At 39.8% G+C, this 144,179-nt stretch overlaps 1 protein-coding gene across 5 annotated transcripts; it reads left to right on the top strand.

Moving 5' to 3' along the window:
* Positions 1-39,466: 39,466 nt before the first annotated feature.
* On the top strand, positions 39,467-142,019 carry LOC133142050 (EGF-like repeat and discoidin I-like domain-containing protein 3). 5 transcript variants are annotated; one of them, XM_061262987.1, is made up of 11 exons: positions 39,467-39,862; positions 62,798-62,872; positions 69,785-69,811; positions 77,779-77,907; positions 94,636-94,749; positions 101,679-101,860; positions 107,940-108,095; positions 108,445-108,589; positions 109,025-109,209; positions 127,864-128,019; positions 138,922-142,019. In XM_061262987.1, exons 1-11 carry the CDS (start codon positions 39,799-39,801, stop codon positions 139,069-139,071), a joined length of 1,383 nt encoding a protein of 460 aa, XP_061118971.1. In that variant the 5' UTR covers positions 39,467-39,798; the 3' UTR covers positions 139,072-142,019. The 5 variants fall into 5 exon arrangements, with proteins under 5 accessions (XP_061118971.1, XP_061118970.1, XP_061118969.1 ...); XM_061262986.1 differs by having other exon boundaries at positions 69,782-69,811; XM_061262985.1 differs by having other exon boundaries at positions 62,798-62,926.
* Positions 142,020-144,179: the final 2,160 nt, after the last annotated feature.

Below are 144,179 nucleotides of genomic sequence, written 5' to 3'. Positions count from 1 at the left end.
GCATCAATTGTACAGCGCTTTGGATAAAGGCACTATATAAATGTCAGCATTTAGCATTTATTTAACAATCTGTATACTCCCATTGTCCTAAGGGTCAGAAATGACCCGCCTTCACTAAACACCTCAAATAAAGCAGCTTAATTGAATTTTTATGAATTGAATTCTATTTTGCATGAAGAAACAATCTGTCACTCATCACAAATTTTGTCATCAAATTTCAAGTAGAAAAAGGATCATTTAGGGTATGTTAAACATAGTGGCAGGTAATTTTTGACCCTTAAGACGACACAAGGGTTATGTTGCAAAGAACATTCAATATTTATTTCACCAGTAACCAAAAAATGACCATGCACCAAATGGAATAATTTCTGAAATATTATATATGTAGCATATCATAATGCTGCATGTCAGTACTGTGAAGCTGTGAAGTGACTCAAAACCCTTCACAGCACTTAACCTAGCTCCACCTCATCATGTGTTCTGGGAACGTGGTGCTGGTAAATACTTTAGTAGTCATTATACATCAAAGTGTGTTTTCATTGAACCAAGACATTACTAAGACTGCATAATCTGGTATGTGCTACATTGCTATTTAAAATAATTGCCTATTGTGAAGTTACAGATAAAATTATCAAAGCCTCTTTTGGTTAATTCAACATGTAAATCAACCTTTCTTCGTCTAGACTATATAGCACTGGAATGAGATAACACTTGCACCCAGTCAGCCTGATTAATGAGTTTGTCTTAAAACATAAAATTAAGTATTGCCACAACCTTGAAGGTTTATTTATTCATTACAACAAATAATGTGGATTCAATATCATTAATATCATTATTTTTGCAGAGCAATTACCATGAATATTAATTTCACGTGGGCTCTAACTAAAATAGTTTATAATTAAGTACTTGTGGTTTCCGCAGTTGAATTAAAGAAATATTTAAAAAATAAATGGCTTCAGGCAATTTAACCAGCAATCAGCAAATATCTAATCAGCCAATCATGTGGCTGCAACTCGATGCATAAAAATATGCATACATGGTCAAGAGGTTCAGTTGTTGTTCAGACCTAACATTCGAATGAAATGTGATCTAAGTGATTTTTACAATGGAATGAGTGCTGGTGTCAGATCATTATACTATTGATCTTAAGTAGATTTTAACATGGCCCACTGCCAGCAAAATCAACTGAAAATGTATGCTACATTTATGGTACATGGAAACCAGGTATTCGGGATGCACTCATTTTTCTGAAACCTGGAAATAGGCTGGGTAGTTTTAAAGAAGACCTGCCATTGAAACAAACAATGCTCAGATGGGGATCTCTATAATGTATTGCTTTCTACTGACGGAATTAGACAGCATGCAAATGAAAGTTATTCAAAACAGTATTATTTCTCCTTTTTGCCCTGACAGCCAGTGGGTTTTGCTTTAAATAGAGTCTAAAGCATTTGACAGTTCATTCTTTTTCACTTAACTTCTCCCTTATGCTGTAGAAGTACTGTAATAGAAAAATCCTTCATACTGTCAGTGTAGGCATTTCTATGCTAATTCATTGTATAATTAATGCGTTGTTAAAACTTATTTTGTGTCAGGCAATGTGTGTTGATGTGACAAGATGTTTACAGCATTGTATATCACAAGAAAACCTCCACCATATCATACTTGTGTGCATGGCTGCCATATACCTTTCAGAAGAATTATAGGGGATTTCTGAGAAAATGTGTCTTGTGCGCATGGTAACAGAAGCTTGTTCTAAAATGAAACCAATATTATAGTTTTAGTACAATTAATGTTGAAATGTCACAACCTGTGTCATTACCTTTAACAGCAATGTTTTGGATTTATTCAAACATTTAAGTTGTTTGATTTATCTTTTTACACATAAGGAAAAAAAAGTGAGACAAAGCCTTGCTAGATAAATATAATGGAAATATGAACAGGTGATGTGAAATGTATCCCATAGGGATAAGGTATAAAATAAAGCTGGCAGGCATTAGCCAACCTTCAATTCTAGACCTTACACAATCCCCCCAAACGAGAGTTCAATTTGTGTCTTTCACTCAAAAATGAACTAATACATATTTCACATGCACACAAGAAGGTTTGTCTCTTGAGTACAACACATTTATTTGTAAAATAAATCATATCTATCGGTATCATGTCTTTGATATTGTGCCACGTTCTCAGTAATAGGGTCATCACAGCACAGGCCGACAGACATGGAGCGCTGCCAAGCCTGGCATCACCTATTACCCACCCCCAGTGCAACCTATTTCAAATTAATGAATGAATTTGTTATTATTCATTTATTACAAGAATATTCATTCACGGGGGCTGGAGCCTATCCCAGCATACATTGGGCGAAAGGCAGGAATACACCCTGGACAGGTCACCAGTCCATCGCAGGGCACACACACCATTCACTCACACACTCATTATAGACTCTCCAATCAGCCTAACTTGCATGTCTTTGGACTGTGAGAGGAAACCGGAGTACCCGGAGGAAACCCACGCAAACACGGGGAGAACATGCAAACTCCGCACAGAGAGGCCCCAGCCGACGGGGATTCGAACCAAGGACCTCCTTGCTGTGAGGTGGCAGTGCTACCCACTGCACCATCCGTGCTGCCTACAAGAAGAATATAATAATAATAATAATAATAATAATAATAATAATAATAATAATTATAATAATAATAGAATAGGTTATACAGATAAAACCATGAGTTTTAATGCTTTCAAACGATATATCATGTTACCACTGTGATCAAAAATTGAACCGTTAAAAACAGAATGAGTGCAAAACAGGCCGCACGGATGGTGCAGTGGGTAGCACTGCCGCCTCACAGCAAGGAGGTCCTGGGTTCGAATCCCCGTCGGCCGGGGCGGAGTTTGCATGTTCTCCCTGTGTCTGCGTGGGTTTCCTCCGGGTACTCCGGTTTCCTCCCACAGTCCAAAGACATGCAGGTTAGGCTGATTGGAGAGTCTAAATTGCCCATAGGTATGAGTGTGTGAGTGAATGGTGTGTGTGCCCTTTGATGGACTGGCGACCTGTCCAGGGTGTATTCCTGCCTTTCGCCCAATGTATGCTGGGATAGGCTCCAGCCCCCCTGCGACCCTGTTCAGGATAAGCGGGTTAAGATAATGGATGGATGGATGGAGTGCAAAACAACGCACACCGACCCAGTCCAGACTAGCTAAAAAGAACATTAAAATGGCCGTCTGTTTCATCAGAGAAATACGAATGTATGAGATGAGCTTTATTCAGCTGAAGTAGAAGAGTGCATTTCTGGGATGAATGATAATGCATTAATTTTACAGTCAGTTTCAGTACCTCTCCTGTACATATGGCTGGAATGTAAACTAGATTTAATGCAGGGTTAAATCAACCCGACTGATAGAACTGACAAAGGCCTGCATTTACATAATATTTGTCCTTCAATTTATGAACTAATTTCCCCAGACACAGAAATAATAATAATAAAAAACATTTACTGTAGGCATTTCTGAACTATTTATTTGCCAAACTGTGTTTCTTAACAAAAAATGATCTAAGACCTGGATTTAACTGTAAGTCAAAGTTAATGATAAATATTGAATTTGAAGCCCAACTGTTGATTTAATATGTCCTATAATTTGATTAGTTCTTTAAAAATCCTTAATACAATCAAGGGGATTCGAAATAACTGTGCTTTTGATTGCTGACAAAGCAATCTAATTCAGGCTACGTGAACAAACCATGTACATGAAGGAACATGGCATCCTGTGTCTTTGCATCCATCTTAAAGTATAATGTCTCATAGATACAGTATTTTAATGTCTATATGAAGTTACTTTATATGCCTTGCTTTTGACAGAGTGCCAGGAGTTAAATGAATAAGTAGACAGCTCAATGTGAAAATATGCATGATCTTAATCTCCCAGTACTTTGACTTTAATAGTCTTGTTTCAAGGTTCAGTTAAGAAACAAGCCCTCGGGTAATAACGCAAGGTAATATTTAGGCTGGAAGCATTACATTTCTCCAGAGTACAGTAGTGTTTTTGAAACATTTTGTAAGAGTGTGACAAGCCATATCCCGAAAGATTTCACCAAACACGTCTCATTGATTGATGTGAAAGGCGGCAGAAATAGGAAGCTAAATTGTCTTCCAAATAGATCACTCCCCCTGAGAAATAAAACAACTGTTGACGAGATGCATGGCTGGAGGTTTCACACGGTTTCCCCTCCGCCTCTGTAACGAGCACGGGGAAACTCCTGAGAGCCGAGCAGGGAGATCAGCTGAATTAGGGAGTTTATTGGCTCATAACAAACACAGATTTCTGTTCTGACACGGGCCTGGCACAGTTTCACACATTCACATGGAACTGCTGCTGCTACGTTACACAGCATGGGTGGCACACTCAATTATAAAACCCCTGCTCATTTTTTTTTTGCAAGGGCCTGAACTTTTCTATTTCCATTTAAGAAAATCATGTAGATTAATTTGCATTTAGTTGGTTAACTAATGTGACGAACCAGCTGTTGGCCAAAATAAGCATGCATTTTGATACTTTGTAAACACATAATATATGAATAAAGTTTTACATATATCACTAGACACATGGCATCCATTACTTTTATTTAAAGAATAGTATCCAAAAAAAGCTGAATGTCAGTTTGTTTATACAATACTGTGCAGAAGTCTTAGGCACCTGAGACTTTATTATATATATGTTTATTTATTTGTGTATGTTAGTATAAAAGAACATATTTGAGATTTCCAAATATTCATTTTCCAAAAGATTACATTTTAGGAGACATTTTATTATTTATTATTTAATAAATAAAATAAAATAAACATATTACTGTAAGAAATGTATTACTTTGAACATAAAAACTTGATTAAGGCTGTCTGAGATCAGAATCAAAGAGCCAACCAAAGTCTGCAGAAGAACTGTTGCAAGTTCTCCAACATGCTTGGAACAACCTCCCTGCTGACTGTCTTATAGAACTGCAGGACAGCGTTGGTTATCTCAGAGAAGTGATGTAGTTTTAACGCCGGGTGGTCACAAAAAATATTGATTTGAACTACTCTGCCAAATTACTAAAATGTAATGTAAAATGTATAGTACGTTTATTTAGGACCTTTCATTGAATTATTTTTGTACAGAATGTTTTACAGGTGCACAGTACTGTATTTTATAACACAATTCATTACCTATTACTAAAAAAAACATTTTAAGATCTATTTTGAAGAGTTAATTGAATACACACTGTCCTTAACCTTCTCAAATCTTGTTTAATCCTCAGATGAAACTAATAGATATAGGTGAATTTTAATGCAAATGTGATTACTGGAAAACATGAATGCACAAAGATGATCATACATCTCTGTATACACTTATTGTGATGAAGCAGTTGCAAACAGAACATGTGATTAAAACAAAATAAATTAAAGACCCTGCCAAATAATATGGTTATGCAAAAAACTTTACAGCTGTTTAATAGCTCCATGTCCTAATTTAAATTTATGGGCGTAACTGTGAATAATAATACAATTCTCTGGTGCTTATTATTCTTGGGGGACCTCTATTGTTGGCTGAAGTTATTATTTATATTATGTGAGTAAAAAGTCTTAATCTGAGGAATAAACTAAGTTGGCAAATGTGATTTATGAACTGTTGTGATATTTTATATTATGGCATGAGACAAATAAATCATACCAGTAAGAGAACATTTTTTTTTTAAACTATATCGTGGGTGATGGGGGTAAAGTTATTTTGAAATATTGTTGTTCTGTAACTTTTGATCTGTGCTATATATTTCTGTCACCGTTCCCTTTAACACCATAAAATCTGCAACGCTGGTTGTAGGTTTGCCAGTTTCTTTGAAGGAGCTAATTCTACATACTAGTTTGCAAAAAACAGCAGCGGGATGATGCTGCAATGGTTTACCGGAAAGTCTAGAGTCTTCTGTGGAGATGTTATCCTCTCTGAATCTTGCTTTCAGTTCATCCTCTGTCACCACCTGCTGGGTGTTGGAGCCCCCATGGAGATCAGGCAAATCCCCCGATGCAGACATGGCCATATTAAAACACAAAACATTGGCAAGTAAAAAAAAAACATGTAAACGATTAAAACAGAGCATGCACACATTCTGAAAACTGATAATAAGGCCCTGTCTCAGCAATGTTCCCAGGCACATGAAACGCGTACCCTGGCATGACACCCTCCTGTGTCCACAAATAGGCTCAAAAACGCCGATCACAGGCGAGGGGGAAAGCCACATAAACCGACCAGCAGGAGCTTGCACGAGAGACTGGGAATGAAGTGTTTCATGAGCCGGGGTAAGTCTTTGTTTAGCAGAACACAGGTCTATGAGCGAAGGTAAAGGCCTATGGGAAGGATCGCTCTGCTTCTCCCCGTGCCAGAGCACGGTGCCTGCAGGGGCAGAGTGCTGGGCCAGGAGGGATGCATCAGCCAATGATAAAACATATTCCCTCTCATTGACATGCATGGCCACAGGCACTGAGCTCAGCTACAGCTTCACATCATGAGTGGTTTGCACTTTATACGATCCAATAATGCAAAGTTCAATAAATCTTTGATGCTGATTTCTTCAGAAAAACTGAATTATAATTCTGCCTGATTTTTTTCTCCTATTTTTACCTCTATGTACAACTCAAACAATCTGAGTGGTAGGATTAACCTCTATGAGACCTGGCTGTAAAAATGAAAAACACATATACATATACACATTTAAAAAGCATAGTAGAATATATGATTTGTGAGAATAAGACCAGAGAATTGCTGGTTCTAGGAGGTTTTGCAAATAGTGAAAAATAGGACAAAAGTCTAAACCACACTGGGGTTGATCAAAGTTCACAGCACCTGGCCCAACTATACCCAAAAGTGTGTAAGTGTGTCTGTGTGTGTGAGAATTGAATTGAACAGGTAGCAATGTCATAGGCCACTACCTGTATTTGGTAAAACTGGTGAGAGCACCAGCGTGTTCTCTAGCGTGTGAGGACATGGAGACAGTGTCACAGCTGGGATGTCAGGGCACCAGCTTATTTTGGGTTGAAGTGGCAAAAGCACACTCACTGTGGCGAGATAGCACAGCATCATTATCAGAGCTGCCTTTATATTCAGATCTGCTCCAAAATTACACAAGACAGGGACACCGTGGCCTGAATTCAGTGAGAACCTTTCCTTCAACAAATTGCTTAAATAATATGAGTTGCTTATTCATTCAGGCATACCATACAGTATGTATTCATATAATTTGTAAAAATCTAGATTTTTTAGTAATGATACATGTAATTACTATATGAATCGATCATATGATTGTTACTCCCATCAGATGTATATAGCTGTAAATCTCAAGAAATAATTGTTCATAAAAAAGAGCACTTTCGTAATAGCTTCATTGCTCATCACCTGACTTGTCGATGGATGTTTTGCGATTCCTGTACTATGAAGAGTATGAGAGCCCAGGTGCTGAATTTGAGTGGGACTGTGGAAAATGTTGCATTATGCAAGGCTGGTCAGATGGCCTTCAAATGATTGAGTAGACAAAGCGCTTTTCTGGGGGATCGGTGTGGGCTTTCTGATAGGACACCCTGCCAGCCCGAGTGTTATAAGTTCAGTGCGCCGCCATGCATCTCGATTTCTGTGTTTTTGATTTGTGTGAACAAAGTCTCCAAGCTAAACAGTAACACCTTTGTCATGAAATATGAAGTATAGTGATAACCATAATCCACTCGCACTGTTTCTAAAAGTGAAAACACCAGATAATGTTCAATGCTCATCACATTTTGCATGAGATGAGTTACAGTATAGTTCAGTTGGGGATTGCAGTCCTTCTGTGATATTTGGAATATTGTTCATCTCTTGGTGGCATTGAGACAAATATGTTGTTTCCTGTGACATATGTTTACTTTATGATCCACTTGGCCATATTCAGTTGTCATATGGATTCAAATAGATGGTGTTCGCACGGGCTAAAATTGCTTATGACCTATACAGCAGTATATCAGTGTTGTTCATAACTGCTGGAAACATCTAGCTTTGACGGAACTGAAGCTTATAAGAGTAAACAATTTAACTGCAACTTAAAAAACTGCTTCCGTTCATTACATTGAAAACAAAATTATTTCTGACAGCAAAACGCTTGTGAAAAATTATCAAACAAATGTTCTATACCCGTGTGTATTCCCACAGACGGAGGATTCTCCACACATTTCAGGGAAATCTATTTATGTTTGCATGGCAGACGCCAGCAATCACTCTCGATTTTTCATTCTTATCAGAACACCTACTGAAAACCTTTGAGGACTTATTGTTTTTGTGTTCTTCCGAAACATGATAAAACCTTTTATTATCGTACAACAATGATGAATGAGTTCCTTTGAGATATGATGGATTGTTCAGGATCCTGGAACTAGAGGTGGTAAGAGCTGTGTAATGTGCTCTCAGAACTCCATTGCCCAAGATTTAGAGAGGCATCTGAAACATTTCCATTACTAATCATACTTTTTTTTTATTATTATTAAATATTGTGGACGAATAAAGCTAATGCTTAAAGTAATTAGTCAGAACAAATGACATCACTACATATTCTCCCACCCACTTTCTTCAGTCATATTTCAAGCTAATAAGAGAAAAAGTAAATGTAAAACAGCGCAGAAATATTACTCTTACAAGAATAACTCTTGCAGTGCTGTCATTTGCTTTGACTAATGAAGGCAATCAAATTCATTAACTTGAATCAATTCATGCACAGTACTTTTTAAATGTTGTCTCTAATTCACCATTCATCCAGAGATTTAGCCTGGGGCATCCCCATGCTGTTAACATCTATTCCTATATCTCACAAAATCAATGACAGCACACCTAAAAGGGCATTAGCCTTTCCAGGATACAAGTTAACACATGCTAACCAAACCATTGTAATTATCCCTCCATTGAGAAAAGAGTGCGCGGGCAGGATTGAGCTTTTCCTGTACATATGGCCATTCAGCCCTGCTCCCAGCCTCAGTTGCCCCTATGGAGCTTAAAAAGAATCCATCAGGTTTGTCTGCCTATCACTTCCTGAGGCTGTAATTTGCTTGGACAAGTGAACTGTACGGCGTCTGCCTCATAAATCCCTCCACAGTGGGAGCAGTTGAGTCTTCTCTCAGATTGGCTCTGTAATGGTGGGCCACACCGTGGGGGCTGATAAATCGCTGGGAGAACGCACCCCACGCTTCGGCGCCGAACAGCGGAGCCTCGGAACCGACATCTGTCACCACATCCCACTTCTCTTCCGCCCAACCATCTGAAGCGGAGCCTGGTGTAGTTCTCCACCGTGGCAAGGACTTCACTGTCAACTGACCCCGGGGGGGTCACTGTTCCTGCCTGTGCCAGAAACTTCACCATCAACCAACCGGGGGAGGCAAGTACTGACCCCACTGTTCCTGCCTGTGCCAGAAACTTCACCATCAACCGACCGGGGGAGGGAAGTACTGACCCCACTGTTCCTGTGCCAGAAACTTCACCGTCAACCTACCGGGGAGGGAAGCACTGACCCCACTGCTCCTGCCTGTGCCAGAAACTTCACCACCACAGCGTCACGGTACGGCATTCCGCTCTGAATCTGCCACATCGCCAGTTCTGCGACTGGCCTAGTTTGTCCCTGACATTGTTTTTGAGAGACAAATCTTAACTGGCTGAATTTAATTGTTTAAACTTAAATTGTTACATTTATTTAAAGTGCTAAAGCACCATATCCCCCCATCTTCCGACATCACTCATTTTAAGTTCTTTTCTTATAAGCAAACAACTCAAAAACTCTTTCAACAGTGCATTAAGGGCCATTTCCATGATTTCTTTCAAGTGCAGATGATTTGTTTTAAGGAGCTGTTAACACATACAGTGCACAAACAGCAAATGCATTATACAACATCCAACTGCCAACACATCAACACAGAATTAACTGAATTAATTAGCAGAACTCCCAAAGTAGCTCCTTAGCATGTTCATAACTTTATGTCTGCTATCCCACAGAAGGGAGATTTGTGTTTGGTGTGGCTGACAGCATAAGCTTCAGATGAACCAGGGTGGTGAGTGAGTGATGTCCTGATCCTGGTGGGAAGCTCATTCCGCCACCAGGGGGCCGAGGTTAAGAGTGAGCAAGTTATCCTCATGCAAGAAGCTTCACATGGCAAGGAGCAACAGGGCCCTTGCTGTGTTGCCAGGGATTTGAAGAAGATACAAGCTGTGACTGGCAACCCACGGAGACTGAGCCAGAGAGGGGCAGCCAATGAGATGCAGAGAAAAATGACCAGTGTGACTTCATAGCTCTGCAGGAGTTGGAGCAGTCTGGACTGCATTGTCAGGGATGCCAGCCAGGACATTCTCCAAGCAGGATAGCACCAGGAGCCTGGGGAGGTAGCTGAGTGGATTAGGCAGTGGTGTGCTTTATGTCCACTTTATTGTCACCTGAGAGCGCTGCTCCTAAACCAACTCTTCATGCCTCTTCAACGCTTAAGAGTGTTGGCATATTATCGGTTTCCTAGATTCCAAATAGTTTTCAGCTATTGAGCTTAAAAGATTCCAAAGTGAATTGATTCCAAGCCGTTACTACCTTTTAAATGTACATTTTTTTCATACTTTGAAACAGTATTTTAGTAAAAAAAAAATATAATAATAATAATATTCACACATATATTTACTGCCCTACAAACATATTTATGACACCAACTAGTTAGAACCTTCTCAGCTCATATGATTATGAATATAGTACCTGCAGACATAACAAGTTTATATCTTTATATATTGTCCTTTTTTTTTTTCTTCTTGCCCATCAGTTACATTTCCAACCATAATCTGATATAGAATTGAGGCTGACCAGTTACCATGGTAAACTGGTTTCCTCCAATCGCCTTAGTATTGACTTGCCTGCCTCTCCTAGGTTAAAGAATTGCACAATGGCATATGAAGCTTATAGGGTTTCATGATCAGTGGCAATGATCCCACAGACTGTCAGCTAAATAACATTATGTGATATCTCCCAACCCCCTAAAACCTCCCTGCATCTTTTGTTCAGTTTATTGCAAACATAATTTAAGTGGAAAAAGGATTTAATGGTTTAGTGGGGCATTTACTTTATGACTGGGTATTGTGTTTGGACAGGGTGAGAGATGTTGGCAGTCTGAGGAGATAGTTATGATTCCATTGTTATACGTAGATTGTTTTAAGTGTTTGGTTTGTCATGTTTGGTTTATTTTCTGAAATGTCCTTCTCATGCTTTTGAACAAACCCCCCCCCCCCCCCCCCCAAAAAAAAAAGAAAGAAAAACATGCAACTATCAAACTACAGAGGAACTATTTTATCCAGTATTCAGGATCAATCTGCATATGCTGAAAGTGAATATTAAAAATAAAATAAAAAAATAAAATCTATATGCAGAATACTTCTGTTGATTGAAATTTGTTTTCCTGAAAGGCTGCAAGTCTGACTGAATGACTTTTATTCAAAAGTTCTGACTTTTATTAGGAAGAAAAAGCGCACCACTGGCATGTACAAAATTGCCTTTGAATAGATCACAAAACAGACTTTATGGCTACAATCTGAGCATAATTCACCTGAAGCCAAATTTGAAAAAGGATTCATTAATGCATGTCTCCTCCAGGCAGCATTTGAAGAGGTACTTAATAACAATGTGAAATGATTTGTGACTGAGCAGCTTCCCGGACCTGACAATGAACACTGCTTATCAGAGGAAGGCTTGTCCATCACACGGCCCAGTTTCCATTTGACAACGGTAATTACGTCTCAAATTTACTTGATGAGCCATGTCTGGATGCAGTTTTTTGGGAAGAATTAAATGCATCCAGGTGATTCTCTACCATGAATAGACATCTATCTGTGGCATTTGAAGCCTTTATCTTGTATTTTGCCGTGCCACAGTGAGGCATTTAATCCTCCTCATTTACACTTAAAAATGTATTGTAGGCTACACTTTTATCCAAAGAGATTCCTTTCTCACAGAATATTTTAATGAGCAGTTCCGATTACATACATTGTCACACACAATGTTTCAGAACAAGCCCAGCTTCTTTGCCATCAAGCTACACCGCCACCCCAGAGACAACCATTACTGGGAGTCTGAAAATGCAGCACGTGATCAGCCATTACATCGCCCATGGACGCAGGGTTCGACTAGGCCAAGAGGCCAGTCTCAATTGTATAAGTCCATAGATGAATCATTGCACATTAACTACCCCCCATGTCTATGCTTGTATGTGTGCACATACAATATTTTTGCCTGCAGTGGGTTCTCAATTTTACAATACCATAGTAGCTGTGAGATGAGAAGGACACCGCATTCAAATTCTCACCATGGCAGCATGAAAGATCCCAAAATGCACCTGACTTGATTTGTATTTGGCTCAGTTCCAGTGCCTGAAATCATGATGGAGCTTCTCTGCATGCGATGAGTTTGCCAGCCTGGAAGACAATTACTCAAGAACTGGCTCTGCTTGAAGGTCAAATGATTCCACAAATAAGGGTAAAGAATGTATAAGAAATGGTACAATACCAATTTATATTTTGCCTCAAATAGTACACACACATTTTGTGTCTGTTAGTATGGAGATTTTATGGATTTTTCGATGAGTGTGTGTGTGTGTGTGTGTGTGTGTGGTATAGCCAAAGCATTAAGACCTCTCACAAATAACGTTGATTATCTCATAGTAAGATGCATGTTAAGGTCTGGGATATATTACACGCTAAGTGAACCGTTGGTTCTCGTAGTCCACATGTTGGATCTGGGGAAAATGGCTTAAAGACCTGAGCAACTTTGTAAATATCACTGAAGTGTCCTGTGGAAACATGGGACGTGTAGTCACGTGGAATACGTCACAACACACAGTGCATTGCACCCTCCTGAGTATGGTGCTGCGTAGCCACAGAGCAGTCAGAGTGCCCATACTGTCAAACCTCCATGTTCCCAATGCCCCCCACATTTGGAATTTCTCATTCAGAAACTATAGACAAGAATTCTCATACGTATATGGGCACCCTTGACTGCCAGCAGTAGTTGCACAAGCAACAAACCCTGCTATCACCACTGACTCTGTCCCTCCCACTGCTCTGGGCAATGCAAGGCCATTTGTGGGGCTGCCAGCCACAGTCAGCTTTGGCATGGCATCCGATCCGAGACCGTGGAGCTTTACCTACCCAGCAGCCTCCATTATCCATTTCAGAAAGTATTTTTGAAAATGGAAATCACTTTTTATCTAAGAGCACAGCTTCATTACCGGTCTTGAAGAAGACTGGAATCTGAGCTCTTCACAGACAGGCCTAGTGGCAGATTAAATCAGACATCGTGAGAGAAGGCTCCAGAATTTCTCAGTCAATGATGTGCCACTATCACAGGCTGGGCGGGAAGTATAGGTAGGGGAGGTTGGATTTTGACCAGGGCTCCTCAGGTTACAAACACAGTCATTGATTGATTGATTGCCCATGATCCACACCAGTAATGTTCAAGTGAATTGCTTCCTGGTAATCTCTGACGATTGACTCGCCAATTTCCACTGGTTAGCCCAGTGTGCGTGATAAACTGGGAATGGAGCTCTGAAACACTGATGCACAGAATGATAAATGCTAGAGCTAGTGGTCAAGTGGTCAACAGTTAGGGAGGATATTCTATTAATTAAGATTGTATTTATGTATGCATTCATTTATTATTTACATTTGAATCATAAATATAATGATAATATCTAGATTAAATTAAGTAGAATTGCCTAATCCGGATTTAAACGAAACTCTGTGCAACCACCCCTAAATAATATAAAGCATACCTACGTATATATATATTTAAAAATAATATTATCTGGCAATCATGGAACATTTCATATTATTTTAATTATAGATAATGTGTGGTTGCTACTGCATTAATCATTTCATCCAGGCTATGTGTCTACATCAGGAATGGACGAGGAGGGTCGTATCTGTTACTGGATTTCAGACCAACTCCTGCTCTTAATTATTTAATTAGCCCAATAATTTACATGATCTGTCATTTTTATCCACATTCCGTGATATAAACAGCAGCTGATAAATGTTCTGCTCTTGGAGCATTTTATTGTGGTCTAATTTGCAAGAGAATTGGTCATGGTGCATATGGCTAATTAGCTGATTGAGCCAGCGTAACTGGTGGCAGCAAAATCCCACATATACACCAGCCCGCCAGGACTGGAATTGCCTATCCCTCATCTATGTTGTTCATACTTAAGACACATATGCGATGTGCACATGAATCAAAATCTTTTTTTTTTTTTTACTTAGTTTGAGGCTGAAAAAATAAATTCCTCTCATACCTTGTGCTGTAGCAGCCTTTCTGCTTGGATTTGTCTGGCTGAGAGCTCAGCAATATTACTTGATGCAGAGCCATTTTCCTCTCAGTAGAATACCCATGTTAATGGGTTCTGTGTTGCTGCATAAACTGGAGATGGTTCAAAATGCCAAGTGTTCAATCAGGATGGAGAGAGTGTGGGCCAGGCATACTAAACAGAAGTATGGATGTAAGCTCAAAGGGAGAATTTTGATCAATAGTAGTCATTGTGACAGATGCCTCATCCAATGAAGGCCATGGATAGGTTGAATGATTTATTTGTTATTCTTCAATTATTCAAGATGGTGTAGCTTTTGCACATGCAATATTATGAACTGCTGGATAATTGTGCAGCTGATCTTTATCTCTGGAATTCATGTTGAGAGTTTCAAGTTTATTTTTTCATAAGCTAGTTTGCATTTTTAAACTCGGTTTTTATTAAGGTCAAGCACATTAAAATCCTCTCATCATGTTTTGTTTAGCTAATGGAATATGAATAGCTTCCTCTATGAATAATGGCCAGACCTAATCCATAAATGCTTCCCTGACATTTTCAAGATACATTATACGTGTACAAGCATCATTTGTACTTGAAAAATAACCTTATGTTGAAAAATTACTTGTGGATCATTATTTTCACTTGCTAATTGCAGTACGTCGCCAAGTGGTAATTATCCTCAATACGTTAGCAGGCATCATGTTTCGACCATTTCCGTAAATGCGGCTACTGAGGCAACAAATCACATTCCATTTTGACAGCAAAAAAATGAAAGAACAAAGAAACAGAAATGTTCAAAGCTAAAGACAGCTGTTGATTGACCAGGATTCCATCCAGTTTTGCCTTTAACTTTGATAGATCTTTAAATTAATGGTCTCTTGATTGTATCTCAGACAGTTCAATGAACATAAATATGCATAAATCTGAAGTGCATCCCACCAAATTGCAAAGACAATGAAACAAGCAAATGTATATATAAGCGCTACTGTAGCTATAATTTTAACTACACAATTAAAATGAAGATCGCGCACCTATTTGGTCCTCTTATTAGCTGGAGCACTGAGCAGTTTCCTTTTGCATAATTTAAATATTACTGGGCTCAATATAATATAAACATAAATTTCACACCATGGTAGCTCCTGATTATTTCTATAATGTATTCATTCCAAAGTCCAAAGTGTAATGTTTCATAAAGAATGCAAAAGGAAATCTCAAATACTTGAACATTAGCTGGCTCAATGTGACCAAAACAGCGCTTTAATGTGTGTTTACTACCAGCTAAAACACTATTATGAGTCACTCTTAAAGAGTGACCTTTTCTAGCTTCAGCCATCTGATGCATTTGAATTAGCTGAAATTAGCTTGCAAGTGAACCATTTCCATCATCATAACTTTTACTTTTTATGCAAACAAACAACAAAACAATTAATTCCGCAGCAACAAACTGCAGAGAGAAGAAAGACTTCTGAGAGGTGTAATTACAGGGGGCTACAGTATGGCAGGTACTGACTGGAACTGCTTGTTCCACAAGGCTGAATGAGGTAATTATTGCCACACCTCTACCTATACTTGACAGCTGATGTAAAGCGCAACAGATGGGCCTGGGTTTTTCTAATTGAAAGGGTAAAGATGGAGATTTTACACCTGCGCATTCCATTAATAGGCATGTATTCATAGGCACGCAGCCAGTTCAAAACACTGTACCTATTAGTTTAGGTCCTGTCGATGGGAGGGAATGAAAAATGTTTGATTTTATGTTTTTTTTTAGCAGTTTGCATTAATTCCATATTTTAGTATGTACTGTATGGGAAATGGAAAGGAAAACAACAGATGGTATTAATAGGAGATAAGCATGCTCTGCTTACCTGTCACTTCTGAATCTCATTAACTAGATGAAGCAAGAGTGGCATTTTTTTGTGGTCATATTGCAAAGTTAAATTCCTAACTGGGGTTGGATGTGAAATAAATAGAATATCTCTTCTTAGTTATAAGGTAGTCAGCCATAAGAGCAAATATTAAATTCAATTTTATTGTTGATTTGAAAAACCTTTCATTGTGTTTTAAAACCTGTTCACCACTCAACACTATGTTCACCACTCTAACACTATTGAACAGAACAGTCCCATTAGTGTTATTTTGGTCATCAGTGTGAATAGCCACATCACAGCTGGAATCCAAGTCACAAGAAGCTAGGAGAAATCCACAAGTGACCTTCAACCACCACTCAATTCTGGTCAGAACTACAGTTAATAATACTAATTGCATCTTACCCTAACATACGAGAAAAGGAATATTAGGGCGAAGTGCAGGGGATCATTTTAATCATCGCAAAAAAATTTAATTGAAAATGTAAATCAATCGCCACTGTCATTTGAATTTCCAAAGTGCACAAGACAAGACCAATACACACCCAATTTTCACCATACAGTATTAATGTATGTTTGGAGCACATTGTATACAATTGGTCTGCTTCAAAAATCAATGTCAATGAGTAAAAAATCTATGAGTATTTTATTCTGATTTCATGCAAGCTATACAGTATACTCAGTTAAATAGTTAAGTATAAAGTTATACAATGTCATACAAGGATTTACATGGACGAAATGAAAACTGGTTGTGAGTGAGTGAGATTGAATCAGTTTTTAACAGATTGCGGGAGAAAATGAATGTCTGTCATGGTTCATAGAAGACAGCCTACTGAAAAGAGTGCCATTGAGCCAGGAATAGTGACAGTTAAATGCAGTTTACTGATACTGCCTTACTCCAATACACCCAGTAGTCAAATACTCCCACATTGGGCTATATTATCTCTAAGAACACAATGGAAATGAATTTTTTTATATTCATTTCAATTTATTTGAACAAATAAATTCACTTTAAATCAATTTAATTACTGATTGATTTCATTTGTAAAGTAATGAGTTGATGAGCTATTTAGAAATAATCACCTTTGTATCATTTGACCTCTTGTAATGTACAGCATGTGTTCGATTGGCTCAGACAGCTTTTGAGTGCGATTATCACAACCTACAGGCTCAACAATGTTGGGTATAGGGGCATTCACAGGTTCTGTGGTATACAGCAAGATAATATACTTCCATCTCATTCCAAAGCGATTCCCTGGCTGTCATATGGATGGGTTTTTTGAGTGTGCCTGGCTGTCATATGGATGGGTTTTTGAGTGTGCCTTGCTGTCATATGGATGGGTTTTTGAGTGTGCCTGGCTGTCATATGGATGGGTTTTTGAGTGTGCCTGGCTGTCATATGGATGGGTTTTTTTAGTGTGCCTGGCTGTCATATGGATGGGTTTTTGAGTGTGCCTCGCTGTCATATGGATGGGTTTTTTGAGTGTGCCTCGCTGTCATATGGATGGGTTTTTGAGTGGGCCTGGCTGTCATATGGATGGGTTTTTGAGTGTGCCTGGCTGTTATATGGATTGGTTTTTGAGTGGGCCTGGCTGTCATATGGATGGGTTTTTGAGTGTGCCTGGCTGTCATATGGATGGGTTTTTTGAGTGTGCCTGGCTGTTATATGGATGGGTTTTTGAGTGTGCCTGGATGTTATATGGATGGGTTTTTGAGTGTACCGAACATACAGCAGATGGTCCTATCATGTGAAAAGGCCAATCAACAAACATTAAGGTGAACCCAATGGTCTGCGATCTGATAAAGATGGCCCAAAGTCAGAGCTCTTCAAGGCAACAGGCACAGTGGTAATATGCAAAATGTCTGACAGTTCTTGTAAAAAGAAAAACAAGGATCTGGAAAAGAAGAGAAAGTATCTTCTGGCAAACCAATATCCCCAGGGAAGATGTAAAGAGCCTGACTGAACATGATGACAGTTTTCGGATACAGTGGCGCTCAGATGAGAAATATCATTAACTCAAGGTAACCATGCGCTGCGCCAATGGGGTGGGTGTTGAAGGAGAGGGGTGGGGGGGAGGGGGGTGTCATTGGATGCTACTAGAGCAGCAGCTAATGGGCCATGACAACTGTACTGTACTACATTCATAAAAAGATGTACACTCGACTTTCATCATCATAGATGAGATGACTGGCTCAAATGTTTCTATACACTGCTGTCAGTAGAGTGATTAGTGATTACAGAAACACTGATAATTCTCACACCTGTAGTCTTTTGGTAACAGGAATGACCTAGGGAGGAACAGGTGCGTCAAGCATTCTGATGCCAGGACTGCAATATTGGGAAGCTTACTGGTAATCCCCAATGATGTTGATCTGCCTTTGATTGACCAGGTTTGGAATAAATTGACCAATCCTGATCTTCTCGTGGGGTTCCTTGAAGTTATTACCAGACACAGTAGCCATATACTCTCAGTGAGCACCTTATACTCAGTGAGTATTTATTACACTTATTTGTTAGACGTATTGGTCTTCTGCTTCTATGACACATTGTGTTTTCAGAGATGCTCTTCTGCATACCAGTGTTGTAATGTGTGGTTATTTGTGTTATTGTCTCCTTCCTGTCAGCATTGACCAGTCTGGCCCTTCTCTGTTGACCTCTCTCATTAACAAGGCATTTCCATCCACAGAACTGCCGCTCACTGGATGTTTTTTGTTTTTAGCACCATTCTGAGTAAAGAGAAAATTCCAGGAGATTATAGAAATACTCAAACCAGTAAAAGAGCATACATCCAGTTAAACATACATTACCAACCCACTTACAGTATGTATTTCCGTATTCTACGCAATGTCAGCTGAGCCAATCAATGCACAGCAGCAGATGACCTCACAGCTGGCATGTACCTCAGCCAAATGAGTAATGCCCCTTTCAGAAGCCCCATGTCTATCATATACATTTTTAATACGTATATTCTGTCCTTTGGCAAAGCTAGTTGTACATAAAAGCATGCAAATATGAATGCTTTCAGTACATTAACCCCTGCCCTATCTTTGTAATTAGAGTGTAGGCAGTTTGTTCTCAGTGAGTAAAAAAAAAATCACCACACATTTGCATAACTTGGCATGCTATGTTTTTTTCATATCGAGCATAAATAATGTAATGTAATACTTAGCTGAAATGGAAACAATGTCATTTTGAGGAAAATGTTTTTTTTGTTTTTTTTTTTCTGCTGGGCCTTAGAATTTATATTCAAGAGTCAATATGAAAAAACAGCATGCCAAATTATGCAGATGAGTGTAGTTTTTTCTCTCAAAAACCCAAGTTTTTTTTTTTTTAACAAACCAAATTTCAGACACAACAGCCAACATTCATGTATTCAGTCTTGCAAGCTACACATTCTTCAATCAAAATTCAATAAATGCAGTCAGGTATCATTTCTATATGAATTTTAAATGCCAATCAAACATTTTATTACAGTGAAATCATCCTAGGCCTGTTAATTAAATATTGATTTACCTGCATAAAATGGTTGAGCATTGCCAACCGAGTTTCATGACATACCACTGAATGTAATTTAAGTCTTTAAAGTTTAACATAGTTTCAACTTTTAAGATTAAAGCGTGACACTCATGAATTTTATTGGCTCTTTTCATGTAACGTTTCATTTGTAGCTCTTAAAACTGCACACAGAACTACCCGGGTAATAGAATCAAAAGAAGAGGGGGGAATGAAATATCGGAGCGGAAATTAAAATGAATGTGTGGCTTTAGTAGGGGATGATCCATCACTTATATAACCTTGCTTTAAAAAGTGCAGGACTACATTAATCTTGTTGTTGTTTGCAAAGATACAATTGAGTTTTAAAGAAAGGCAGCTTCTGAGCATCTGAGCCGAACGCATGCATAATGAAATTCACATGCTGCTGTAAATATCTGCCCCTAATACACCTTTTTTTGGCTTTGTTATCAAGTCTAAAGTGAAATGATCAACCCCCCTGGGGAAATGCAGTACTGTGCATTGCAATATATTGTAAACGTGTGTAATTTGAGGAATATAATGATAAAAAAAAAAATTTAATTGCAATTTTGAAAGAGGTAATAATTTATATGTCTCTTATCTTCTCTTATCTATATTTCCAGTGTATATTTCCTTAAGGGTTGCCAAACTAAGGACTTCCAATCTTTTGCTCACAATAGTGCCGCTGAAATATTAGCTAATGGCAGAACTATTGAACATAATGTACTGTAACTCATCTGGAAAAATGAACAAGTATCAGCCCAGGGAGAATCAGGTAATCCTCACTGTGCCCTGATCATAAGATTAGATATTTTCCTGTAGCGTGACCGGCTATTTCCTGCTCTTGCACCTTCATACTGTATATTTAGACAGAAAGATGATTCATAATGCAGTGTGAACCCATTGCCATCTGATGGGAGTGATGCGGTCATGAGGCTTAAATAAGTCATAGGCAATGTTTACATGTATCATAGCACACAATGTACAAAGAGCAGCACATTTTTTCTGATTATATTGCCACATTTATTTTTTTTTTATTTTTTTTTATTTTTATATATTTATTTATGTGTTTTTCCTTGCTTCACAATGAAGCAATGCAGACGGTCAGCTAATTGAATGGTACAAGGCTGGGATTTGTTGCTGAGAATGACATTATTACTGCTGCATCATGTTTTGAAAACATCTTGAGTGTTTATTTTAATACCATTGCAAAAAGTGAAAAGAACACACTGAAGAACATGGTTATAGCAGCTCAGTCTTTTGATATTTCAGTCTTCATTATTAGTAATACACCTTTAAGGTCCTTTACAAGTTTTATCACCTTAAAGGTTTACTCGATTCAAACTGCTGTCTGTTCTGGTGTTTTTGTAAACTGCTGTGCGAGGAAATAATAAGTTATTTAGTTCCATCTTTAATAGGAAATTTCAAGTAATCAACTAATTTTGCTTTACTTCTATTGGTAGAAAGGAAACATGAGACACATTGATGACCTACAGTGGGCTCCCTGGTTTAAATGTCTGTTACAATGAGTCTGTATGTGTTCAAAAGCAAACCTGAGATCTAAATGGTACAGAGTTAAACATGAGACCTTTCTACAAATATTAAAGCAAAATATTGCTTTTTACTTTACAAAGAAAATATGCTGAAGAAAACATTGAGAAGCCTATAGCCTTTTGGAACAATGTGCTTTGATCTGACAAAACCAAAATGGAACTTTTTGGGCCCAACCAAAGAAGGTACGTTTGGAGAAAAAAGATCCATTATGCTTTTGGGTGCGGCAGCTGGGGGCACAGGAGATATTGTGCGAGTGGAAGGAAGAATGGATTCCACTAAATATCAAGAAATTTCAAAGGCTAATGTTCAAAGATCAGTCCAGACACTGAAGTTGAAGAGAGGTTGGGTATTCCAGCAAGACAATGATCCAAAGCATACCTTGAAATCAACAATGAAGTACCTCCAGGAAAGATGGATGAAGGTTTTAGAATGGCCACCACAGTCCCCCGACTTAAATATTGTTGAAAATCTGTGGAGAGATCTGAACATGCTATACATGCAAGGAGGTTGAACAAAATTTCTGAGCTAGAGGTGTTCTGCCAGGAAGAATGGGGAATAATTCCAAAAGAGATAACAGCTGGCTACAGCAAGCATTTACAAGCTGTTATATGTTGCCCAAGGAGGAGTTACAAAGTACCAACTGACAGGGTTCTTTTACACAGGGCTATTTTTTTATTATTAATTTGAAACTGTAAGAAGTTCAAATAAAGTAATCTTGCTTTAAAATTGGAAGGAATGTGTCATGTTTAACACTGTAACATTTAGAGGTCAGGTTCGCTTCTCTTTACTTCTATATTCATTGTAAAAGCCTTTCTGAACAGGGGTGTCAAAATTCCTGCCCACTACTGTATATCCAAATAGCATCACCATGCAGGTGATGTTACAATTAATGACCTACTATTTATGCAGTTATCGTTACAGGGTTATCTATTCATTAGATCTATAAATGTGTCCAGTGTTCAATGCCCAATGCTCTGTCAGTTCAATTAGTCAAATCCTTTTTATTTGGTATTACATTTACACAGGAGACTTGACAGTGTGCTATTTTCAGAGTGGTAAAAAAAGAAAAGTAGAACCTCAAGGGAAAGTAAAAGGGGACAATATTTGCGCATTGAGCTTTGAAACAATACTATGGCTTCATTTAATGCAATGCAAAAAAACAAATCGCAAATCCTAGTGTCTTAACGCATATGAAAATCTGATTCATGCACTTATGTGATAGACATACACTGTATATGGTGTACATAAATGGAAATCAGTCAATCAAATCAAACAATCAGTCTTATACACTATAGGGCCATATAAAGTATATCCATCTACTTCCATATGGATTCACAAACAGCATTTCATTGATCTGTTAGCCCTTGTTCATGAAAACAGCAAGTGACAGATGTGTTTAGACTGAAACTGTCCTCCCTATGATGTCATTTTCAATGCTTCAGTGCCACAATTTCTCTCATCTTTTTTCATTTTGCTCTAAAGGCAAAAACAAAGAATCTTTAGAGATATTACTGAAACTGACACATCGTAGACAAATTGAATGTTCATGCCCTAAGTAACAGAGCATGATTCAGTGCATGTTTCAATTATCAAAACAGGTGTCAGAGATATTTTTCAGGATTTTTAATGCCATGGATTATACACATAATCCATATCTTATCAAGGAAGGACAGGTATAAAGCTTGTTAGGCTTGTTCAGGTGACAGACAGGTTTTCCGAATACAAAATGACAAAATAAACAATAAAATGTAATTAATATGACTCTTCTCAGCCGTAGCAGACAGAAGAGGCACCGTGAGTATGTACTATAGAGCACACTGTACTCCAGCATATTGATGGACAGACCTTAACACAATATTATCTCTTACCTTGGGGGAACAATTAACTACAGATGCAGATCTAAAATGCAATTAAATGTTTCATTTTATATTACATTTTTTAAATCATGTTAGGTTTGTTGCACATGCTCTTGTTATCTCAAGAGTTTGTGTGTTTTTGTGGCAGAAAATTAAAAGGGGCAGAGGGAACTGACAACTGCAGATAGGTCATCTATAATAATTTTTCCCCATCATGTAATTCTTGAGAAAATGCATGGAAAATTTTGTATTGCCTTCCAAAATAACACCAATCACAGTTTTACATTAAACACAGTTTAACAACATTTTATCTCCTGTCTCCCAGATTTTGAATTGCACAACTCGAATTGCACCCATGCTCATTAAAGGAGCCGTTTCCCGTAAGACAGGCCACTCGGTGCTACAGGAGAGCTAGTGCTAATCAGTCCAGATACACATCACTGGGGTCATATCCCTGTGAAAGCTTGATGTTGCTTTTGTCATATGGCTTTACTAGCCCCACATATGCTAACTCTATATCCTCAGATCCATACCCTATTTTAATCTCTGCATTGTCAGTGTGTTATGTTGTATGTCCATGTATTTATTACTTAAAAGTACGTGATGTGTTATTGGTGACTATCAAGTGTGACCTTACCTAAACCTTGCCTTTGCAAGTAGACTTTCTTCACTGGCACTAGCAAGAGGCATCATGGATACACTGCAGTTGTGGAGGGAGGTATTGGAGTTTAGCATGGAAGAATTGTAGAACAACAGTATATCTACATAATTCACTGGTTTATTTTGTTTATTCACTGTTTTGGATTTTATTATTTCAGCTGTTGCTTCTAGAATCATTAAAATCCCTTTTAAAGAAATAAGGCGAAAAAGTAAGACATCTGTCTGTTGAATACCTGTGTGACAGAGCCCGACATTAAAATGGCAATATGTCGTTCATATCGTCCTCTCAACCCATGGAGTACAGCGCACCTGTCAAATATGTCTGTCTGCAGTGAAGGATTCTTTCCTGTAACTACACGGATGGCCACTGTTTATTCATTGTCTCTGGACAGATGGATTCATAAAAGTGTCAGTAAGGTGGAGACATGTCAGTTCTCTGGTGTGTAAGAAGGGAGGTGTTTGTAATATAAGCCTTCTTTAGAGGTAATCGGTCTGAAACAATGTTGTTTTCAAAGTATCCCTTTGCAGGCAATAGAAAGTGTCTTATCTGCCAAAGGAGTAGCTATTGCATAACAAGGTTTTGAGAAGCCTCCCTCGATGGGCTATTCAACAACCAACAACCATGACCCCCCCAGTACTCCAGGACTATTCAGTACTGCTTCAGTCATTAATTAATTACCGTGTGCTGAGGGCAAGTGCCTTTCTGGATGTGCCTCCCATTAGCCCATATTGTCATTAACATGGCAAAGCCCTAGAAGAGAGATGTGGCACTACAAACAAAGAACCCTTTTTTTTCACAGGTTACGGGCAAACATAGCAAACTAACAAAACAAAGACAAAATAAAGCTGGCCATTTCATATAAATGTTAGATGAGAAAGCAGAAGAAGACCGATTTATCCTACTCCTTCAGCTCATAGGCCCTTGTTTTAACCAGTTTGGACAAATATAGCTCTCTACTTCTGGCTTAGTTACCTGTCTGTTCCACAGGACCAATTCAACTCATTCCGAATGCTTCAGCTAGAATGATCTCCAACCTCCAGAAATGTGTTCATCTTTCACCTGCTCTTCCTCTCATTGCTTCTCACAGGCATCTGATTGCTTCATCAAAATACAGATTCCAGTGCTCGCCCACATAGGCTTGTCTGCTTACCACACCTTCAATCAATCATCAGGCTTCATACCCCCTCCACAAGCTGTACACCTGGCAACCCCGGCTCATCTGTCATTCCAGCCATCCTCAAGTATACCTGGCAACCCTGGCTCATCTGTCATTCTACCATTCTCACGTACACCTGGTATACCCGGCTCATCTGTCATTCCATCCATCCTCAAGTATCCCTGGCAACCCTGGCTCTTCTGTCATTCCACCCATCCTCACGTATACCTGGCAACCCCAGCTCATCTGTCTTTCCTGCACATTTTAATATTTCAATATGTAAAATATGGTAACATCTAGCATTTAGCATAATGGCCATTGCCGTACATTTTCTTCATTAAATCTCTGTCTGATAGGTGTAGGAGAGAAGAAATAAATAAATATTTATCAGAAGGAAATAATGGGGATATGTTGGAGGAGTGCATTAGCTTTATCAGCTGAAGTCCACTATTCCCAAGAAACTCTCGGCTGCCCAGTGAGGTTTCTTGTTGTGCATAACATTATATTGAGATCATTGGGACAAGACCATAAGAGTGTGGCTCGGAGTGTTTGTCTTTTCATGTGGCAGCACTCTCCTTGATCACAGTGTCTCTGAACCACAGCTGGTAACATTTCATTTTAAAAGAGCGTTAGCTTTGTTATGTCTATATTAATCAGTATGAAACTATTTCAATATATCCTTCAACCTAATTGAGGTGTACGAGTGTGTATTAGTATTTGTACTGCAAATGATCTGCATTGAGAAACAACATATACAGTAGTACATATTGCGCTGTTTCTGTTTCGTGTCCTAAACTTATGCCTCTCAGTTTCTGCCTAATATTTTGTTCCCTAGCCAGCAAACTGGGTAGGCTGTGACATAAAACACTTGAAGCATCCACTTGTGGGCGTGGGGAGTGAATGTTTGGAGATGTGGCCTAAGTGCTGTAATTGCTTCCTCTGTGGAATATATTCCAATCTCAGAGCGAGGCAGTCAAGCAAGATGACTGTATTTTGAAGTGCTCCTTTCCTTTTATGATTGGGGCGGCATTTCCAAGTTAAGATAAATCTATAGGGCCGGGCAGACGCTAAGCTTGATGTGCAAATGGGTGTGGACACAAATGAAGGCAATAAACATGCTAATTTAGCAATCTGCAGCAAACACTCACTTATCTGTTTAAAAGCATATTTTAGGCCAAAGTGTTGATTTTTCGTGAATAATATAGTTTACAAATCTGTGTTGAACAAACATTTCCATTTATTTGTAATTCAAAGTTAAAGGTAAATGATTGCATATAGGGGGGATTTCATGAGAATGCACTGCACAAAAGTTGATGAGATGTTTTTTTCACCCACTTGAAAATGTAGATCGCTTTTAGTTGAAATTTTAGGATTGATTTTGCTGTTTAACAATTCCGGCCCTGATATTTACACAGAAGCTGAAGTACTGTAAATATTTCAGACAACGGGAAGAGCAAAATGTGTGAATTTTCACAGCTGAAGAGGGGTCATGCCCAGCCGGATGCTCTGGAGATGCAGAGTGATGTAACTGCTTCCCTACTGCGTCTAACACAACAGAGCAGCACAGACCCGGGATGCAGCAGTAAAATACTGTAATGAGGCAAGAATGGAGCGTATTAAGCACCTGTACAATGCCATCCAATATTATTGATGAATATGGTGAGAAAGGGCTGTAGCAATGAGCAAATAAACAACACTGATAATAAGTAATATTGTTAATCTAAAAAATGCCAATACATTTAGCCCCCAAAAAAGATAATAGGGCAAAATGATGTGTGTGTGTGTGTGTGCGCGCACATGTGTAGTTTATTTTATACAGCCATCTTTATCCATTGTATATTTTAAACATGGATGTGAATGTATGTACAGTGTACGTTTCATATGCAATATTATACTGCTGGTGTCTCTTCGACAGAGAGATCAATTCACCGGATAATAAGTCCCCCTCTTCCCTGCCTGTCTGCCAGAGCTTGGAAGCTGGTGGACGTGGGAGCAGGTGAGAAAAACAAGACGTAGCTGGATGCAAGCAGAGGGGAAATCGGTAAGTGACCTTCAGTAGAGTTATACATGCACTTATGGGCTGTCTGGAGAACACCAAGACATATAAACTGTGATATATAATGGAGGATATATGGTTTCATGTGATGAATTTATCCACACAAACTCAAATCCAAATCCAATTAAACTAAAAAAATACAGTTCGAAGGATGAAGGATTCAGGAAATGAATCTCCATTATGGGATTGGTGTTAAAAACTGCATACGGCCACTCATTTTAATCTGTATGAATGGGATGTCATTTCCATTGGCGTCGCAGAACTCCAGTGCTGTAGATTATACCGCTGTGTGCATTTACCTTTCTCATTGATTTTATTTATAAAAGAGTGACGGTGATTTTCAATTACCTCAGCATCCACTGAAGCACAGAGCTACCAAAAAGGAATTAAATCTCTCACTGTGAAGCAATTTTAATTGGTCAAATCGGTTAACATACGGAGTTCAATTAAATAGCAATTTATATATATTGAGACAATCTGACTGTATCAAGAAAGTGCTAGACTGTTTGTATGAACAGGGGGGAAACCGCATCCTATTTTAACACATTTTTATTAAAGATTTTTCAGTTTGTTCATAAAGACCCTTCCAGTATCCATTGTTTCATAAAATATTGGTAAAGGAATCTTTGGGATGTATGAATTCTCAAATTTAAATACCATATTATTCAGTAGCACTTCAAATATTGTCAGTGATGCTTCTTTTAAACTTTTATATACACTCAGCGAGCACTTTATTAGGTATTTAACATATTTTATATCTTCTGCTGCTGTAGCCTAACCACTTAGAGGTTTGATGCTTTGTGTGTTCAGAGATGCTTTGAACCAGTCTGGTCCTTCTCCTCTGACCTCTCTCATTAACAACGCGTTTCTGCCCAAATAAATTGTAATCATTTAATTTTGAGTCAAGTATAGCTAAAATCTTTATTAAGTCCAGGCCTTAGTAAAAATAACTATTTGATGGATCTGCCCTACTTCCTTGTACCCAGTTCACTTATCCATCACAATCAATATGCCGAATTCGCTCATGATTGAGCTATGCTTAATTTCAGACGGTCAAAAACACTGGATGTTTACAAGCCGAAAATGGTGGGACAGCATCAGTACCCCAGTGTGTGCCTGTGCCTTCACGCCTGGAGAGAGGAGAGAGCCAGCAAGCCAACAGCTCTGCTCCATTTACAGTGCCCCCCCCCCCCCCCCCCCCTCTGTCTCTCTGCCCTTTGCAGCTGTGTGCCAATCAAATCATTTGTATTGGCTGAGAGGCATGTTCCCGGATACCTTCAATTTCCCTGACTGCGGAGCATGAGAGCACAGCTGGAGCATACCGATGGAGCCCCCAGCAGCCGCGGGGCAGAGAGGGGTGAGGTGCCAGCGCTGGAGTTATTTACAGCGGCCTTCCTGCCCCACCTTCTGTTCCCCATGCATAATAAAAACGGCCTTGTTAACATCTACTCCATGTTTCAGCCATTCATATTTCATCCGCTGACGAGCAAGCCATTGCTTACAGTTGTGTTATTTGGTTGTTTCTATGCTATTTTCTTTTCTATTTTGCTGCAGCGCTGTGCTGTGTGGAGTTTGTTACAGGACACCGTAGGCTGTTTTTATGGAAGAAAAATAAAAATGATTTAGTGTATACAGCAGTGTATATCTGGCAGAGCTGGAAAACAATTAGTTTTTGTATAAATGCATTTGGGAATGAATGGAACATGCCTAATTGGAAGGACTAAGCACACAGTGAATGTTTCCTTATAATGCAGATTTAAAATGCTTCGTACAAACAAACAAACCCTTGCTCTGGGTTCATTTCTCATTTCTTTGTGCACTACATATTTCTATAACAAATAACTTGTGGTTGGTGGATAGCTAAAGTACCTCCATTTAAATGTTTAAATTATCACTGTTAGGGCCACCTGTTTCAGACACAATTCAGTCACTTGTTTCAATTCCATTATAAAATAAATCATTGATCTACCATTGCACCAGATTTACACATTTTCTGAAATGACCATTATGGGGATAACACATAATGATCTTTATTTGCTCGTTGTCTTAAGCATATATTGGTTGAAATGCTCAGTACTCTGCACAGATATATTAAATCAAAACCTGACTAACATTGACTAACATCTACATTGAAACCGGCATATTCAGACATCAATCAGTTATCGGAAATAAATATTAATGAAGACGATGTGAATTAGCTGCAATACACACACAGAAAAAACAAACATCAAAATGAATGAACAGCCATGTTGGTTAGACCTTTACATACTGTGTCCCATAATCAACTTGAAGCACAAAAGCAAACAAATGATTAATGCAAGGGTGGTAAAGCTAGCTATTATTTCCCACCAAAAGTGTTTATGTAATTACATGGAACACTGGCTCGTCAATGTAAACAAAGAGGAGATTTGTGTATGAAAATATTTACTTCCACTACAGTGACTCACAGTAAATGGACTGTAAGATGGACTCGTCTCTGCATAATGGCACACCTTTAAAAACATAATGCATTAGCGTAGCTTTCATCCTCTGAGGTATGACTAGTGTATACACTCATTTAAGTGAGGACCGGGAGGATACGAGGATATGGTTTGCCATCCAATGAATTACCCTTAATTGCTTGATAGTTTGAGCCGACCCCTAGCAAACCTTAACATAGAACTCAACTGACAAATAAGCCAAAGAACAAACACTCAACATAGACATAGTTTATGTTTTACTATATCCAGGAATGTTTTATTCTGAAGCTGGCATGAATCAACAAATATGCTTTGTGTGAGACTGAAAATGTGTATTCACCTATAGCATACTGTGTGTGAGAGAGCTGCCGGGTAGGTTGGGCAGTGGCCCCTCCTTTTCTTTCTGTGAGCTGGACTTGAATCTCCCTGTTACCCGACACAACCCCCACTACCTGTGCACTGGCTGTACAAAGCTGCAGGATTCCCTGAAGACCTCCTTGCTGGAGGAAGTGTAAATTGTGTTTGAGAAAAGAAAGAACAGAGAGTGAGTAACGAGTTTAGGGGGTGATAGAAACATGCGATTCTGCTGCTGCTCTACCAGAGGGGCCGTCGTCTCGGGCCACATTAATTATGTACTGATGTGTGTCCTCGCATCCCAGATCTGTTTTATCTGATGGACTGCAGGGTGCCCTCTATCACAAAGCCTCCTGTATTCGGACACACACACATGGCACGCACACACGTACGCACACACACACAAACACACACACGCCGCGCATGCATGCCACACATGCATGCCACACATACACAGGTGCCCAACACATACGCTCATGAAGATACGCAACAAGAAATGGCTCAGTAAAATAACTGCCCACCATTTTGCTTTAAAGACTTTCAAAATGCAAACCTCTACCGTATATGCCTCCAGTGTAATCTACCACATTCATATATGTGTCAGGGTCAAGTGCTCTCTGGCCTTCAGTTTGACCCTGAGTCAGTGACCCATCAGTCAGCTGTCCCTTGAAGGCCAGGAGGCCTCAGAGCAAGGCAATATAAAAACAGGCCAACATGATGCTGGATGTCACATGAGAGAGGACATTATGACATAGAAGATCAATACGGAATTAAAAAGGATATTCTGAAACGGTTTAAAATGTTTGAAAAAGGTGCATGAGTAAACATCATGTGATAATTGTCTCAAAGTGTGTTCTGTCACATATCAGACATAAAAAAAAAATAACACAACATTTTCACAAGAGAGAGGTTCTATCTTTATCACACGCTTCCTTCTAAAACTGAAAATAAATTCGAAGGCGCAGCCAATCTGCTGAACTATACTATCTTGAGCAGTTACTTTAAATGATATTTGTTATTATTTTAATACGGAAAAGGTAATATAAGAAGCTGCTTTGCTGTGCAGTACTCTTGCTTTTTGGAGGGGCAGGGGGCATGAACATTCCTACCTCAACATCCCAATGTCCTTTTTCAATGTCTTCCCTGTGTGGTGTGTGTGTGTGTGTGTGTGTGTGTGTGTGTGTGTGTGTGTGTGTGTGTGTGTATGTGTGTGTATGTGTGAGTGTGTGTGTGTGTGCAATACACATACTTCATTGGAAGACAATGAATGAGCAAAACTGAATTCATGAAAGCCTTTCCATTTTCCTGGAAGCCTGCGATTTATGTGGGCCTTATCCAATTTTCCCATAACTGGCTTTAGATGGCATAATGAGCATGCCATGGACAGATGCCTCCATAATACCTGTTCCTGGTATTAGTCCTACATTTGGATTCCTTTGGGAATTCTTTCTAATTATTTCTGTAATAATTTGCTTTGCACAGCCTCTCAGAAATATGAAATGACGTCCTTTATAATCAAGGGCACAACAAAGGAACAATTCAGCAGCCTGTCGGTACAATTATGGCAATGTGAACAGTGTCACAAACTGCTAAGTGGAAAACTCAGTTAGAGCAACAATGATGTTATTTATTCAGGGTAATATCTGAATAACATTAATATCCTGTGTAATTGGCTGGAGTAATATTCATTGCACCTACCTCAAGAGAGCTTTCCGAGATCCAGTTCAGAGCTAAGAACCATTGCAAGGACCTGACACATAAATTAACATTTAAATGTTTGGTTTGTTCTCTGAAACACAAATGCAGCAATGTTTGTGTGTGTATGTGTGTGTGAGTGTGTGTATGTGTGTGTGTGTGTGTGTGCGTGCATATTTGCCTGCATGCATCCATATGTGTGTGTGCATGCATGCATGTTTGTGTTTCTACTTCTTTGTGTACAGTGTAAACATTTTTTTGTACATTTTCAACATTTTGAGTTAAACAAGAAAATGGCAACATACCAGTCAAAGGGAACACTCAACAACATCAGAAGTATGGAAAAGTGAACCCAATATATTTGATTTATATTAATTTTTTTATTTATTTGATCTTTCCCACAGTGCCTGGTTTCTATGGATACATCTGTGGGTGGTGAGCATGATGGCTACCTGCTCAGGTTTCTCTACTTGAAAGGATTAAATCAGATAAATTCCACTTCCTCTAGATGAATATGCTTGCCTAATGTCAGCAAAATTGACTTTACATGTTATTTAGCAGATACTTTTTTTATCAAAAGCAACTTACAGTTCATAAGACTAAGTATGAGACAATCTCCCCTGGAGCAAAGCTGGGTTAAGGGCCTTTCATGTTCTGTTCATGTACTGTATATAAATGCGATTGACACCAACATACTGATATTATGCAGTACAATGAGGTGGTATTGTTTATTTTAATTAGGAGAATGAATTACACTACTAATGCTACTGCTACTACTACTAATTATAATTATAAGTCAGAATTCTAGTCACCTAAATCTGATTATTTGTTTTATCCCAAGATGAGGCCATGCTGAATGAAAAATTATTTTAAAATATATTTAGCTTGCTATCTTTATGTGCCTCATAACATGGGATGTAAAATGCTTTAATGCTAGAAGCTTGGGATGGGGGGAAAGGACACGTTTGCTGATCAAGCAGAATAATGATGGCCACTATTCCAGCCAAGTCGGAACCACCACTTTATTTACATACTGTATGAGCCAGCACACAATATCCTGTTTTAATGCCTCAGCATATGACAAACATAGTGAGAGTGAGCTTATTCTCAATCACAATTGTGTCTCTCTATACTGTATATAGTAAACACCGATCAACCACAAAATTAAAACCACCTGCTTCATGATTAAAAATGCTGTATAAACTTGTCTATACCACCCCCCCCACCCACCCCCCCCACCCCCCCCCAATGAGCTTACAAGATTTCCATTTTCACTTAAAACTTGAACTTTTGAATGCAATTCACTTACGATTGTCTGCTTATATAAGTACACATATCATATGATTAAATATTAAGTGTTTATAGACACGTTTATACAGTTTAAAGCATTTCTAATTGGAAAACAAATGGCCTAAGTAGGTTGGTTTAATGTTGTGGCTGATCGATGTATCTCTCGATCTCCTCTATATACTGGATCTCTCTATATCTCTATCTTCATCTCTTGCACGCACACACTTACACCAACAGTCCATACAAGAGGATGCCCAGAAGAGTAGCCAGAAAGGTCAATATACGGGTTAAATTCACTCTGGGGGGGCTATGGGATCTGTCATGTCAGTTTCAGTTCTGGCGTAGCTTCATTTTATTGTATTGATTGTGTTCTCTTTTTTGGAGCACGCTGGCTAATGGCGTTTCTGTAAGAGGAGCGGTATTGTTGTGTTTGCCTGGCCTGTAGTCTGGCTGTGAAGGGATTTATGTCATGTGCAGAATACATATAACCAAACGTCCGTGATGTGGTATTACTGACTTGTGTTTCTAATATCCTGTTAGGATATGCCAACACACACTGCAAGAACAGTGAGGTGTGCACTAAATATCGTGAGAGGATGAGCCAGAATTGAAGTATTGCCATGCAAACAAAGGAGAAAATATGTGCACGTGAACATATCATTAACACCAAAGTATTATCTGGATGGTTGACTCACCCCTTCTCTACTGTATTTATGCATGTCTCACATTCAGTACACCAGAGATACATTTCCAGTGATAATGAAGAATGTTGAAAATGTGTGATGACACTGTTGATTTAGTACTATAAAAAAGATGCCAGATTGTGCTGGTGTTATAATAGACTGCCAAACTTTAGTGTCATCAAGCCTCTATAAGTGTTTCCTGAGAACAAGATGTGGATCCAACTACAGAGAAGCAAATGTAGGAAGCAGGGGAAATGGTGAAACATTGATTTAAGAAACAAAATAAAGCAGAGGTAAGTAAACAACACAGGCAAACACAAGACCAGGCGAGCCATGTTCATCCAGGGTGTTGCCAAGGGTATGTGTGGCAGAAACTTCTTATTTTTTCTTTAATCCTGCCACCAACCCCTACACAATAACACAAAAAATGAAAATAAGTACATTCTATCCCCCCTCTTTTCCCCCTTCTTCCAATTTAGTTCTTTCTCTGCCTTCTCCTCTTCCCTCCCCAAACCCTTACCAACTCCACCAATATTTTCAAAAGTTCTTAATTTCAGAAGTGGAACTGGACACTCTCTCACTTTTTTATTAATAATGAAATTATATAACATTATGTCGGTGATAAAACTGCTCTCCCATGAAACCAGAAACAATGTTGAATATAACTCATTCACAAGCTAGGTTTACTTCCTTCATTGAGGCATTTCCATCTCAGAATGTTAGAAAATGTGTTTTGTGGCTTTAAGAGCATTGCATTGTGGTTTTGGTTATGATATGGTAATAGCTTTGAGATTGCCGTGGCAAAGAACCGGATGCACTACATATAGCGTCCCATATGTATGGGGAAGGATCCCCCTGGTCATTAGACTTGGCTATTCTTTAATACTCACCAGTCACGCCCCGATTAGTGCTCTCTAAAGCACCCAAATTGGCATGGTACCACTAAATATCTGACCCCGTCTCTGAGCAGCCTACAGCTGGAGAGATGGTCTCTTCACTCAGAGAACCCTGATTACACCGTAACCAATACCACAACAGGGGACTCTTGAACGGGTTAGCAACGCTTATGTGCAATAAATGCAATGTAGCACCAGTTGCCAGACCCCAGTATTAGAAACTCACAAGATAATCTGTGTTGCGTCAGCCGATGTCAGCACTACAGCACACAACTCTGCATGCGTTAGCCCATGCTATGGCGTGCAACTTACCCAGTGAAGTACCAGTTAAGCTTGAAGATATCTGAACAACTGCCTGCAGAGGCTGCCCAAAGGACCGATGAACTGATCCTGAGCTTGGTAAGTGAACAGTATGACACTGTTGTAATACAGTGGGGCAAAAAAGTATTTACTCAGCCACCAATTGTGCAAGTTCTCCCACTTAAAAAGATGAGAGGCCTGTAATTTTTGTAGGTATACCTCAACTATGAGAGACAAAATGAGAAAGAAAAAAAATCCAGAAAATCACATTGTCTGATTTTTAAAGAATTTATTTGCAAATTATGGTGGAAAATAAGTATTTGGTCAATAACAAAAGTTAATCTCAATACTTTGTTATATACCCTTTGTTGGCAATGACAGAGGTCAAACGTTTTCTGTAAGTCTTCACAAGGTTTTCACACACTGTTGCTGGTATTTTGGCCCATTCCTCCATGCAGATCTCCTCTAGAGCAGTGATGTTTTGGGGCTGTCGCTGGGCAACACGGACTTTCAACTCCCTCCAAAGATTTTCTATGGGGTTGAGATCTGGAGACTGGCTAGGCCACTCCAGGACCTTGAAATGCTTCTTACGAAGCCACTCCTTCGTTGCCCGGGCGGTGTGTTTGGGATCATTGTCATGCTGAAAGACCCAGCCACGTTTCATCTTCAATGCCCTTGCTGATGGAAGGAGGTTTTCACTCAAAATCTCACGATACATGGCCCCATTCATTCTTTCCTTTACACGGATCAGTCGTCCTGGTCCCTTCGCAGAAAAACAGCCCCAAAGCATGATGTTTCCACCCCCATGCTTCACAGTAGGTATGGTGTTCTTTGGATGCAACTCAGCATTCTTTCTCCTCCAAACACGACAAGTTGAGTTTTTACCAAAAAGTTCTATTTTGGTTACATCTGACCATATGACATTCTCCCAATCCTCTTCTGGATCATCCAAATGCTCGCTAGCAAACTTCAGACGGGCCTGGACATGTACTGGCTTAAGCAGAGGGACACGTCTGGCACTGCAGGATTTGAGTCCCTGGCGGCGTAGTGTGTTACTGATGGTAGCCTTTGTTACTTTTGTCCCAGCTCTCTGCAGGTCATTCACTAGGTCCCCCCGTGTGGTTCTGGGATTTTTGCTCACTGTTCTTGTGATCATTTTGACCCCACGGGGTGAGATCTTGCGTGGAGCCCCAGATCGAGGGGAGATTATCAGTGGTCTTGTATGTCTTCCATTTTCTAATAATTGCTCCCACAGTTGATTTCTTCACACCAAGCTGCTTACCTATTGCAGATTCAGGCTTCCCAGCCTGGTGCAGGTCTACAATTTTGTTTCTGGTGTCCTTTGACAGCTCTTTGGTCTTGGCCATAGCGGAGTTTGGAGTGTGACTGTTTGAGGTTGTGGACAGGTGCCTTTTATACTGATAACGAGTTCAAACAGGTGCCATTAATACAGGTAACGTGTGGAGGACAGAGGAGCCTCTTCAAGAAGAAGTTACAAGTCTGTGAGAGCCAGAAATCTTGCTTGTTTGTAGGTGACCAAATACTTATTTTACCGAGGAATTGACCAATTAATTCATTAAAAATCCTACAATGTGATTTCCTGGATTCTTTCCCCCCATTCTGTCTCTCATAGTTGAAGCGTACCTATGATGAAAATTACAGGCCTCTTTCATCTTTTTAAGTGGGAGAACTTGCACAATTGGTGGCTGACTAAATACTTTCTCTATCACACATTCTGGAATGCAGGCTGGAGAAAATCATCAGTGATACCATGCCAACCTGGATGCTTTATAGAGCGTTAATCAGGGTGTGGCTGGCACAGTCCGTGTGTATTACAGAATATCCACATTTAATGACCAGGGGATCCTTCCCCATACATACGGAGTGGAACGATTGTCTCTATATGAAAGAGAACACTCAATATATCCTGAATGACTTGACTAGAATGTTATTTGAGGTAAAGTATAATGTAATTATCATTAGTCTGAATAACTGGGCTTTGGTAGATTGATGGAAAAATACATCAATGACATTCCGCCCCCATTACCATATACCCACTGAAGCGATCTGGTAAGAGGATTATATTTAAATGTCCATTCCTGTCTTAAATGTTCTGTGAATACCAATATTCCTTTGCAGAGGGATGTGAGGGCGGTTGACACTTCTATGTCATAGGCAGGGCAATTGTCTCCCACATAATTCCCTCAACAGATTTATCAAATTATTACCTTGTGTGAACCCTGAAAACCCTCATTGTACTTTCTGGCCTCTTAATTCCTGTGGAAAACAGCACTTATGCATGCTACTTCTGAATTTGTGACAGAGGGCTTTGACACATATGGATGAATTTCTCTGGCTTTCAAGTGAAGGATGAATATTTGTTTCCATTGGTTTGTCTTACACTAGTTCTGCAGTCCATTATTTACTTCTCTACCCTCTGCTATGTGATCATATCATATAATTGTAGTTTTCTTGTGAATGTACACTCAGGATTGAACCAATCTGTCCAGCATTTTATTACACCTAATGTGAATCAGGATTGGCTCATTATAGAAATGGACCTTGAATCTTATACAGTACTGTACATTCAACCCCAGAATGCTGTTCTGCTTAGTTGTGAGAACTGGAATAGTATATAGTAGATGAAAGCTGAGGTACTCACAGAAAATTACATACAATACAGCTTAGGGCCTATGGAGACCAGACAATAATTTCAGTCCCTTAATCGAAAGGGAAATTAATATAATGATCTCTTTGGAATTTATTCAGCATACATTCTCCACAAGGCTTTCATTTGCTCTTGGGTGCCCTCTCTGTTTGCCCCAGGCTTTTGTCAAACTGGCATAAGTTAATGAAAATTGCCAAGAGAAGCCCTGGAATAAATTCACTTTATTCTGATGAGGGATATGACACAATAATCTGGGGAAAAATAAGATGAAACAAGAAGGATAGCTTCCACTGAGAGTCCCCTGGCAAGAGCTGAACAGAAAGATTACTTAACATGTATCAGATAATTCAGTGGGAACTCCTTGTGCTATAACCAAAAATACAATGACACTGCTGAACTCCGGTAAGGATTAGAGAGGTTGGCTGGGACGATGCTATACATGCACTGATCTTTATTTAACACTCTGCCTTTTAGCCGATCCAGACAGTTTGAGGAAACACACTGACTGATCAGTTAACAAATCTTAGGGGAGTGGGAGAGGGCATAAATGTGCATGGGCTGCACTTTGTTAACCAGTGGCCTGGTGAAATGCTATACGTTCTATAATTGCCTTGGAGTGCATGGACATTTTATTTATTTATTTATTTTGCTGCTGACCCTTATAAAGATAGTTGGGGAAATAATATGTTGCTGTTCTACACCTAATCTTCATAGTTTAATTCCAGGCCATATCCTGTAGACATGTAGCTTATTGAGAATAACTCACATATTATATACATTTTACACACAGTCCATTTATATACTGTAGATAGACATTTATTTAACAATTCAGTTGCAGAGTACCTTGCTAAAGGATACAACAGCACTGTTCTGCCTGGGATTGAAATTACAAGTGCAGTTCTCTGTCCATTATACTGCACTGACCCCCTCACAGGTATAAATTTACCTTTGCAGTGAAGGATCATGCCGTAAAATGTGAAACAGTAAGATCTGTACTCGTGAAACTCAATGAGTTAGTCTGCCCTGGACTGGAAAGATGTCCAAGGCTGTTAAGCACTCCCATCAAAAGCACATTTTACTGTCTGCACGAACATCGCTAAGTAAAATCAATAAAAGTATAATTGTGTTTGATACAGTTAATTTTTATGTAGGCCAACACATACTGTATATACTGTATATAAGTTCTGTTCCAAGTTCAGCCACCTTGCCTATATTGTAGTTCCACAATGAAGTGTGTAAGGAAGGTCAATGCACACAATTGAATGCAATGTACAGATCAGAAAATGAAAAGGTGGCCAGTGGGACTCAAGCCTTCAGACTTGTCAAATGCAGGTACCCACTGGTAAGGTCATCCTTTTTCAAACATGAGAAATTAACAAGTCCTGTGGTGTTTGTTAGCTGGGAAGAATGGATCAATTGAAGAAACGTTTATAAATGGCTATTTTGTTTCTTGGATAGTTGGAGTGGAATGAAACGTTTGTTCATGCTTACCAACAAGAAATTGAATATCCCCCAGACAAATTATTTGACCAATTACAGTTGCAGCATTAGGAACACATCATACAACCCTCACTTGTAGGGCTCAGTTAAGGTCAATTTCCTTGAAGAAGCAGAAGACTTGGAAATCACTAGACATGGAAATGGATAGTTGGATCCAGCTGTTGAACTTATTATTATTATTATTATTATTATTATTATTATTATTATTATTATTATTATTATTATACAAATAAATCGACATCACCATACAGGAATGAAATGGGTCTGAAATCTTGAAGGAAAAAAGCCCCCAACTGCTTAACAAAGACATTTCCCAAGTGTATCAGAAGCTTAGAAATCGCAATTCCACCCACAGGCAGTGATTCTGTAACCATACAAACTTCCTCAAATAGTTTATACCCTCGTGAGATGGGACCCATTGTATGTTCAATTGACATATTGTACCCAATAATGGCCCCACCCCTCCCCCAGATGGTGTCTCATTAAATCTTGAGGGATACAATAATTTAAGCCCCGCCCGACTAGATTAAGCGCGGCTTTGTACTGGCAGCACTAGCACGTGTAGGGAAGAGCAGGGGTTATCTTAATCAGTGAGACAGCGCCTCAGTCGGACCGCTGCGACTGTCTGCAGCGTGCGCTGCCCTGTTTGTACACAGTGCGCCGTCTATTCGGGACCAACGCGTTTCTGTCTTTATTGCATTGTGCACCACTGCAGTAAAGAGAAACTGTACCCACACGAGCAGTATCACTTCTAATAACAGTCAGTCTAACCGGTAACGTCCACATCCCCGTGAAGGACTTACAGAGAATACTGAGGGCATCAGCATCATTCCAGCATCGTTGACGAAAGGGAATACGAAGACAAGTTTTCCTCCGCTCGCCTGTATTAGCTTTTATGTGACAGCGGACTGGGCAACTGCTATTTCATGAGAGAATGGGACCGTTATTTCTTTCTCTCGTCCTCTGCATAAGCGTCTCTGTCCCGCAGCACGCGAAAGGTGAGTCGCCAGCAATTGCTGATTTCACGGACAGACACAGTCCTGCGCAGGAAGTCTTTTATAGCTCCTGTGGTTTTTGAAAGACTGTAATGCTTACTCATTTAAGACATACCAGAGCGTCATGTTATATCATATTTGTGTGTGTGTATATATATATATATATATATATATATATATATATATATATATATATATATATATATATATATAGTGGGAGAGAGTGCTTGAAATACAGTAGTTGATAGCTTAGTACAATTAATATATATATATTTTTTAAATGTTGATTTAGCTATACGTGTGTGTGTGTGTGTGTGTGTGTGTGTGTGTGTGTGTGTGTGTGTGTGTGTGTGTGTGTGAAATTGTGGAATGCTGAATTTATTCTGTAGTCTGACCTCGAAAATATTAAATACCAGTGCGTCCAATTTTCTAAGGATGTAGTCGGTGTGATTGATTTCGAATGCCAGAGGGTAACATTTTTGAATTTCTTACACTTGACTCTGTGGGATGTTTGTGCTTCTTTAATGCAAAGGAGGTGATTAGTATTCACAGAGTTGTCAACTCTGTTATTTTATTCATTTTGTGATAGCAGGTTCCAGAGGACAATCTCTGTGTGCACGGTGCAGACGGTGAACAGCCTCATATTCAGTTAATAAACTCAAGAGTAGGTTTGTTATTTCGCTTATGTGCTAATTTATTTCACTCTGGATTAATTAATTAAAGGTTGCTTGTTTATTACGTAGCTACTTTATGACTCTTCAACTCAACTAATATTAACCCTGGTGTGGTTATAAACAGGACGTGCTTACATCGTCTATATTCCACTGTTCGCCCTGAAATTGTAAAAAGCTCGACTGGGAAGTCCTAGTTTTGCTACAGTTGGTTTGATTCCTTTTGCAGTTCGAGCATACGTAACGCAAATGCTCTAAATTTTATAAATAATTACTACTTCTGTGTTTGAATTGGAAAGGAAACACTGCACGTGTGAAAATAATCCTAATAAAGTTTCCCTGATCTGATTAATGCAGATGATAATGGTTTTGTATCGTGTGGCAGAATCGTCTAATGCACATTTAATAATCAATATCCAATTTGTGAGATGACACAAATTGGATATTGTCAATACAACTGAAAACCTTTTTTTTCTTTTTTCTTTTTTTTCATTAAGTATATCCCGCTCTTGGTTTGGGTGCGTTCAGGGCATACAGACCGGCTCGGCTTTCGATGAAGTATAAATTAATTGCATCCACGCCAGGGAGATGTTACAGTTATTACATTACATTACAGTTACAGTTATAAGTAGGCCTATGTAGGCTCCCATATCGGTTGAATGGACACAACCTCTGGTCATACAATGAGCCTTCTTTAAAAAAATGCTGAAAGATTCTCCCTGGATAGCCTATAACTAAACAGAAAAGTGTATTGTATTTGAAATAGCTTAAGCAGTTGAGATTAGCAAGGAAGAGTGAGATGCTTGAGATTTGTGATTGATACAAATCCACATACAGTCTGAAAAAAAGGCTACGTGATAAAAACAAAGATAATAATCAATATATTATGCTCAAAGATATGGGGAAACTATATACTTTTATTTCAGGTACTCATATTTTTCTGAAAACCATTGGTGTCACAATTATTGGCGCACCCGGGCAATTATTGTGAACAAATTGTTATTCATTCCTCTGGGTACTCCGGTTTCCTCCCACAGTCCAAAAGACATGCAGGTTAGGCTGCTTGAAGAGTCTAAATTGCCTGTAGGTATGAGTGTGTGAGTGAATGGTGTGTGTGCCCTGCGATGGACTGGCGACCTGTCCAGGGTGTATTCCTGCCTTTTGCCCAATGTATGCTGGGATAGGCTCCAGCCCCCCTGCGACCCTGTTCAGGATAAGTGGGTTCAGATAATGGATGGATGGATGGATATCTAATATAACGCACACGCATACACACACACACACGCACACACACTTTTAGAATAATACATATATTGAGTTATCAGCATGTATGCAGAGATGATTCAGACATTTGTCATCTCAGATGGTTCACCAACTGCTGTTTTACTGTGGAGAAGCAGTAAGCTGCCTTTCCCACTCTCTACTTCATGTGCAGTGTTTGCTTACTTAATACTTGATAGAACTTTTGTCAAAGTGCCCATTTAGAATAATTAATATAGTGATTCTTACTGAAGCAATATATTCATCATAAGAAAGTGGATATGTCACTGTCAATAATCATTGGGGAACAAAATTGTCATAAACAATTATAAACCGAAATTACAGTATGAAAATGGGGGTGCACCAAAAGGCCAGGGATAAATAAAGGATTTTCTTACCCATGCAACTTCTTCAAAGGATGAGACAAGCTGAGAAAACAGTGGGGCACTGATCACATAGTTGCACATGTACAACTTAGTACAAGGATAAATAAGCCAGACTGACAAAGAAACATCAGAGTTTATCATGCAGTTTAGGGAAGATCGGGGTCCACTGTGACACGTTTCGTGTTTTACCCGATTACGACTGTTTGCATAACAATATTTTTTACCTAGTATCTTAAAACCTTCTATCAATGACTGTTGATGTTCATGAAACTTGTTCGGACATGTGAAAGCTACAGTTTGACTTACAACAAAAGTTTTTTTCTCCCTTAGCTCAGAGTAAAAGCAATTAAAATAGAAAAAGGTTGGAGCATTTCCTAACTGGTACGTGACTGGGACCCGGAAGGCATCTGCTAAATAACAAATTATGAGTATTATAATTATTGATTGCTGACTCATCTGGTGTGATGGGCAATTGCGGTCTGCCCACTGCAACTGCAGTCCTCTTGATGAGCTAGCTGAAGCAGGTCAGACCCAGACTACAGGTGGTCAACCAGCTGCATGTGCTTAGCTAGGGTAGAAGTCCCAGCACGTGGCCTTTCTGTACTGACAGAGCATTTTGCGATAGTGGTGGGGGTGGGCCTGCAGTTGGGATTTCATATAAATTCGGATGGGAAACAGAAATTGGTTCATTCTTTCTTCATTCTTCATCTGTATTCATCAGTGTTCACACAATTACATGCACATCTCTATGGGAAGTATTGAATCTAGGCTTAGCAAATTGTGGCCTTATTCAGTTTGTTTTGCCCAAGCCTGGCTTGTGTGTCTCTTTGAGAGTGTTATGCTGCTGATAGTTAAGTGGTCAGAGCTCATCTCAATGGTCCTGCTAAGTCTATCTATTGGTGTTTTCTCAATGAGTCTAGGAGAACCTTTTCCTCAGAACTCGGACCAATACTGTATTGTTACAAGTGGTGAAATGTCAAAGTGGGGAAAGGCTCCCAGCCTTAAGGTTTGCTACATATGTTCTGAACATTTGTCGCCAGGTCTCTGGCCATTCTAACTGAAATCTTTCTTGGTCTTTCGGAACTTACCTTGACTTCAGCTGTTCCATTTATCTTATTTATGACAGTGGAAATAGGTAGAAATAGGTAGACACATTTTTGCACTGTAAGTCTAAGTAGTGCTGAAACCGTGGACCTAGTGCTAGTTTTTTCCTCTCCATATAATGGCTGCTTCACAGTGACACTTTCATTTTGCTTTAAAGCTGGGGTAGGCTATTTTTTGGGTGGGTTATATTTGGTGAAATTCTCTTCACATTCCAACAGCTAGCAATAAACCAATTGCTCTGGGGGGAAAAAAATCTGATATCTATGACTGTCCCATGACAGATTTTCAGAGTCTTCCGTTTTTTAATCGCTCCCGGTAGCCAACATCCAATGAGGGCACACGTCCGCGAGAGGCTGACTGGAGAGGAGGGGCTGTATACATTCAAAATCTTTCTTCTGCTCGCGCCCAAAGATCGCCTACCCCAGCTTTAACTAGAGCAGAACATATTTGGTGCTAGGTGATTTATTGAGGATCACAGTTTGAGCCCTGCATGTTTGTGTTGACATTTTAGTTTATTCACTGTGGATAACATAATATATTTTAGCATACTTACATGGGAATATTCAATAAGCAGCTTGATGTATGTCTTTTTTTGTTTTGTTTTTTGCTTGTGAACCCTTATGGATATTACTCAAAATTAAGACATTTTAGAGAGCATAATTTTAGAATATTTAGAGAGCTTAAAGCTGTTTATAAAGAACCTATTGTGATTTCAGACATGGTAAATAACAGTCCTGTGGTGTTGGATGGTTAATGGCACAAATGACAGAGTACATAAGCGGACACATTGTTTTGAATTACAGAATTCTGTGCATCATGTCATCATACCCATTGCAATGGTCCCATCAAATTTTCCCTAATTCAGCAGCAGCACAGACCCATCTACATGCAGCAACTAGAATCTCTTCAAATGCGTTTTCCATACTCAGTCCTGCTCAGACTGCTTTGGCACTGCTGGTCTATATGGGTGCCATGTTCATGTGTTCTGTGGGCTGTGGACCAGCAGGAAATCACATACAGTACTCTATTCTCTATGATAGAGAAGTCTCACATACAGGTGCAATTGCACTACTCCTTGGCGTGGGTGTGGTATACAACATAGCCATCCTGCTTTGTAAGTCAGGCAGATGGCAGGGATGTTTTCACAGTACAACTTATGTGGCAATTTTTAGATAAAATATGCAAGGCAGGTAAATTTAGTATTGTCTTATGACTGTGAGTTACTTTATATCTAAATAAAAGGAATAGCAATCCGAGTTTAAGACTCTACATTTAGTGTGTCCGGAAGCTGTTGCCCCCAGTGCAGTTTTAATGTTGACCTACATAATTATGATAATAATTGATCCCATGATTCCAAACATACAAGATTATCCACATAGAAACAACGTTGAAACAACAGCAGTGGCCATCTCAGTCTCCAGACTTAAATCCCATCAAAATCATTAATAAAGCACACCACACATGTTGGAAAATAAAGTTTGTCAATGACAGTATGTTTTGTGCATATCTATCAAGGGTGCTAATAATTCTGGACCTGACTGCATACGTGTTTATACAGTACAGTCCGTATTTTTTTGGACTGTTGGAACAATTTCTGTTCTTTTGGCTTTGTAGTCCAGCACTTTGGATTTGAAATGAGACAATGTGAGGTTAAAGTGCAGTGCAGATTGTTAAAGTGCAGTGCATCCATATCAGGTAATGTGTGTAGGAATCACACCCCTTTTTATACATAGCCCCCCCCCCCCCTCACACTCCCCCCCCAAAAAAAGTTTAAGGGGACCAAAATGAATTGGACAATTGGCTTCTCTGATGCCTTTTCACAAGCTTTTTCATCAATTCTAGGCTTTTGTTTGCCTTTGGGTCTGTTATTGGTGCTTTTCAACATGAGGCCCATAGTTGTGCCAATGACAGTGAAATAAGCCATTATGAAGCAATAAGAAGAACAAAAAGCAGTCAGAAGCTGCAGAATGAATAATAACTGTAGTGTGCTTCTAAGGCCTTTACTTTGGGAGAGAAGCCACATACCTGTGTCATGCAGAAACATTGTATGCTCATCGAAAATTCGAATGCTGCTTTGTGTACTGTAAATACCCAATGACCGAACAGCTAGTAAAGTTGGTGTAAATGTAAATGGCGGCTCCGCCATGCAGTCTCCCTGCCACAATTGTGGTCAGTGGTTCCTCGATCTCCCCACTTTTATCCGTTTTCCTCCCCGCCTAAAACGATGGCTGACCCTCCCTGGAGGATTGGGAAATGAAAGCGCAGTGCTCAGTGCTGACAGGGTTTCTCACCCCATCCCTCGATCGCTTCAGTGCGATGAGAGATAAGAGGAAAGCAGCTGACACGTCCAGTCACTCACACATACCTCCCAGCCATTCGTCACATGTCTATTTTTTTCCCAATCACAGCTCAACGTAATGTTCCTGTTGACAATGTGAAAATTAGGTTAAATCAACAAAATATACATACAACTGTATTTAAAGCACATACACATTTCTTATTTGGAATAAAATTGTAAGATTCACAATCAAAATAACATTGCTTCATGTGGAAATTATTTATTGCCATTTATCTTAAAGGCAATAGGGGCCAGTCTGAAGTGATTTGTTATCTTGAGGAAATTTCCAAGATGTTAAATCCATGCAGTCCATCTATTGTCCTCATATAGGATTTCAGAAACCGTAATTAGGGATTCATTATCCCCTAATGCTTTAGTGAAATGCTGTCAGCGCTCTTGTCTTGTGAGTGAAGAGTCTTTGTTGAAGCTGTTTAATTGTGCTGATGTTCCAAGATGGCACCATTGTTTTGCTGACAGGCTAATTTGTCTATTTGTGGTGTAAAGCAAGTTAGCAAACTGTCCAACAAAGTTTTGTGTTGAGTTGATGATGAAAGAGACTTACAGCACAGTTTGTGATGTGCTTTGTCTATAACTGTAATGATGAGTAGGAAATGGCAATCACCCATGTAGATTAACCTTAATAACCTTAAATATTCCTTAAATATTCTGATTTATGAAACTGAATATTTCGGTTTCATAAAGGCATCGGGACCCCCCACTACTTTTTGTACCCATTACCCAACGTGTGATAGTAAATTACCATATTAAGGAAATTAAAGTCTAATTGTATTGACACATTTTTGCACCTGAGATCACTCAATAAAAAAAAAACCATTCAAACATGACAGTGAATGTATTGAAGTATTGAAATGTATTCAAAGTATATAGTTTTCCTGTATGTTAGAACATAAAATATAGATCATTATCCATGTTGTTTATTATATGCAGCCTTTTTTTCAAAATTTGTTTTAGGGGGGCCAATAATTCTGGAGCCCACTGTATAAGCACGTGAACAGTACAATACTGAGCAAGTCTTGTACTGTTTTGCAACACTCCTTTGTTGGACTGTACATAGGTTAGCATGATTAGATGCAAAACACTTTCACCAATTACAGGATAATTGATGAGCCATTCCATGCCCAGGAGGTTGTACCACAGCACCTCTTAGATTTTTTTCATTTTCTGTGAGTTAATAATGAGATCTAGAACTGAAAATCTGAGTTTCATACTTTTGTTTTGCCAGTAGAGCCGAGTTTTGCAATGAAGAATGCATCGCGGCACAACATTTTTACAGGTCCATAACTTTGTAAGGAAAAGCCCTAATGTGCATCTAGAGGTAATTCTGTATGAATAATTGATATTTAGCCTCAGCAAACATGCATCTACTTTTGCTTAGGAGATATTTGGCCCTAAAAATGCTCTTGTTTTTCACTGGGGACAAATTTTTAGGGGTCATATCTACAAAAGTACACATTTTTAATGTCATTTTATTTGTAAATGAGAGTTAACTGAACTCACTTTCTCATAGACTAAAGGTAAACATGATACTAATAACATTAACTGAGATATGACCCATGGGAAATTCAATTTGGCCATTTTTGCCACATTTCATAAACCACAATGTCAGAAATTTCACCCGACCCTCTACTTTGGATATGTTTAAGTTACAATAGGCATACACCCAGGTTATATCATGATTATGCCCCATATATACCAAAAGTGTGGATTTATTTACAAACTGGCTATTTACAGGGACATACAAAAACACACATGGTGGAGAAATTTTCTGATACCAACAACCAAGCCAAATCGCTAACCAGAAATCAAAAACCAGGAATTGCAATACAATAGTCGGTACCAGAGACGTGAAGCAGTTATATAACAGTAGTTGAAGATTGGCCATACTGTATCTGGTTACCTCCCATTGTAAATATGATAATATCTATAACTTAGACCTTCTGTAATCCCGTGCAACCTGACTGAACATTTCACTCAAACTTGAATTAATTGGAGGAGGTTGACAGTAACTGTAAATGCAGCATACACTTCCTAGCACACACTGAAACCTTTAGACATTTCATGGTGGACCTCACTTACTCAGCCCTCATTTGTATTTGGCAGCAAAGTGAATAAGCAGGATATCTCATTCAGTCACTTCACTGGCAAGTGCAATCAACAGCTCTGTTGCTCTGTGATAAGGAAAGAAGAAAACAGAGTGTGCCTTCGGAGTGACTCTAGGCATCTTTCAAGCTGCCAGAATGAACCACAGGAGACCAACATTCCAGCTGTCCCAGTCATTTACAGCTAAACATAAGAACTTCAGTTGTACCTTGGACCAAAACATGGTGTCTTTTAAGAGCTACTTAACACAGAAGCCTGTGGATACACTAACACATCCACTAAGCAAGGAAAATGTCTTTAACCCCTGAAATATTGCCCCTTTTCTGCTTAGAAATGACATACCAAAAATAAAACGGTTATTCTTCAACCCTTTTGACTACAGACTTGGTCTCTTCTGAAAGGGAATCCCTTTGGGATTTGTTTTCCAAAGAGTCAGACCCATCTAAATATTACTAAAACAAAGTTACAGAAGCTCAAACACAGTGGAAGTTTTTCCTCACTGAAAAGATTTTCTGTTTTTGAGTGGATACAGATTATTGTGGCTGTACTTGCTGCACTTAGAAACACAATCGAGCCACAGCCACAATATTGGACAATGCTGGTCTGGGAACAGCCATTGATGTGGTATACACAGTTACAAGCAAATTTATCTTCTGTAGTTGCTCCCCTTACCAGCCACCTTAGTCCATCTTATGAATCTTTGCCAACAGGCTTTTGAAACAAATAAGGCCTTCCTGTGTATCGCTCCTGTGCTCGCTGCTCCTGGTTTTTGCGCTGTCTTTTAAGTTGGAGGTAGATACGAGTACCAGTGCTGTCGAAGCAGTGTTGCTGCAAGAAGATGAGCACGAGATGCATCACCAGTTGAATTACTCTAACTGTGGTATTATTACTTTACTACTTAGACATTCGACAGAGAAAAGGCTCTGAGAATGTGTTGGCTGATGCCTTGTGGTCATTTATAGATTTAGTTAGATTTGTCACCCAACACCCCGAGTTTTTCAATTCTCACCATTGAATTCCATCATTGTTTTTTTTTGTTTTGTTTTTTGATTAACCTAAATATTAATGTAAATGCAAATCCTGCAAGCCAATTAGATGAATAAAATCCATTACTATTATTATGTGTAAAATATAATCATCTAATTACTGCAGTCATTCTTGGATTCTGTGTGTTTAGATGTAACATGTTAAACACAGATGGGATTCATGAGTAATAATATGTGCTTGCAAATGTACAGGCCGTGTAATTAAAACTGCTCACTTGTTTGACTGGAGAGTTTGCACAGAAATAATCAAACTAACCCATAATGCTTTGTGCTCCCTTCAAAATCCAATCAGTGAAAATAATAGAGTGAAATGTTCTTATCGTGTTGTGCAGTAGGTCTGCTCATTCAAAGAGTATGACTTGCAGCCTCTTGCACCAGTATGTTAATTGGAGGGGGGGAATGTTGCAGGGGAGAATTTGATTCGGCACTCTTGAAGGACTTCTTTGAGATCACCTCCTGACTTCTGAAGTGCATGCATTCTGTCTCCTGTTTTGCATATTTTACACATTGAAGAAAATGTGATTATTCTTTCCCCAATAAATGTGTTGGTTGTGCGTCAGGGTTAGTTGCCTATTTTCTTATCACAGGCAACCTGTTCGTGGGTCCAGAGCCACTTTGCACTTTGTATCATGCTACAAATATATTCGCTCTTAATTTCGGCAGAGCGGATCAAGGGCTCCTTTTGTCTTCGCATTAGCAGGTTTTAAGCAAGGTATAAAATGACTGAGGCAACAGTTGGCTCAGTGTAAACTCCATAACCACACACTATTTAAAACCATTGTAGTGCCTGTTTGGCGACCACTTCTCTGGATACAGGTTAAAAATTAGGGGGTGGGGGTGTGGTCCGATGACAGGATGAAGACTCAGGAGCTAGAAATCCCCCTGTCGCCGTAAAAACTACATTGCACAGGCCGACTCAGTTCGCAACGGTGTGAAAATTCATTAAATTACATTTAATTGTATCTGTCCTTTTCACTTCAGACACATTCCCACCCAAGCCCTTGTTAACTTGCATTGTGCCTTTGTGTGATGCGATTAATTATTCATTTTTATTTGCACATGCCTCTGACTGCATTATAGTTGTAAGCGCACATATCTCATCGATCTAAAAACCCCACTGTTCCCTCAAGGAGCCTGTCGAGCATTGAAGGATAATTTCAAAGGTAGTTAAATTGTGTTGAGCTATTGTGTCATGAGATATTTGGTTATACATTTCCTCGGGGCTTTCTTCAGAAGCTGTATCTGTTTGAGACCAGTGAATAGGAAACAAAGGGAATACCATGTCAATTTATATAAATTGTCCTATCTAGTGCAGGTAATCTTTAGGAAACCGCAGGTGACCTCTTTGACCTCTCATCCAGTCATTTCAAGATGACTAAAGCAGTCTAAAACATGAACATGAAAGAGAATGATGTCATGACTTTCCCTGATACGGTGGAGTTGCCTGTCATGTGACAGATACCTGGTAAAATCCATATAATTTACTGCTTTGCTTAAACTGTCTATGTTAGCATGGAGGAATGTGTTTCAAAGCATTCTCCTAAAACTTCCACACGGTTTAACTTTCTCAAGATCCACAAACGCACAGCAAGAAATACGGGGCCTCATTTTGGAATTCATCCTAAATGTGAGCTTACAATCATGTCCTAAAATGTTCTTATGAACCATTTATAAATGCCCATATAACCATTTATAAATGCCCATGCTCCCACTAATGTTGGATGGTGTTTGCAGTGGGAATGTACAGAAACATCTCTTGTTTGCTCACTCACGATAGCTTGAAAATTAACTAGCTAGCGAGTTTGGCAGAACAATGTTAGTTTACTAACGTTGCATAGCAACCACCTGCCACTACTTACTTGTAACTACTTTCTTGTATATTATTGTAATGAAATTGTTAATAAAAAATGGTTTCAATTGGATTGTCTCTATAATATCGATATTATTATTACGTTTGGTCACTGTTTTATAAAAGCAATAACTCACTCCAAGACATGGTATGTAGACATTTTATCACAGCTATGGGGGTTGTGACCCTCTGCTGTGCTTCGGGCCGAACAATGCCCCTTAGCTGCAATAAAACCACTGCCTGTTGAGAGTTATTGCTTAAATATAGCTATTTTATATTTCCTTTTATTCATGTTTTGGTAATTTAAAACAGTGTTCTCAATTTCTGTATTGCATTGCTTATGTGTACACATTTTCGCTTCTGTTTCTCAATTTCATTTTCAGAACTACATTCAGTTAATTTTGTCTGAAATTAACTACTGAATCAGCAATGTTCCTGCTGATAGGACAGGTCAAAATGAAAAGTTAAGTTTTCATGTGTTGTGTGGAGTTATGTCCTTAGGTCAGTGTTTACAGGTGGACAGATCACAATGGGACATTTAGCATGCAACCTTTCCATCATCTGGAGCCAATTATTTCACCAGGGAGGTCATGGCACATTGCTGTTGTTTTTCCACCCCTGATCTGAATTTAATCAACTTCTGTATTTAGTTAAATTTCCTAAGTAAGACAATAAACGCCGACCATTCTTTTTTGAAAGTGTAGTGCAGTGGTTATTAACTTTGGAGGTTGCAGGGTCAGATCACAGTGTACCCCTCAACAAGGCGCTTGATTTTCCCTTGCTTCAGAAAGAAATTCAGCTATAATGGCCTCTGTGAATAACAGTCTGTGTGCTAGTGTTAGTGGAATGCAGACTGATAAAGGTCCACGCATCACAGAGCTCCAAAGTGGCATAAATACCTTTGAGGGTAGTTAAATGGATGAAATGGTCATTTTTGCACAGGTATAATGCATGTGTACATTGAGGAGTACCAAACATAGGAGGAGAGAATTTAAATTATGTACATGAGCCATTAGATAGGATTTATCAAGGTTGGCAACTTTTGCAACCAAACTGACCGTATCCATTATTTCATTTCTGGAGAAAGCAGATGTAAATTTCATTCAAGCATTTTTCAGTGTTAGAAGGAGTAATCAGCAGCATGCTAGTGTGCAGAACATTCATATATGCTTGAAGAAACAATGATAGGAAGACATTGGCTACCATGTCATACCATCAATGCCTTTTTTTCTTCCCATTTTAGCACAAATGAAACTGCATTAGTGTAATTCAGCGAAATTGCTTTATTGTTGTTCTCCTCTACCGAGACTTGTCATTCCTCTTTGGAAAACGTACACTTCCTCTCACACTTCTTGATAAATTGCTTTCTGATACACTCAAAAGTAATTCAAAAGAGAAAGGTGCAGCTGTGTAAATTTACATAATTAGCAATAGTAAATACCCGGTTAAACTGAAAACATGTGGAGATGATGTTCTTTTGAATTCCAAATGCTAATTAGTGCCTAACTTTTGCAAATATGCCCTTCAGTTGGATTGAACATAATGCAAAACTTTTTTTTTAACAAAACTTTCATGAAACAATTACATAATTGGACTACTTAATATCCAGCTAATATGCAGTACTAGTGTCTATTTAAATGGATCTGCTGTGGATATAAATGTTAATTTGTAAGTAAATCACTGGAAGCACTGAAACTGGGTGGGCAGTTTTTTCCCCCCTCTGTTTGGATTACATTTTATTACCCTACAACTGTGCGCATTGGCACACTGTGCATGTCCTTTGCTTAATGGACCAGCTGGACTATACGTCTGCCCCCTCCGCGCCCCCAGCAAGGCCTTCACAGGACTTTGTGTTATGTCACAGCTCCAATGCTGCCCTTCACAGAGCTGCAGAAGTGCAGATAATGACGTTCACTCCTGGCCGTAGGCTTTGGCTGACTTCAATTTGCTCAGTGACAAACACCATTTTCTGTGGGAAGGTGAATAAGGCATAGAGCAGCATGGGCTCTTTCTGCCAGCAGTCGTAATCCAATCCATTTAACAAGGACCACGGAGCGCTCCAAGAGAAAATGAAAACCCAGGAAAAGTTTATGACTGTGTGGGCCTCACATTCACTGATCAGATGCAATAGAGCCATTGACACATTGTATCATTGGTGAATGAAAATAAATACATTTCCTTGGGTTCAGTTTAAGTGTTAGGGGGGAAAACGGCTTTTATAAGGGATCATTGTGAAATATATTTAATCATTTTTTTCTGAGAATAACCAGCACACCAGCACCTTCGCCGCGTGACATTCTCCATTTGTGTCCCTGTGAGGGCCTCCACTGGTGTGTGTTCGTTTTTGCAGTCTCAGACTGCGGACTTGACTTGCGGAAATGGTCAAGTAAACCAACGCATGTGCTGGCAAGAGAAGGTCAATATGCATTCACCTTCAAATTGGAATGTTTTATTTCACATTTTGGAAATGTTTTGGTTTTCATATATGTGCAATGTACTGTGTATGTCTCTGGATGCTCTTCCAGGTGGTCCTTGGAACAATGTTGTTCAATTGTCCATCTGTCCGTCTGTCCCTTCACCATAGCCTTGCTTAGGTATACGTATGCTTTATCGTGACCATATTTACAGATTATTCCTGGTTTTTCAAGCATTTCCAGTGGCTGTGAGGTGAAAGCACCATTGCCATTATTCAGACTCATACTCAACATGCTATTCACTCAAGAGCAAATATTATAGACAAACAACTCTTGTCATTATACACTAATACACCATGAGCTCCATATGTCTTAGGATAAATCATCTCTTGAATTGGCTGGCACTGTACTCCACCACATGTTACAGTGCACATTCTCACCTTTTAGTAAAGGATATTTTTCAACACTTTGGTTTCACCATGTAGAAACTACAACACTTTTACAGATAGTTCCCCACATTTCAAGGTACCATAGTTATATTTGGGACATATTATATGTTATGATATATGCTCAATTTGTTAATGCAAACATTTAATCCGCCAATCATGTGGCAGGAACTAAACATATAAAAGCATACAGCTGTTTTTCAGTCCAAATGTCAGAATGGGGAAGAAATATAATTGAAATGACTTTGACCTTGAAATGTTGATGCCAGACAGGGTGGTGTGAGTATCTCAGAAACTGCTGATCTCCTGGGATTTTCACATACAACAGTCTCTAGAGTTTGCTGAAAATGGTGAGAAAAACAAACAAAAAAATCCAGTGAGGAGCAATTCTGTGGATAGAACCGCGTTGTTAATGAGGGAGGTCAGAGTAGAAGGGCCAGACTGGTTGAAGCTGGCAGGAAGTTGAGAGTAGCGCAAATAACCACACATTACAACAGTGGTATGCAGAAGAGCATCTCAGAGCACAGAACACCTCTAAGTGGATAGGCTACAGCAGCAGAAGACCAATAAGTCTATTAAGAATAAGTCTAACAAATACCTAATAAGTGCTCATTGAGTGTGTATATGTTATGTAAGTCATTTAGTCATGTTTTGTACTTTGTCACATATCCCTGCATGCAATGATTGCTTTGGCATCAGTCTTTGCTGATACTCTGCCAAGCCTGTAACGTTTCAGTAGCGAATTGCCTTAAGTCTTCTCTTTATCATATGGAAAGCATGCTCAAGTGAGATTGAGTGACTGATGTTTGGGATCATTGTCTTGTTGTAGGATAAAGACCAGAAACATCCACAGTTGTACTGCAAAATATCATCTTGTTAATGCCTCTGAATGTGACTCCCATGTGAACCCCACTGCCATTCCCAGTCAGTATTTACATTCAGTATGATTGCATTTGATTCATTTAGAATATCTACTTCATTAATCAGGTAGCCAACCATTTTTCTGCAGGCCTCTTGCTTGTGTTCCCAGAATTGTGTGTGAGCAAATCCATTTCTGAGAACAGAAATTAATCATAATGAAGAGAAATTAATTTCTTAATGTATAATATATTCTCTTGTGATTAATGTTTTGGGGTGGACTTAATTAATGGACTGTGCTTTTCTTTGCTAAAGATATTATACGGTCCATTCTACAAATGGGCCAATTAACCGGCTGGACTAGTGAGGTATTGTTCAGAATATAGAAATGTGTATTGCAAACATGTGTTTAGCAGTACTACAAAATCATAGAAGTATATGGTTGTACTCAAATAGTAGAGAGATGCAGTATTGTGCTATTTTTCAAGGTCATTGTTTCCAGACAAATAAAAGATGCATGTGGATTATAAATGTGCATGTTTTTATCTCGACATTTTCCCCTTTTGTTTAAATGCATATCTATCCCGACATTGTTGTTGTGAGGAAACACAAATTACTATATTTTGTCCTGGTAGTGCATCTGTGCTGAAACAAAAGGGTCTGCTGATGAATTATTAACTGCAAACTGCTCTGTAAATAAGTGCAATAACTTACAATACATCCCCAAGCCAAAAGCACCCAGACTCAATGACAGCACAATTCTGCCACTTAGGAAATGTCTGCCTTTGGACAATGTCCTTGCTAACTGGGGCTGCTGATATCATTTGTCATGCTATACCCTCATAGATGGACAGAAATGTGCAGGATGGGTGTGTGTGTGTGTGTGTGTGTGTGCTTGTTCATCTGAGCGTGTGTGTGTGTCTGTGTATCAGTCCATGTGTGTGTGTGTGTGTGTGTGTGCGTGTGGGCGTATGTGTGCCTATGTGTTTGTGTGCATGTGTTAACACTGGACAGGCCAGGGTTTTTTACTCCATAAAACCACCAAGCCAGCATTACCACATTGGTTTCTGCATGCACAGTGACCTAATTTCATAAAGAGCATACAAAATGTCACAAAACTATTTTATTGAAATGAAGGGCAAGTGAATCGAGTGAAACATTTTGTCTCGTCCTTTGGGTAGGACTTGACCCTTTCCTTCACCCTTTTCCTATCTCTGATTAGATTAATTATATCTAGAGTGACAGACCCCTTTTTGTTCTGGCTAAGTCTAGGTTTGTGTAGATATTGTGTCTGATTTGGAGAGAGACCAGTGTAGTATGTAAATGTGACGTAAATGTGAGCAATTCTTATGCCAAAGGAACCATCTGAACATGTTGGACACACGTGGATCCTCCTGTGTTCAGTGTTTCTTTAACTATGGGTTTGGACCCAGAATAGGTTGTGGGAGTGCATGGACTGAGTGTAGTCCACTATGCTATGCGAGTATGTGCATTTCATGCATCCCTGAAAGGCACGCGATTTATGAGGCCCCAATATTAAAAATACATTTTCCCAGGGTCCCAATATTAAAAGGTTAAAGATCCAGTGGTGTTCTTACTGCATATCCTCCTGCGACCCTGTGAGATAACAGCATTAGAAACACAGCACAGCCATAGCTTGTGATGGTTGCTGGAAGTGTGCAGAGAGTGAACGTTTCCCTGTCGACAGAGACCAGCATCCAGTGATGGTCATAAGATGGGGTTGATGGCATGTGAATTTCTGCTGCAGGTACGGTCAATAGCAATAGAGTTACAGATGCAGCAGTCACTGGTATGTTAAATAAGATTCATCAACAAATACATCTGATGTGAACATTAACTGAAGCTCCTGACCTGTATCTGCATGATTTTATGCATTGTACTGCTGCCACACGATTGACTGATTAGATAATCGCATGAATAAGTACATGTACCGGTGTTCCTAATACAGTGCACAGCGAGTGTATATTTATGTGGTAATAATTCATATGTATCAAACGTGACATACCCCTAATTTCTAGGATACTGTAGAACACAGTAACATATGGATTTATATTTATATGGAAGGCTGGATCTGAGACATTAATCAGGGAAGCAGCAGGATGGGAGGAGAAGAACACACATTGGCAGAGAGAGCCTTTAATGAATGGGAAAGGGTCTGGAAAAGATGTGAAATGATATTGGCCTGCATACATTGAGAATGATAACTGTCATGCTTGAGAACACCCACAACCATTTCGGTCCCTGGATGTAATTGATGTTTGTTCTAACATTTGACTTTCAAGTGTTATAAATTGGGGGGGGGAAATAAATTTCAACACAGTTCACCAAATTAAACAAAATTAACATGCAGACTGTGATCTAAAAATCAAGCACTTGTCTTTATTTGTAAGTCAAGATTAAACGCATTTTGATTGGACCCAGTCAAACATTGATTGAACCCAGGCCTGCGTCTAGATCATCTGTCCTCGTTAATCATTGAACATTGAGAACAGCCCTCCGAGTGTGGCAGCCCTTTGTCAATAATATGCGCCTCATGAAACATTTCCCTGCAAAGGCCGCAGCGAATCACATGGGTCAGCTCTGTTTTGAACCACTTCCTTTTCATTTAAAGCCACGCAGTCTTCACAGCGCAGACAGGCGTATAAATGAGCCAGACACCCAGCAAGCAAGGTGCCTGAGCTTTTGTTCAGGGGAATGTTTAGAGGATTTGCAGAGTGAACAGTATCAGCTCACAACCGGTCTGACATGGATGCTGTTCTCCCCCTTACATAAAGAATGGGTGCCTTTTTTGTGTTTCGTACATCGCCAGAGCTTAAAGGTCAAACTAAAAGAGCTGAGCATCAAATGTGCTACAGTCCCTAAAGCAAACGCAGACTTCTTTTTCTGTAATCCGCATCACTTCTAATTGGATGCCAAATTGGGTCATACATCATCTCAATCTCCGATGTGGCCATTTGCAGCCAGCGAGCCGTAGAGCGATCATTCTGTCATCCGAACCCTGGGGTGTCCTGCAATCGCAGACAGCGCACATTGGATGTCCTCTATAAAGCTGGCCCCACTGTCACACCAGCATTCCTTATCCCTTATATTTCTGAGGAAAATCCAAACGCGATATAAGGCCCAGGTTCTGTCGAATGCCAGCTTTTCCCAGCAGTACGACTGCAGCCCTGCCTAAGATAGATCCTGCTCATCTCAGTGTGGGCATGGCTGAATCGGGTAGGTGCAGCTGGGACCTGATGCTGTTTGGTTGATGTGTGCTTTTACCATCAATTTGTAAATTGTATTGGAGACGGAAGTGTAGCAAAGTGCAAACATGGCAAAATGCAAGCTCCACAGACAGGTCCCGGCAGGGATTCAAACTCAGGACACTTTCTGTGAGCCGGCAGTGTTATCCACTGCATTTAACAGTGCTCTAATGCTGTTATTATTCAATTCATATTTTATTTTGATAAAAAAAGGAGTGGCAAAATTAAAGAAATTCATAATATTTTAATTGTTCATATCATATAACAATAACAACATTAAACATTGACGTAATCCTGATTAGGTTGCTTAATTGGAGTTGAATAAATATTCACACATAAACGAGGTTTGCTATAAATAGGAGTCATAGCTTGCTGTGTTCACATCACATGGGAGAAAGTAGAGCAAAGGGAAGTGGGTAGTGTTCCTACCTTACACATTGGTTGGGGTGGATTTGATTGGGTCCCAAAACAGTTGTGTGTCGGCATCAATGAACACAGACACACAATGGGGAAATAATGATATGCCTGATCTGGTTAAACATGTAGCATATGGTATCTGTTGCAGTTTTTCAGCTAGTTCTAACCCTGCAATTACTGTAATCATAAACAATGTGTGGAGACAAACTAGTGCAAATATAAAATTATATTATTATTTTGTTAACGTGAAATGTTGCTAAATTGGTCATGGAAGGCATTTCTCTTGCTGTATTCATGTGACTTATGTATATGTTTTACCGACAGGTCAGAGATATCTGAAAGTTCCCATATTTCCTACATGGAATTACAACTCAGAGGTTGACGTGAACCGTTTTTCCTAGTCAGACTGTGGAAATTTTGGTCATTCCAATACAATGTGAACACAGCATTACGTTGCGTTGCTATGGTTCACCTTTCTTTACATTAGATTTGGTGCATGGCGCACTTTGTTTGAGGCTTGTGACGCATCCTTCTGGCTCTGTGCAAGGACAGGGAAAGCGTATGCTATTGCTGTCACCTGTCATTGCTGTACAACTGGGGGATTCCAAACAGCAACGCCTCTCCTACTATGTGGTCAATGCATTCCTCCTTCGAACATAACTGGGCCAAACGCTTGTGGACACATGACAGAGCTTAATGAGTACAAAAAAGGTGTGCATACGTGCGTTTGATAAATCCGGTGGCATTTCTTTGTTTCCGATTGTACATTCATTTACACACAGATTTACAGAAATATTGATAAATGAGGCCCATTGTTCGCTCTCCTATGGGAACAGGCCTAGATGCAGAACCTGTTTCGGTGTTTTCAAATGGCTTTCCTCTTCTTGACAGTGCCATTAGCACTGAGAATTTCTGCAAAAGCAGATATGGTCATCAGAGACAAAATCTGCCCAGGGGCTGTATTGGTCCAGCAAAGAGTCTTGTGGCTATTTACATAAAGTAGTTCCAGTTTGGGAAATCATAGGTTCAGTAATGCAGTGACTGAACCCTCAATGTAAAATGTCTACTGCCCTGGCTTTGTACAGTATCTTTGTTTTCCTCCATACCTGGAAGCCTATAATTACCTTTGTACAGTATGTATTTACCATTTTTCGTGTATTGTGTGGGGGTTTGCAAGAGTGAGTCAAAATTCTCAGTGTTGAGACCTCTAATACCCATTTCCCATTGCAGTCCTGGAAGCAGCCTGGCTCATTTATATCCTGTACCTTTGTCAAATTCAAAAGCTTTATTTTCCAGTTTTGGAAATAAAATACACTAAATAAGACTAAATGTCAATTCAATGCAGCTAAAATGGTAAGCTAAAAATCCTAATGCTTGGGCATGTATTTGAACTGAAGCTATAGTATGGATAAAGTATTATTTTCCTTGCCCATGGAACCATAAAAATCACTAGCAGCTCAAATAAAAACAATTACTCTTTCCTGTTAAACCAAGTGACCAAGTTAAATGAACACACAGTTCACATAAAAATGTGATATAAAAACGACCCCTTTTCCTATGTAACTGGAAGCCAGTTGGTTTAATAACAGCCCTTTTCCACTGCAGAAGAAGGTGGTTGGATCGAGATTGGCCTGTGTAGTTTTGGGTTTCCTGTTTTGTTAATTTGTGTTATCGTGACCTGTGTCTGCTCATCCTATGAGTGTTACTGCTGCTGGCCTAGTTTAGAGCCAGCCATGGGGGAACTCAAACGGCATGCTACAGTATGCTGCTTGCGTCAGCGTCTATATTAAAAACCAGGGAGACAAAGGTGTGTGTGTGTATATACAGTGCAGCTTGTAAGTATTGGGACAGTGGCATAGTTTCTGTTCTTTCGGCTCTATACTCCAGCACATCGTGAAGGTTGTCCTCTGTAAAATGTGCATTGCAGATGACCTCCTCCACAACAAGCTGTCAATGGTAGGCTAAGCTAGTATTAAAAAGCTATTTTATTTCATGCCCTCTGTAGCAATGTTGCGATAATCATAATGTGATCAGGTGCTGTCTTGTACGATGACAGGTTATTTGTGTTTGTCATTGTTGGCCTTTTAAAGTTGTATCGCTGATTATTTTCTGTCTGAGCGAGGGCATGCTATCAATTTATTGTTATTATTGTGGCCTTTTTATGACAGAAATAGTAAGCCTATGTTCATCAGAACGCAAGTGCATTTGTGTAAACGCAGGTTTTGAACTATCCTGCATTCCAAAAACACAATATACCATTAGTCAGTGCAACTACTAGTATCTAGTCTTGTTTCTAGGCTTTTGTTTGCCTTTGGAGTCTGTTTTTGGCATTGTCAACATGAGGACCAGAGTTCTGCCAATGACAGTCAAGGAAGCCATTATGAGGCAGAAATAAGACAAAACAGTCAGAGCTATACTGTAGGCCAAACAATAGGCTTACCCAAGGAAAGAGAGCACTGATGCATGTTTGGGGATTAAGTATGTCCCCTTTCCTTTAAGAACACGTATGCTTAGGTCGTCCGGACACTGTAGTATTGCATATAACCCATTATAATTTTGACAGTGCAAATAAAAATTTAGTTTAATCTGGTGCGCTGGTCAGATGTAAACAAGTCTGAACATAATATTGTCAGTTTGTAGAAGTACAACAAACCAAAAAAAACCTTAATCCAATTGAAACCATGTACACACATGCTCTGTTCTGAAATCCAGGAGATCTCAAATTTGGTGTTTCAGCTTGAGCAATTATTTTCAATTCTCCTTGCTCTCAAGGTCTTAATTGCCTATACAAATACCTGCAGACACTATAGCCCTCCAGAACTTGAGTTTGACCACCCTGCTCTAGGGTTGGGATGGAATGTAAAATCCATACATCATGACATAAAATGAGCTTTACCTTGATACGTCAACGGATGGTTTAAAACAGAGGGCGTTCCATCAGTAAACAAACTCATCTGTAATGAACTCATACAAAAGATGAAGTGGGAGAAAGATATGCAGTAAAGGGGGGGGGGGGTGAGCATGTGGTCGATTGCAGGTGGCCTTGTTTTCCTGTCGTCTGGTGGCCTTTTCTTTATCCGTCTGCCATCTGGGCTGGATCGTTCACTGTCCTGAAGCCCTTTATAATATCCCCAGCTATTGAACGCTGATCCTTGTGTTGGTTCAACTGTCCGTCTGTTCATACTGTTCTGTGTGACAGGATGGATTTGGAAGAAATTTGGCGACAGGCTTGATAAAATGATTATAAAAACAAAATATTGTGACCGAAAACACTTGACTGTGGGGTTGGGAATATGACTCTCAGATGGGCAGAGCACGTGCATTAATCTTAATCTGCAGTGAAACTGAGTACTCAATTTAAAGTCCAGTTTTCACTGAGCACTTTATTAGGCCTGCGTGCCAGCTTGTTAATGCAAATATTCAAATCGGGCAATCATTTGCCAGCAACTAAATGCATAAAAACATGCAGACATGGTCAAGAGGTTCAGCTGTTTTTCTGACCAAATGTCAGAAAGAAATGTGATCTAAGTGACTTTAACTGTGGAATGATTATTGGTGCCAGGGAGGCTGGTTTGAATATCTCAGAAACTGCTGATCTCCTGGGATTTTCACACAGTTTGTAGAATTTGCAGAGAATGGTGTGAAAAACAGAAAACATCCACAAGCAGCAGTTCTGTGAGCAGAGACGCCTTGCTAATGAGAGAGGTCAGTGGAGAAGGGCCAGAATGATCAAAGCTGACAGGAACGCAAATAACCACACATTACAACAGTGGTATGCAGAAGAGCATCTCTGAAGACACAATGCGTCAATCCTGTTGATGGGGATAAGTCCAAAAAATAAGTCTAATAAGTACATAATAAAGTGCTCACTGAGTGTATGTTATAGTTCACGAGCAATGAGAACAACATGCAGCTTCAGTGCTGACAGCTGAAGTCTTACAGACATTTTGAGTGTTCCATTTTAAATTATATTCACTTAGTAAAGAAAACAACAACACATTGGTTGGGTTCCACTAATGGTTACATTTTGTCCATTTATTTCCATTGGGACATGATAAATGAGGAGCAATTATGCTGGTCAAAAGAATCTACAACCTTACTTGATTGGAAAATGGTACTAAAGTACTAAAGCAGTCTTTTCCACTGGAGGCAAATTCATTGGTTCAACTCGGGTCTTAATTCCCTAATTACTAATTGGTCACTATTGATTGCATGGATGGATTGATTCTTGATTATTTAATAACTAATGGCCACTGAATAGATGGAGTCCTTAACAGCCTGTTGTGTAAGGGTCATGTGTCTGTGTGACTACTGGTGGAGAGGCGTCATGGGAGAGTGCATGGCATATGGCATCATGCCTCTGTGATAATACTTATTTTATATACAGATCTTGATGAGTACAGTATGAATGCATGACTGAATTGCTGATGTCATGGGCAGTATTCCATTTTCAATCGTCGCACACGGATTTTGAAAACCCTGATGTGCTGCCTTTCTATAGTTTGCTGGTATTTTGTAGGAAAATAACGGAATGTGGCTCCTTTTTCATATCGAAGGATGTGTGGCTCCATTGTGGTTTCATCTCGTTGCCTCACACTAATGAAAATGCGGGTAAATGAGTCACAGATATAGAGCTGTTGAGTCGATGGAGATCTGTGGCTCTCAGGAGTCCAGCATTGACTGCACCTCTGCTGTGTGTTTATGTCTAGCATCGGGGTGCGGTGAAGTCCCCTTCTCACCCACCCTCTCTTCTCTTTGGCAGGGGAGGAGTGCGAGCCCAACCCATGTGCGAACGGGGCCGCCTGTTTTACGGCGCTGGCTGACGAGGCCTTCTCATGTGAGTGTCGCTCTGGCTTCACAGGTCCCAAGTGTGCTAGTGTTGTGGAGGTTGGTAAGTGAAAGCACCTCATTTCGGCACCACCTGTTCTTCTGCATGGGCCTCTGTTCCTTCTCTCCGCTCCCCTGTCCTCGAAAAGCAACGCCACCCTGTTGCACTACTTTGAGGTCCTCCCCCCCCCCACCCCTCAATCGAGCCTGCTCTGGTGGTGTCACTGTGTTGCCCGTGCCTCCCCATAGCATGGCTGGTGGTCCCACGCCTGTGGCGGTTGAATGTTGAGCGAACGTACGTCCTGCTACCAGCGGCGGTAATCGCTCTCCTCTGGGAAGGAGCCCGGAGACTTCCGTCTGCTTCCTGTCTGCCAGTGACCGAGCAGGCAGGAGCGTGGCCCCGGCATATGGTGCACCTTGGAGGATCCACGTTCCCAGCAGCCCACCGACGGCACCGCCCGTCACATGACAGCCTGCCCGTTAATCCCTGCGTATCCGCGAGTAATATCCTGACTGTTCGCTTAAAGCTGGCAAAGCCAGCAAATACAACCTTTTCGTCCCCTGTTGATATCCCTGACATCAAATGTCTCCTTTCCCCTCACATATCTCCATTCATACACTCTATTCGAATGGAAAATCCCTAGATTAGCAGGCTTCACCGTGTGAGATCAAACTATTCTCGGATTAATACTTCAACTTGGCCCTTTGAGGGGACCAACTCCCTCAGCCATTTTTGACATTTTAATTTCCTGCAGTCATTGGTTGGATGTACCTGACTGTTAAACATCAGTGATGAGTGTTCACTATGGAAGGTAATAACACAAGTTTCAAAGACAAGTTTCAGTAAATGGCTCCCGAACATATAAACTGTATATATCCCCGGTCCCATTCAACACCCATTCTGCATGGACAAGTAACATTAACAATTTGGCTAATCTGATCTAGTAGTGATATTTTACTTTTCATTTTATTATTAATATCATATTATTTATATACTTAGTTATTTCTTATGGTGGGACAGGCCACCAGATGAAATGGTATTACATAATGAAATCCCCTTTAGTTGAAAACCCTTGATTAACAAGATGGCTAGGGGAGAAATGTGTGCATGGACGTTCAAATTTTGATTTAATTAGTGTGCCGTTAGGTGAAGATACAGTGGTTACTGTGCTCCAAGGGTCGCAGTGGGCCTTTGTAATTAAACCATTCCTTAATGGCCTGTAAAATGTCACTGCCATAGTCAAAGATTTGTGCGTGTTCAGCCAAGGAATCCATTATTTTAATTAGTTTTGTCACTGTAATTTTGGTAGCCAGCCGATTAAATTGTGGCTTTGTGAACATGCATTGAAATACACTGAAATCTCTTGGCAGAGATCTTTTGTTTCACTGAATGACCTTAGCATATTAAAATGTGTTTTTCACTTGTTTTCTTGAGGCCAGCATTTGTTTGATAAAAAAAAAATCAAACACTCAGCACTGACACTGTCCATGTTCAATACCAGGCCCATCCGCGCACTGGAACAGAGTGCCCCTGTAGCCTAACTTAACACCACTTTGGTCATTAACAATTAATATGGATATTTCATATAAATTCATGCAATGCTTCATTTATCATATCACATATTCCAACGGGTTCATAAACGCACTCCCTGCATCGTTCCCAGGGGAGCAGAAATCTCATACATGTGTTCGGGGTAGGTGAATATTAATCAGTGAGACACAGGTCACTCACCCAGGTGTGTTTACTTAGCACGTGTGGCAGGGAAGGTCTCATTATTCCAGCACTCTGCTCCCACGTACCGCCAGCTGATTGATTATCCCTCTTGAAATTTGAGACCAGAAAAGACTGGAATTACAAGGCAGCAAATGGATGAACTGTGAAAAGTGGGTGTTTGTGGCTATCAGTTATTGTACTTAACATTACACGTCATGCTTAATATAACGCATCAAAAGTTGAGCAGAGGCTTCTTTTGGCTAGCAAGAAATGTGTACCAAGTTGATAGCGATGATCTTGAATGATCCAAATGAGAAAAGGGCCAATCAGGGGGTGCATTATTAGAGTAGGTCGTCTTCAATAAGACCTGTTGCTTTCCTGGATGATCTCCAGGAATAGGGTTGGGCAGCCCTGACTTATAGTATTGTCCTATTAATTAAAGATCTGTATAAATGATACTAGGCTGTACAACAAACTACACTGTAGAATTTATCTTGTAAAATTATATAAAATCTATTTTTATTATTCATTGAAATTGTATAACTATAATGTAATGGTTGTCTTACTATATTGATTGTTGGTTGGAAGCTTGAATATGGCACTTCTGTCATCTCCTTCAGGTTTTTAACCTACATTTCTTCAAGTTAATATAAATAAATGAAATGTAGATGGAATATTCTGTGGTTTTAATGGGCATCTACTAAGTATATAGAGAATGTAGCCTGTTGGTACTGAAATCTGTGTTGTGTTTGTGGACAGCTCATATAGCATTACTTTCACATATATGCTTCAGGGGTATCCTCCTGCCTCCAAACTGCTTGATGTCGATGGAGGGAAGATTTCTTTAGCGATTTTATTTCTTCTTTTGCTGTGTTGGAAGTGCTTTCTACAGCGCTCCATCTGCCGCGTCTCCTCGGTAAGCAGATTCCCCCGCGTGTCACTGACTGGACCGCTTTCTGGCTTTCTCCTGCTTGCCCTGCCACCTGCCTCACAGCACTGCATTTCCCCTAAGAGCCTGCTCGGATACTCTTACTTCCTCATGCGCAAATGTCTCAGCAAACATTTACCCTTTTTCTTCATTTAGTTATTGAGTTATTGCTGGAAAGCTTTTGCTGGTATTCCTGCGCATAATGTTGTATATCTTATAATTATACATCCCATTTTTTGATTTTGTACCCCTCTGCCAACACTTTTTTTTATCTAAGGCATTCCAGATTTCTATCCTTTAAAGCACTTTTAAGAGCAATTGAGAAACGGATACTGTAATTATGAAAACGAGATACAGATAAGTGCCTCCAGCAGTGGTGGAAATGATAAATTTATTTGCTGATTCTAATTATTTTGTTCAGTTCAGTACATTCAAATCACTGACTGATTTGTTCACTGATGGGATCAGTTCAACAAGTTTATGAATTTGTTCACTGTGTAGGCCTACAGTGGCATCATTACTGCTCAGAGATACTAATATATCCAAATATTTCAAACCAAGATGGAAAATGGAATGCAATTAAATCAAACAGTTTTGCTTGGTTATCTATTTGACCTGTACAGTTCATGCAATGTCCCTTTCACACACGCTTTATTTCCCAAGGCCACATTTCTCGTGTGACTCTGCTCATAATTCAGGATCTTTTACTTAAAATTACGAGATCTTTCTTTCTGCATATTATGAGATTTTCTCCCTTGCCAGGAAGAATTCTCGTAATTATGACACTGATCAGAAAATAATAAATATTCAGAATGAATACGATTGTATAAAGCAGGGGTCGGCAACCCTGGCCCTGGAGAGCCGCAGGGTGTGCTGGCTTTCGTTGTTACTTGGCATTAATTGATCAATGAAGGCCGTTGATTGCACAGTTAACTCACCTCACCCGGTTTCTTGGGTCTGAATCGGTTGCTTATTTTAAGGTGGAGACGAAAGCCAGCACACCCTGCGGCTCTCCAGGACCAGGGTTGCCGACCCCTGGTATAAAGTATAAAGTGCCTTGAGGTACGAAAGCAGTGTCCTACCCGGGATTTCAAACGGCAACCCTGAACCCGTGCCTTAATCATTCTACAGTATTGCTCTGCTGCACCATTGTACCTCACTGCCACCTCAACTATTTTAACCCATAATGGATAAGGTTGTAGGATCTAGACAGGGCATACCAGATCCTGAATTAGCAGTCTTACTCAAAGACATTTTATGAAAACAGGCCCAGCTTGCAGGTAATTTTCACATTCCTCTGACTGTTCTTCTGCTCCTAATACCTTGCATATCACACATATAAATGTGTTTCCGAGGGGTGTCCGTGGATGAGTCCGATGCTGCTTTTCTGCCCCTGCCTTGGTTGGTCAGCATTGATTTGGGTCACAGTTTGGAGACTAACACTTTCTCATAGAGCTTCATGTGAGCCCCTTGCAATGCAGAGGAATCACTGGGATTCAATGCCTGTGTTGGTGGCACAACCATATGGTCTGCCATAACTTTGCATTAATGGACCATCCAAGCCAGGTCTCTGGAGAGAGACATTAGTGTACACACATGCTGGTTTGAGAGACTTTTGCCATTGCTCCGCTGATGCAGGCTTTTCAACTCCTCTGCCACCTTCAAAAGGCGGGAGTGCATTCGACGGGATGTTCATGCATACGAATGTGAATAAGCATGGCAAGCAGAAGCCGTATGACTTTAATGACTTTCCCCCCCCATTTCATCTCGACTAATTGGAATTGGCAGTTGTGTCCCTCAGGTAATGTAGAGGTGTTGGCAGTCCTCTGATATACTCTTCCGTGAGAGGTGTAAGCCCGTGACATGCTACAGGCTACACATTACTACAGGAAAGAATTGGTGCTAATCGGACAAGAGGTTTATCTCTCACTGGTGAGAATTCATTGCCTGCGGGCATCTGGGGTGAAGTTGGGAATAATGGAGTAACCAGAGGTACCCTGGCTGATTTAAACAGCCCTTGGATGAGGGAAACTGTCCTGCCATTGCACCCCAGTCATAATTGTCTAAGCGTGAAAGTACCACTCATGCCCAGTCTTATCGCAGTGAGCCACTCATGATGGCCACCTTTCTAAGCAAATGTATTAATCAGTTTCAACAAATGAGACACCTTTGTTTTGTGTTCGGGGGAAGGCTGCCTGGATTAGTGGCTTGTTCAGGGAACTTCACCCTTCTTAATGGTCAACAATGACCCGGCGCTATGTTTAACAGCAGAGAAAACTCACTAAATGATCTTTTTTCAAGTTAAAATTTGATGACGAAGTTTGTGATGAGTGACCGGTTGTTTCTTCATGCAAAATTGATTTGAAAAATAGAAATTCAATTGAGCTGCTTTATTTTAGGGGTTTAGTGAAGGCGGGTCATTTTTTACCTTTAGTACAAGGGGAGTATACAGAATGTTAAGACTACGCTGCTCTTGTCCTCAGTAAACTTGAACACTGTTATTTTGCTGCACCGTTTCATTTAATACTGTTAGATATATAATGAAACAATTCATGTTGAGTACCTTGCTGAAGAACACAATGACAGTGACTTCATTGGGAGTAAAACCTGCACCCTTTCAATTACAAACATGGATTCCTAACCATTATACTACACCTCTGTGGTATCCCATTAGTTTACTGTGTAGTTGACATCGATGCTTCTTACGTAGATTTTAGGCATTGCACCCTGGGTGCTGTAGTAGAACCTTCAAAAAAGCCAAACCCAGCTGGCCCAGCATGGTTTCAACACTGACAAAAGGGGTATCCTTGTCTCCCTAGGGGATATTCTTGTTAACTTGTAGTTGATTGTAGCAGGCGTTCAACTCCAAGTCTTCAGTGTCGGTTGTCATAACACAACTTTGATTCAAATACTAACAGTAGAAATACTTTTCTTGGAAATACACTCAAAATGGTTTCCACTCCTCACAGTGCATCTGTGGTCTTTGAACAAACAGAACCTCATCCTTTTTGGATGAACTCACTGAGAAACCAATATGCTGTTATGTTCTTTTTCTCTGAGGTCAGCTTTACTGAAATAGGCTTCTGATGCACCAGAAACCAATATGACATTTTGGCCTGAGGTGTAGCCTACTAGATTCAGTCCAATGTCCTCTAAGGCATTGGCAGTGGTTTAGCCCCAGTTGATGCTGATTGCATTATGTTGTGACTTATCTAGCTAGTACAGGAACATAGCGTGACTTTCCTTTGTGTGGCCTACTGAGAGACCCATGCAGCATGATTACAGTTTCTTTGACTTATGTTGGTCAAAAGGTAAAAACAGTAAACGGTACTATCAAGTGGTACTATATTAGTAATACAGAAGTGAAGTGTGATTCGTATCAAATGCTGTTGCGTGAATCGCCCATCTTCAACATTTTGGTTGTGCTTCTACAATACAATGCTGGCTCTAAAACATGATAAATGTCCATGCAATTTATGGTGCACTTCTTGAAACCTGGCAGGGACTTTTTTCATTCTAACCCAATATTACCTCATTCAACTCAGTACAATGCTGAGGGGAAATGGGAGAAGTGAAATCTGTTTAAAATGTATCCTCTACAGCTGAGGTGAAAAGCTCACCACACAGACTCAGTGTTCACACACAATCTGATTTATCCATCCCCAGTGTGACTTTCATATCCGGTTGTAAATACTTAATATGTCATTGAAAATACTTATGTCACGATGATCAAAACTTCAGCCCCTTTACCATATGGAGCGATGCAATAAATAACAGTGAAACCGTGTCTGGAATGGTTTTTGTCTTGATATGATTGCTGATTTGCATTTTTAATGTGTTTAAAATGGGACACAGTCTGATTACAAGACTGAAAAGTTCCTGCTGTTTACATCAACACTCAAAACAGGGGTCTTTTAAAAAGCTTAAACGGTCAATGTACTGTAGCAGTCAACCTGCAGTGAAAGACAAGTTGCAGATCAGTATTAATGTTAACTGATTAAAAACATTAGTTTTGTTCTTCAACTGAGACATCAGCAACAGTAGTTAGTGTAGTTGAAGCATCTTTTATACTGTAAGAACTGCACTGAGACTGGTCACGCAGAGTTTCCAGTAAAATATAATCAAATATTAATTGATTTGTTTGTTAATGGATGCGTATATTCTTGAATGAAACATAAGTTTACCCTTGATGCATTATGTTTCTGCATAGGCACTTAGTTGCTACTACATTAACTTGTTTTGTCTCTCTCTCTGTCTGTCTCTCTGGTTTCTGGCAGCAGCCGATGGAGAGGACCCTACTTCAGCAGGTGGGATTTTTGTCGACCGTGTAATTGTGCCGTTTCCCCTCATGCCACTTCTGCGCTTCCATTTTACGATTCTGTTGTGAACGCAAGCCTGCCTGCACTTTCCAGCCTGTGCCTTTCCCCACTTGCTGTTACTGCACTGTTTACGAGCCTCTTCTAATAAAACCCCTCCATTATGTTCTCCATAGTTTTTATGCATGTACTTTTAACATTTTCTTCTTTCATTTTCAAGTATTTCTTCACTAACCCCAAATGTACCTAGCGTTTTCTGTCCGGTATTGAATGCTGAATGTTGTGAAACTGTGTTTAATATGCAGCTGAAATATGTTCACGTATTGAAAGTGGCGTGAGGCGAGCCACTGATGTGGTGAGCCCCTGATGTAGGGCGTTAAAATCCCAGCTGTGCTGTCCTGAGCCTTTCACTTTCGCGAGCCTCTGCTCTGGAACTTTGCCAGCTCTTGGTTGAGAGGTCTGCTGTAGGCGTTGACACTAATTTACGGTCTTTCAGTTGAAGTGCCGGTTGTTGTGAGATATGGCATCAGGGGAAAGTTACACCGTGATCAATTCATTTCTGCAGTGTAGGCTCAGCTCCATCTCTTTCTCTCTCATCTCACCTCTGTGCTATATATAGCACGGCGCATCCCGGCCTCCCATTGGCTGCGACTGCTCTGTGCTCATCAGCTCATCTCTGAGGGGTTCCGCACTCTCTGATCTGAGAACCTTTTCAATAAGTTTGACGATCACAGCGTGCATCTGCATGCACCTTGATGTTAGTTACATTGCAGCATATTACATTAGTTTAAGGGCCCGTATATAACACAACATCAAAGATTGAGGTTCTATGCTCTGTGCTCAGTTATGCTACTGTAGAAATAGAAAGCAAAGAAACTGCTGTTCTTTCTTCTTGAATTTTTGTATATTTTTTTAAAGCTCTGTGTAAATAAACCTCCTGTGAAATGTGCCCACTAGTTTTCCCTGCTGTGACAGGTAGGGGGACTTTGGCTGAATGAAATGAGAAATCAATGAAATTGCTAATATATATCAGCAGTTAACATTAATTGGAGAACATTATTGTGATTTATTTCTCTTTTTATTAGCTACCTTGTTATTTGAATAATTTATTAAGTATAGCCCAGAGTAGACACATGAAGCTGGAATATGGGCCTCCTTGGTCATGTGCTGATCTGTGCAGTGAAGGAGGGAGTTCAGACTAGGGGGTGGGCCAAAACATTGAAGTGAGGTAAACATAAAAAAACTTGAACACATTGCTTTTCAATTATTGTAATTAAACAAATTAAGTTATTGAGACAGGTAATAATTCAAATTAAGTCAATGTGGATTTAACAGGGCATTCTCTTCACATATGATCTTTAAATACACCAATCCCACACTTGTCAGACATCAACAGTTCAGAAAGGTAATATTTGTGTTTACTACCAAAGCTATTACATTTGACTTTTGCGTATCCTGGTATGCATTTCATACATCAGGTACACTGGTGATTTAAGAAAATTCTGCATATGATTATTGAAAATTATAAGGAATACTGCACAGAATTTGCAGGACAAAATTATGTTCATTTTGCAGGGCTTTTTTTTTTTTTTGTTCCTTGTCCAAATCATAACATTTATTTTTTTTGCAATCAATTGTGGAGTCATTCATGATTCATTCATAGATCGAATGCAGATTCAGACCTGATGTCTCATCTTTCCATCCCCCGTCCCTCCTTTCATTTCAATAGCTGCCATCCGTGTGGGAGAGACAGGGTTTAGCATTTGTGCAAGTAAAACGCGATGCCGTTTCCATGCGTCATAGCAGCTAGAACCCCATAATGAACCAGCCCCTACATCGAAGCTCTTCCCTGCTGTGAGAACCTGAGAAACACTTAAGTCCTTTGAAGTGCGCAAAATGTACATTGTTCGACAGAGTCCCGTTCGTATCACATCAAACAGTGGGAATCTCGTTGTTAATCATATGCAGAGCCCCCGGACTGAAATATAATCAAAGTCGAACTCGATTTGAATGCTGTCTACTGCCGTCTTGAACATGGCTATGTGACCCCCACGTCCTTGGTTACCCCCTTGATAGAAGTACTCATACGATACTTCAGATTGGTATGTTTCAGTTTCCAAGGGTAGGGAGTAAATACAATATTCTAGTGCTAAGAAAACCACATATCTGATGGCTAAACCTGTGGCCTAGCTGGTAAAGGTTAATCTTCCATTTTGTGTCTGGTATAGGTATAAGAGGCATAAGACCAGGAAATGCGTTGCTTGGATATTATTAGGCAATATTTTTATTGCCTTGGGGTGAAATTTAAGAATGTGTTCAGGGCAGTGTACCATAGACGTGGATAAGGTAATTGATAGCTTTGTTCTCTCTGGCCTCTAGGTTGCATTATGGACTGTGATGCTTCCCCAGATAAGGCTGTTTTTAGTGCAGGGTCAGTGTAACATAAGAGTTAGGAAACTGGTCTCGTAACAGAGGTTATAAGTTCAATTCCGAGGTGGGGAGCCACCATTGTACCCTTGAGCAAGGTTCTTAACCTGAAGTGCATCAGTAAATATCCAGCTGTCTAAATCGATTTCACATAAACATGTAAGCTGTATATCATTGTGTGAAATAAAAACCCTCAAAGAGCATGAAACCTAAGTCCTATATGTATATTATTAATCATCTGATCTTAGAAAACACCTACATTTTCTGATTTGTTTGATCACATATTGTCATGATTACCAATCAGGAAGTTTTAGAGCTATTCTATTTTTGTTCAATTTACAATTGCAATTACACCCCCCACCCCCAACTTCTTCCCTTTACAACATAGACCTGTAATTTCATATTACACCCACGTTAGTGAAAACCGATCATGAAATTGTCTGAGACGTTTGATTCAGTTAGAGATTTTTACTGGGCTGTCTTTGGCAACAAATAATTTGAAATTAAATCTCTCCATTTGGAGTTGCTGTAGCACCTAATGTATCTGCACAGAGCATCAGAAACAAAATGGATCCCATTGTTCACCTGTATGCAGACAGAAATATTGTGGCATTCTCACAAGTAAGGCAAAGGAATGTTGATAGAGTTGAGATCAGTTATCATGCCAGCCTGAAAAGATGAAGAAAACAGAGCTGGGAGAAGGCCTGTAGCATAGTGGTTAAGGTGCATGACTGGGACCGGTCGGTGGTTCGATCCCCGGTGTAGCCACAATAAGATCCACACAGCCTTGGGGAAGATTGTCTCCTGCTTAGTCTCATCAACTGTACATCGCTCTGTCTGCCAAATGCCATTAATGTAATGTAATGAAGGCTCTTTGAGGTACGGCATGTTTGAGATCTAGATATCAACTGTAAAAGGCTTTTTGATCATAGGTCCTCAAATTTTTGCACACTACTGTAACTGTACATATTTACAAATATGGTTTGCCAATCACTGAAATGAACTGAACTGTGTTTGTGGGGTGAAAAAATGAGTGAGCTTAAAGCTAGAACAAATGTTGATTGAGGCCACAGTGCATAGCAGAGTAAAGACAGCAGATGTAGCCACGTTCAAGGGTATCAGTGTCCTCAGTGTCTTCATTTATAAAATGGAAAAGAACATGAGTGCTTGCATCCTCTTTTGATGTGTTCATCTGCATTTGCGGGCTTTCCATGAGGGAGAGAGACACGAGACGCTCCGTCAGTGGAGCAGGAGAGAGACACGAGACGCTTCGTCAGTGAAGCAGGAGAGACACGAGATGCTTCGTCAGTGAAGCAGGAGAGACATGAGACGCTCTGTCAGTGGAGCAGGAGAGTGACACGAGACGCTCCGTCAGTGGAGCAGGAGAGAGACACGAGACGCTCCGTCAGTGGAGCAGGAGAGAGACACGAGACGCTACGTCAGTGGAGCAGGAGAGACACGAGACATTTCATCAGTGGAGCAGGAGAGAGACACGAGACGCTCCGTCAGTGGAGCGGGAGAGAGACGAGACACTTCATCAGAGTGGAGGTGCTGTTGCTCCTGACATTTTCATGGCATTTCCTTGCTTTCAAGTCGATATCGGACTTTATTAAATTTTTCCCCATCGCCCGATATTTAGGGTTTGTTTAACATCCTTGGCCCAAGTCATTGTGTTTCAAGACTATTAATGCGTTTTACGACTTTTTGATTCATGCTTTCATCTTTCTGACAGAGTTAAATGTTAACATGTCCTGTCTGTCCTTTTTGTCCTGACAACAACAAAAAGTCACACTTGAAATTGCCAGAAATACCTTGTCGTGTCATCACCTATGTCCTTCTGAAGGAACTATTTTCATCAAGACATCAGGAAAATCAGGATGCAGATGCACTCAAGCATGCAAAATATGACTACAAAAAAACAGTTCCCATAACGGCAACAGTTCCATTTAATCTGTTCTAGAGCTCTGAAGTACCCCCAGTTACATGCATCTTGATCAATGGACAACCTTATTGATTGATCTTATTCATGCAGTATTAAACAAATTTTAATATTTTAGATATGATAGATATCATTACTAATGTAATAAACTGGCTAATCCCTAGATTCAATGTCATTTTTTACCTGAGATATAACTAACAACTGAATCAAATTGTTATTGTTATCCAGTATACACTTGGATAAATGTCACAGAGGGATGTCCGTTGAATCTACATTCGATGATGGTAGATTCACAGATTCCTGTTGATGGCATAGAGCTGAAAAATGGCAGATATTTAAAAACTCAAAATCTGATGAACAAACGTTACAAACATTAACTGAATTGCATTATGAGGAAAACATGATGGGTGGCATTCAGTCTTCTGATTAAACCTCGCCTTGTAGACCTTTAATCTCTGTTTTTTAGTTCCCTAAATGACACTTGAGTGCATTCTCCATATAATAACTCATCAACTTACAAATCGCTGCCGTTTTATTATTTAATGTGTTAATGATGGCATTTCCTAAATCCTCCGCTTGATATTGTTGGTGGGGGACTATGAAATGTTTTCTGAGGATTGTCAGTTTATAGAAATCACTGTTGCTGAAAGTCACCCATCTGCAGCCTGTTTTTCCCCCCGAAGATTGGTAGATGTAAGAGATTTACAGTTTGCCGTTTCCCTGGGTGAACTGACCTTTTGATGTTTTTCAAAGATGTCTTGCATGTCTTGAGAGGGAAAGTCCATTTGCACATTTTTTAACCTTTGAATTAAAATTTTTGAGATGCATATCAATCACACTTCTCCCCCACTCACACCGTACAGGATATAACATGATCATAACATCATCAGTAGTCTGCTTGCAACACACAATAGCCAAGATAGCAGATGCACTGTGCAGCGTTGTTACTTCAATATCATGTAGTAATGTGTTGCATATCAGATGTGAACAGAGAAATGGCAAGCTCTCAGTTGCTGGAATGGTAGGGATGCAGTGTGGGAAAAAATACTGATGTCTTTTTTCTTTTTTTGCCTTGATCATTCCATCTGGGAATCACCTTGTCTAGTTCGAGATACAATAATCATCTGCACTTCGATAACTGAAGAGTGACTGACACATGTAACAATGGAATGAGTATCAGGACTGTCAGTTTGTTATGAAAATGCTTTTGCGCCCAATTGCCCCTCCCCTTCCCCCAGATTGGTGTGTCTTGTAAATGTGTCATACAAATCGCCTGTATATCCATCTTCACATGCATTGTATGGGAATGTGCTTTTATTTTCAGTGTGAGCTGTTATGCCATTATTGCTCATCATGTCAGAATGTTAAGATCTCTTGTCACACTATCCCCCTGTGAGGAGTCCACAGTTTCCACAAAGCACCCATTGTAATTAGAACCAGGAATCTTCCATTTTACATCAAGACTTGCACACAAATGGTCTAATTTCAAACATGTGAGGCAGTTCTAAGTTCCAGGGGCTATCATGAATGCTTAATTCCATGTTTGCTTGTGTAGAGCCTATTTGGGGATATATATTGCATTATGCATTGCATACATTATTCAATATATGTCACGCTCATGAAACATAGGGTACATTAGAGAGGGAGCATTGGTAATGTTTGAAGATCAAAGTTGATCACCCACCCTTCATATCTCACTGTCAATCTTTTCCTATGCTGGTAATTGCCTTCTATAGCACTGCTGCCTGCCAATGACTGATCTTAATGTGAATTATGGGCCGTTTCCCCCATTTCAAACGCTTGTAAGCATGTGGTAATCTTCCATCAAAAAGAGTGAAACCAGTAAAACCATCTTTGATGGTCATCATAAGAATGGGGCTTGATCATATCTATTTTAAACACACCTTCTCTGTGTTTACATCTCTATCTGGGAATTTCTACATTATAGACAAACCTGCTATTTCAAATTTATAGCACAGATCCTTTTCCTAATCAACATAAGTTATATGTATTATTTGTTTCATACATTTGTAATTAAGGTCTATATGTGCCATTCTGTGTGTGGGTGTGTGTGTGTGTGTGTGGGTGTGTTGGAAACCCAGCCTGTATTGAACTGCACTTTCAATAAACTTGGTTACCATCTAGGACTTGATGCCAAATTTAAATATTAAAGTTGCCTGCTTCTGTTATAGTTTTGATTTGTTGAGATTGTATTTTTTATGAAAGTCCTTCACAGTTCACAGTCTTTATGAGGTGAATTTATTTCTCCGCTTAATGTTCTAGTAAACTGACAGTGAGAAATATGAGGTGTACAACCTTTGCTGCAATGGGGAGAAAGGGAGACTGTTAGTGTTGATTATCAGATTGAGTGAGTGAGTGAGTGAGTGAGTGAGTGAGTGAGTGAGTGAGTGAGTGAGCGAGCGAGCGAGCAAGTGGATTGTAGAGAAAGACGACTGAGACTAAAAGTCAACATCCCAATTCAGAATATGTATTCTGATTGCAGATGGATAATGCAGTGTTGCATGTTTGTTGACTGGGTTTATTTCAAAGAGTCAGAAAGACAGAGAGTCAGAGAGACAGAGAGACAGAGAGTCAGAGAGACAGAGAGACAGAGAGTCAGTTCTGAGTGAGTGGTCTGCATGCTTGCATTCTGTACCACTTTCTTCTGCAGCTTTCAAGCTGGAGAAAACTGATGATCAAGTTCAGTAAATCTTTGGTCCCCAAAATATTTTTGTGGCCTGAATTGCTCTGATACGTTAAAATGTTGTTTGAATTGTTCAATGTTGTCATCTCTTGTTCTCATGATCAGCTTGTAGCATGAACCTCACAGGCATACATATTGTAGCTTCTTTGCTTTTTCTCTTGAGTGGCCTTTCTCTCCACTCTCAGCTGAAATCTGTGATTGGTATATAGATGGATTTTATAATGATGGAAAAGATGTTGCAGTCCAAGAACGACACATTTGAAAGACAAACTGCCTGGCAACCAGTGCTAGTTAGAATCTTTGGTCAGCTGTTGTTCAATACAAGTGCCTGTCTGTTACTGAGACAAGTGAGACTACTGAAAGTGAGTCATAATATGTAATGCTAACTGAAATCAGGATATAGTGCCAGCACACATTTTTGTCCCTTTGCAAGCTCCGATCAGCATTGTACAGGCATCACAGAGATGAATCGATTCATATTTTATTTTGAATTGGAATTATCCGATTATCATTATGTCTGGCTGTTGCCGATTTTAAATGTAAAAATGTGTGAAAGGACTGATTCACTACACTAGGAGCAGGAGGGGTGAGTGGGCAGGGGGCGGGAAGCCCATGGGCTAGGGCCAAGTGAATCCTCTACTGCAATGAGCTCCACTGGTTTATTAAAAGTGCTTTAATTCCTTCTGTGTGCTTGCTATATCTGCTCGGTGGCAGTTCCTGCAGCGCACAAGCTGCGTTGTTACTTTACATCCAGGAAAACAAAAAAAGATGAGAAAAATCACAAATGCATAGATGAGTCCAACATACACTGACTGAACTCCTTCCCGAATGGAATTCAGTCCTGAACCTTTTAAACCTTTATGTGAGCATTCTCTTCTTCATTTTCAGGGCCTTGTCACCCAAATCCCTGTCACAATGGGGGGATGTGCGAAGTCAGTGAGACATACAGGGGCGACACCTTCATTGGATACGTGTGCAAATGCCTTGCTGGCTTCAATGGAGTCCGCTGCCAACACAGTGAGTTTACTGTTCTTATTTTACACACACACACACACACACACACACACACACACACAAAGTGTCCGGATATTCAATGTTCAATCCGCATCCACAATATACAGCATAACCAAGTAATACTCTAAAAACACAGCTGAAGTGAGATTTTGCTAAGAGGATGTCAAAGGACCTTCTGTGGGCCCACTGCGGTAAAAGAGACTTCGTAATGCATCATAGATGCAGAGTATTTGCCAAAAATCCATACTAAGAAGCATCTTCACAAAGGTGAGTTTCCCACTGAGAAGAACCGGGACGAACGCAGCATGCTTTAAACGAGGTTAGAGATGCAATGCTCCCGAACACACGTTGACATTCGCTCCAAATAAGGGAAAACCTTTATCTTCTATCTTCAGTACTGTGCAGCAAAAAGCTGTGCGCAGATCATATTCCAGGATGAGAATATCACCACCCTTTCTACACTCTTCTCATTGGCACACATTTCTATTCAGGGAGCTTTGTCGGAAAACTTTTATCAGATGCAGTACTCAGCTGTGAGTCAAAAGGACAGTGCTGATTGAATCCAGGCCATGGTTTTCACAACATTTCATTTTGGAATGCCAAAATGTCTTTCATTAGTTGGTGTGATTGACTTGCTAATTACATCTGTCACACACAGAATCCCTGCCCAACCTAATCAATGTCTTCCTATCAATTGTCATTGGAGACTTTGAATCCGTCCAGCCTTGAATGAAGATTGACTGAAGATTCACAGGTTGGAGCAGTAGCAATTCGTAGCTCTCTGGAACTATTCAAGTCATTAATAGTTCTTGGTACTTCTGTGAGTAATCTGAATATACAACAGGCTTTGAGTCACTTTGGGACAGTCTTTGGGACTAGCCCCTGGTGTTCCTTGTTTTTTGGTGATTTCATGAATGCAGTCCCCAGCTGTTTGAGATATATACCCAGTTGCTCAGTTGGTCTCACAATTGTGTGGAAGTACTGCATATACACTCAGTGACCACTTTATTAGGTGGACCTGAACACCAGCTTGTTAATGCAAATATTTAATCAGCCAACCATGTGGCATGCATGCATGAAAGCATGCAGAAGACTTCAGTCTAAAACATAGGTCTAATAAATACCTAATTAAGAGGTCACTGAGTATCTTGAATCATCGGTATTGCCTCATTGATTGATTGTTTTTGAATTCACTGTCACTACTGTAGCCAGAAAGGATCTACTGTAGGAAAAAAACTGAATGACTGGCTATAAACCGTCTGCAGCAGCAAGTAATCGTTTCCATTATTTTCAGTATAAGAATCCTCCTGTTCATGAAAGCCGATCACCATAGTAGCAAGCGCTCACTTCATGGAAGTTTTTTGATGTTATCTGCCTGCCAAATAGCCTGTAGTTTAGTCCATATCTATCCCTGCTGGCACAGCATGTCACCACACAGGAATATCGGTGCCAAGAAGCTAAATATTTCCACTCTCTCTTAGTTAAACAAGGTGTATTCAAGGCAGCTGATGGACAATGACTCCATTAAAGAGGCTTTGAATGCCTGGCTTCTTTGACTTACAAACGAGTATATATATTCCTCCTTTTCTCAATGTAAATACAGTGGCCAGCCAGAATTGGAAATAAAAAATATATATATATATGAGCCTGAACAGCTCATTCAGGCTCATATGAAAAGATACAGTATATCTTTGACCAAGGGTTTGAAACAGATATTCAGATATGCATGCTAGTTAGATAACAGACTTTGTTCATTAATAAAAGAGGAATATGCAGTCTGTTTGAAACAAACACTGTCAGGGAAGGATTCCGCTGTTCACTCAGGTAAATCCACTTGAGCTCTTGTGAGCTTTTTGGTTGAAACAGTGTGGTGTCAGGAACACTTCCTGAACAGTATTGAAGACGTGCCTCAATAGACCCTGCACTGGAACTCTGGGAGTTGCTTGCAGTGGAGTCTCAGTGTTGAGGAATGAATCCTCGCTCTGCAGTGTACTGTGAAGAGGTTTTTATTTTCTCTTGAAGGGTGCCTGGGAACAGACCTATACAGAACATTGGTGCCACCATAAGGTGGCGAGAAATCAAATGGTAAAATTGTCGTCCTTTTTTTAAAAATTATTCCTAATATGCTGTATTTTTGTCCTAGATGTGTTGCATTGCATGTGTATACATCTGTTTACAGAGATTGACAGATTAATAACCAAAAAGAAGGAAACTAAATCAATATGCACTTGTAAACATACAGTATGCAGAGCACGCTATACATGGAAATGTCAATGGCCAATATTCAACAAACTGGCCTTTAACTTATAATTAATTTGAATTATTTTTTATTCAGAATGTATAAAACATGACACCCTTTAATTATTTGTAAAAATGAGGACAATAAGGTACACTAGGCAGTAGAATTTCAACATAATTTTTGTCCATGAAATGACAGCTGCCTTTGATGCTTCATGTTGGCTTTAAATCGGCATGCATAAAGGAAGACTTCCCTCGAGGTGTGATAACATCATTTGTGTGCAGTATCGATTGAAATACCTCTCCCCAGAATTGCAGTATGTCAGAAAGAAACCAAGGAATGACACCCAATGGGAATGTTTTAATAGTAAAATAGCATTATTACTATTATTATTTTGGTCTGTCACTTGCCTGGATTTGTACTGCTACAGGAATCTGCTGTGTGTGTTCCATATCTGGGCCTGGCACTATAATTAATGCATTGTTCCCCCAAAACAGCAAGGCCTCACAGCGGAGCTGTCCAACAGATTGAACAACGGCTCTTGAAATCCGAAGTCTTGAGATTAGCGAGAAATATCGCCATCTATTTAGTTCCCTGGCCGTCTCTGCCAGGGCTGACACTCGACCTAATTTAGCACATTCTCCTCTGCCATATGTCCAGCTGAGTCTTTGTGAGGGGGATTAGCACCGTTCAGGCAGACCGACGCTCATGCGTGCCTCTCTAAGTCCGGACAAATCAATGACAAAAAAATATGAGTTGTCTTCACAGAGGTATTATCTCCTCTCTGAGAATAGGTGCCGAACATGACAACAAAAGAAGAATTGGTATTCTGCTCCCATGTGCTTTATTAAACTCAGCCAGAAAAACTTGAATGTTGATCCTCACCTTAAGAATGATCTAATCTCTAATTTGTACATGTAATGATGTATTCCACAATAGTGGAAAATGTGCTGTGGCCCACCCAAAATAATGTGACCTGGGCATAACACTTCTTGGGTGTACTTCATTCTCTGTTACATATGGCTTCAGAAATGGAGAGAAAACAATATGCATTTGTCACAATTGCACAGTAGTCTAGTATTCAAGTTCATTTATCTCATAAATAGTAGTCGTTATCTCCAAATGATACGGAGTGTTGTATTAAAATGACAACGCCACTTCAGCAGATACTAATGAATGCATTGGTTCTGAGTCTGACACAATAAATACAGGCCATGGCAATTATTCTGTCTGTAAGATGACAAAATTGACAAATCATGATCTCTTTGGGTGGGGCTACCCTTTAAATTGTGAGAGGTGAACATTTTGTCTTTGTCATGTTAGACATTCTGAAATACCCAAAAGTAATTATTAAGTAAAATTAAGTTCATTTAAAAAAAGAAAAGAAAAATGGAACGTCTCATAATTGAAATGTGCCTTGGATGGTGATTTATGTAAATGCCATCGTTCTACCCCTGGGGCTTGTGATACAGTAGTGTACAAAGATGTGGGCACCCCTGGTCAAAAAGCCTTTTGCAATTAATGCTGTATCGATGTGAACAGAGGCGAACCTGACCTCTAAATGGTACAACATTAAACATGACATTTCTTCACATTTTAAAAGTAAGATTACTTTTTTTTTTTTTTTTTTACAGTAACAAAATAATTGTAAAAGCCCTGTGAAAAAGTTTGGGAGCCCTGTGAATTTTTAAAATGTAACAAAGAATAATCCATAATATATATGTTAATAAAATATTATATAATTTAGAAATAATAGAAAATGAAAATAAAAATCAATCTTGCTTTAAAATTTGTAAAAAGGTCCCATGTTTAACTCATTTAGAATTCAGGTTTGCTTTCAATCACATTCAGATTCATCGTAACAGACATTTAAACCAGAGGTGCTCAAAGTTTGGCACCCCACTGTAGAAGACGATTTAAGTAGGATTTATCCTGTGATGGTCCATTTGGTTATGCAGGTGGATGAGAGCTTCACCAAACATCTGTGGTATCCAGTCAGTTTTGAAGGTCCATTTGATAGTGATTATCTCAAACAGTTCAATGCATTTGTTTCTCACTACTGCTGTCCTTTCCTGATGTCTTTATCAGCTTAACACATTTAATAATATCAACAGGGAACATCATTTACATTACATTTACATTTTAGTCATTTGGCAGACGCTTTTAATCCAAAGCGACTTACAAGTGCATAGGTTCTTCCACAAGTCAAAGCATCACATCCGTAACTAGGAAACTACACATGAAATGCTGTTCTAAACATATAGTCATCATAAGTGCCATTTCTTTTTTTTTCTTTTTTTTTTGGGGGGGGGGGGGGTTAGACAAGGAAGATAGGGATATTAGAAAGGGGGGGCGGGGGAATCAGGAGGGAGGACTAAGGTAGAGTTTGAAAAGGTGTGTTTTGAGTCTGCGTCGAAATAGGGGGAGGGATTCTGCTGTCCTGACAGTGGTAGGCAAGTCATTCCTCCACTGAGGAACCAGAACTGGCAGACCGGAGTGGTCTAGCTGGGGAGTAGGGAGTGATCAAGGTTTGTATATAGGGTGGGACAGTCCCCTTAGCAGCCTGAAATGCCAACACTAGGGCCTTGAATCAGACACAATGGCACCAACAAAAATGTATATTATTACAGGGTTGAGCTGTGCTGATACCATTTCAAAAAATCAATTTTGAAGCTCACAGAACATTTATTTGAATTCTGTTCATGGCAGATTGAGGTTGCCCTTAAGATATTCTCAATTGCAGTCAGCACAAAAGGAATGGCAATAGATTGTGTGTTGAGTCAATAAAGATATTACATTTTGTGATCTATTGTATTTTTAAGTTGATAAAATGCGTTTTTTTGGCCCTGTGACATAGGAAGCCACAAGAGGGTTTAAAGTGCAGAAATGGAAAAGCCCAGCTCTGATTATCACTTTATGCCAGTTAATCTATTTGTCATCTGTCTGTCCATGTACTTGACACAGCTACATTTCTGTATAGCTATATAGTGTACAAGTCAGAGTTATTCCCTACCACAATTCACCGAATAAAAGAACACAGTGGCTTTGAAAAGCACCCAGTCCTATGATGTCAATGGCACATACAGTATTTTAATGAACCCATCTAAATGTAATGACACTTTTGGGCCTGTTGTTGGGAAATGGAGAGCTAAAAACAAATATTAACTGGTGCAGATATCACACTTGTGGTTTGAATTGATTCAGATTTCTAGTTTGAGTTACACAACTGGGTTACTGAGTTTATATTTTGCTGAGGAAAAATATAATCTCTTACAAACTCTGTCACACCCACTCAATATTCATTATCCTGTTTATTTACCTCTACATTCGGAGAGTTCTGTAATGAGGCAGAGAAAACTATTTTTGCAGTCAAGGCACAATTGTCAAACTCTAGTGGCAACTGGGTGGCAGTGGCAAATTAATGCTGCAGTAGGCAACTTGCAACAGTCGCAATGCTGGGAACAATTCAATTTCCGTTGGCCCTGCTGTGGGTCAGCTGGGCATGAGAGAGCCTTGGCTAGTTTGTTGGCTATGCTATGAGTGACTTGACTCTCATCGATCACCAAACTAGATCTATGAAACTCATTAGTAAGGTTCACAATTGACACAAAAAAGTGAGCTTTATAATGAAGACATCTAAATAATATCAAAATGACACAAAGAATCACTGTCCGCAATATTCCTTCCTGGTATTTTTCTTTAGTGTTTTGTTCAGGCACTAATTCTCTATAATACATTGATGATTTTGGTTTACAAATGTATTTTTCCACACCCTTTTTTGGCAAATAGACTCTGCTGTCCTTATAAAAAAAGTGGTCCCAAAATGCTCAGTCAGTACTTCTGACTGTTGTCTGTGTCTCTGGAGATGAGGATTCTGTCAAATGATGCCTGCCTTTTTCAGTATTATTGTAAGAAAGCTGTGCAGTGGTGCTGTCATTATTTAAATGATAAATTACCAGTGTTCTCGACCACGCACTGAGGCAGATTGGCAGAGCACTTGATGCGAAAATAGGCAATTATTGTAATGAAGTGTCATGCTGTCGATTGCTGCGATTGCCCTGTGGGTATGTGGGTAGAGAGGAAGTGAGTTCAGTCGCTCAGAAGAATGGAAGAATGTTCCATCTTTAACCACACCGAAGACAGTCAACTGTGAGGGGAACTCGTATGAAGGGCAGTGATTGGGTGATCTGTGGGGCAATACTACAGTGTTGGGTAATACTGTTCAATCACTCACAACTGAAACAGCTAATCAGTCTCACCGTTCTGAACAAAGAGCTTCTCATGAAACATCATGATGAAGTCGTTTGGAAGTAAAAAGGCTGGGGAACGTTATAAAGCTTTGAACCTTCCTAGGAGGACTGTTAAGTCCATCAGGCCATCCTACGAGAACCAGACAAAGAAGAGCTATTGTCAGAGAAGTGACCAAGAGGCCAACTGTAATGCAGAGCTCATTGACTGTTTCAGGAAGAGGTAATCAACAATCTCTTCAGCACTTTTCAAATTTAGCTGGGAGAATGGCTTGACGCAAGTCAATCCTGAGAAAGGCAAAGGTTAACTCATGCATGTAGTTGTCCCGGAGCTATGTGACAGACCCAGATATCTTCTGAATTATGATTTTGTGGTCTGATGAGACTGAAGTTGAGCTCTTTTGTCTGAAACAAAGCACTGTGGTGCGTGCCAAACCCGGCCCATTACTCAAGTAACACCATATCTACCGTCCAGCTTGGTTATACACTAGCAGTATCATGCTATGGAGTTGGACTGGGAAGATGGATGGAGCGAAATAATGTAAAACCTTGAGGAGAACATGTTTCATTCCACAAGAGATGTGCATTCAGGATGAAGAGTCATATTTCAACAGGCAGTGGCCCAAAGCACACAACAAAAACCTCAAAAGGAATGGCTGAGAAACAAGGTCAGTGTTCTAGATGGGCCCAGCCAAAAGCCAGATTTAAAGCCTATAAAAAATCTCTGATATGAACTGAAAATTTCCGTCCACTGATACTCTCTAACTAGGGGGTGTCAAATGGCAGTCCTGGAGAGATGCAGTGTCTGCTGGTATTTGTTGTTTCCTTTCAATCAGCAGCCAATTAAGGCCTTGAGAACAAGGTGTGTGGACTCTTTAGTCAATGAAAGACTTTGAAATTCATTGCACGTGCTGACGCACACCAAAAACCAGCAGACACTGCGGCCCTCCACGACTGGTGTTTGACACCCCTGATCTAACTTTTCATGTAAAATCCTACATTTAAATCTGCATAAATCATATTGACATACCAAAAAAGACACTAAAAAATTATTGCATTTGCTACCAAAAGGTCAATCTACAAATAATTTACTTTCAATTAAATATTTGGGTGAATACCAACTCTTACTGTTACTCGCTGATATGGAAACAGATGTTCGATTTGTCAACTGTCATTTTGATGATGACTATGTACAGTAAAGCATCTAATCAACTTTTATAGTTTTTGTCTGAACTGGGCTTCAAAAACTAATGTTACTTATACTAAGAAAAAAGAAAAAAAAAGCCTTAGAAAAAGATCAAATGAAATATGAATTCATAGTACATCATGCCTTCTTAAATATTTCTCTTGAATTTTGAGTATTTTTCAAGAAATTGCAACTTACCCAGATTGCCAGAAGAGGAATAATTTTCAAGGGTTTTCATACACCCTTAAGTAGACTGGAGCTTTTGCAAATTAGGTAAATTTGAATGCTCAGACTATAGTAGATTTTACATGGGCTGTTACATGGATTGGTTTTGGCCAAATAGAAGAAATGAGACTTTTTAAAAATGGTTTTACTTTGTCATTTATTCCTCTCAAGTTTATAAGGAACATTAAAGCATCAGCATTGCTTTCATGGCGCTTAAAATAGAGTTTTCAGAGGAACAATAAGATCTGCACAGCTACTGGGCCCACACTGCTCCAGGGGGGTGTGTCCCCTACTTAGTCTAATAAACTTTAAGTTGCTTTGGATGAAAGGGTCATAAGTATAGTGTAATAAGAGATGGGAACAGATTAACATGCTTGGCACACGGGAGAGTTGATGTTAGTCCTGTTACTCTATGCATACTCTTCAGATTGCCTTTAGTTTTGCTGCTTATGTTTAATTATTGTGAGAGATTAAATACTGGCATCGAAGACCGTCTCATTCTATGCAATTTGACTGTAAAACAACTAATTTCATTTTTTATTCAAAACCAACCATGGTCAGCTTTATCCAAACTGTGCCAGTTAAAATTAACATAGCTGACTGAAATCATGAGTATATAATGAAGAGTGCTTAGTGATTTTTTTAAATTTAGTTTTCTGGTATTTGTTTGGAAAAGAACAAAAGGGTAGGACTAAAGGCAAGCAGGGATGAAATGGGTCTTTAATACACATGGAAATGATTGACCAAAAAAGACCAAAGTGTTTTCCATGTTGTAATTAGATGTTCCTTCCTAATGAAAGCATTTTAAATTAAATTCAGTTTGGGTTTCACATATGGTTTCACTCACCTCAGATGAGGGAAATACAAAATATAATGTTCTCCAAGAGCCGAGCATATTAATTATTCACCGTTGTCTTTGGAAGAAAGTGAAAGAGAGAAAGGCAGGAAGCATTGCAAATACATGTCAGGAGAGAAGATTGATTGCTGAGATTTGTACAGCATACAGTCTCCACCCAAATGAAAAAGGCCTCATTGACTTGCATTGTGGTTATAGACCTGTCTGCCTTTGTGTTTGCTTCAGATACATCTGGAAGGTGGGCTAATGAAATATGCTGTCTAGTTTCAGTGGGGTTTGTGTGTGTGTGTGTGTGTGTGTGTGTGTGTGTGTGTGTGTGTGTGTACACACACGCGCACATCCGTGTTCATGTATGTGTCTGTATGGCAGGAACTGAACAAAGAGAAAATTTGTGTATTTTAAAATTAAAATATACCCATATACTGAGGTAAAGCTGAATACATAAATATAAGAACGTTTAACAAGGGGGAGAAGGAAGTTAGAGGGGAAAGATGAGAAGAGGGAGAAAGTCTGTGATGGGTGTGTGTGTTAGTGTGTGTTAAAAAGTGAGAGAGAGATTTTGTGCTGTGTGTTATTTTGACCGGTCACTAAAACATGTCAATCTGAGAAGGTCAGTTCATACCATGTTTGAGGTAGTAAATGGAAAATGTTCTAAAAACTCTTGACTGCATATGCTCTGTTGATCCTGGACGATGCCTTTTCAGATATGAAAGAAATTCTGCATCTTCCAGAATCAACATAGGTAGCAATTCATATTGCCCTCGCCATCCAAGGGCATGAGTGCAGCCAAACCATTACAGACCCACTAGAATCCCTCACTGTTGGAGCCTTCTTTAGGTGGGCACCACATCCAGTATGCCCCTAACTGTGTGTTCCAAACATGGTGAAGGATGATTCATTTGCCCATATCACATTTCCTCACTGGCTTGGTAGTCAATAGCTTGTGCGCTTTGCCCATTGATATGGGTTCTCATCCAGGCCTAATGCAATTGTAAATAATACGAAATTGCACTGAGCTTCGATTGATTTTGAGGCTTGTCAGCCATACGGGGCGACATGGCTCGGGCAGTAAGAGCAGTCGTCTGGCTGTCGGAGGGTTGTCGGTTCGATCCCCCGCCCGGGCTGTGTCGAAGTGTCCCTGAGCAAGACACCTAACTCTAAAATGCTCCTGACGAGCTGGTTGGCACCTTGCATGGCAGCCAATCGCCGTTGGTGTGTGAGTGTGTGTATGAATGGGTGAATGAGAAGCATCAATTGTACAGCGCTTTGGATAAAGGTGCTATTTAAATGCCAACCATTTACCATACTCATTTAATTTGACAGTTGGTTGAGGGACCTTAAAGATGTCGAAAGAGGATGCAAGAATGGGTCATGCCAGCATTTGTAAAAAGCCCAATTTAGTCTCACCCTGTATGAATGATTCTTACAGCTTTTTCGGGGGAATTATTAAAATTGGTTCATATGGAGGGCGAGTGTCCAAGACATTTGTACGCTTCCTGACTTAACAATAGCAAAACGTTTATTTTTTTTTACTATTCCCCATCTGAGTGTCCTTTATCGTTGTCTTTAATTAGATTTTCATTTTCATTTTTTAGTTTATCTGTTCTTGCGATGTTTGCCTCTCAGATATTGAATGCTTTGTTGAAACATTTTCTCTTTGGCATGGCTGTTTGAGCAAAACCCGAAGGGAAATCTAGAGGAAAGCCAAATGTCAGCGGGTTGTGTTGGCTTATGGCTGTACAGTTGGGATAGTCCCAGAGGAGACGGCAGTGACCTAGTTTGTTGAACTGTAGTCTGCAGGCCAGGAGAAGCACTGAGGCTGGGCTCTTTGAGTATAAAGGTAAGGGAGAGCACTGTGCCAGGAACCCAAACAAGCTGGCAGTCCAGCCACTTTAACAGAAGCCCCTAAATAAAGATTGACAGCAGTCAAAGCCATTATAAATCTTTTGACCAATCTAATAGCGGGACTGCCTGCACTTTAGTCTTGTGGAGTGAATTACGGGGCTGACAGGATGACAGCACATTCATCACACCATCCCCGACCCACTCTGACACCCATCACATTCAAGGTTGAATACCAACGGCCGATTTGGTGACAGATCGATGCTGGAAAAGAAGGTGTGAACACCACTTATTTATTCCAGAAATGAATGATTTTTTTTACATTTACTGCTCCACTTTCCATGGGTTTAGCCGAGTCACCTTTTAATGGGGGGAGAGGACAATTCACAATTCACACTGGCTTATATGATTTTGTTTTATCTCTTTAAAATTCCCCTCAGAGAAAGAAAGATAACTGAAGAGTTGTGAGGCTGCCTGATTATATTCTACTATACAAAATAACGATTGACTAATTGATTTACTTAGCAACAGTTCTGTGTTGCCTTACATACGTTGGCATTATATGTACTGCCTTTGAATAACCATGAGAAGCACAGGGAATAGAACATGCACCTGACACAAATAATGGCTTCCATTGATCTTGCAATTATGTATTTGTAGCCATTTTATCACTGACTTGATGAAACAAACCTGTGAAATAATTTGCTGGAAATGACAAAAAATTTAGTCAAAGTAGTGACAACATAGGGGTCTCAGTATTTTAGCTGAGAAAGGTTGTTACAAAACAGGCAATGGCATTTCCTGTGTACAACCATTAATATACTTACAGTAAGATACTTTCTCAGTAGTTGTACACATGTACCGTGCCGTGAAAAAGTATTAACCCCCTTCCGGATTTCCTCTATTATTGCATTGTATATTTGTCGTGCCCCCACTCAAGGGGCAACCCGCACTGAACAGGACACGAGGGTATCAGACCTCAGTGTAGACCCCTGGCTTTCCTTACACACCCATGCGGCTCAGCCACCTGTTACTCCCTATGTGTCCCAAACTAAGCATGGCCAAACTCACACAGAGCAGAGTCGAAGGAAGATTCCTGCTTATGCATTAGCGCTAGGGGTTACGGTCAGGGCGATGCGATGAGGTCACAAACCATAGCCCGCTTTCATTGGCTCCCATGAGGCCACCTGTGGCAGTTCCTCACCAAGGTCAGGAAATCAACTTCAAATTGAATAAGCCTTCCACTGTCAAATGCAGAGGTGCACACTCCCCATTACCTGCCAAAGGCGTGTATTATGCAGATCACTACAAAGCATTTTGCAGAATTGTATATTATGCATATTTGGCACTGGCGTTTTTCAGAATGTTTGTGTGCTGGTATATCTCATGAATAGCTTACTCAAAACATGCCTTTTAATCAGTTTAGAGCTCAGCTTCCTTGTGCACATAGTGTACAGTATTGTGTTTGAAATCCAGGGGAGTGATGTTTTGAAACGATGGCCTCTGGGGAATGAGATGTTCCCTTTGAGAAAGTTTACAGTGTCCTTAATTCAGAGAATGAATAGTGGAATCAAAATGTGTGTTTTGTGTTTGTTCATTTTTCTTTGCAACTTCAATAGGTATTGAAGCTGTGCAAGGGGTAGTGAAGCAGTTACATCTATTACACACAACGTTATGACTGGTACGGGCATTCTGCATGCAGCATACTGTATGGAGCACTTGAAATTACAATGTCTCAAACACATGCATTACCCCAGCCCATATAATAAATATCTATAACAATCAATACCTTTTACCTGTGAAAAGTGTCCCAGGCAACTTTAAATTTGGTCAAACAAAAAGAAGGTTGGTTTGTAATGTGGGCCAGCTGGTAATGAAATGTCTTTAGATAGATTTATTAAGTAAGCTTGATGGAGGAGTGACCATATATTTGTGTTCTAATCAAATGTTTTTATTCAAAGCAATATGACATGAATTGATTGGATTGCAAGGGGTTTGTAAGCGATATAAGGAGAATTGTGTAAAGGGCCAAGATTAAACCCCATTCCTCCATGTGTAGGAAGCTCTGTTCCCTGAGTAAGTTGTCATTACCAGACACAAACATAGGTCAAAGTAAAATGAGGCGATTTAGCTAATTTCAGCACAAGGATATTTTCAAATCGCAATTGTTGTTAGGACAGCCAGCCAGGATGCCAATAACCTCAGATGACAGAGGGGTGGGAATGTAGAGCGATTTCAACACTACAGTTAGAGAAGCACTGAGCTTCATGACTGTTGCTAAGAGCAGACTACAAAAGTACCACAGAGATAAAAAAGGACTTTCGCTTATCATTGCCGTTCATCCACAAGAGCACGAAACCTTGTTGCTTTGCCAGCATCACCAAACAGATTTGTTTACAAGTTTAACCTATTGTTGGTTATTTGGTTGCACTTTATATGACAGTAGCTGTTTGGGCAAATGCCATGGAGGTTATTAGTTTATTATGACTAAAAATAAACTGAACTGAAATAAATAGGCCCATTTATTTTCCTAAAATTGGGTGTCACTTTCCAAATGTATGTGTTCCGAATGACCTTTTTTCCTGGTGTGTTTGGTTATCTGAGGTTGTACTGTATATATGTAGATATAAATGTATCACATTTCCTGGTGTAATTCAACAGGGGTCACTGCTGTTGGGTGAAGGTGCCATTACTCCTCCCCGTCCCGCCTCTGTGTTCCCTCTCCTCTGCTCTTTCTGTGGTCTTTCTGATTTACTGCCTGCTGCAATTACATCCCGTCAGAGCCAGGAATTCATTACACTCATTACTGTACATCTGAATGGTGCTTTATCGAAAAAAAACTCTTTAACTACCCAATTAGTCCAGAGCTGGAGTCTCATAAAAAGGCAAAGGGGTTGTGGAGACTCGAGGGAGGCGGGGGGGAGATAACAGTGGAGCAACAGCGGCGAAGGCCAGTATCAGAATGATGTAATTGTGGAGATGAGGCCAATCTACATTCCAAAACCCCACTCCTAGGAAACTAGGTTTCTATTGTTTCTGTTATTCTGTTTCTATTGTTTCTCATTTAGTTTGTATTGACACATAACAGCTGCAAGAGTGTTGCGAGCCGTTCAGTGTTTAGTAGCAGCCTGTTCTTGAACAATCAGGGCTGTAAATCATTGTCCAATTTTAAAAAAGAAAGCACGTTTTAATGGATTCAAAGTGGTGTGAACCTGCTGGATGACACCACTTGCTTCACAATGGCACAGATGCTGCAAGACAGATTTGATGCCGTTCTGAGAATGTAGAGGTTCTGATTAATGCACTCCTCTGAAATGCTGTGAAATTGAAAGGATGATTCAGTTCTGAATGAACAAAGTATTTTCACGGTGGCATAAGCACCGTTGCGGTTGGTCATGAATTGCATTAGCATTATGACTTCTTAACGTCACTTGAATACATCACTCGTGATGCGATTCATGAATTTGAGCCTCGCTTCTTAAAGCGGTAGCCACGTCTTGTTCGCTTCCTGAAGTAGGAGTGTAGCAATGTCGCTGAACAGCTTGGCGTTTTCCATTCATCTCTGTGTGGTGGAAGCGGCGCATTGGGACTCATGAGCAGGCAGTGGTGACCCTGTGGGGGGGGGGGGGTGCGGGTGTTTTTGTTTACACACCCCACCACGGTGACTCATACGGAACTCTGGCCCCCGTGGATTAGCTGCTTTCTCCAGGGTAATCCCTTCCCCCTTTCCCCTTTCCCCTGCCCTCCTTTTCACCCTTTCACACTTTCTTCACCCCTCGCTTTAGGTCTGCTTCCCTCTCACTCATCTCCGAGGGATGTTATCTCTGCAAGAGGGCGTCTCACCAGAACACATGGACAGATGCCAGCTTTGTGGTCTGGTCTTTGGGGTCGGCTGAATTACTGCTTGGCAAATACAAGGAATTGCTAGAAGCCACACGCTGTTCTGAACATGACTGTGTGATTGTGCGATTGTGAAATGTATTTATGTATTATGAGTGAATGGTAAACAGTTCCTGTTGAATAAATACAAAGCACAAAGCATGTTTATTAATTCAAACACTGGTCATATTGACTTTACATGTTTGGGTATTCAGGATGTACACGGGATGACATGTGACACGTTATCAACCTTCTTATTAAAACATTAATTGGCTAAATGTATTAAAAAGATAACTTGTCATTGGATAGAATTGAACAGTGCTCTGGTGATAGCTGGCAGCGCAGCAGTTTTTTTTCTACTACTATTGTAAATGTGATGCTCACAAATTGTCTATATTAGCCTCCAGCTGGTTGGTTATGAACTGCCATCCAGTTTAACCACAACCGTCATCTGAACATCTGGACTGCGCACAACCCAGCTGTCAAACCAATAAAATCTACTGTCTCGCTTTATACCCATCTCCTGTTAACTTCTGATTTAAGACTGCTGCTAGCAGTTAGCAGAAATTGCACTGGATAGTTTCCATAGATGCATATAAATCACACATGGGTTGGATATTAAGATCTTAGGAGAGGGCAAACAGCTCAAGTGTTCAAGTGTTGGCCGGGTTTGAGGGAGACGGTTCAGTTCCTGGCTCATCTCGGTCCAAGGATTATTTTCTTCTGCTGAGGAGCCAATAGGAGCAGAGCACAGAGGGCCAGTGGGCCACCCCTGCCTGGTTGCTCCTCAGCCTGTGGCTTTCAGTGCACTTCTAAAGTGTCTCACAGTGGGAACTTGGCTATGTATCATCCACAGCGGAGCTCTCCCACCACAGCGGCTGAGTGCTGTTTACGTGAACCATTTGAAGCATGATATGGAAAAGACAACCCCAAGCTGTCCCGGGCAAAGCTTCTGAGGCTGCTGGGACTCTGTTGGGCTGAGAAATAATGCATGAGGAATCATTAGACCAGCAAGTTGAGAAAGTGTGAGAGCTAAGAGCTGAGTGGGGGCCTGGGGTCTACAGGGCAGGGTATAAGGGACCACTTATACTTTCTTTAGATTTGTTATCTGAAAGACAGACACCTGGGACCCATTTCATATATGTCGCTAACTTGGTTAGCTGGATTAGATTGTTGATATATTGGAATAAAGTCAGGGCGTTTGGTTTCATAAAGCGATTTGACAATTTAGACAGGCTTGTTGCTGGGACAAGTGTCTTGAGAAACCCCAGGTACATAGCACATAGCCAATATAAACCACCTTGTGAAGTCAGACAGCGGAAATTAGCTCAGCATTTCTAAGCGAGGTTCTTGTCAATGAAGAAGCCATCTTTGTAAGAAAAACATTAAGAAGAAAATGTGCTTTCTCAGAACATCAAGACCTTAAAAGGCTACCTTTAAGAGTGCCTCTGATTTAATCATGAGGGAATCATTTGCCTCCAGCAATTCATAGAAGTGTACATTGCAAAGCGAAGCCTGTTGACTGTATTAAGTGTTCCCAAATGTCCTGTGAGTTTAACCACTTGTCCATAATGGTGTCCATTATGGACCAACGTCCAGTAATTGGTTACGAATTACGATTTTATTTGTAAGATACATTTACGATAATATAATCAGTGTGGTGCCATTATTTTTCATCTTTCCAGTGCATGGGAAGTCATGAAAATGTATAATTTAATGTTTCATTGTGGTGACATTTTAATGGAATGGTTCTGGGAAGAACCAAGGTCAAATTGGAAATAGGCATTCTTTTCTGATTTTGGTTTCTCCCCAGATTTTGAATTGTAAAGTATTTTTGGCTTCATACATTATTCAAAGGATCGGTTTATGGAAATTAAATTACTCTGAGATTGTATGTCAAAGAAAAATATTAATAAAGAAAGGGGAGAAGAGAAAAAAAAGAGCCTTGACACCACAGTAGGACACTTAGGTTTGTTCAGGACTTTAATTATTCAGTCTGTTTGTTCAGGCTAAATTGTTTGATTTCAATCACCATGTGGGATTTAGATATTTACAAATCAAGCAACCTGTGCCAACATTGCTCATTGTGCTGGACCATAATTTCCTTCACAAAATGTATTGTCAGTCCTGTGACCTAAATCTGTGTCGCTTGGAGTTTCTCAAAAAGAAGAAGAAAAAAATAAATTAAAACAAAATGAACTGCACAAACAATGATTAAAAAAAGATTGATGTGCTCACTGTGTTCCCTGTCTTGCAGATGTGAATGAATGCGAAAGGCAGCCATGCAAAAATGGTGGAATCTGCACAGACCTGGTTGCCAACTACTCATGCGAATGCCCTGGAGAATTCATGGGAAGGAACTGTCAATACAGTAAGTACGTCTTTCTGGGATACTGCTCCCCTGTACATTCTGAAAGTACATCCGCTGAAACCGAAGCTCGCTGTTGCCAAACAAAGTCCATAAAATATTCCCTGAGTGTCCTTCTGAAGCAGGACCCTTTATTGCTTTGTCGATCTTTTAGAATATCCATCTCTTTCCATTCTTCTTCGATGCGCTAATTGCGAAGAAGCATCCGGGTTTCTATCTAAATCCGTGACTCAATAGGAGTGCAAGGACATGTAAACAGAGCAATGGGCATACAGTGTTAGTGTCTTTCAAAACCAGCTATCAAAACCTGCTTCCTTGCAGCCTGACCAATGTCTCAGGGAGACAAAGGAATTATCAAACCTAATTGTGATGCCTGAAGGTCTTTCTATTCACGAAGATTAATTTATTTAGCATAGTGTAAAGGCCAATTGTGTGACATTGTACATCTGCGATTCAACTGCTTTACTGATCAATGAGTGGCTCCTACAATATTTCAGGGTCGCCGATGTCCTTTCATTTTTGTTCATTTGTTCAACTATGCAATTATATATTATATAGACAGTGGAATTTGACACTTATAATGTTGTTTTATGATGAAACTTAAAAGCATCCCTGGGCTGGATTCAGTTAGCATCTCAGTTATTTCTTTTTCATCCAAGTATTTATGTTTTGTTCGTATAATTCTGGTTCTTGCGGGCTCATGTTAATTTCCCTTAAAGCTCATGCTTATGTTACACCTACTGTGGATAAGCATGTGCATTTTTTGCAACGCATATCTGTTCTTCTGAATGCAGGCACCACACAGGTGTGGAACTGCCTTATTTGTTGAGGCTAAAAGCATAATTTTCATAATTGATGGAGTCTTAGGTACATTAAGATGCATAACAGTGTATAAGGAAGATTTCAGCATTAATCAGTTTTCAGGCTGGACCGTATTCACACATTTGCATTATACTGAAAACAAATGACAATTAAGAGAACGATGGTAGAATTTCAGCGCAACTTCTTGTAAGCTGTAAGTTTAGTTAATGAAGATCTTTATCAAATTAACCCCTGTTGCCAGTTATGCTTTGCCTTGCAGGGCTGCTGCTGGCCACAATTGGCACTGGCACATATTCAATGTCAATGACCTTATTATAGGTGGTTCGTCAAATTATAATGGCACAGCTTCCATGTTTTTTGCTCATTTTATAAATAAATGCATAAATATTTGCATAATGCCCTTCTCAGATCGTTTGGTTATCCAGGTCCACTATTTTAGTGTCAAGGATGAAGCAAAAATAAATCACTTTCAAATACTAAAGTCTGAGGCAGCAATAATTAAACAATTATTATAATGAAAGGCAGCAGAGTGAACATATTATCATGCAGGTGCTTTGCATAGCTTTAAAAGCTGAATTCCAATTGCAATGCTATGTTCAAAGCCCACAAACAACTTTTCATACATTCAAACAAAGAAAGGTGCAGTAACTGACTTTTCACTTTTTACTTTTTGGAGTTTTTTGCATTATAAATAGTATTCGGTGGCAACAAAGCTCAAAACCAGTGTAGTTTTTTTTTCTCTTCATATCTCAATTCAAGCAGATTCAAGGACTAATATCTCTGTAAACTAGATTAAAAAAAATATTTTAAAAGTGTTGGAGTGAGCAAAATATGGAGGCTCGCCCTGGCGGCGAGCATGATTGTGATGATTGCAGAAGCTCATTTGAGTGTGGCGGCGTTGTTTCACAGTCCCTGAGAGCAAAGTACCACGGGCTAAATAATGAATTAATGTTAAATGTGCCTGATGGGAACCTTTTCTACAAAGTCATGTTGGGATAATTTAATTTGACATTTGCAATCTGCCAACATTTCAGTGGCGAACTATGATTGGCATAATCATAATAGTCCGACTGCGGCTCAGGCAGGAAACTTATCAAGGCAAATGTGCCCCTATGATCCAGTAATTACACCTCCCCTCCCCCCAGGAAATGCGTGATGGCATGGCATGCCACACGTCTACCCAACTCCTCTGCTTTTGTGCTGATTGTTATCCAACTTAAAGCAATTGCCTGAATTAAAATGGTTCTTTGATCCTGGTGGATTTTGAGACTTTTTTTTTTAGCAACACACAGTACAAACAGTAAAGTCATTCAGACACTATTGTATGACATATATTCAGGCACTTTCCATATATCAGTGCAATGCTGGAAAAGCAAATTAGCTGGTTTAGAGACTACTGGGCAGTTGTTCATTTTGTAATGAGCTGTACATTTCCGTACCATTGATAGCCAGTGCTCCACTGCTGTGCACTTTTTCATTTGGTTTTCTGCAGCTCAGCTGAAGCTGAATTACTCACTGCTCTCTGTCTCTTGTGATGAGGCCAAGGCTTCTTTAAGATCCGTCATGCTCTTTTCAACCTTGATTAATTGTGGAATAAGTTGGCTGAAAAGGCTATAAATAAGAATGGCAGAATACTGGTCCATTGGCCACCTGTGGCGCTTTATAATTTGTGATGGAACATCACCTTCAGGGTGATCAATGTGCAGGCAGGTTAGTCAGCCATTACTTGACAAAGGCCTTCGCTGTCATGTACTGTATGTTATGCCAGAGCATCCTGCAATATTGTATATTATACAGATTTCCCCCGCAGCCCCCCGCATGTATTGGCAATACAAATAAGGAAAAGGGCTTAGTTAGTTACTCATTGCTCAGTGAAATACTTCTATACATACAATGAATCCTTTAACACCTTCACTTGCTTCCACCTTCATAATCAGGCCATTTTATTCTTCCACATAGATATAAGTATAGAATAAATCAATATTTTTATAGCCTTTCCCAACACACATCATTACATTAGAAAACCCATTTTCTGTGTTAGCATTTCCATTTCTTTGGGCAGGACTATATTAAAAATGACAAAGCAATGATATGTAAATGCTTTGCCGTGAAGGTGTTTTTCTCCATCTCTCTTTGTGACACTTTCATTTGGCGAAGGACAGGCAGTGTGAGGACTTGGCCTGGGGGGGGAGAAGGTATGGCGCTGGCATTAGGTATGGCGCTCAGAGGTTGTGTTATGACTGTGCGTATTCAAGGGCGCTCTTTACTGCAGGGACTGGATGGAATAACCGGGTCACGCCATCGCAGGCCTGTTTCAAAGAGTCAGCAGAGGGCTCTGTTTTCAGTCGCTTGCTTTTTTTAATCTTTAGAGATATTTTATCTGAGGCTTCTAGAAAGATAAAGAAACCAGATAATTGATATGAATGAATGCTGTATCAAGGGCTAATTCCATGTTTATGAGCTCTATTTTGTGTAACCTTTTTGTCACAAAGATCTTCTTGACAGGTCTTTGAAAATTATTAAAAGCATTCAAATATCCCTTGAGGCCACAAATTATTTATTAGTTTTACTTGCATACCCTCAGTCCAGGAATTAATTTAGTCAGCAGCCTCTGTAGATGAATTATGTTCAAGTATCTATATTTTTTCGGTTGAGTTGCATGTTATGGAAGAACTCAAAGGTACACAGTTGTGAGACAATCACAAGTCTACTTTCTAGGAGGGCATGGGCGGTGGGGAGTTGGGTGGTCGTGCAAGCCTTGTGTTTGTACCCTTCACATGTCTAGGGAGTATTTAAAAGACAGGTACGCACAAGCCCAGACCAGCACACTCTCTTCGAGAGCCATTGGATGACTGTCACTCCCAAAACAACAATAGCTTCAGGCGGAGTTATGTGGCTTTCCCCTCACGGTGCGTGTTCTCAGAGCTGGGATGAACTCTGTGGCACTGATCTGTTGCTGTGCTGATACCGTTTGGGTAGAAGCACATTATACAACAGCAGAGTCTGTGCTGCCCTTTCCGCTCTTTTGATCGTAAAGCGGCAGAAAAGATGAAGCAGATTGCATTCATTGTTGGGCATTACGCAGCATAGTCACTTTTGTAAAAGGAAATGCCACTCACCGCCCGTGGGGTTTTATTTTATTGACCTGCCCTCTCAAAGTTGTTGACAAGTTTCCACCTGTCCTGAATCGCCAGCCACTGAGGACTTGAGAAAAAAAAAAAAAAAAAGGATTGGCGTTCCTATGGAAACTGAGGCTGAGAGCGAGTGAGGGAGAGAGAGAGACTCAGCAGAGTAAGCTGTGCTGCACCCTTGCCCCTTAACTGTCACTTTCTGTGTGAGCCCCTGCCACAGTACATCCAGCTTATTCCAAGCTCTGTGTCCATTTCATTCCACTATCCTGAAACTGTCTCTGTGTTCTTGTTCTTTCTTTAGAGTACCGTCTTCTTTTGAGGCCATGGAAACCAGCATGTAATAAAACGGATGGGGAATTTTTAGATTAATTAATGAAATCTGCAATTATTGCTTTTTTAATGAGTCAGGTAGAGGCCTGTAATAGAACATCTTGCATAAGCGGGTTTAGTAAGATAAAATATGTACTGTATTTCTCTTTATGCTGGGATGTGATAGAATCCTACCTACGCTACTGTAGGTGGATGCAGGTGGTGTGTTCGCTCATTTGGTTGAATACAAAGTCATTCTTAAATACTCTGGCTACATACCATTTATTCATACTTGAAATGAAGAAGAATTTCGCTACTATAAATTTTTCCTGAATCACTAAGGTACTGCACACTACAAGGAAAGGCTGCAGGAAGACTGGTAGCAATGCCAAAGACGTTGAGTGGTATTAGGGCAAGTGTGTAGTATTAGGACAAGCACATGAGATTAGGGCAAGTAGGTGGTATTAGGGCAAGTATGTGGTATTAGGGCAAATATGTGGTATTAGGACAAGCATGAGGGATTAGGGAAAGGTTCTAGGATCAGGGCAAATAGATGGGATTAGAGCAAGCATGTTTCTCAATTTAAACTGAACTAATTTAAGAAAAGTCCATTTTCAAAAATCATGAATCCAAACGTATTCATTATTTTAATTCCTCCAATCATTTCTGGATAGAGGATCTCCATAGAGGGCCGGATGCCCACTGCATCATTAAAGACTACCGCATTGTAATGCTTCCTCTGAGGATATTGCCAGATGCTGTTTCTGGAATACGAGTAATGTGTTTTGTTCAATGCCGCTTGAATCTGTTGTTTTTGCTGAACATTCCTCACCAGCCCCATCACAGCTGTTGTGCGTTTTCCCCCACCTTGAATATTGCATAAAGATTAAAAAGGCACTTTGATATCATAAGCAAAGATGATTGACTAGCAACACGTTCTCATTTTTTCCAACTGTGTGAATCCTGCTCATTTTACTGCCTGTGTGTGTATGTCTGTGTGTATATGTGTGTCATGATTAGTTTGTTGGTTTTGTCTGTTCTCTTGTGGAATTGCTTTGTTTATTCTATTAATTTTCTGAGTTAGGGTATGTAGTTCTGTGTTGTGTGTATATGTAAGTATGGCCTTTTTATAATTGGATTTTCAATTGTTTTGACATCTCATTAATACTCCAATATTCAATCTTCACTCTTGAGATACAGCATAACTCAATTATTATTTTCTAAAGACATTGCTGAAATAAATATGCATTGTTGAAATCATTTTGTACACAATGGCTTCCTTAGTGAACAGATGCATTATCATATGGTAGCCATAAGATTGTTTCATATACAAAATATTGATATCTATACATGCGATTCACATGTTTCATCATATGGCATCCTCAGTAATGAACATGACCCAAAGACTGTTTCTATTTGTGTCGCATACTTGTCCTCTTTTTGTCTTCGTGCTTTTTAATCACTGAGGTATCAGCGAAAGTGTTGATTTATTGTGCGGACCATTTTACAACTTGTTAGCCTTCAGCCTACATGCCACAGGGAAGTTCTTATTTCTTTTTTTAAATGACGCAATGGCACTTTTTACCTTTATATTTTAGTTGAAAAACTATTTTGCTGGCACTAGACAGTACTGATGCAGGGATTTTTAAAAAGTGCTGATTGGCCAGTAGGGGGCAGTATTCCCTTTGGAGCATGTAGAACAATGTTCCTGTGCTATCAAGGAGGTGCTGTTGCAGTTACTGCCTCTCAGCTGAGTCATGAAACTGAGATCATAGCACAATGGGGTCATTAAAGATTCAAGTAGGTGGGTCCCTTGCCAAATTCTAAATCTAATTATCTCAATCTGGCCTTGTAATTGCACCCCGTGTTACTTCCGCTGCTATCAGATGCGATGCATCCCTTTCTCTCGACCCACCACTAATGTGAGGCAAGAGCTCTGCCACAAAATGTTTGTCATATCACCCAGGTGTGTACTGTAAATTAGTTGTGGAACAAGTCAGCCACCTCCACACTCAACCTGCCCCAAACACACACACACTTCCCTCATTGTACATCATGTTGGGACCAAAATAAAGGTTAAAATGTCCTTAACTGTTAATCATGTAAAGCTAATGTGTAAGACTAACCATGTGGTAAAAATGCTGTCCAATATGCAAGTTTGTCCTCCTTGGGACCAGGCTTGAGAGCCCAAATGGAGGAGTCATAGGCTCTTACACTGCAGTCCCTTCTCTCCACATTGGATTTTTAAAGTGTAAATAAGGAATTTTGTAATAAAAATAAAGATAACATGACAAAATGAGGGTGATACGTCTTTGCATGATCGTAGGGGTGCCGTTTCAGTCACAGCATGCCATGTTAATCAGTGTTGATCAGGACATAATATCAAGGAGAGAAACTGATGTATTACATAGAAGGCAGAATGTCTAATGATTCTCTTTCAGAAACCGAAACCATCACAGATGGAAACTCAGATAGCAGCATGTTAACAGATTAGCGCAGAGTATGCTGCAGACAGCAGGACCCAGGGAATGAGATCTGTTGAAAATCAGGACCAAGGAACCCAGTGTCTTTGTTACTGGCATTGATGCAATTCATCTTTAAGAAAAATAAATTTTTTTTAGAATGGTCTCTTGCTAACTTGCACTGTACATGTGTCTGTTCTTATTCCAGAATGTTCTGGACCTTTGGGGATGGAAGGAGGAATAATCTCCAACCAGCAGATCACAGCATCTTCTACACACCGAGCACTGTTTGGGCTGCAGAAGTGGTACCCATACTTTGCCAGACTGAACAAGAAGGGCCTGGTCAACGCCTGGAGTGCTGCAGAGAAGGACAGATGGCCCTGGATACAGGTACCAGATGGAGGTTTAGAAATAGGCGCTAGAAATAACGACCAGAAGAATGCGTGAACGTGTTCAACAAGAGACTAGTAGTAAGCAGCATTTACTGCAGCTTCATTTGCAGAATTACTTTACATGATGTCTGTATGGGATGGGGTTCGCAAGAATTGCGAGCTCCATACAACATGTGAGGGCTCATAGGCTTTGGAAGTCTGGCGTAACCCAGAGCACAACCTTTGTCCATATATTGATTTCCAGAGCACAATTTCTCTTGTGAAAAATGAATGGCCTTTTCACATAACCGTTTCTGTGACAATAATTGTGTTTATTATTTGGATGTTTTTTTCCGGATTCATTTCTCTCTTAAGCGACACTGGGTCCACTGAATTCCGATGCCGCTTTCCAACTGAAATAGCCATTTTGTTAGCCAAGTGCTAAGACCACAGCACATCTTCTATGCGTCGCAACTACCGGGTTCCCTTGGCTCGTCAAAGCTACTGTTAGCCAGCAAAGAATTTTAAAGCAACGACTCTAATAACTTAAGGAAATTACTAATGAGAACACCAACGATGACATGAATAAAGACACTTACAGTGATATATACAACCGTATTAAGTAAAAAATTTTTTATTCATCACACAAATTATACAAACATACAGCCAGATACAGCACTGCATGTTGTTATTGTGCAACGAGTTGCTAACAACTTAGCCGTAGCAATTACGGATTGGATGAAAAGCATGTATTTTTTCATATACAAACAAACATCCAAATGTCATAATTTATTTCAAAGAATTAAAAAAAACTTCAGGACCCAGGAAGAAGATATATTGAATTTTTAATTAGGCTAACTATACTGTATTACATATATTGTATATTATTTACTATATCATATTGTACATCTCAGGACAGAATTTTACTATATTTGCACAAAAAACATGACAGCCCTGACTGACACAGTAAATATGCATAACATTTTCCGTCAGGAAAACACCATGATAAACCTTTATGCCCCAGTAGTGCATACATATTTAAATGAAAACAGAATAAACCACATCCGTACAGAACAAAGCGTTTGCAGTGGAAAAAACGCATTGGGCACTGAGCAGTCATATTATCTTTTTCAATAAGAGTGCGTCTTGTTACAGCTCCTGCAGATTCCCTGCCATGACTCAGATGGTTTCATCAAGAAAGTGCTCTGGCTGTACAGAAAGAAGATTGGCTTTTTCATTAATGCTCAGTTTCACAAGTAAAGAATTCTGAATGCCTTCAGATAGACTGAATAGTCCATTTCTGCCTCAACAACAGTACCATTTTACTGCTGTGCCCTATCTTGAGAAATATTGCTTTTATGCTTGTGCAGATTGGAAAGGATTGTGTTTTTTCACAGAGCATCATCCTGCCTTTTGTCATTGTTTATAATTTCTCCATAATTACAATGATTATGGCATGCTTGCTTCAGATTGTGTGAGCTTCAAGCAAACTGGACACGAATGTGTGCATTTCAAATAGCATCATTCTGTATTTTTTTTGTACCCACAGTAAATTATTATTCTGAAATATATGGAGCAAGCTGATAAACATTGCCATTCTAAGGTCCATAGGTTTAATTTCTTCTTTCAGTCACCCGTAATTCCATTGTTTATCACAAAGAGGTCCACACAGGGCTTTCTGCAGCTGCTTGTTAAGCAATCAACACAAGTGTCCTAATCATCAACAAAACATTCAATTACCCCAGGGGTGTCCAATTTTATGCAAGAAGGGCCGGTGGAGGTGTAGGCTTCTGTTCCACCCTGGCACCGTTTACCAGATTCAGCTAATGAACTAATCTAGGTTTTCAGTCTAGATCTTGATTAGTTTAATCAGGTGATTCAATGCTGGGCTTGCCCTACTCCCACAGGTAAGTTTATAATTGGTCGTCTACCTTTGTTAGCTTACCACTGATTACTGCAATTAGAGTGCCTCCAGTGATGTCTTGAGGGTAAGGACTGAGATGCAAGCTAAATGCTTCCAGCACTACAATTGAAGTAGCTACACACCTCCCATGCATTCTCCCATAGACCAGAGTCTCCATTTTCCCCACCACAGAGGAGAACCATACACACCTGAATGGACTAAATACATTATTTGAGTGGGATTATTTATAAGCCTATAAGCCTACCTTTGAAAGAGTGCACAGGAAGGCACTTGTTGCTGAAATTACATTAAGGCTTGGGGATGGGGGAAGCATTCGGATGTTCTCGTAATGCTATTTCTCGTACTTATGTGCGCTCTTCCTATCAGCAGTCCTGCAGCCGTGATGGGCAGGCAGGCAGGGCTCTGCTTAGTTACAGGAAGCCATGCATGATGATTCTCCTGCCTGTGGAGGGCTTTATAATCACGATGAAAAGGAGGAGTATCCAACTCATTGCTCACCGCTAAATATGGCAGCTTCTACAATGGGGGGGGGCAAGATCTGCGATGGTGAACAGGAAGAGTGGCTTCAGAGCAGCAGGTGGAAAAGTTGATGTGCTTGTGATGGGCTGTGTCCCTGTCACGGAGGCCAGGCAGGGGCAGTGCTACCCTAGAGTACTCAGAAGTATCATAGACCAATGTTTAAGTCGACTACAACTTCTGACATCCTCTAAAAGATTACATGTCTAATGAGGTGCAGCCAGTACGAATGTATTAAAAATCGATTGATCGACAACTTCTTCTGCCTTGTTTCACAGTGAGGGCACAGTGAGGGCACAGTTTCATATTTGAATGCAGGTCTCACTTTTGGTTTTCAAGATTGTCCTTTCTTTTCTGCCGAAACAGAAACTCTGAAAAGCATGTTGTGGTGGATTTCTATTTTCTGCTTCCAATAAACAATTTGGAAAGCAATTGTAGCCATCAGAGTTTCAAACAAAATCCATGCCGCTGTGTGTTCATTATAGCGTGAGATGGATACTGTATGATGAAAACAAATAGAAATATGCCTTGTTCTTTGTGTTATTTATATTGCTCATATTATCTCAGCTGCTGCTGGCATCCTTACAAAGAATGCACAGTTCCGCAAACTTCAGACCACATTTTTTTAATGCATTGTATAGAGTATTTATATTTTATATCTTAAGACCAAATTCTATTTTACAAACACAATTTACATAACTGGCTTAACTGGCATGCACTGACCATTTACACACAGTTATGAAGCAGCCACAGTTAGGGCGGCCTGCAGCGTAGTGGTTAAGGTAAATGACTGGGGCACGCAAGGTCAGTGGTTCTAATCCCAGTGTAGCCACAATAAGATCCACACAGCCGTCGGGCCCTTGAGCAAGGCCCTTAACCCTGCATTGCTCCAGGGGAGGATTGTCTCCTGCTTAGTCTAATCAACTGTATGTCACTCTGGATAAGAGCGTCTGTCAAATGCCAATAATGTAATGTAATGTAATGTAAGATCCCTGTAAGATCACTGCCAGGTTTGAGGTGATGGAGTGAACTTGTCAGGCAGCGACAGAGTGCTGTGGTCACAGGCTGCTGTGCCTAGGGTTGGAGCAGGTTAGAGATGGACATTTCAGCTCAAAACATCTAGTGTACCACCTAAACCACACAGCCCTGGTGATACATTTTCAAGGTTGAAAAGGCTGTGGAACACGAGGCAGACATGCTGCTCTGTTTGGATCAGTGCATCCCAAATTTAATCAACTGGCAAGAACACATGGAAACATGAACCATGGGTGGCAGCTGATACCGCAGGTGAGATTAAATGGAAGTTAAGACGCAAAGAAAGTTCCCCTCCTTCTGAAACGGTATGTTGTACAGCTTTTGGAAGAGCAGCATGCAGTGTGTCAATCCTTAACCCGAAGATTATTTACACTAGGTATATTTTCCATGCTGATTGACTGTCTAACAACTGTTGCGTCTAGTGTTTACAAAACCGTCTGGATTTAATGGATTCTGACTGCTCTGTACTTGCAATGATGAGTCTCTTACTGTGGTGTACTTCTCAAACACACAAAGTGCAAAATTGTTTTCATAAACACCTGTAGTTCCTGCTTTTGGATTGAGGACTTGGAATCATGAAAAGGAGAGTATATTGAAAATATTTTCCAACATTTGACCTGACAAATATCTATTTATTTTCATAGAATGACAATACCACATTATGCAACATCAATCATTATTATATTTAGTCATGAAGGAAGAGAGAACTAATTTACATATTTAAACTTTTATTTTGTTAGGGTTTGCCTTTCTGAATGTGAATGTTATGGTGTGTTTGCCTGGACTGATCTGTCTCTTTCTGCAAGCATCTAAAATGAGGTCAGTTTATTTCTGTATTATTCATTTTCAGAAGATAAATTCTTAGAGTTCTTAGAGGATGCAGCCATCTCATCTCATTTGTACTGTAAGATGCCTAGACCGTAATGAAAAGGGTAATATTTGCTGTGGCATATTTTACGTTCCCGATTGGTAAAAAGGAAAGCTCACGACAGACTGCTGACTGTTTGAATGAATTAAGCTCTTCTCTTGGGAACGCAAAAACACTTTTAAATGCAATCCTTCTTTCCCCCCACAAACCAATTTCATTGAATATTTGAGTATTATACACAAATCCACTCTGTTACTGTGCTCATGCACCTAAAAAGATTAATGAGAATGAATGGGTCCAATGCACCAACCACTGTGAAAGGACAACAGGATGTGACTCATTGCCTGAAGATGTGTATGTAAAGCTGCATGCAGCAATAGCGAGGAAATGCGATATGGCATGGTTGTACATTCTGGGGTTCCTGGAGGCCTGGGTGCGTATCACATTCACCAGGCATGGCGCGGCAGCGCTGTTGGGCCACAGCAGGTCATCCGCAGTTTCTCGCTGGAGGAGCTGTCAGAGTGAGGAGCTTTTTTAAACAACAGCTGTGGAGCAGGGAGGCTCTGGCTTCAGGCTGTAGACTACTTGGGCGGCCTGTAGCGTAGTGGTTAAGGTAAATGACTGGGATACGCAAGGTCAGTGGTTCTAATCCTGGTGTAGCCACAATGAGCAAGGCCCTTAACCCTGCATTGGTCCAGGGGAGGATTGTCTCCTGGTTAGTCTAATCAACTGTATGTTGCTCTGGATAAGAATGTCTGCCAAATGCCAATAATGTAATCTAAGCAGACAAAGGGTCTGTGATGAGATCGATCCTGGCCTGTCACTGTGGGCTGGGGTTTTGCCACCATTTCCTCTCTTCTTCAGGCCTCAGACAAACGTATCCTGGTCGTATCATCACATCACATGGGGGTTGATGCAAGTCCAATGCTTCAGCATTATTATGCACTTGACTCCTTGCATAGTCTTAATGTGGTCTTTAGGTACTTTGGTTTGTGACTTAAGTTTTTGTTTGTGATGAAGGCTATTTTACAATCTTAAAGACATTTTTGATGACCTGCCAGCTTTACAATGGCTGTAACTTAAATAACTTAAAGCACTCCAAAGCAGCTGCAGTATCCGTATGGTGACTCCATGCCTGCAAATATTGTATGGCCTTTATATTGCATGTTTTTTAATGATTAATGGCAATCTTGATTTTGGTGAGAACTATTTTCTATGGCAAATACAACCTAAGACTCTGCATTCAAGAAAAAAAGTACTGGCACAATATAAAATGTATGTTGTGCTTTTTACCTAGGACAACAAAACGGCACTGAACAAGATGCTTTGGAGTCACTTGGAGTGCATTGTTGTTGCTTTAAACCACAGTTGTGTAAATGCCCCTATACCAGCCTTTGTAAAGCCAGCACGTTTCTCTGTGCAGGAAATTAGGTAAACTTATTCAACATTATTAGTCTTGGGAATCAAAATGAAAGACTCATCTGAACTTGCAAGGCGGCTAGATTACAGGTGTCAAACTCCAGTCCCAGAGAGCCTCAGCAGGTTTTGGGACTTTCCTTTCAGTCAGCAACCAATGGTAACAAAATGTGTTGAAAAATGTGTTGATTATCTTGTCAAGGACTTGAATTGATGACTTGCCGTATGTGTTTTTAAATTGACTGTACACCACTTGGCCTGGCGTCTGACACACCTGGACTCTCCGTGTCCGTTGAATCAACCGCAGCTCGATCGTGTGGTTTCCCCCCCCCCCCACAGATAAACCTGCAGAGGAGGATGAGGGTGACGGGCCTGATAACGCAGGGGGCCAAGCGCATCGGGAGCCCCGAGTACGTCAAGTCCTACAAGGTGGCCTTCAGTGACGATGGGAAGGCCTGGAGGACCTACAAGGTCAAAGGCACGGACGAGGACATGGTAAGAGTTTGAAGTGTCTCAAGGCCGTCACCCCCTGATGGCTCTAGGAGCATTTCTTTATTATTATTAAGCTTGTTCTGCATATCACCACCCTCCCCCGTCATTATATTTTTTATTACGTTCAGGATTTAATCATTTTGTCAGGAAGCAGTAAATCACAGTGCTGTATACAATTCAGAGCTTTTTATAATTTCCAGATTGTAATGGCTTTAAGCTTCCCAGCTTCCCTCACAGTCCCGAGCTCTTTGTAAGCTTTGTCATCGCCTCATGAAAGCTGCGCTGGGTGGACAGGGAAAAACTGTAAAGCTTTTGGCTTTCTTTTTTCCTTTTTTTATTTTTGTGTTCCAAGGTGTTTCGTGGGAACGTTGATAACAACACACCATCTGCCAACTCTTTCACTCCGCCGATTGAAGGACAGTACGTACGGATTTACCCACAAGTCTGCAGGAGACACTGTACCCTTCGCTTGGAGCTTCTGGGCTGTGAGCTCACAGGTCAGAAAATGTGGTAGGCGGGGCATGACAAAAGTGTCCAACAGGAGGCATAATATAATTCACACACATGTAACAGTATGCAGAAACATGAGAAAATAAAAGCATGTATCCACTGGGAATGAGTGCAATACACATCCCTGCTCTAAAATCCAGCTATGACCACCTTGAAATTACCAGCTAATTCAAAACATAGGTTGAGCATGGAGCTGGTCTGAACTGGTCAATCAGCTACCAGCAGTAGCAAAACCTAGCTTCAGCAGTTTCTTTTATGTATAGATTTATATCTATATTCCATTAACTAACACCCATACCACAGAACAGGTCCATGCACTTCCTGCAGTGTGTGCTGCAAAAACCCCTCTGAGCATATGTAGCGTATGTTTTTATCCATTTCAATACATGTTGAGTTTTCCTTTTGCCATTTTTAAACCCTAGGGTGTTCTGAGCCAATGGGGATGAAGACAGGTCATATCCAGGATTATCAGATCACTTCATCAAGCGTCTTTCAGACACTTAACATGGATATGTTCTCCTGGGAGCCAGGAAAGGCCAGACTGGACAAGCAAGGCAAGGTCAATGCATGGACATCTGGGCACAATGACCAGTCACAGTGGCTACAGGTAAGATAACTTACTCTTACTTTCTCTTATTTTGGCACAAAATACTAGGTCTGTTGGCCTAGAAATGTAAGTACAGGACAACAACAAATGAGATGGGATAACATTTATTTCTAACTCCAAAACAGAAATGACAGTATTATTCTAATGAGCTGTGGTGCAGAGGAAGACTCATAAATCATCTCTTCATTGTGAGGGGTTCATGAATGATACTTTGTATATCATGTGTTTTAATCTTTGAATTGTGTAAGGTCCATAAAATTCCTCCAAATTAGCACAAAGCATTTACTTGTATTTCATTCATTTATGTTGCATATACACATCTCTATACAGCTCCCCCTCAACACAAATGGGCACCTGTACACAAATGTGTATATGCAACATTAAGTATAGATTTTCATAACTGGCAGAAATCAGTCGATTGCCTCAGGAGAGGTGAGATCATGATAGCAGATAACTTCCTAAGAGGGAGAAGTTAGGGGAGAAGGATTGATCTTCCCTTCCTGTCCCCATGGAGCAAGTCATCGTTATCTTTGGCTGCAGCTCAGTGCCTTCAAACAAGAGGAATGTGTTGTCTTGTTCGTTAAGTGTTCATTACGATAACTGATAGCTGAGCGCAGTGAAACGTCTCCAGACAGCCAACTCCCATGCAAGACCAATAAGAGCATGCCCTCAAATGCCACAAGGAATTTCATTACAATCTTTCTAAAATGAGTGAATGAGCTGATATGCAGTTTAATCTCTAAGTATCCTTGTTCTGTGTCCTTGTGTTGGAATAATTAATTTAAAAGTCCACTAATTAGTCCTGGGTTTTGTTTTATGACTGCTACTTACAGATTAAGTGTCACACATTCAGTTACCAAGGACAGCCCTCATACCTCAGCCAAAAATACACCTAATTCACAATCCCAAATGCCTTCATACCTCATCTCAATAAGCATTGTGTCTGGCGGCCTGAAAGTGACACTGTATACTATCAATTGATGTTCCCACTTCACCTTAAGATAATATTCAACAAACCTTCCAAGAAGGCTGAGTGGGATCAGTTTAGAGCACTTAAAGGGTTTCCCCTCTAGAGGACAATTTCCACCTATTTTGTAATAATCCTATAAAAGTGTCGATGTCTCAAAAACAATTTTACTTTTGCAGCAGGATGAATTCAGAAGTCTGCAAACATTCTGTCCCATTCATGGAGAAATGCATCCCAAATAATTTGGAGGAACTTAATCATGCAGCAAGACAATGACCCAAAACAGTCAAAACAGACTCCATTAAGGAGAAAAAGTGTAAGGTTTTAGACTGGTGAAGTCAATCTGCAGACCTTAACCCAACTGAGCAGGCAATTCACCTCCTGAAGAAGAGATTGAAGGGAAAAACATGACAGGTTTAATGAAGTAGGCAGATGGGGCAGACAGAGCGTAATCCAATTATCATGCAAAGTTCAAAAACTGGGTAGTCAGTCCAAACGGGGCAGAGGTACAGAAATGTGATCCAGAAAGCAGGGTCCAAAGAGCCAGGCAGGAGTCATAAAACAGAAATCCACAACAAAACAGAATATCTAGGGACGTCGGCACGGGGGAGAGGAGGCTAGAACCAGGGTAAGGAATACAAGGGTAGAACTCGAGAACAGAGAGAGACAAACTAGCAAAGAGAAACTGAAAAGGGCAGGTATAAATACATTACATTACATTACATTATGTGGCATTTAGCAGACGCTCTTATCCAGAGCGATGTACAACAAAGTGCAAATTAAACACAACAAGTGCAAAGTGGACCTGAGAGGACAGTACAGTTCCGAGCTCTAGTGTAAACATACAGAAATTCAGAACCCTTGAAGAGTACAATCAACTTTCAAACTAGCATACCACAGTTGGCAGCTAGAATACAACAGCCAATAAAAACAACAATACCTATACAAGTAACGATATCTATACACAAGTGCCATTACGGTCTAATGCTAATCACGGTGATTGTGAGTTGGGGACATACACAGGGGAATGAGACAACCTAGGCGGGGCATGGGAGTGAGGGCGGTCTAAGAAATAGACCTCAGGTGAGACACATGAATGGGCAATCATACAATAACAAGGGAGACATGAAGACGCGGACAAACATGTAATAAAAACGGCTCCAGATTAGGGAGTAGACAATTGCACACACTTAATGGATGTAGTGATGGAAGAAAACAGGTGTAAACACTTAATTAAGGCAGGTAATCAGAGATAAAACAGGGAGTTGGAGCTACAGAGCAGTACAGAAATAGGGAGAATGTTAATGTTAGTTTACATGATTAAATTATAAATACCCAAAAACTAGTGAAAGTTAGTTAGACAAACATATTAAGAGTGTTGATATAATAGTGCTGTACAAAATCTATGTTAGTCGGGATGAGTAGATTAGTGCTTTCCACAAACATAAATGGAGAGAACGCAGGAAGTAAGAAAAGCGAGACTGAGACGGAATCGTGGGAAAACTGAATTACGCTGACGTGACTCAAGCTCAGAGCTACATAAAGACGCAGACATAACAGGGGAAGACAAGTGTAATGAATAATTAATGTAAATGGAAAACAGACATGAATATGAAAAATAATAAAGAAACACAGAACCTGACAGGTGGGGGTTGTACCCCATGAGTGTGGCCAGGGGGATGCTGGAGAGGCTGATAAGCATCTAAACTGCTGTTCTCTCTAGCGGAATAGTTTTTTTTTTTAGCAATCTGGCATCGCCATTTTGTGGTTTTATTATGTCACAGTTTTTTTGTCTGATATAAATTATACAACAATAATTTGAGACATGGATGACTCAACCACAAGGGGGCAAAGTGGATAGGGTTAAATATTCATAAGTGTTCAAAGATAAAAATGGCTAGAGAAGTTATCCATCTATCTTTCATGCATGTCATTTTAAATTAATTAACTGCCTGTGGTTCAGTTTACATTGCAATTATCGTAACAACTGTTCTTATTACCATTGCTATCACTGCCATTATTGTAAGATTATTAGGAACGTATTTTAGGGAAGACTAAGGTTTTTCTCTGGGGGCATATACCACATGGGGAAAATGAAGCTCTGATGAAATACAAAACTGGCCATGTTTTATATCTGATAGTTACCTTTTCAGTAAAATATGTCAGGGCCCTTGGGTCTCCTCTCTCTGCGTGCTGAGATTTGGCATTGAGCAACCGTGTCTAACCCACTGCCGGAATCCTCACTTGTCTTTAGATAATTAGATCCCTTGTACCCCATGCAAAATATCCTGGCAAATTATTTTAAAGAAGAAATTTTTTGACTGCAGAACATCACACTAGATAAGAGGTATATTTAGCTCTTTTAAGGAATGAAAAGTCAGCCATATTGATCCCTGAAGATGGAGATACCACCGGTACCCAGTGCCCAGACACAGGAAAAATCGAGAATCGAGAGATGGATGTGATGTTTAGAAAACAAGATATTTAATTATTTTTAAATGTTCTTGAACTCGTATACAACATTCATAATTTTGAAAGTGTCAATTTGTCACTTTTATTCTCATCAGACATCTCAAGTCTTCTGAAAGTCTGGGAATCTTTTGGATTTAGGCATGAGCTCCCTGATCGGGAGAGGAAAAAGTAGTTAAATATAAGCAGTGGTCCTGTGCGATAGGACCCAGTTATCTTGGCCAACCAGCTTTCGTACAAACCTGAATGTAGTTAGCTAATAACGGAAGCTACTGTACCTAATGTTCGTGAATGCTGGCCAGCCACTTGCTTAACTGTTAGCTACAAGGCTCTCACAAACCCAGCTCACCACTGTTGTAGCTAATGCATATACATCTCCTCTTGCATTTATAATACCCAAATCAGCTAAACTAAATTTTAGCACAAGAATTCTTCAAACCCCACACTTGTCTAAAATGCTAAATATTCAATTGTAATGGATTGTAGTTTGGTTATTTGTTATTTGGTTATTGTGTTTACAGAAGCATTTCCAGTCACATTAAAAAAAGAATGAATTCATAATTTCAAATGTTGCACCATTAGTATTGGAACAACTTATCTCTGATATGCAGCTTATTCAGACTGCATTGGCACAAAATGAACGGTCTGTAAGTAATGAGAGCATTCACAATCAGAACCCTGCAGTCGACATTTTGTTTAGTTGACTATGCCTTGATCAATTTCACATCACACATGACTGTTTCACTGTTGCATACCATTAAATATTTACAGCAGAACCACAGAAATATGAACTTCAGTTATGAACTGATCCATTAAACAAGCTATTAAACAGGAAGTTTCGATTAGATCAGTATTGAGCTTGTGTGATTGAAGCAACCATATTAAATCAAGACTAGTTACACTTTTTTCATAATTTCCTTAATATTTATAGGGTCTATTTATGTTTATAAATGCATGCCCCATGTGCCAATGTGTTGTGTAATTTGTCATTGTTGGTTCAGTCATTAGAGAGGCTGTTTACAAATACCAAATGTGACAGCAAACTCCATAGTTAAAACAAGCAAAGGTCAACTATACCATTAGTGTGAAAGTAATGAGATATGCCGCATCAGCATGCTTCCCATTTGATTTCCCCCTATGGCTCCCTTAATCAAGTTTGCAATGAGATACGATGGAAACTAAAATAATGAAGATGTCAGGTAGACTCATTATAATTCACAAATGCGGATGAGGGCTGAGGTGGACTCTTAGTGGAAACCGTCAGGGGTGCTGTCCTCATTTTAATTCCTGTCATACAGCATGTCTTCCCAGGCTTCCTCAGTAACTGAATGCCCACTGCCCTGTGCTCCTTCTAGCACCTTCTGTGAATCCAGCAGATGGGGGCATAGGGCTGACTCGACAAACCTCTATAAACTTGACGGCAACCGTCTCATGGGCTCATTCTATTTATTTGTCTCATCAGTCCAGGTCTGTCTATTTCAGACAGCCATTTCTTGTTGTTAGCCTAATTAAGTTTTAAATTGCTTTCATTTCTCTTCTCCTGCCCACTTTCTCTTTGCATGAACTTTGCAGTTAATTTGTGTAATGCCACCCTGCCGACTCAAACTCCACTCACGCAAAAGGTTCCTGCTCACCACGGACCCACGCTGACTGTTTGGAATTAAATTTACTAGTCAGGAGTTCAGGGTGAGGTTACCCATTAGGTCATCTAGTAGAGAAAGAGACCTTATAGTGTCTAAAATTAGAACAAATCTGGCTGGACACTCAAGGCACTTTTGTAAGGGGGATGATTGTGTGATTGGTGAGTGTGTGTAAGAGGCCTGGATTGGAGGAACGAAAGCATACCGTTATGGAGATCTGTCCTGGGTGGCCTAAAATGCTAACGGCATCTGTGGCTGTTGACGTCTGCTCAATGTCCTCATCAAATCAATGTCTTTTCAAGCTTTTGTCAAGTTTTTTTTATAACTCCTGGGAGAGATAGGGGCAGCGGGTTAATGTCTCAGGAACACCGTTAGCCAGGCTGGGTCAAGACTGACCAGACACTGCTCTACCCTGTGTGCCCTGCACCCTGTGACCTCACCCAGTCTCTGGTGCCAAGGACCCTTCTGCGGGTTTGCTCTTAAGATGAAAGGCAGCCTGAATTCAAGTCAAACAGCAAATTATTTTTGACATTTCCATTCCCTTAGCATTGCTCATCTACTCAAGCCACTGTCAGTTTTCTATCTGTTAGACGGCTTATTGTGAAAGCATAATCTATGCTGACATTGAAGTAAGTGACCAATGCATTAACACAGGGCGATGTCTGAGCTTCCAGATAATAAAAAAGAAAAATATTTTCAAGTTCACAAGCAAAATATTAAAGAAGAAGTTTAGTGTTTGCACGTGACATTCTGAGTCAGTACTGAATCAGCATCTGAAGGTTTAGAGTTTTTGTGTAGAAACGATGAGTCAGTAAGATAGAGATGATGGACTCTTTGAATGATAAGAGATAAATGCAAAGCTACATTTGGTTTTCCTCAATCTACATGTTCAGCTCTGACCTTGACAGTGTGTGACTTTAAAAGGGCATTTCAGGCTGCCCTGTTCAGTTCAATATAAAAGTATCATGTTCCTGTTTTGTTTTTTTTAAGGTTTGAGAGGCTGTCATATTTTTGTCCATGTGAAATTTTATTTGTGAAGCTTTTTTCCCTTTACAATTTTTTAATTATTATCCTGTATTCAGAGTGAGATGTGCTTATTTCACAATCGGTATTTATTTTTATTGTTTTAGAAACACGACTCTTGCATGCATTTCAGACTTGTTGGGCACTATGGGTGAGAGGTTTGTGAACACACTGCCAGGCCGAAATGGTAGAGACAAAGCTGCACAAAACCAATAACTGATTTTAAATTTGCTAAATATTCTAGAAGATACTTGGAAACTCTTGTCTGTCCCGCATTCATATCTTTGTTTGCAGTTCAGCATTATCACCGCATTTCATTACTTTGTAGTAAACTGTGTGTGTGTGTGTGAGTGCACATGCATGCATACAGTATGCACACACGTACAATAGTTCAGTCTTTAATATGTACACACACACACACACACACACACACATATGGGCCTTATCTTAATCATCCAAGAAGGCATTGCGGAAATGTTGGAGCTGCTAGAGTGATCAGCTAAGTACTCCAACTGGCACATGTTGATTGCTTAATTATGCACATTTGCAAGCAAATCACACAACAGAGAGGGAGAAAGCCAGTAATTGTGTACAATATCACCCTTAGAATAGTCTTGCCACCACTCTGGCTAGCACTGCCCCACACACATGAATGGGCAATCTTCAGTGGGATTTGGCAGTGATGTTCGCTCATTAATTAGCCATTGAAATATGCTTTTTATACCAAATGACTTTTCAGGCTTAAAATTAAATTAAATTAGCAGAACTGGCAAAGCATGTTCATACGGACAGAGAGAAGAGAGATTACTTCATCTGCGAAACCATTATTTCCTTAGTTTTTGCAGTTGTAAAAACATGATTGATGGTAGCTCTATAAGGGCGGTGCTCAATGCTGTAAGTTCAGCTCATTCTGGGTGCATTTTGTTTCAAATCACGCTTACAGTTATGCTGAGAAACAAATAAAAGTGGTGAACACAATGTACAGAATGCACATTACGTATTCATAGTGGAAAAAATGGCTTATTTTCCAAAAGAATGAACAGAACAGAATATCATCTACATTTTTGCTGCATCGTGTGAATCTGTTTGGATAGCACCGCCTAGCATAGCTTGCACCATATGGCTTGCTCATGGGGCCAGGAGTGTCTGAAAGAGGCCAGGAATGTCTCAAAGAGCCTGGTCCTTTGTGACAGGTGCGCAGCTGAAGTGAATATTGGCAAACTCCTGACATACAGCAGAGCCCTGCCTTATCAAAGACCACAGAGGGTTTGTTCATTCACCATCATCACAAACAAGACTATCATTCAGCCCTCTAATATTAATTGGTGATTTGACATTAGCAAATTTATTATCCACTTAATATGAATGCAAAGCTATTTCTAAAGGGATTTTTTAAGACAGTAGTCTGCCCATAAAGCCTCTGTATAATATAAAACTTTTTTTTTCTTAACCGCCAGTCTAAATAAAGTGGCTGACTGTAACAGACGATAGATAAGCAGGCGATCATTAATATCTTGGACTTAATAGCATCCCAGATAGCTGTGTCAGGTGTTCTCCTCAGTGACGGAGGATTTTACCGCGCTCATTTCCACTTTAATGGTTGTGTTCTGTAACAGACTTCCAAGTATGGAAGAAGAAAGTCAGTCCCCAGCATTTCACCCACTCATAATGCACAATTGCCCTGTGTTGCGCAGCGAGCACACGCCGACAGTATTTGCCCTGCTGCTCTACAAGAGAAATTACTTGTGCCTCCAGGTTAACACTTTATTTGTAAAGAGCCCTGTCTCATTATTTTCCCTTAAACCCACGAAGACCACAGATGCTGCCCACACTGAGTGGTGAGAAGTCAGCACATAACACAACTCTGAGGCGAACAGCAAAATGAGAGGGACACATTAGCATCATGAGCGATGGCTAAAGAAATATAATTTGGCGCTTGTGAGGTTTAAAAAAGTACCATATTATGCCCTTACATGGCACCAGTGATTGTTATCTTACAAATGTCCTTGGCAAGAACAGTTCTCTTGCTCATTGACCGGCAATTTACAGAGCTCCTAATTTGCCCCCTGAAATAGCGCCTCACTATCTGCTCTACCAATCATCCTCCGTCAATACAAATAAAGGCAGATTTGCAAAGCACAAATTCAATATGCTGCATGGAATGAATAACTTGAAACTGATTTCATTAGAATTATCTACAGTTTTAGTACCAAAAAATCTATTTGAGGTTGTACGAAGATACAATATACAACACAGCATTTCATCAAATTCCCACGCTGCTTCTAGTCAGTACTTCTTGTGTTCTATGAGCTGTAAAATTGCTGAAGCATGCATTTGTGATTGTGCTACAGTATTACTTTAAAATGTGCTTCTCTTGAATAACCACAGCTGCCCCTATAGATTTGGGAACAGTAATGCATGAAATCCACCCTCAAATATACAGTGTATACATTATACTTGCTACAGTGTGCTAAGACTATACCACCATCAGATATGTTGTAATATCACCCTCTCTTGCTGCCAACCGTAATCTGTGTACAAGTGTATAAGGTGAACTCTAACCTTGCATATTGAGGGCTGGTCCACTCCTGTCTGGCTGTCTGCTGTCCCTGTTCCCTCCCACTGCCAGGGAGAGCAGAAGCCTCATTCTGCATTCCTTGTGTACTCAGAAACTCATAGCTCTGACTTGGGAGGTTGAATTTATGAGCTTAGGGCGTTCCAGTGGTTCCTTTGTAGCACCCATTAGTAACATGGCGGCTGGCAAGAAGCTGTGGCTGGCTCTGGCACTAAGCACTAAAACCATCGGAGCTACTTTTTAGCATACACTGTTTGTTGGGAACAGTAAATACATACAACTTGGTCACACACTGTGACACACCCCTGAGAGGACAGACGGGCTGGACACAGGGAGATATGGAAATCCGGTCTTCAGTGTTCTCCCAGACCACTCTACACAATGGCTCCAGACAACACAAAATGGTGCATTTCGTCACTATATTGCTCCCTGCTCTCTGTCATCTACCATCTGTTCTATACAAAATTAGTTTCCATTTATGCAGAATAGATGCAGTGCTTTGAGATGGACCACTTATAACCGCATAAATGTATGCACTCCACAGTGAAACACAGTTGTACAAGTATGTGATTTGGATGCTTGAACATGCAGTGAAGTTGTATATTTGTCTCCGTATTAGAAGAGCACCCAGCCTTCATTGCACTCTAGTGCATCTGTCCTTCATGTAACAGAAACTGTGTAATGACTTTCAAAGTTGTTTCACTAAATCCCATGGAACAATTTGTGTCATCGCACAAAATGACATGAGACACACAATTCTGTCAGGGGATTTATTGACCTAATCATTGGACAATGAGGCAATATGAGGAAACATGGAAATAAACAAAAGTAATATTCAGAAACAAGCAAATGTTTACGTTCTGGCTGAAGGTTACAGCAATTACCTCAATTACGTTCAGGCCTTTTGGGGATCTTAATAACCATTACTATGGCAGAAATCAGCCATTTGTAGTCCGGGTTGTGATTGATATAGGACGGTGAATTGCAGCTAATTCAACACAAAAAGGCGTGTTGCAAGCAGTGCTTTCACACTGCATTAAAAAATACATTTAGTCATTGTAAGAAAAGTGGTGGACTTCTGTTCAATTACACATTTTAAGATTATAATAAGAACATTAGAAGAAATGATAATTGTATTTTAAATACAAGTTGTAGGATCATGAAAAAACTGCACGTCGGGTGCCAGACTTCTGTAGTATAATGCCAGTTACTCAATTACTTTTGGCTTTGGTCAAAATTAGATGTCAAAATGTTGTTTCCTCAGGATCAAGAGTATTAAAAATAAGAGATTTTTGACCTTCTGGCTGTTTCTGGAGGACCAAATACCTCTTACACTTTTTGTTAAAAAAATGAATTAAAATCGATTACCAAACTTCAGCTGACCAGGAAGAAACCTGAGAACCAGTTCTCAATCACATAAACTCCATGCAAGTAGGGAGGACTTATCAGCATATTAAGAAATGTTCTGTTTCAGTTTCCTTCAATGAGTAAGGAAACTGAAAATAATTCCCCCATCCCCCTTTGACTGCACTAATTCTGAAAAGCTGCCCAAAAGCATCACAATTCATAGCTCTTGGGGTTTTCTGCCATGACGTCTAACTGCAAGAACAAAGGATCAGAAAATCAACCAGACAAGCATGTTTCAGCCTCGCTTAAGCCCGGAAGAAAGGGCATCATCACACCCTGATTGGCCAAGAGGAGAATGCACCAGGCTCCTCTCAATTAACAATTAACAGTCAGTTCTCACACCCTGAGCTGCGGGTGAATCGGTGGGGCAGCCTGTAGCGTAGTGGTTAAAGTAAAATGACTGGGACACGCAAGGTCGGTGGTTCTAATCCCGGTGTAGTCACAATAAGATCTGCACAGCCATTGGGCCCTTGAGCAAGGCCCTTAACCCTGCATTGCGCCGGGGGAGGATTGTCTCCTGCTTAGACTAATCAACTGTACCTCGCTCTGGATAAGAGCGTCTGGCAAATGCCAATAATGTAATGTAATGTAATGAATCAAATCACCCTCCAATCAACCCACTTAAACTTACAAATCATTACATATATAGGATTTCTAAGCATTAGTATGGTACACCAGTTAGGACAAGGGAATGTCAAACTTAATTGTTTTAAAATATCTTGATGTTAGATAATACGGAATGGTAACACCACAGACACTAATATTATGGGTTAAAATAGGTGAATTATTTAAAATGTATTAAGCTCTGAAATTTAAAATTGTAGCAATATTACGATCATTTAGCTCAACTATTCTTTACGTTTTTTTCAAGTCATTTGCAACACTTTTGAAAGAATCACCAAATGAGTTTTCTGAACCAACACTACACTCACTGAGCACTTCATGAGGTATTTATTAGACTTATTTATTTATCTTGCTGCTGTAGCCTATCCACTTTGTGTTCTTCCTGTCAGCTTTGACCAGTCTGGCCCTTCTCATCTGACCGCTCTCACTGCTGCTCACTGGATGTTTTTTTGTTTTTCACTCCATTCTCTGCAAATTCTAGAGACTGAAAATAACAGCTAAACCGCTTGACCATGTCTGCCTACTTTTATACATTTAGTTGCTGCCAATTGACTGGCTGAGTAGATATTTGCATTAACTAGCTGGTGTACAGGTCTACCTAATAAAATGCTCACTGAGTTTAGATCACTCATGGACCTCCGTTTCTCATATTTCTCATGGGGACACAAATAGTCTTATCAGCTGTGATTCACAAACCCATCAGTAAATGTATTGCACATGTAAGATCATACCTTACATAACATTTGGCTAACAGTTACTGTAAAAGTGAGAGTAGAAATGGATAAAGCTTTCTTTGGCCACCCTAGACCTAGCGTTATACTTTAAGTCTGACATAATCCACAGGAAAGTGGGAGCTATTATAAGCACTTTCACATCCAACCCCTGATTGCATCCTGGCAATGAATTTTCCCTTCTGACAATTGATTAATGAGTCTCCTTTCAGGATAATCTTTAATCTTTGGTCTGCTGCATACTTATCAAAAGATCTAAGAATTATGAGGAACAGGGGGATTTTCCTGATACCTTTAAGTCCTGATATATTCAGGTGTGTGTGTGTGTGTGTGTGTGTGTGTGTGAGAGCGATATATATATATATATATATATAAAGCATGAGTATATATTATGTATATACCTAAATATTTAATATATCAGAAAATTGTAGTCCCTTTCGTGGCCTGAAGATTGTTATCTGAATTGCAAATATACCAAACCAAACCACATAAAGGCTTGACTTTAACTGGCTAATATGTATCATTAATGCATGTGTTAGTTTCTTTCCTCACAAATACAGCTCGGCTGATTGATTTGTGGTGAATACTGTGCATTGTGAAGAAAAACTAACACTTCACTTATTTTTCCAAGTCAAATAATGAATTATGATTTAATTTGGTGCTTGATGGCTTCTGCCAGATGAGATATTGGACTGAACGTTTTATTTCTATGTGTATGATTAAGTATTCACATCATCTGACAGCAAATAAATGATTTGTGATGCTCCATCCATTGGGGCAGAGCAGTTGACCTCTTCGTAACCTCTAGACTGTGCCCAATTGGCCTTAATATGCATGTCTAATCTGATCTGTAAAGATGGCACATTATACATGCCAGCCTATTTTCCAGCCAGTTTTCAGCTGGGCATGCTTCTGACCACTTTACTCACCAGATCTGTGGCCTTCTTGGGATTTTACAGAGCAGTAGTGTTCCAGGGGTGAGGGGCTCTTGGTAAACAATCAGTTCTACGGACGCTTGCCCAACAGATTTCAAGCGCGGGGGGCTCGCTCAATGACGTGCAGACACGGAGGTCAGATTTCACGCCTTCGCTCCCAGAAAACTGCATTCAAACGGGGCGAACCTGCGAATGAGTGGCGTGTCGAGCAGGGAAGGACGTAGAAGAACTCAGGCTGAGGCAGGCTGTTATAATCCGAAGCATTGCACAGTGCGCTGTTTCATTGTTCCCCCACTTTGCCTTCAAATCATGCAGTTCACTGAAGCAAAATCTATTATGAGATGCGCTTTCTCGGAGCTGACCTTGTAAATCGATTGAGATTTTATGCCTTGATGTACTCACCCTGTAAGTGTGGAAAAGTGGAGGGCTCTTTCAACTCGTTCCAGCACTCATCCACACCTCTGCTCTGTAGTCCCAAACTCACGTGTGCCTGTCAATATCACTATCGTCTGATGGTGTATATGCGTGTACAAATGCAATATATGAGAAGCCAATGAGTCAGCGCTTTTATTCATTTACCTTTTTTACCTGTTGTGACGACATTACATGAGAAGTTGAATCGGCAATAGGGTTGCTGCAAGTGCAGTCGTACGGCCATCTGGAAAAGGGAACGGTGCATGCGGATCCTGGAAAACAGAACAAAAATAAATCAAATTTAGTTGTGTTGACTTGTCAGAAAGTTAAATAATTACATTATTTCCTCAAAAGTTGTGTTACATACATACTTTACTGTAGTTAGCTTTCGTGTATTCTTTTTATCGCTTTCTTTGGCAAATTTGTATCACCAGTTCAGGCTACAGTTTTTCACTGTGTAAAAGGCCCTTCAGGCAATGCATGTGGAGCAACCACTTCAGGTTCATGTGAAACTAGCACAGATACCAGGATTAATCATACCGTATGTGAATCCTCTCTCTCACAAGTTTCCCTGAAAAGTGTGTGTGATGAAAGACTCTTGCAATCAGAATACCTTTGTTAACACTGTGGCCAAAGCCTTCTGTATCAGTTTCTCTAGAGTTTGGGAAGAATCAGCTGCAGCTTTGTGTGCTGAACACTTCAACATTGAGCAATAGCCCGCACTACACTTGCCACATATGATCATCAGATTACAAAAAAATACTCGCCACTGTTGTTGTGGCTGTTTGTTGGTTTTTTCCCCTTACAAGCATCGTTTGGTGAGTTAATTGAGCAGCAGCATAACTTGGAAACTACTACTGAAGGAAAAATAGGGATGCTTTTTTATCCGCTGCCACTGAGTTAGCTGTGCTGTTTTAGGAGGGGGGAAAACAGCACACTAACTGTAAAATTCAGTCATTTTTTTGCCTACATTCTCAGTTTGCTCTGTGATTTTAAACATATGAATACATTCTTAAATGCCAATATTACAGTGGCCTTTTCTCATAGTTACTCACCAAAACCACAGGGTACATTTAAAGGGCACTTGGATTTAACATTGGCACATTGGATGGTTTCTGTACAACTAATGCACCCCACAGCCAGAAGTGCAATGAAATAAACTCTGCGGAATAGATTACATACCTGCTACAGAGGTTATACAGTGTAATCCGTGTGCCATATTGCACAGTAGGCTTTTCACCTGACCACTTAAGCACTTCATTCAATTAATTAATTCCTGAATTGACCCAGCTGAACCGCTCCTTCCAGTTGCGAAGAGGGCAGGTCGTTTGAGCAGAGCTGAAATATATGCTGGCCGGGGATATTTCTCCTGTCATTGCACCCATGCTGTGCAGAAAAAATAACATCAGCTGCCACGCTGTGACAACGCTCCGAAGCCAGATGTGTCCATTTATAAAGCACACAGTTTGCGGCTAAAGACAATTCTTTTAAAATAAATAAAAAGAAACTAAGAAAAAGGGGGACGTATAAAAGATTTTCTACTTTGTTAGCCCTTTTATCACGGACGGCAGATCAGAGGGTGCCACTCCTCTCCCGTTGTAACGACGCATGAAGCGAAGCATGGCGAGCTATTTCTCTCGCCTCCGTTGAGGGTTTAATGATGGCTGCACCATTCAGGAGTTGATGGGGCATGGTATGATGCAGTAAGTACATGGGCACTTGGACTGTGCATAAAGAGAGGCCTTGAATGAACTGTATATAATACACAGTCTTGAGTTTAGCCTGCAAGCATTTGTTGCAGGGAAAAATAGGCTAGTGGATGCAATTTATAAGTGAAATTAATCACCATGACCTGTTATTTCAGAATGGGAAGTACAACTCTTACTCATATACACTCTGAGACCATTTTATTAGGTAGACCTGTGCACCAGTTTGTTAATGTAAATGCAGTAGTGTTCAAAATGTTTGGCACCCCTGGTCAAAAAGCCTTTAACAATTAATATCTAAGTGAACGGAAAGCGGACCTGACCTCTAAATGGTATTCAGGTTCTCACTGAGAACTCACCTCCATGTTTAACAGTTGGCAAGGTGTTTTTCTCTATAAATGCTTCACACTTTTTTCTCCAAACATACCTTCTTTGGTGGTGGCCAAAAAGTTTAATTTTGGTTTCATCAGTCCAAAGCAAAAGACTTCAGGCTTCTCAATGTTTTTTTTGCATACTTTAGACGCTTAATTTTTTTAATCTGCAGAAAGGTGTCATGTTTTTTTCTGTGTAATTACATGTGTACTTAACATTTAATTACATGTGGATAGACTGCTTACTCTACGCTATTACTTACAGTATCTGTCCCTAGATAAGTGTGCCATTATTGGTATGTAATGCATATGTAATTAATGAGTAATTAAGCATGCATCCCTGAATAGAAATTCTTATGCTACATATATACGTAAATGATAATGATTTTGTGGTTATAAAATATATAAAATACATTTGATATTTAGTACATTTTACAATCATTTCTAAACAGTTGTATGCATTTATTGTGTGATATACTGTACGACAGTGTGAAACTGATTCATTCTCTTGGCTTTCACTGGGTGAAACAGGCACGGTCATGTCTCCATGTCCTCAGGAGCATGGAAGATTAATGAGCAGATTAAATGGCGCTGCCACGGGCGTTGATAGGTTGCGGCGAGACTTCAAAGGCAGGCATTCGCCTGTGTGGGAAATGGATTCAGAGCGTTTCGCTGTTAAGTGCGTTCCCCCATAATGAGCTTATTTCGTCTCAGTTCGGTTCGGCGTCAGAAGCTGGGGGAATGGCGGGGACATGACGGAATGACCGTGACCTGGGACAGCAGTTACGGGACGCCCTTGGCGATGTGCCTCGGGTTTCTGGAGCCTCGGACCTGGGCGAGATTTCGCCTGTCGTGTATTGCGAGTAATCAGAGAGAAAGCTCTGTGGCTCCACAATGGCCAGGACTCCTCAAAGTGGCTCGATTTCAACTATCCCCAAGGTACTGAAATGTAAACCATGGGATGCAATAACTGGCTATGCATTTCAAATGAATCCGATTGTTGCAAGATGGAAACATCAGGCTGTGTTGATGGAGTCCTATTATGGGTGTGTAATAACAGGAATACAAAGACATTACGCAAATCAGAACTGTGGTCTGGACTCAATCAGTATGCAAATTGCTTTCCTTCTCAATCCAGCAAGTCAATTTTTGTGATTGCCTTAGCTTAGAAAATTATGTTTGTGGGAGAAGAAAAAGACGTGTCAAATTGTGAATCAGTTGACTAATATTGATTGAATACAGACCTATCTTTGTAAATACACATTGTCGCTTGTCAGTTTTGGTTTCACGGCACTGTACAACCAGGGACAGTAAAACACAGTTTAAACAGGACACACATTGGTTCCGCACCAGCCGTAAGCATGTTTTTGTTTTGTTTGTGGCATATCATTTATTTTATGTATGAACTTCCTGTGGCCTATTTTTAACTTGTTTCATTAATTAACTTTATTATTCAGGCCTGAATTCAATAAATATTTGTCAATAACTGACTGGCAATTAGTTCATTTTTTGTTTTAGAAAGTAATTTGGTGACAGTTGAACCTGGCAAACTGTTTTTGAATGACAATGTTGCACAATGGCTCATATTGTCAGCAAGTGTGTTCAAAGAACTTTACCCGCCTTGCTTAAAAAAGAAATATTCAGCTATAAAAATATATATAGACTTCATATTTACCTACAATCTCCCTATCTATTAACTGTCAAAATGAAATGTGCACTCAGTGAGCACATTATTACGTAGACCTGTACACCAGCTTATTAATGCAAATATTTAATCAGCCGATCGTGTGGCAGCAACTAAATGCATAAAAGCATGCAGACATGGTCAAGAGGTTCAGCTGTTTTGCCGACCAAATGTCGGAAATGGGAAGAAATGTGACTATGATTATGCAATGATTGTTGGTGCTAGACAGTGTGGTTTGAGTATCTCCTGGGATTTTCACACGCAACAGTCTCTAGATTTTGCAGAACATGGAATGGAAAAGAAAAAAAAAAACATCCAGTGAGCAGATGTTCTGTGGGCAGAAATACATTGTTAATGAGAGAGGTCAGAGAAGAAGGGCCAGACTGGTCAAAGCTGACAGGAAGGTGACAGTAAAGCAAATAACCACATATTACAACAGTGGCATGCAGAAGAGCATCTCTGAACACACAACACATCAAACCTTTAAGTGGAGAGGCTACAGCAGCAGACTAATGAGTCTAAAAAATAAGACTAATTCATTAGTAATAAAGTGCTCACTGAGTGTATTTTATAAAGAAACCACAAAACATGTAACTTCATTTATTAGTGAAGTTAAGGATAAAATGGATTGAATGCAGGTGACAGGCAGAGATTGAAATCTGAGAGGGAGTGTGCCCAGCTCCTCATGCTGTGGATCACAGAGGGAAGATAAGTGGGCCGCATTAAGAAGGATCTAATTTGACAGAAAGGAAGAGAGTTTGCAGACTAAATGGCCCTTCACGGATGATTGCATAGAGCAGGTCTAAAACACTGTTTCATAACTGTAATTCAGAGACCACACAATGTTCTGCATGTTACTGTACTCCTTGTGTAAGAACTGATTTACAAAGTTTACAAGTGTCTCCTGTTAATGGTTTTTTTATGAATGGGGAAATGTAGACATTGCACTAATTTGTCATCATGTTCAGTACTTAGTTAAAGCACAGACTCGCCAGATTCTCAGTTCCTGTATTCCTTGTGAACTCTTTGTGAACTGCAAGAGATTCCATTTATTAACTGGCTAGATTCCGATGATGCATTACGATACAGAGTACCCATTGCTACATTCACTGTCCTTAATCCCACCCCTCAATGAATTTCAGTTTATGGGTCACATTTGAACATTTGAACAATGGTAGGGTGACAGAATTGCCAGTATTAAAAATAAAGAGCTGAATATGTGATGGGTCTGAAATATGTGGTTATAGTCCCTTAAAGATATAAAATGATAGGTGGTAACAGTGTGCTGCTTTTCCCTTTCCAGAGTTTAACCAGAGCTGAGCAAAAATAAATGAAAAAAAAGAAGATATATATATATATATATATATATATATATATATATATATATATATCCATTTATTAATTTGTTCAATTTGATTCACAAAGTGATTTTGTTCAGTGGTCGCCTGGAAGCCGGACTTGTGAAGTGCTGTAAATGATGTTCAGCGTAATTTGGTCTCTGTCATTTGTTTTATTAGCCGAGAGATTGAAACAAAATTTGGCTATTCTTCGGAACACACACCTGACTGGCTTTAGATAGTTTCATTTAGATTTGTTTAATTTCAGATTTAGATTTTATTAGCTAATCAAAAGTCGCTGGCTGGCTGGTAATTACGGTTTACAATAAATTAGGATTATAGTTGTCCTGCTTTACTGTGCACATCCGTATTGTGCTTCACAGCATTTTCACTTTTCTGCACCTGTTTACAGCCACTTCTTTTTACTATTTTATTCTGTACTGCAGGAATTAAACGAGAGACCAGGGTGATTTTGTTGATTTAATATATTGATACAATTTGAAAATAAAAATTGATTTGGCATGCTTCCTAACGATGTGTGCTTTATCCACTATGTCTCTTTAAAGCAATACTGCAAATATGTACGCATTTACTACTCTGAAAACATATGCTATTTTATTGAAAAGCTTTATTTATCCTCACTATTCTATACTATACTAAAAACAAAAATGTTTTTTTACTGCAATTAAGCTAATTGGTGGCTACGTACTCCCACCTCTTGGATTTGTAGTGTTTAACATATTCAAGTTTCTCTCTATCTCTCTCCCTCAGGTTGATTTACTTATCCCCACCAAAATCACTGGCATCATTACCCAAGGAGCCAAAGACTTTGGGCACGTCCAGTTTGTGGGCTCCTACAAACTGGCTTTCAGCAACGATGGAGAAAGATGGACTGTCTATCAAGATGAGAAAACGAGGAAAGACAAGGTAAGACATCTGAGGTTGCCGATGATCATGAATTTGGTGTCTGCTTGGTAGAGGCTTTCCCCCTTCAATAAGTTAGCATTAAAGCTGTGTGTCGGGACCATAGATGTTATGCACATTCAATACATTACATTAACCCTATATTCAGGCAAGTAGCAACAAAGAGCTGGTGCCAGCCCATGAAGGTCACAACCAATATTAGTTTAAAACTTACTTACAACTTACACACAAGTCTAATTTAACGACATTGTAGGTGGATGAGCAAGAATGTAGCATTTGAAATAGCACATGGATATAGTTTACAGTATAACATAGATGGAGCTAGTAAAGACATGATTAATGCTCAGCATTACGTTAGCCAAAAGGGAATTTAAACAGGTATGTTGTCAGTGTGCGATGGAAGGGAGACAGTGTCAGTGTCCTGATTACAGCCACTGAATCCATGCAGATCTAATGTTGTCATTCAGAAATGTATGGTATGGTAAGGTATGGTATGGTGTGTGGTCCCTTCCTCTTCCTGAAACTGCTCAGTTTCATCCATCTCACATGTACATTTGGGAGATTCTGTATGCACCCCCAAGAAAAAAACAAAATTTGTTCCATTGTGATATAACATTTTTACCTGGAAATTACACATGGGCATATCCCCCTCTATGAATAATACAGTAATTTTACAGTAGTGGTATATAGGCCGTTGTCTGTTGGCAGTCATGTGAGTTTACTCTATTGTTGTGGGCACAGCATCTTTTGGCATCTGTGGCACAGGATTTTCAGGCAGGTTTTGATAACAGTTCACATAATTGGCATGAACAACGCACTGTCAGAAATCTCCTTCAGCCTTCTGTGTGAGAAAAACACATCAGTTTAAATATCATAATGCCAGGCTGCTCTGGGTGTGAACTTTCTGATACCGAAAGTGTAAGCACTTAAATTATGCTGTACAAGCGTGCCAATTGATTTGTTTTTTTTTCAGGTTACAGATATGAGAACTCTATGAGAAGTCCCTACGATCTGCCAGATTCTTTTATTTTCTTGAATGTGTGTGTATGTGGGGAGTCATTTTAAAAATCAGGTTGTACTTGAAGGGACCTTTAGTGGTATTGTCATGTGACTGAGGTATACAGTATATGACAAACGCTTCTTAGAGTACACTTCCCATTCCAGGTACAGGCATGGATTGGTCTTCATTTTCTGTTGCTGGCTTTAGTTAGAAGGATAGTTTGATTTCTAATTTTATTTCAACGGTTGTTTTCGATTGGCTGATGACTTTACAATGGCAGATATCTGAGCATGCAGGGGTTTCAAAAGCATATATTAAACCGAGAACATACTGTACATTAAAACTGAAGTAATATTTTAAAAAACATTCCAGAAAGTGAACTATCTATTTAAAAGGCAGTTAAATGAAAGGGCTGTTGAAACATTTATGTGGAGGGCATGTCAGTGTAAACTCAAGCTTGCCAGTAAACTTTATTTAATAATTTTGGTGGGGCATGCTTCAGAAATTCTCCCATCTTCAGCATGAGAACACTGCGCTTGAAGAGTTTATAATTTCTGCGCACAAGATGATCTTTGGACATGGGCCACTGCATACAAAGTGTAATTTTCTACTCTACACAATCTCAATCTCCAAGTGCTGGAAGGCTTCCAGAGAAAAGAGAGAGTACAGGCAGATATCACAGGAGTAGGGAAATGACAGTCTTTGAGGAACCCTAGGAAAAATCACGCACAGACTTGTGTGAAAGCAGTTTTTGGAAATGAATTTGCCAAATAAGTAAGTACCTAAGTAAATAAGCAACCAAGCAAGCAAATGCATTGTAAGTTCCACCTAAGTTGTCATTGGGTTAATTTTCAAAAAGGCACAGATTCACTATATAAAGTGTGCTCAGTTTTATTGTAAACCACTTGACTAGTTTATAATAGCCCTAGGAATGCTGGTAAACATATGCAAGCCACCAGGGGAAACTAGAAAAGTAGAAAGGGTCCAAGGCATCACTGAAATACAAAATACCCGTCACAGAAAAGCTGTGGAAAGTCCATCTGAACGTTGTGTTCCGCGCTCACAGGTCTGAAAGCTGTCCTTGGGTGGGGGGGCCACTTGAGCGTAGAGGTTTGGAACACCAACGTATGAGTGGGCAGGGACGGCGGTCATCCACAAACTCAGTTGATTCGAGTTTAGTGGTGCACCAAGGTCACACCCTGGGGTTAATTAGGTGGCTGTCAAGTCTAATGATGAGTGGGGTTGTCTGCAGTGACCGTGGTGTTTTCAGATTAACCTCTAATGAACACTGTTTCCCCTGAACGTCCTCTGATAATCACTCTGTTACATGGGATGCAGCTCTAGGTTAACATTGACTTTGATTCCTACTATGTTGCCTGGGGCCCAGAAGGTGGAACTGTAAGAGGGATTTCAGGCTGCTGAATCTCCTGAGCCAGTTTTAGCCTTTCTCATGAAGTTCAAATGATTAATCGTTAAACAGATTTCACACTCATCACTCAAAGGCTGCAAACTTTTTCAATTATGGCATTCAAGAAAGGCAGAATCCCATGATTCCTGCTCTCTACCTTGTTGGTCTGCTTTTGTAAATTGGTCACTGAGAGATCCATTGAAGGGGATTGCGAAATGTGACATTTGGGAGTCATTGGGGACCAGCCCATACAGGTAATGCAGAGGTTTAGCTTGCTTGGAGTAATGCCCCCACCCCTGTTTCTGTGTCCATGTGCATCTAAAAATGATGGGGGTGAAGATTATAGATTTCACAGAGAACACCCTTTTCTGTTTGTTTTTTTAAAGAGCTCATATGACATAGTGGTAGGCACAGCTAGGCTACTTTTGACTTAACTTGGCTGGGGATAGCTTGAACCACACTGCTGTGGAGTGTAACATGTTCTGATTGGTTTATATTGGTTTTTACTCCATATCGTAGCTCTCCCCATCTGGATTTCATGGTAGTAGTTGAAGAAATCATGAGTGCCATTGTTTCTGAGACAGGCACTAGTAAAATTTAAACCATTCCATGTTTTGAGCTTGTGTTTGCTTTCGTTCCTCTGTCAGGTTAATTCGGAAGCTGAAATGCACATTGCTTGACAGGTGCGACAAGCATATTTAAAGGAAACAGGGCAGTACATTTCTTTCACTTGATAATCGCGTGAAACCTGTGAGAAATTTGACTCAAGATTCCATCCCATAGCTGACAGGCCCGAGGGGAAAATTAGTTATGCTTGCTTATATTAGCGAAATCCCAGACTCTTTTAATTTTGCAAAACAAAAACCCATCAAAATCACAGGCAGGTGAAAAGACTGAGTGTGAGAGATGTGGGTGGCTGAGAGAAGGCCTGTTTGCAGCACTTCACTTCAGCTGTAGGCACTTGGCTGTGGATTTCAGGAAAAGAGAGGATCAGTGTTCTCAGGTACAGATGCAGCTAGTCTGGGGTATTGTCTACGGTTATTTTTGAGTGTATATGTATGTGTATTCATTTATTTTTATTGTTTTATGAAACCCCGAGGAAAGCTATATGCCAAAACATGTTTGATTTAACAATTAAGGATTACTCTCTCCCTCTCAGCTCCAAGTGTCGCTGGGATTTTTATCCTCTTTACTATGGCTGCCTATTCAATGGAATTCAGTAGTTTAGCAATGCCAGAGCTCTCATTTCTCTTCACTTTTAAAGTCAATGTAAAGAACTGGAAGTATTGATTGTACTACTGTACTGCACTTTTCAGAGACTGAAATACAGGGATATGGCTGATGTGGGAAGATGGGGAGTCAGCATTGTGATTTACTTATTTGGGTTGGTTGTTAGTCAGCGCTGCTGTCCTTCTTTGTCTGACACTGAAGATGAGCCCCTGTCTCAATTTTTGTTAATCTCTTGCATTTAGATTTTTGTTTCCCCATGTTTTCTTCCCCCTTATTTTTCTTCATGTTCTTTGTTTCTGTGAGCCACCTCACTTTTTCCAATTTGTCTCAGAAAACAACGTTGACAGCCTCTTGGTCTCTCGGGGCGATGAGGGAGAGGATCGTCACATTTCAATCAACTCTGACTTCACTTTCTTCACTCTCTAGGTGTGAGTGTGTGTGTGTGCACATGTGCGAGAGATTCTGATTTAATTTATCTGTCACAGCAATAATGCCCTTGTAGGAACTGTTTTCAAATCTTTCATAAAGGTTTCTACAAATCCAGCTATTATGCTGAAATTGAGGTCGGTGCAGAGTGGCAGTCAATGCAGAATCTCCTTGTGTGCCCTACGAAAGTTATTTTCCTGACATCGTGGGTAATTGTGGATAAATTATTTGCTCAGTGCTCCCGCTGAAAGATTGAGATTTGGTTTATTAATTGAGGTTCATGGCTGTGAAATATCTTATTAAAAGGGAGCTAGCACAAAGTGACCTTATTTCTTCATCGTGAAGGTTATTTTAATACGCCTAAGATTGCATAAATGTCTAACAATTTGATGGATGAATGAGCTTGTGCTAGTCTGCACATCGTGCATGTTAGGAGGCTCAAAGTAGTAATCGCATACATAAGGGTTTCATTTTCTGGGACTGGGTTGGGTCCCTGACTTCATAACGACTTATGTCCTTGCTTGGGCAGAGTCATTGAATGATTTCTCTGTAATTAATTTAATGATTTCTTGGTTATTTAAATAGGATATTGGAAGGGGCATCCCCCAGAGACCTGGCAGAATAAGTTTAAATGTTTACATTTTGACATAATACAGAAGTGTATTGGGTGACAAAACATGTTGCAGTGAAAATGACTATTCTTGCAGCTCAAGGTTCACTAAATATTTAAAGCTCATCTGCAGACTTCTCAAAGCAAATTGATTTCAGATATGTGAAATGGATTACTCAAATGGATTAGTCAGACAGAGCTGTATTTTCCTCACAGGGCAGTCCATGGATATGTTCCCAAATGACTGATTAACTATTTTAGTTTGGTGAGAGGGGGGACACAAGTCCACTCAAGGCACTAACAGTTCCCCTTACTTTGTTCCCCTTACAGTCAGGAGCAACTTATGAAAGGAAGCCTTTTTATACTCAGCTATCAAACAGTGCAACAAACTGCCAAATAACATTATAGAGATTACAATCTTTGGTGGCTTGAAGACAAATAAAGAAATGACTCATTGGGTAATGGATCTTAGTATTTCCTGTTATAAATTGAATTTGTGTCTTCGGAGGTTAAGTGAAATAATTAAAATTCCTTTCAGCTGTAGCGAAAAGCCACTCATTTTGTCCCAATTACTGTATGTCATCAGTACAGGTCTTACAAATAATTCAAACATGTGGCCTCTAGCTAATAAGACACAATACCCATGAGATCCAGCTTTTTGCTGATTGGCTTGTATTTTTATTATCCTGCTGTTAGTGTATGAATATGATTTTGTGCAGCTTATGAAGACTCTAAATGACTTCTTCATTTGCTTTAATTAAATGTTGAATGTTAAATGGTGAAATGTTGAGAAACAAATAATTTTATAAACTAAGGGAAAAGCTGACATGAAGATCATACAAATAATAAGTCGAGCAAATAAGCAAAACGACTAGAAGCAACTACATTTACGGGTATATGAAAAAGATACTTGATTTTCAATAGTCCAACAATGTGCGGAATTACTTTTTGAATAGGAACTGTACGTAAGAGATAAGAGTCAGGGCCTTTTTCAGCTTGGTAATAGATGCACTCTAATTAGATACACAGGTTCCCCTGCATCTTCACTGTACGTGTGTAAAATCATTCCATTACTCACATACAAACACACATACACGCATGCACGCACACGCACATTCTTACGTACACCTACATACATATACACAAGCACAACTGCACACAAACACGCACATACCCATACATATCGGTGTGTAGATACACATAAATACACTTACACTACATATACTAGACACATACAGATATCCACACACCCATGTGATTATACACGTACAAGCACACGCGTACACACACTCAAACACACACACTCAGTTCTTATTTGTTCACTTGGCTGGCTGTTTGTGGGAAACACAGGGCAGTCCTGAAGCCCTTTTACGGAGCAGTGGAGATCCCATTATGCAGCCCTTTCTGTCTCAGTGGGATTTAAAATTCATGATCCTTTAACACCAGGCTGATCCCACAGAACGCTGCGGTACATGACCATAACTGCTGGCCATACTGCTCGCCACCAACTCTTCCATTTGGGTTCCTATACCCTTTGCCCCTGATTACAACCTCATATAATCTCACTCCTGTTGAGTACTGTACGGATTTGGGAACAGTCTTCATAGATACCTACATACATGAGATCAACCCTCACAGTAGATCCCTGCATCCTACTTCATCTGTGATATTATGAAGGTATCGTAAGGGCATCTAAACTTGTGTTGGGCGAGGATGGGGGTCATGCTATGCTTTGCATTCACGCTACAGCAGTAAGATTGTGGTCATTTAATCAATACAAAAAAGCAACATAAAGCTTAAAAAACTGCTCTAATAACTGCACTGGGGTTCAGAGGAGATTTTGGACGGAGAGGAAGAGAAAATGCAAAGGAGGGTGAATAATTTTATCAGCCCGCACACTCCCCAAACCACTGCTGTGTTCACACCAGCGTGACCCCTTAATAACGCTCCCGACGGTTTATCAAACGTGACACACCGCATCTCGCTGACCGGCCGGAGCGCAGCACGCCTGCCGCATGCTGATGAAGGTCAGTCCAATCCCATCTCTCTTAAATAAGCACTCTCCACCAGAAACCACACGTCCCCCTCCTCCTGACTCTCTGTGTCTCTTCAGAGACACCCTGGGCTGAGCAGGTGTTCCCTCACACACAGGGAGCACATCTCTGCTCTCCCTGTTTCTCCTCTTAAAAGATATCTCTACAAACAACTGCATGTAATAGAAGCTGTGTCTGCTCAGCTTAGAAGGCAACTGTGAAACTACTCAAAAGTACTGCAACAGAGCAAACACGAGTTGCTATGGTCTATCAAGCAGAATATGTCAGGGATGTGCATCGCTGTAAAATGCATCATCAAAATATTTGTTTTTGGTGGCCATGTTAGCTGTGTTGTGTTTCCATAGCAGAACCATGAAACACATCTGGGAATGGTTCATGGGTTTATGCACCTTCTGAAGGTAATTGAAGTCTAGGACTAATGCCATGGGCATTTTTATTGCAGATAAGAAGCAGAAGCAAGAAGCATGTATGGAATGTAGGGGTTAGCGTTTGATGTCTCTAAGGAATCTGCGGGAAGAATCACCAAGCGGGGGAATGGAAAGGGTTTAAACACAGGCACCTGGGTAGATAGGATAAGGCCATGTCACACAGTTTATGTTGAGTGATAAACTCCCTGAACTGTCTTTTGTCAAGAATTTAAATGAATAAATAATCATAAGTGTTCTGTAATGACTGAATCTAGGCTAGGGTTTTTCAAGTTAAGTTGACCCATCGGGATGATGAACGCAATGTGACCATTCACCCAGCCGTTATCTCAGGATTGTGACATGACCAGAGGGTGTACAATGCACAGAGATCAGGTTTACTGTATTATCACTGGAAATGGGAAAGATTGGTTCTGTTACTGAAAACAAACAATTGAATTCAACACTCATCCTGGGGGTATGTGGTCCTATGCCTCGGCCTGTATCCTGCTTCCAGTCGGAAAGCTTATAGTTTTTTACTCGATTGGATGAGCATTTAAGCGGTCTTTGGATCTGGTTTCAGTCATGGTCAAATGCATCAACTGCAACATTCATTTGACTTTTACTTCAAACTCCTGCCTACCTGATCTTACACTGGAGCTGTCTCGTGGGCAACTTCTCTGCAAAATATCTGTTGGATTTTTCTGCATGAGATTTTTGTTCTTATGCTTTCTTTTTCAGCTTTGGTATTAAAAATGGACCGGTTTACCAAGCAAATAGAATTATATTATATCCCTGTCTGTGTTTGATGCATATCAGTTGGAATCCTTTGAAATCGCAGGACTAAGTCGAAGTACGTAACCGAAAGTGACATGAGTGGTACCCTGGAGCAAAATATAATTTAAAATTGAATGTATATTTTAAACACAGAGGCAACCTAAATTATCTGACAGTTTGCTGTACCATCACAGGCTTTCTTTGAAATGCACGCGTCAAGCCCTTGGGCTATGCTGCCTGTTCTCTCTTTTCTCTGTGTGGAAGTATAGATGCGTGGTGGAGTACACGTGTGTGGGGGTTTATGTGCGCGTGTGTGTGCGTGTTTGTGTGCGTCGTGCTCGTATGATACATTTTTATGTTCTGTTCAACTCACTGAATGCGTGTGGGAGGTTAAGCACTAAAATCTCAAATATAATTAAAAGACAGATAAATTATTATTATTTTAAAATATCCAAAGAAACCTGACAGAAATGTGCATTTTCCCTGCATAACACGTCATATATTTCTTTAAAAACCCACAATACAATAGTTTTAATACACTTCACATAGTGAAATAGCCTTTCCAGCAGTATGAGGGCATGTCCCTTGCTTTGATGCATTGAAAGCTGACCTGTGTGTAAAATTTGAATAGTGAGCAGAAGTGAACACGTAAGAGCAATGGTGCTACTGTAAGTGCTGGTAGTCAGACTGTAGTTTAGATGAAGGTATCGGAAGGGCTTCCGATAACAAAGGATGCTTCTTTTTTTTCCCTCCACACAGCGGAATGCATGCAAATGCCCAGTTTGGTTGACTTTCTTTTGCATCTATGGGTGCTTTCTACTCCGTAAAATAGGAATCCATGAAGTAGGCCACTTTATAATGTTCTATACCTCTATGACTTACAAAAAACAAGTCACCAAACACATGCATTTTAACAGAAAATGAACAATATTCGAAGACTGCTCCATCACGTTCCTTATGACGAAAAAAATATTTGAGAACATTCCAGGAACCAGAAAAATCGGAACATTTAACCTAACTATCCAGGAATGTTTGGGAACCACACTTATCTGGAGGTCATCTGAGTCTAAGGAGCCATGCTCTCCAGGTCTAACTGCATTAGCCCACTCAGCAACAGGCTACCCACCCCACCCATACTCATCACCATGGATTGGGTTTTAGAGGGCATTCAGAGGATTCTCATTTGGTTGCTTGGGCTGGACTCTGGAGGAAAAGAGTGATGAAGATCTGATGAACGTTCTCTTTCAGGTCTTCCTAAGAAGGATTGAGCATCTGTCTGTGTGCTGAGCTCTAAGCGTGGGAACAGCAAATATTTCATTAAGCTTGTCTGAATTTCATATGAGGAATTCACGTTGAGTTGGGTGGGAGTAGTCGTGTTTTGTCTTCCCAAGGCATTCCCTGTAAATGTGGATATTTTGTCTCTTTATTTCCAAAACAAACAAGAGCGTTTGATGTAAATCTGTGAAGCTGCAAGAGCCCTTTCTCCTAATGTATTATTTAAATTCACCCGACAGTCAGCCGCTGAAAGGCGCTTCCACATCACAATGGCACCAGCAAAGGTGTAGTTTAACTATCAGTAATTTAAATACATGTTCTGGTTTCAAGTTCTTCATTTTTGCATTGACCTGATAATTGCAATCTGACTGTCCTGGAGCTGAGGGAGTGGCAATCACAGTCACAGTCAACGGTTTCCTTCCACAGTGCAAAGACATGCAGGTTAGGGACTACTGATGAACATGAGCTCATCAGCTAACTCTGGCACATTTACATTGATGTGGGAACTGAAAATGTTCATTAATGTGCACTGTCCCTGGTGAATAAAAATAAATAAACAGACAGTCGTAGTTCTACCTCAAAGAGAATGGACTTTGAGGACAACAAACCCTGTTCAAGGATGGTGGCAGATGGCTTTATCTGAAGTATAAATGTCACCAATCTGCCAATCATGCAGTCATTGGTACAGACTTGCTGCTGTCAAAACCCTTCTTTCCCATTGTCCCCAAACAGTGTGTGGAGTGTTTTAAGTTCAGGCAATGTCATTCTGGTTGGGATAACCCACACAGAAAATTATAGCTGTATGTCTTTTTTAAAGCTGTCTTTTTTAAAGATGGGTTGCAGAATGGTGGTTATGTGGGTAGGGGCAATCACTTGACAACGATGGTAATACTGGGTCTGTGATCATCATTTCGATTACACTAATTACACATATCCCCCATTGCCATTAGTTGCATCCCTCAATGTATCATTTGCCAGACAAATTAGTTAGTTTGTTACTATTTTGAATGTTTGGAGTTGAGATTAAATCTGGAAAGTATCCATGAAAAAGTAAAACCTATGAATAACATGAATAATGTTAGCTATCTTATGTGTATGACAGTGAAGGAGAGAGAAGGAGCACTGACCTGCACAAATTATCTGGATTGCTTAGTAATGTGATTGTGTTGGGAGCAAAGGGAGCAGTTATGGTTCACTGATTAAATCTAATGTTCTCCAGTTGCTCTTTCCCAACTGCAAAGCCCCGTTGCACGGATTTAACCTGACTGCTTTCACTGTATTACAGGTTCCTGTCCTACTCCAATTGTGACAAGGGACCCTTATTCAATCTCATAGCAAAGTGGTTCATCCATAGCCTGTAGCCACGCAGTGCTGGGTTGAGTGGTACATGGAAATACATTCGCGGCAGGAAGGATTGTGTTTGTGTTTGAATGCTCTGCATCTCTTTAATTCTTATATGAGAGACCACTTACAATATCTCCAGGGATACTACAAGCTCTGCACTGGCAGAGGAGTTGCTGGTTACCAGGTTTAAACACGTTTTAAGGGGAAACCTTAAAAACCTTAAGCTCAGCAATTCAGGGGCATAAGACATTCAACTGAAAGCACTGGGCCAGTCCAGTGTCTGTTTCATGTTACGTATGTGTGTGACACCCTTCATTCCCACAGTGGGTTTATCACGACACAATTTTGTTCAACGTGTGTGTCTTTTTCCCTCACAGATATTCCAGGGGAACTTTGACAATGAGACGCACAGAAAGAACGTGATGGAGCCGCCCATCCACAGCCGCTTCCTGCGGATCCTGCCCTGGTCGTGGTACGGTCGGATTACTTTGCGAGTCGAGCTGCTCGGGTGCACAGAGGAAGACTGAGCTGGGCCCCAACGGCCCCTGCCCCAACACCCGGGCCCCAGGAATATTGGAATATTAAAGATTACTCCAGCATCTCCATAGAAACTGTGTGAAACCTGTACAAAATAATCTATTTCTGAGGGGTTTTTTCAAGAGTGTTTGGTTGTGATTGGCAGGAATTTGTGTTTTGTATAATGATCTAAACCTGCCCTTGTCAAATATGTACTTTTTAGACATCATTATTATTATTATTATTATTATTATTATTATTATTATTATTATTATTAATGGTAGTAATATTAATATTTGTATTGTTTTTATTATTATTATTTGTTTTGGTTTTGGTTTTTTAGTGGAATGTATTTGTTCTGAGTGGAGGGGAAATGTTCACACTGTGGTATAACGGCTGCAGTGTTACTTTCTAGGTGTGAGGCCTATCTGAATTGCCTCTTTGGCTTTGAACATTGCCCATATCCGACTAGAAAGCAAAAAGTTATTTAAAGTTAGGAATTATTATTTGAAAAAGATAACCACTAATATTATGCAATGCATTTGTACTTTTTACTATAACACTTAATGAACATTACTGTCATTCTTGTATTTTGGGATGGATCGATACTACATTAAAATAACCATCTAACAACAATTGCATGGCACACAACTCATGGTATTTAATCCATATTGTAACGTTTTTAAAAAGCTTGCAATACACAACATCAACAATGTGGTTTAAGAGTATACAGTATATTTTTATGTCATTTTTCTGTTATATTTCCTGACATACACTGCAGAGGTTTAGACCTAAATACAATCAGCTGTACTATTAAGAAAGAGTTAAAGGATAATATTAGTAAAATTAAATGTAAAATAATTATCTCAATTTTCTAATTATCAACTTTATTTTTTCTTTATTTATTTTAAATCTATTTTTTTAAAGTTTGTTTTTGGCTTCATATGCCTAGGTTGTATGCTGAAATTGTGAATTTTCTTCCGTTTACTTTGCATTACATTTTCGCTCAAATTTAAATATGATAAGCTCAGGATAGAAGCCTCTTGTTTTTACTTTTTTTTTTTATCATTAGTATTTTTACCCACAGTTCTCTGAGATGCTTAAGCGTAAATTAATTGCTAAATATAATTACGAATTTACCATTTGTGTCTGAAAGTAGTTGAATTAATTTTTAGGAAAATTGGAACCCAAACAGCTAATTGCATATTACATGCAGTTTGCATTAAATCCACTTTATTCTCATATATTGAAGGTATATTCCATCATTTTAACATCACAGAACAAATCAGTTCAGTTGCTATATTAAACAGTTGTAGTTGTTGCTACTGTATGTCTTCATGTCTACATCATTCCTGTACTGTATGTTGACATTCACATACACAACACTACATAAATTATGAAAAATATATATAGTTATGAAAAGCTACAGTTCAAACAATATAAATTAAGTGGATTGAATTAAACCAATTGCACATTATACATACACCAGACAGCAAAACCTTGCTACTGGACTGTTGCCATGTCTGAACTGTGTAGTAGATCTTCAGATGAAACATCTATTTTGTTTATTAATATTATTTTTTAGCTCAATGGATGCCACAATTAGGTAATTTTGATTAAAAAAAACGAGTTTTTTTGAATGGCAGAATTAATTTTAAAAAATGAACTGCCAATACATAAAAGAGTTCCTTGCCAGTATTTTGAGTCTATCCCAGAATTTCGACATCCTGTTGGAGTGATATGTCAAAAGGTATAGAAATGTCCACAACTTTGATTGAAAATGAACAAGTAATGCATTGTAGAACTAGTTATGTAGGGACTTGATATGTTTTCTGACATGTCCCATGGTATCTGATAGAAGTGTATAATAAATTGAATTAGATGTCATTGTCATAAAAAACTATTTTGCCGTTTTTCATTGTATATTGTGCAACATTCTTCCAAATTTACACTGTATGTATTCGAGTTTCATGCGGTTTCCAGAATTTTCTGTTATGCCGAACATGACCATGGCCATGACCCATTTCAGATGATGTAGTCTTATTACTCATATCACTGTGCTCTCCAAGGTCATTCAGCCCAGGTAAGGCCTTTTCAAAGCTTCTTTTGACTCAAGATTCCCATCTCTGTGCTCCTATTGTAGAATCTGAAGCATTCCAGTTTGATGGAATTTCATTAAGGAGCAAACCCGAGGATAGCATTGAGTAGAATAATGTATACTGTATCGGGAAATATTTATTTACAATACACAAGAAGTGGTCAATCCGTGGAACAGCTTGCCAGGACATGTAGTAGGGGCAGAGATTAGGAAGCAAAGCTGGATGTTCTCTAGTTTGTAGGTGAACAGTCTCTTCTCATCATCATGTATTTCTATGTTCTTCAAACATGGACCGGCAACATATTGCAAACCGGAAACCCCCGTCATTAGGATGCAAAGAGGGCAGGGGGACATTGAAGCTGAGGAAGGATGAGTCAGTAGAATCTCTGGCATTGCCTCTGATATCCAAGGAAATAATTCATTTTTTGTTATTGCAGTTCAATATGTATTATTTTTTTATATGCAAGAAAAACAGAAAGCCTTGACATTTCAAAGAGGGACAAAATCAGTTGACATACCGGGGTAAAAGTTCAGTGTTGTTTCCAGTAGTTTGCGGTCTTTCACGTTGTGTACTGTACCCTGTGATTTCTTTGAAGAAGTCCACCCATGTGAAGATCAGGATAACCAAATGAACTGTAAATTCAGTTAGATTTTTTCCTCATTTGGTGTCTGCATTATCTAATGTCATCATTTCAGTGTGAATAACAAGTGCTGTCTGGAAAAATATACTGGTCATATACTGATTTGTCAAAGTTTGTTGGGGGAAAGAGGATGGGTATTTTATTGTGTATAGCTTTGTGGTCACTTCAAGGAACGCTCTTTGTTTTGACAAATAATAAAAACAAAATGTCTGTGAACAAAGCAGCTTCTGTTTTTTTAATGCATGATAAAGGTTTATCTCATCGTGCTAATATCCTCTAGCTGAAAACATGATGCCAAATACTATTTTGGTTCCAGAATTATTGTTTAAAGAGTAATTGCACTCTTTCAGCCTAGCTCTGCCTTTTTAAAATGTGTTCTGGGGTGGGTAGAGTAGGTAGAGTCCATCTTGTTTTAATTAAGTATTGTCTAAACAATCAGATTGTGGCAGAGTTCCATATAGTATTGATCTGTAACAACTGGCTTTCTGACATTGAAAATGAGCTGATAAAGTAAACTGACACATTTTTGGGTGTCAGCAATTTTCCAACTGGATAACTGATTGACATCTTTATGACATAGAAGTACACTGGAAAAGGGCAGGGGCGCGGCCAGATTGCACTGTAGAAAACATTGAGGCAGGAGCATAGTGGGCTACAAGAGGCATTTTTAAACACTCTTTCTACCTGTTTCTATGCCAAAATGATATTATTTCATAAATGTTGAAATAATGGATTTACATTTTTCTTGAAGTAGGCATACGAACACGTTTACAGCAAAAATTTGAGCTAGGGTATAATTACCTTTTAAAAGCATTTTGTCCAGTTTTACATGGAACAAGCGGCCCATTCAATACGTAAAATGATCAGAACTTACAATATTAAACAGCTGAGAATGGATAGACATACTGGTTATAGTTTTCTGTAATATCGTATCAAGACTTGTAATATTTGACATAAAAATATTATGGAACTCCTTTCTTTGCAGCCAGATTGTAGAATGTGTTCTCAAAGGTTTGGGGTACCAGATGGAAGAATGCCTGGGGGCCAGGTTTGAAAGAATTTCAGCATAGTCAAATGCAGCAAGGCCAGTCAAAGGTCACGGCACGCAGAATCTCAAGCAGAGATTAACAGACATTCCAGTGGATGAGCCAAATAGATTTCTAAAGGGCATTTGCCACTCAGTGCAGGGCTACATGCAATGCCCCCTCCCATGCCACCTTTCCAGATACTAACAAGTGAGATTACTTTTATGAAATATATAATAAATCCATCATCAATATAATGAAACCATCATACAGTAGATGTGCAAATTGCTGTAATTATTTAAAGCTGAAGTTGGAACCTTTATTTTATTGGGATTGTTTATGTAGTGTGGACAGTAAAACTGGTTACTTGAGAGATACCAATTCCCACGCAATTATTTACTGTGGTAATACAAAAGTACTTATCTTTAATAGACAACAAAGCATTTTATTGTAAAAAAATCAATGCTTTCACACTGCCATAGGGGATTGAAATTCAACCAAATGCGTAAAGAATCAATTGAATGAAATAATGTTAAACACATCTCAAAGACATATGGCTCTAGATGGACAGAATATCTTTAAAGACTTTTTCACTTTTAATTTTCAAATCAACCAATTTAACCCCTTAAGTATCTCAACACAAGCTTGACAATGACATACATACTCAAAATAAAATGGTTACTATTCTTGAACCCTTTTGACAACAGGTGCAATGTTCTGAAAGGTAAATCTTTGTAAAAAAGCTGAAACACGGTGGAAGTAGTAGATACATTTCTTCCAATGAAAATATTTGATGTTTTTGTGTGGATACAGATTACTGTGGTTTTTAGAATGGGGAACTTTAGTGCAGTTTGCTGGACCCTCGTTGTGATTAATTTAGTCTGTCGATTTCCAAAATGCAGCGAAGATGCTTGTTTGCCACTCACATGTTACTGTTATCACTAAAGCAATGGCGTCCTAAAATAGGTTAGAGAGAAAGAACCACCGTGAGTTTTAATGCTTTCAAGCAGTATATCCTGCTACCATAGTGATTGAAAATTGCACCGTGAAAAAAGGAATGAATGCAAAAAACTCAGACTGGCCCAGCCCTGGTTAAAGCCAATAAACTAAATGTGATGAAATGACAACCAGCAGACCCTAAGTGAAGTGTGGAATATAAATCCAGGCATTTCAATAACCAGTACAACAATAAAACAAATAGCAATAACAATAACTGATAATGCAGTCGTTTTGACTAAAATGCATGGATGACAAAGGAAATAGAGTGAAATTAGTTTTGACTGCACATTATTGATTCATCGAAACAGGTCAGGTTATGTCATTCCAAGTCACATCCAAATCCTAACATGGGCATA

Source organism: Conger conger, chromosome 12, assembly GCF_963514075.1.
Source record: "Conger conger chromosome 12, fConCon1.1, whole genome shotgun sequence".
NCBI lineage: Eukaryota > Metazoa > Chordata > Actinopteri > Anguilliformes > Congridae > Conger > Conger conger.
This window is presented reverse-complemented; position numbering and strand designations above follow the sequence as displayed.

Bases quoted from the DNA above. Each gene is read 5' to 3' on its own strand.
- LOC133142050 (XM_061262984.1), top strand. From the start codon at position 39,799: ATGGGACCGTTATTTCTTTCTCTCGTCCTCTGCATAAGCGTCTCTGTC. The intron at 108,096-108,444 runs GTAAGAGTTTGA...TTGTGTTCCAAG, and splicing joins AAGGCACGGACGAGGACATG to GTGTTTCGTGGGAACGTTGA. The intron at 108,590-109,024 runs GTCAGAAAATGT...TTTAAACCCTAG, and splicing joins TCTGGGCTGTGAGCTCACAG to GGTGTTCTGAGCCAATGGGG.